Consider the following 106,736-nt stretch of genomic DNA (forward strand, 5'->3'; position numbering starts at 1 on the left):
AGTTTTGGCCTAAATGATCTCATTGGAGAAATGTGTTCTGTTGATGCACACTGCAGAAGACTTCAAGCTTGGTTCTGTACATATAGCTGGAACCAGAAAATACAATAAACAGCTGTGATCGTTTTCAGAAATGTTTTAAATCTTAATGGAAGAATTTGAATGCCCAGAAAGAATATTTCATTATGAAAATGAATTCTAGTTTATTTGTCATATACCCTAAGCATGCCAGAAGTTATATTGCAGTTATTTACTTATGTTATTTTCAGTTAAAAGTGTGCTCCTGTAAACTTACCAACATCTAAACATTCACAATTTGTAACAAAGCAGCTGATAAATCTGGAGAACGGCAGAGACCTCCAAGAAGACCAAACCACAGACGTGATCCCATGTATCAGCAAGGCACCCGACATTCTGAAATGAGATTTCAAAAATTTCTTTAAGACCCAAAATTAAGTTCTGCCCCTGCCTCACTGGTGAGTTTCAACAGGTCTTACTTGACATGTTAAATTTTGTAACATGTTTACATATCTGATAGAAATATTACAATAAACACTTTAATACAGTTCAATTTTAATAAATAAAGTTAAAGAACTGTTACACCAGCAACATAAAAATCATGACTGTTGCTTAACAAAGGACTGGTGATCGTGATGACACCGTTTTCCTTTTGATACTTTTGGTTGCTGCACAATCTGTATGCAAGTCCTCTGCTTTTAGCTTGATGATAACTGATGGCCATCATGTGCCGGACATGGTCTTTACTGTTGTCTGCTTATCACAGCTGTATTGGTGATTGAAGGTCACATGAAAATCTGCTGTAATCTATCAAAATTTCTGATCAGTCTTTGATGGGTTCCCACTGCGATGTTTGTCCAACTGCCATCTGCTTTAAGTAGACCTTCTGTACTTGATATCGCCTGTTGGGACATGGACGGACACCACAATAACACGAAACATTGTCAACTGTGAACTTGCTTATGATATTGCATCATTGGTATTAGTAAGCTTTTCTCTTTGCTTTGCATCATCAGTTATCGCAAGGCACAGTGACAAGGAACAATACATAACATTAAACACAGACAATTTCACAACACAACACACAAAACATTTGGTATAGCTTTTCCCAAGATTTTGGGGGTTGTATGGGCTGTTTCCCATACTTGTCATCTTTATTGTTGATTATTTTAGCTTTGTACGATAATTCTTTTCTTCTTTTTCAAATTCTTTAACGCATAATTGCTTCTTTTTTTTAAACATGCGTTTTGAATTTTTCTCTTTTTCTTTTTTCCCAGTGTACAAAGCTTTTTTGAAGTTTGCTGAAAACCCATGCTTTGTTAACAAAGCATATACAACAATTCAATAAATCTTACAAGCATAATCATATGACAAAAGCAAATTGAGTAAACTGTCCAACTTACAGTTAACAATTCGTACTACTTTCTAAGGTCATCATTATAGCACCAGACTGATTATCATCATAACAATCCCTATGTCACAATTTCAACCTAGTTTCTGAATATGCAGGCTATTTAAAGTTAAAATTTACATTCTACAATGTTTCTTTAATACGTGTTTAATTTATCAAAATTTTCAAATTATTTTTACTGTATCATACAACTGAATAATCTAATGTTTAGTGTCCACTTCAATGTATATTTTTGACTTGGTGCATGATGACAGAAGCACATATACAGTATAGTACATATATACAAATACTTAAAGTTGCCATTGTGGACATTCCACAAATTGGACACTACTAGACTTTCAACTGAACCAAAAAACTTTTTTCATAATACAGACCTTTCTTTTGCATGTCGCAAACACTAAAAGAAGACTGTGACTACCCACACAGTTGACACAGCCTGTGTAAACTGCCAATTAAACTAATCCATGAAATGGAATTTCCTTACATGAACAGACAGCTGCCCTGTTTTTCTTATGGCAGGATGAAAACCGGCTCATTTTCAAATAAAGTTTCATGCTAAATACAAGTCTTTGATGTGCAACAAATGTGAAAACCTAAATACAGTTACTCCAATCTCTGTAACCATGGAATAGTTATCAAATCTCAACACCATGACTACCACATCATAACACATCATAACTCTTAGAGTCCATTACAGGGGGGAATCACCGCCTCCATGACTTGTCTTCTTCATCATCATCATCTTCCTCATCATCAGCCCCAAGCAGAATATCTTCATCTAGTTCATCCAACTGAAATAACAGACAGCACCAATAAAGTATACTTTTGACAGCTATGAAAGTATTAAAAAAAATAGATATTCACAGTAATTACATTTGGAATATTCACCAGACAAACACAACTAATCAACTGTTGCCGTGGTCTGGACTGCATCCCATGATATGTCTCCAACAGTTTTTAGCCAACCTGTTAACTATTTGAAAGAAAAAGAATCACTTGTTATTCTTTTTTCGACCAAAAGAAATTGTTAAAAATGTGATATTCCAACACACACACCAAAAGTTTTCATCATTATGATCATTTCCTACTTACCTCCTCCTCATCTTCCTCCTCTCCCTCTGGGACAACCACTGGTGCATTTGTGGACTCTTCCCCCTCCTCCTCCTCACCACCTTCTCCTGGAAGGTTGGCAGTGACCGAGGTACGCCGGGCGGTGGCGCGGGTTACCATCACCCCTTCCCCCGACTCTTGGCCCTTCTCTGGACTCTTCTGCTGGTACCATGACATTGAGAGGCTCTTCTCCTTGAATTTCTGACCCTCCCTTGCAGCCTAGAAAACAAGATATCACATGGTTACTGTAATAATTGTTGTGGAATACATCCACCATTTGCTACTGACCCATGTCTAAGATCCAATCAGTTCAAAAAACTGTGTGAAATATGATAGAATAAAAGTTACTTAAAGCAAAAATAAGCCTAGAGTGTAAGTTTTTTTATATTGATTTTTCCTTTTCCAATTTGGAATTATCCCATACAAACCTGAAATAATATAAGAAAGAGAATGGCGGGTCTAAAACGTATAGTGTGTACAGACTTACTGTTTCTGCTTCCTGTCTTGTTTTGAATGTGAGTATAACATTTGGTTCACTTTCATCACAGTCTATCTTCTCAATCTCTCCGTAATTCTGAAAGATTAGAGTGCAATTATTATATTCAAATAATATATACAATACCTTTTTGCCATGCACATGCATATGGTTTCACCAAATAAAACATCATATATAAGACATTTATTCTTTTATCATAAAACTGAATATCTTAGTAAAACTTAAAGGCAATCATACATATAAGCCAAAGCCCACTAACCTGGAATTGTGAGATCACTTCATCCTTTTCATTTAAACTGAACCCTCTCACTAACAACTGTCTTGGACGGCGGTCTACAGATCTGGCTGCCATAGTAACACCACCTCTTCCTCTGCCTCTCCCACGCCCCCTGGGGGCAGCTCCACCACGCCCTCTTCCTCGGCCACGGCGAGCTTCTACAATACCAAGCGCTGCTGCCTGGAGGGGAATGCATCAACTTGTAAGTAATATAGATATAGACTTTATATAAGCTAAAAATTAACCTTGGGGTACAAATCATGAGCACATTCTTTAACTTAAAACAAATATCTCCCCAATTCCTGGAAAAATCAGGTTTCTTACATAAAGCTGTGAGGAGATTGGCTGATACATCTGTAACAGAAAACTTAAAAACATATAGAATAGCTAAAATTATTAGTTTATTTCTAATCAATCCAATATGTGAGTAATATGGTAACTTGCAAACTTTTCTTGTACATGATACATTGGGTATTACATGCCAAATGATAAAAAAAAGACAACAGTAATTAAATCTCAGCATCATAAATAACTAATTAAAAAGAAGACGGGAGTACCTCTCGTTTGAGTTCCATGATTTTCTTCCTGAGGTCTGAGGTGTCCCCACCACTGGTTTCTTTGGTCATAAGTTCTAGTTCTGTGTCCAGGAGCTCCTTCTGGGCCTAAAATACAATAAACACAGGATACAGCTGACCATGTGATTCAGGAGATTATTTCATGTTACCTTTGGTGAAGTGACCTAGACTGGAACAATTGGGCCAATGAAAATGTTTACATGAAATATTACTTAAGTTCCCAATGTAACATGAATTGACATTCTAGAGATGACATGAAACTGATATGTGAGGATGTTGGTGGGAAAGCAAACATGACTATTACGTGGATTCTAAGTAAAGTCTACCTCCTGTTTTGATTTATGATGAAATTCCACTCCTCCTCCTCCTGTGGTTCCTCCAACATTAGGTGAGGCAGTGATCTCCAACTTCAGTTTATCTATACTAGCTGCCAATGTCTTTATTGTCTAAAAATAAGAGATATAATGAGTAAAATATTTTACGTAATTTCTTAATATTCTGAGCCAACAAATTTTAACATTCATAACATGTGCTCAAGCAGTCACCATTATGTTATTCACATGTATTACACTTTGTGTTCCGATTATATTTTTAACAATTATAGAAAAAGTGACAGTTTCGGTGATATAATAGATAACAATGAAGTTCTACTTCTCTTCACTACTTTTTGTCAGGCAGGTGGGACTGCTGCTATCAAATGTTCATAAGAGATGCTTACTTTCACAATTACAGCCTTCTCCTCTGGACTAGTCCCCTTATTCTTATCAAGCTTTTGAATCAGCAACTGCAAGATTATTATAAGATTTATCTATAGCATAGGGGAAATAGTGGAATAAACAAAATTCTATCTTTTTAACATGCAGTAGAAGACATTAACTCTCAATATTATTATACAAAGTGTCTACTATTTTAATGTGTTCAGTAACCAAACAAGCTATTAACTTTTTTTGATCCATACATGCAGTTCAAAACAAACACAACAACTTTCATCACAATTACCTTTTGTTGTTCTAGCTGTTTTTGTAACAAAGTTTGTTTTTGCTTTTGGATTTCTAGTCTCTTCTTTATGACATCCTACAATATTGGAAAAGAATATGACTTATTTAAAGCTTTACAAAATTTAGTTATCTGTGTCCAGCTTGCTTTCAAAGTACTCAAATATTGACATGAAACTAAGTACACAGTAGATTTTACAAATTTTCAAGTTAAAGAAAAATATCCAAACACTAAAATTTTCCTGGGAGTAAATCTGAAATTTTTTTTCAATTTTTTTTTTCAATTTTTTGAGTGACTGTTAAATGTGACCCCATACAGTTCTGTATGACAGCTAACCACTACTGACGTCTCAGCAAAATATATAATCCACACCTTTTTGGCCTCCTCCGTTTTCTTTAAAGCTTCTTGTGACTTGATTATTTGTGCTGCTTTTTCTGCAGAATTGCTTTTGTTTCCCTTTACAGCTGCTGGGTTGAAGACTGTCTTGGTGAGGGAACCACCAGTAGTGGAGTGAACAAAACCCTACAAATGAGAATATTCCACATAAATGTTGCCAAATATAAGCCTAACTCTATTCTATATGAATGACAGTAAAGCAAAGCAAAGCAATAATACTTGTGGGGGTTCACTTAACACATCAGTAAATGCTCTGTCTTGGACAATTAACCCTGTGGTGGTGACCAGTGTGTATTAATATCCAATGTGAGAGCAGCTACATTGCCTACCTTCTCAGAGTTGTCAACTGTGTTGTCAACTTTATGAGCTGAATGGTAGCCTAATCTATCTTTTACTGAGGGTGGCTGGGCTTCAGCTCCCTGTAAAAACAGGAGAGCTTCCATCATAACCGCTCTAATTATATCAACAATACACCTTCCTCACATCAATTTGCTGGGTTTACTTGTACAACAGTTTGTAAAAAAATTTGATTTCTTTCAACAGATCGCACTTTTCTGAGGACCATTCTTTTTTCAGGTGAAATGTATAGAAATATTTATAACACTGACAAAGTTAGGGATCAGTGAAAGTTTACCACTTGTGAAGATTCCGTAACCCTTCACCAGTTAAGGTTTTCACCTATTTTTGTATACAGAAATCAATTTAAGAAATAAAAAATGCTATCTGAATTTTTTACAACCATATTATTCTTAAAAGCAAGATACATATCTTACCTGTTGTGCAGGTCCTTGCTGTGATTGCTGCTGCTGCTGTTCCTTGTTGTGCCAGAACACTTTGACAAACCTATTGTTGAAGACGGGTTCACTGCTCCTATAGGCAGAATTAGCCTGATGATGGGAAGCAAATGATACCAGGGCAGCCTCTGGGTCTCCACCATAACACACCTGTGAGGAGAAGATCATGTCACATTGACAGTTTTATGTGGAATAACTTGAAAATAAAGGAACAAATAACCTCAAAAGACACATGGTAGATTTTCCTGCATAATAAGTCTAGTTGAATACACAAGAGAACAATATTAACTGAGTAACAGCTGCTGCTTTTTTGTTAAATGACATAGAAAAATATTGATATGTCATGCCTTACTCATTAACTTATAATCTTGCAGCTTTTTATACATAAATTGGATTAACGAATTTGAAATGTTTACTTACTTGTAAGTTTACTATTGTCCCAAACTTGCTGAAGTGTTCATTTATTTTTGCAATATTGTTGAGTTCTCGGGGTATTTTTCTGACTTCCAATGTTGCATTTTCAGAACTAGTATTGTAAGCCCCTCTTCCACCTCCTCTTCTAGGACCTAGAAACATTAAAAAACAATGTCTGTGTTGGCGTTTATTAATTACTTTTCAAAGACAATGTCTCTGATAACTTTAATCAAATAAAACAAATTTACTTTTCTGTGAATAAGTTCACAGAGCTTTCATTGTAATGAATATGAAAAGAAAGACAAAATTACTCCATTATTGTAAACATTCTTAGTTGCAGACAGTTAAAATGTTGAACACTGTCTATATTTTAAAATAGCATTGCAAGCCATAATAATTATATTTTATTGGTAATAATTTGAAAACAATGATATGTTGTAATTCAATTGAAAAAAAAAAATGAAAAAGGCAGTAGTGTGTTACCTAATCTGTTAAAATCAAAGTGTCCTCTCTTAGCTGGTGGCCCCCTGTGGAACTGCTGCTCTGGATTACTGTATTGGTTGGGTTGTTGTGGGGGAATTTGTTCCTGATATGGTGGAACTTCCAATCCCCTTTTGCTGGCCACAACTCTTCTGTTGGGGGAATGTTGTAATTGCTGTAATTGCTGCTGCTGCTGCTGCTGTTGCTGGGGAGGGTGATGTTGTTGTTGGCCTGGCAGCCCTTTATCTGAGAGAAAAAAAAAACTGTTTTAAGTGACAACTCAGTGATGCATACACTCGCGGCAAGCCTATCAAATTCAAAGTTAGAAATTTTACAAACACAGCAATCTTTCATAGAAACACAATGCAAATGAGATATATCTACAAACATGCAAACTCATCTCCCCCCTCCTCTTCATCAATTCATCTCCAGCAGAAACCACAATCCCCATCACATCCAAGAAATCCATGTATGTTAACATAGACCCACCTTCCATACTTCCCACAGTGGGTACGCTGACTAGGTTAGGATTTGGCACTCTCTGCTGAGGCTGGTACTGTTGGGGCTTGGGTCCCCTGGGACCTCCACCCCAGGGCTGCTGACCTGGCCGACCCTCTGTTGGTTTGTAGGGCTCAGGTTCATACGGCTCTGAAATACATGGGAATACTCTTGTATATATAAAACTACTTCTAGTATACATTACAGTGTCATAAAGCCATTAGCAGCAAATAGTTGATGTGGCACACTCCTCAAAAGACTACCATGCAAGCATTTCAAGTATTCATTACATGCTCAAGAAATGTATTGACACAAGAACATAAAAATATTTTTAAATAATTTTTTTATATTTGAAAAACCTACATAAATCCATCACTGAATTGAAAGTGGAATGTTCATCTTAAACAAAATCTATGCAAGTCTGGGCCCATAAGGAACTCAATACATGTGCTAAACTGTGTCATTCCTTTCTCCTGCAGAGTCTGCCACAGTCAGGGCAGCCACTGTGTGCTATGAAGGAATATTTCATCTAGCATTGCATGCAACAGAAATGACAACAAGGATGTCACCCTGGTAATCTGAATGCATACTGTTAAATAGTTAAAAATACTATTATAATGCAGCAAAACATTTTTATTTCTTTATGTTAATATGTGAAGAACCAACCCAAGTAACATACTGTCATGGCTTACCATTTCTTGGAGGCAGTGGTGGCCCTCCTGGGGGCATAGGGGGTCTGTCATGTTGTGGGTGTGGCAACCTCATGTTAGCAGGGGTTGGACCTGCAGCGGGCAGTGGGGGTGGCTGTTGGGAGGGAGGTGGCCCAGGAGGTAACCTGGGGGGCTGGTTGCCTGGCATCATTGGGGGAGCAGGGGGGTGAGCCTGGGGACCACCTGTGAGAGAGAGAGAGAAAAAAAAATCAAATATTGTTAGATATTTAGCAACACTTTACAACCACTGAGCTCAAAAATAAAATAACAGACAACTGTCAAACAGTATCTGAGAAATAAGATGACTACAAATATAATTTTGAAATCTCATACCTAAGACAAAGTTGACTTGTCCATATAGAAGAAACATACCTGGAAAAGCTAACACTCCTGGTAAAGCTACATCTTCCACAACCACAGGGTCTGCACCGTGATCAAATGGGCACAAGTCTCCACGCATACAAAACCCTTTCTCTGGAAAATCATGTTAAAAGTCCATAGAACAATAAACAACAAGACATGCCATACACTTGCTCAAAGGTAACATTTTACATGGACAAATACAGGCAATGCAAGCAATTGTCACCTAGCTTAAGAGATGAAAAACAGCGAAATAAATCATGTTCATAGGGATTTCACACTTTTGAACAAATACAGTGTGAACAAATACTAGGTATAAGTCAAAGATTCATGAAAATATGTTAAATGTATACTTTCTAGCAATTCTCACCATCATAATCTCTACAGCGTGGCCTCCTTGGGGGTCCACCTCTATCCATATGGCGTCCACCCCTCCCTCTCGATGGCCCTCCTCTCCCTCTTGGGGGTCTACCGCTATATGAATCCCTCTCACGCCCTCTCCAGCTGTCAAAGGCATGGTTAGCATTGACATCTATTCCTGGGGGTGGATAATCTTGGTCTCTGTGATTGTCCTGGGTAGGGGTGGATCCTCTGCTATCTGGGCTGTATCTGGGGCCTTAGGAAACAACAGCGTACATTTGGCTTGATGCCTTGTATAGGAGAAATGCCACAAATACATGTGTTTCTACACACATCTTCACAAAGAGCTTAAAATACAGTTGTGTTATAGCACTGCATTAAGTTTCAAGTTTACTGTAGACATTTCACATTTAATTTGTGCTTTGCCAGGGATAATCATATGGGCCAAATATTGAAGAGTTTATAAAAATTAAGACAAATAACCATTAAAACTATTCTTCTGAAAAGCATCTTATGCTAATTTTTTATATATTATCAATCAAAACAAAATACACTGGTTTATCTCATATCTTCAGTTTTTTTAAGGCCGGGTAAGTGAGTCACCTCTATATGAATTCTTTATTTGACAAATGAGCATTGTTAAGACAAAAAGCACAACATCTAGATCCAGTTTCAATGGCCTCCACCTACTGTCACATCTTCTTGACCTCCACCATCATGCAGTTATGGACGTCTATGGACCAGCATTCATGGTAAAGACAACACTTACCCTTTTCAGGTGACCTTGACCTTTCCTCTGACCCTGAACTTTCATCTGACCTTGACCTACTATGCCGTGGCCTTTTGTCTCTGTACCTACCACGGTTTTCACCTCTGGAATGTCTGTCAAAATCTCTTCTGGCGAAGTCATCATATCTTCTTCGTCTGTCATCTCTGTCCCTGTAATAATAATAATAATAATAAAAAAAAAAGATCACTGATTTCATGTATTTGCAATTTTTTTCTTAAAAGTTTATATCACATCAGCAGCTTTTTAACATTAACCTAAAACCTTTTCTGAATACCATACAATTTAACCAGCAAATAAGCATATAATTCTTCATTACCTGTCATTTCCTCTCCTGGGACTCCTGCTCCTTGTCCTTCTGTGGTCACGGTCTTCTTTGTCTGGGAGCTAGAACAGGGCAAATTGATGATGTATTTGCCATTCATCATTCCAGTTGCAAAACTGTGACATTAGCAATTGGAACTTTTTTGAAAAAAAAATCTTACAGCCTTCAAATAAGGAACTAAAACACTGAGAAAACTTGCACTGGATGATTTTCATCTCAAATTTCAAATAAATTAGTTTGTTGAGAAAAAAAAATAGTTAGAGTTATATTGTTACCCCCTTCTCCTACACTGACAGCCATAAGCAGGGCAGCCACTGTGTGCTAATGGGGGTTGGTACTCTAGCATTCTGTGCAGTGGATAGGGCATAAATTAGTGCCAAACCAGAAATAAGAATGCCTTTTTATTTTCACGATACAGGCATCTACTTGTTCAAGGCAAACATTTAATGAAAACAGATTGCTTAAAGACACCATTCCAAGACCTGAATTTACAGTTTGAAGGACACTGACTAACAAATTATAGCAAACTAATAAAGATAATTTGCTTTCCTAAAGAAAATGCAAAACACTTGTTTACTTTTGCTAATAGATCACTATATGAAAAAATCATTTCCAGAAAGCAAAAAAAGGAAATGAAATGGAATAAATAAATAAATAAATAAATAAATAAATAAATAAATAAATAAATAAATAAATAAATAAATAGCAATATCATTCTTTGATTAAATGTCTACCTTAATGCCTATAGCTAGATGTTGCATGGTGATAGCATGTTATTTCTAGGGATAGAACAACTCCATAATGGCCAGTTAAATGTCTAGGGATGTTCTAACTGAGGCAAATACCTCCAGTCATGTACTAACATGTACAGAATTAATATTTTAAAAAATTCCTTGCATGTTTGCCAATCCCAGATGAAAAGGAAAGATTCTAATTCACAAGATCACAAGCCAAATAAAAAGTTGTATACCAGCTTATGCACTGATATTCCAGGCATTTCTATGCCTCCAGACTGGTTCTATTTTAAACACTGCCTCCAATTACAACATATACAATACCTCATCAGACTTTCTTCTTTTCTCTGTATTTCCTGGAGCTGAATGCTGTGAAGTTGGTGGCTGTGACTGCTGTGCCTGATGCCCCTTTGCTACTCCACTGTCCACATGCTGGTAGGACTTGTTATCCAAACTCACAAATAAGGACTCCACAAATGATTTGGTTTCTGCATAATCAATGTAAACTTTGTTTTCTTACTAGTGCTTTCGTGATGTCCGAGTTTAAAAAACTAGTGCTTGCATCAAATTAAATAATAAAGAAAGTAATGTAGGACATGCTACTGGTTATGCCACCTAAAGACTAGCAGTTGCGTTAAGAGCAACTGCCAGGGGACAACTCCATTTTTGTTCACCCATTCCATGGAAATATAAGACAGGTAAATTTTGTATGAATATTTACTTTTACCTTGGCTAAACACTAAACACAAGGTGACCCTTCAGCATATTTTACTTTAAAAATTTTAAATAGATTTTCAGTGATTGCGAAAGAGATTGAAAACTTACCAGACATGTGGGCTGGAGCAAATTAAATTTTGTCAGCCCACACCTTTTTTTACCGGCCCACAACAAAATAATCAAGCTGTATATTTTCACTTCATTTTTGATGAATATTATTGTCTGGCATTTTAAATCGTTGCTTTTTAATTTTCAGGCCAGATGTAATAGGATGTTTAAAGGTTTAAGTTTAAACGTCTTTCATTTTGGTTGCTTTCTGGCATTTAAGTTTTATCCTTTTTACATCTGGGTTGCCTATCTTAATTTCTAATCTTTTAACACAAGATCATGTATCCTTTGTAAATTTTATTCCAATTTTTGACTTAAATTAAAACATAAGTCATAGTGAAGTGGAGCTTCCAACTTTTGTAACGTTTTTTTAGATTTTCACTCTTGGAAAAATGCTTGTCTGTTAGCAGGGATTGTCCTGGGTCAAAATCTGGTCGGGCCATTTTGGCCCACTTGGTCAAAAAAAAGTGTGCCATTTTTTAAAAATGTGTGCCGTGAATTATTTAAAGAAAATTCATAGTATTTCAATATTTTTTTATATGATTAAAATCAATGAAAAAAGGCTTAATGCTACTACTCTGAAGTCCTAAATAATTGTAGTGTGTGGAAAAATCTTCCAAAATAAACATACTGTCTGAAAATTGTACAGTACTTAATGGAAAAATCTTCAGAATTGATAATTGCACTATGCCAAATAATTGCACTACATGGAAAAGGTAGACAAATCCCATTTTTATTGTAAAATAAAACTATTGCTCTCATAGCAGGCCCGTAGCCAGCGATTTTAAAAGGGGGGGGGGGGGAGGGTCTTTTTCCATAAAAACGCCATGTACCTAGATCAAATTTTACCAAGAGTGGACCTTTTGTCAGCATAAGAGGCGGTTCTTTCGAAACCCCTGAACCATCCCTGGCTACGGGCCAGAGTCTGAAAAGAATTTTTATTCAATATCTAAGACTAAAGTTTAGATGAATATACTGTAATGGACAGTTTTGCACCCTGACTGTGCCATTGCGGATTTTCCGCATGGAAAATGATGTTGTCCCTCATTTTGACATATAGCACCGCTAAAGGCGCAATATGACTTAAAATATCCGTTAAAATTAGTTAAGAGCACCCATCTAAAAAGCAAATGAATATTTCTCCTTTTCACTTATCGTTTACTCAACATGCAGTCCGACGGAAGCCATACTTGTTTACCCAGCACGTGTAGTTAGGTGTTCTCAGAGGTCCGCGCGTGGCCAGTCGTAAGCAGTTTGAGCGGCCTGTTTTCAGAGTCTTGAGCAGTACGTTTTTCATTGACCTGTAGTTGTTTCAGTTTTGATACATTTTTTTGTGAAACGGGTCACATGTCAGCCCTCACACCATCGCTACGCACACTTCAAGCGACATCATAATGTACGTAGACCTTTATCACAAAACGCGCCAGTATGGCGCAAGTTAAAGTTTTACTTGCGAATAGTGCGTAATTAGAGCTTTACGATAAATTCAAATATGAGGCGAGGTGTCTGTTAAAGAAACTGACTTTAGTCCGTCGGACATGTGGGCCGATGAGTTAAAAGGGTTTTCCAGCCCACAGAACTTTTGCCGGCATATGGCCGTGGTCCGACGGCTTTCGCAATCACTGGATTTTTAAAGATACAAATTTTAACCAGTTACAAGCAACCAGACAAAGCTACAACTTCCAAGGCCAAAATTACCTTTTTGTAAAAACACCTCTAACTGGTCATTGCACAGTTCCCTGAGTTCTTCCAAAGTCTTGTCCTTCTTCACCAAGGCAACGATGTATTTTGCAAGAGCTTCTGGATCTGCATCACAACTAGAAACAGCAATGTCCTTGTTATTTACAGGGTATTTGTACAATATTTTTGTTAAAAAGAGTGCCTTATAAATGTATACTACATTTCTTCCAGTAATTTGATCATGAACTATAATTTGGTGCACAAAAGCAGCAATTATTGAGGGTTTACAGTTAATGATTATTCTAAGTCACAACACATCACTGTGGTAGACAATGGAAGCATTCTTCATTAAAATGCACCAAGGAAACTGTAGCTATATCACATATGCAGATACACTGTAACACAAAAACAAGGAAGAGACTTGTTGCAGTGGTTGAATTTAATTGACACTCAAAATAATGAGACCTCTTGTTAAATTATCAGCCCAGTCATTTGCACAATGGTGACAATCTTAGTAAATTTACTTATTGCTTAGCTTAAAGTTTGTCACTACCAATGTACTACTTCTTGGACCTACATGCTAATAAGTAAATCTAGAAAATAAGTTTTTTAATAATTTTCATACTGGTTTATATTTTTTCTTTCTTTCTTTTTTTTTCTTTTTTGAAAAAAAGTCAATCACTTTCACTTTTTTTATTTAATTAAATCTTCACATTTATGTTGAAGTGGGAATTACCCCATCTTTTGCCCTTTATTGCAAAAAGCATGAAAAGTTGATTTAGCAATGCCTGTAGGTCAGCTGAAGTGACCTACAGCCATTCTGAAACAGGACCCAAATATCAATATCTTTACTCATTTCATCATTATTGGTGCTTGTTGGGTACTTCACATATGAAATATTAACCAGGGATCGAACTTATGTCTCCAGAGCTTTGGGTTTTTCTTGACTTGCTGACAATCTTCATTAATTCATCTATTCAGAAGGGCATATATGAAGTACTTCAATAAAAAATTGGATAAATTCTGGATGGATATTTTTTGCAAAATGAAATTATCAATTAACAAGGGTTCTTCCTTTTGTTCACTAGGTGACTCTGAATATAGGCGTGCTAATTTGCTGCACTTGAGTCGACTAAAAGAATAAAGTGTAAATTGCTCAGCACATATTTCACATTACAAAACAATCCCTGTATGCTTCAACAAAATGCCATTCCAGTTTTAAACCTCTTATGGATACAAAGAGCACCTCAACTCATAGAACATTATTCTCTTCAGAAACTCTTACTTCTTTGAGTGATTTAAACTCAGAAAAAAATAATAAAACAGAAAAACACAGGTCATGTTAGTATTCATGCAAAACTTTGTGTAACGAAGGTAACCTCTTTTCTTACCATGACCTGTATGTAAATGTAGAGAACCTTTAGCCTTCTAGTAAAGTCAGATGGAAGATCAAATCCATCATATGTATACATGATTGCATGCTTTACTGCATAAACAGAACTGCCCACTATATAATTTTTTTTTCAGTATTTTGATTCCCCTGTTAGCTGGGTTAACCTGGGCTCAGTAGCTCAGTGGGTAGAGCACTAGCATGGTGATGAGTTCCATGTTCGAGCCCTTGTCCAGTATGGCGTTTTCCTAAATCACTACACCACAAGGTGGAAAATGGGCCAACACATCATCAAACTAATGGCAATATTGCCAATATTTTCTGTACAATTGTGTGCAGAATTATACACTACCAGTTAATGACTACTCATATGTAGGTACTGCAAACGACCTAGTGACCCTCATGTCCATTGACTGAAAAGACTGCTGGGGCTTTCAAGTTTCATTTTCAACTTCCAAACTGGTCAATTATTAAAACATATTTTCACCTGTCTGACCTTGACATGGCAGGGTCAAACTATAAATATCTTGCAATTAAAAACATGCAAGAAAACAGAAAATGCAAAGAATCATACTTACATGGGTGTCAGTGTTTTTGTGAGCCATGCTTTCAAAGCGTCAACATTTTCGATGAGCATGTTTCTTGGAGCAAGCTCGGACCCCGGCTACTTGGTTTTCTTTGAATATTAACACAAATCTTTGTTGTATTAAGCTTTCAACAACGACTTAGACTAATTCAGACCCTTCGCTGATTCGCAGAACCGTCCTTTACTTTGCATTATTTGTCACAAGTAACAATTTTGACGATTTATATATTGCAACCACACGACAACAAAATGCCGTGCACAAAATGGTAGGCTTCCGAAATCTCGTTTGGATAATCACGTGTGACTGTGGAGGTTTTGCATATTCCACTAATAAGAGGGAATTTAATGTGAGATTCTACCACATAAGCTCTCTGAACATTCAAATATATCGATTAGTCTTATATATATTCAAATAATTTCACCAAGAAACGATTATATATCACAACTCTCGTTTCGTGGTGTCATGTGACCATAATGTTTTGACATGGCGGACAAGAGCAGACGTACGCACGTGTTGGTTTAGGAGAGAAATACAAAATGCCCCCAAAAACGCCATCTAAGGGTTCTAAGAAGAGCAATCCAACTTGGGGTGAATGTAAAAACTGTGGGATTCTTGTGAGTGATAAAGATCAGCAGAAACATTCCGTAAACTGTACCAAAACGGAGCAGTTGGACTTGAAATCGTTAGGGCATGGGTTCATACGTGGTGCAACATTGTATGCCATGGTGTGTCACAGCGCAATTGAAAAAGGTATTCAGTATATATATATATATGATATGCCACATCGATCTAAAGTAACTTTTTGGCTCCTAAGCTTTATATCGAAGGCTAGCCAATTGCAGTTAAAAATGGCACATTCGTGAAGTCCATGTATGCACAGATTGTGACAAAATAAATTAAGTGAGTCATGCAAGCTCCATTCTTTTGCAAAAAATGTTTATCACTACATTTTTCTTTCAGATAAAGAACTCAAACTTCCAACATCTCTTAAGGGAGACTTGGTACTACTTCACCCAAGCACAATGAAACTTTGTAATATGTCCATAGGGAAACCAGTGATCTTGAACACAATGTGGATGATGACTGCTTGGCCCAGCACTGCCATTGCATTATCAGGTGTAGGGCTAACAGAACATCAGAGGGATGCATTGGGTGTAGGCATTGATAACACTGTTACTGTGGATGCTTTTGTGGATCCTCATTTGGCAGCAACAGAAGCTGTTATGGTGGCAGGGTAATAAAAGACTAAAGGGTCATTCCAAATTGTTTTCTCCTGCACAATACATTATATGCTTCATAAAATCATTTGTCACTGCTCTTCTTACAAATAAACTGTAGCAGAGTTAGTTAAGGTGCTAATATGCATTAAATATTCTGTTTATATTGGACATGAAAGTAAGTTTTATGATGGTTACAGTTTTATAGAGGGAAACTTACTTTGGGGTGATCCTTTAATCAAAAATGTGTGGTAGTTAGATATATGACATCTTAGGTCAAGATAGTCCACTATGTCTTACCATTTACCAAGATGTCACTATATTGTTGCTAAGTACATAAATAATGTTAGTATATTGATATTGTAAAATTAATTAAGTTAGCAAGTGCAATGTCAGTTTTACTGTTTTAAGTATTAAAATACTTTTCATAGTCACTGCAAATAACAAGGAGTTATATTTATCTTCAGGGAGTTCAAGGATTTTATGTCAAGTCAGGATTTCAAAGATTACTTAAAGCAATATCTAAGTATGCATCTTACTATGTACAGTTGTTGTAAATTGTTTCCCTTTAATCAGCTTAATAGCTGTTAATATTGTTCCTATACTTTGTAGATCAGGCATTCATATGACTTTTTAAATATAATTTAAATGTTTCTGTTGTTAAAAAATGTTTAACAAAAACTTGCTTGTAGTTTTGCAGTTAATATTAATACTTGAAGTTCAAGTGGGAACTCTTTTTTTTTTTTTACTTCCATAAATTATGAAGTAGTAGACATTGTCTTGCTGTTTTAAAATCAGTATTAATAATAATTCTTCACTTATATGTTTTATTTCATTTTCAGACAAAAAATACTTATGCACTGGGAATGAGCTAGTTGTGAAGTATTATGGACAACAGTGCAGATTGCAAGTATCACACGTGACAGGCCCAAGGCTGGATTTACCTAAGACCCTACCCAGTGTATTTGGTGCTAACAGTGATTACGATAAGGTTAACCTGGTTGTTGATATGTCTCATTTAAGTTTTAGTGAACACTCTGAAAACAATGAAAATGTCAAGCCGAATGATAGTTCTTTAAATCGGTCATCTTTGTTGGATAATGATGTATCAAAGAATTCAGACCTGAACTCAGAATCTCTTCAGAGTGAAAGGTCTGTGGAAGATAGCAGTTCGCCAAGCCTTCAGACATCTTCTCCTGTTAAAAAAGTTTCAGATCTTGACAAAAGTTCTAGCAGTATGTTTCAAACTCCCCAGCGCCAACAACCTTGTAATGGTCAGAGTAATACATTTTATTTCATAAACAAGTCAACAAACATTACAGTAATTTTCGATGGATATTGTGAGGACAAGGAGGCCAGACAAAAAGACAGGATTGGATACAGCAGTATAGGTGGACTGGTCAAGCAGCTGGACTCTATAAAGGAAATGGTAGAATTGCCACTGAAGGAGCCTGAACTTTTCAAGGCATTTGGTAAACTACTGTTCAGTCTGTGAACAGTTCATGCTAAATAGCTTTTGAGCTTCTGAAAGTTTTATCAATCACCCCATTTCCATAGATTAGATCGACCTACTTTAGATCGACCTAACTCCCTGGGGGTTCACGCTAAATAGCTGTCAGCCGGGTGGACATGAAAGTTAATTACCCCTTTACAGCTTGTAGTAGGTGGGACGGACATTTAAGTCGGATTATCTGAAAGTAATCTAGTGAGACTCCCTGCGGGGATAGATCGATCTAAAATCTATGGGAACAGAGCCAATAACGAGGGTCACCATTACATTTTTTATTGTAGACTGAGATATGTGACATGTTGTTTTCCTAATGCTCAAATATATTACATTGAAATAATGTTTATTTAAGTGTAGAGGAATCATTGAAAATTAAGAAAAAGTCCAAACTGTCTAAAAATCTAAATATCTTTGTCTATCAGGTTTACCACTTCCTAAGGGTGTGTTGTTATATGGTCCCAGTGGTACAGGAAAGACTCTGCTGCTGAGAGCTGTAGCTAGTGAAACCAGTGCACATGTCATCATGCTGAGTGCTCCAGAAATTTGGAGCAAGTAAGATGTAGACTATTAACTGGATATGTAAATTGATAAATGTGTACTTTACGTCTTGTAAATTAGCTTTAAGTCTACTGAAAAAAAATTACAGCTGATTATTTTTCCTCTAAGAATGTCTGTGTTAAACATTCCCAATGACAGTTGATTTAAAAAGTATGATTTCTCAGTGTATGTTTTGAAGTTGGTCACTCATATTTTGATTAAAATGAAGACATTTTCAGTTCAAATTTTATCTTTATTATGTTTCTTACACATTTTTATTCTATAGATTTTATGGAGAGACAGAAGCACGTATTAGAAGGATTTTTCAAGAGGCCATAGACAAGTAAGCAAATTTTAGGGGTCATTATTTCATTGATTACATACTGCACTTGCACATTGTCAACAATAGAAAAGCCTGTTTGTCTATGTGGAAATATGTAAATTAATTAGATTTTGAGCAAGATATGCATGTAATAAAGCGTATGTTAGATAAATTTATATACTTTCAGATAACTTTTCATATAGTAAAATTTATATAATTCTATTATTTTAGATTTAAAATGGGACAAAATGCAAATTTTTACATTTTACAAATAACAAAGAAAAGTTGCTGGTATAATTGCCATACTTCCCTCTCAATCAAATCTGTACACTTATATTTTTCTCTTTTTTTGAATTTCAAATATTATTAATATCTGAAGAGCGCCAAGTCTGGTGTTGATAGATGAACTGGATGCCCTATGTCCAAAGAGGGAAAGTAGTAACAGTGGCTTGGAGAGAAGAGTTGTGGCTTCCTTACTAACACTACTGGATGGTATAGAACAGGTAAGTGGACAAATCAGTTAAAACCATGTATCTTATTATATCAACTTTGTTTCATTTTATTCATCATTTGAAACAATTCCAACTCTGATCATTATAAGACTTTTGAATTTGTTAATTTAACCAGTGACAAACCAGCTTTCAGCATATTAAAATGACATTTACTAGTATGCACTTTTTTCCTTTATTTTTGACTAGTATGCTTCCTTAATGCATGAGTCACTGTATCTTATTACAGCAGGGTTCCAGACTGGTATTGGTGCTAGCAGCCACTAACAAACCTGACAGTATTGACCCAGCTCTGAGGAGACCAGGGAGACTGGATAGAGAGATTGAGATTGGGATCCCTACAGCTAGAGATAGGGAGGATGTATGTCTACAGAAGCATGATTGTTCCCTTAGACTGATTTTTGTTTAATATGTTTTATGCAGATGTAGTGTTACTGTTACAAGTATATTTTTACTATTTATGAGAAAAGTAAAATCAGTATAGTCAAAAGGGACACCAGCATTGTAAAACAAGAAAAATGTGAATCATAAGTGGTACATCATAACATGTTATTAATTTTTTAATATATCATATTAAATTATGACATCTAACAGAAGATTTGCATATAGCAAATTTTAGTTTTTGTAAACTTTTTATCAGCTTTATCATTTTTTACACTTATTTTACAGATACTTCAGAAATTACTTTCAAAGGTGCACCATTCACTAAGTGCAGACAATATAAAAACACTGGCTGACAGTGCTCATGGTTTTGTAGGGGCTGATTTAGCTAATGCCTGTAAAGAAGGTTTGTTGAATTCTTTTAAATATAGGTGTTTTTATTTCTTTGTAAAAATAAATCTTTTTTTCAGCCAAAAGTGTTGTGCACATATACCCTCAGAATTTGCAGTTAGATGTCATATCAATATGTTAAAGATGAATATAAATAATATGTTACATTTGTAAAAGGCACTTGGTTTGCTCAGGACTCTTCCAATGCTGACATCCAGCTGTACTACGTAGTATCATCTTTTGTGCTAAGCTATAAAGGGCCTGTTTCCATTGGAGATGGGTCAACCTAACTGGTACTTACCAGGGTACCTGGTACTTACCAGGCAGCCTAATAACAATGTAACAGTAAACATTTAACTGATGAGGACAATCTAATGTCATGAAGCTTAATTGTCCCAATATAAAGAAATGGTTGGTCGAGAAATTAGATTTATTCCAATGATGAAGTACCAGTAATCGTTATCAGACGATCATTTGAAATGGGGAATACAAAATTATCATTAAAAGCATTCCTTAATACAATGTACCATACCATACTTCTTATATTCAAGGTGGGCTGCATGCCTTAAAGAGCCATATAGCTAAGCAGGGAGGTGACAGTTCCGTGCCTGTACTTGTAACCATGGATGACATGGTCTTTGGCTTAAATTCTGTGAAGCCAAGTGCAATGAGGGAAGTTGCAATTGATGTGCCAAAGGTAGGAAAAAAAGGCATTTTCTGTTGCTGTTTAACCTCTTCATATTATATTGTAGAACTAATGGGTGGTATTTTGCAATTTGGTTCCAATATGTATAAAATTCACATTCAAACTGCATTGTATAACTAATATAATTGATAGTGAAACTAAATTGTATGTCAGAATGCTTATTTACACTAAAAGAAGTTTATAGTATTCATCTTACCTATTAGGTGTATTGGTCAGACATAGGAGGGCAAAATGTGTTGAAGGAGAAGCTGAAACAGGCAGTTGAATGGCCACTTAAACATCCAGAGGCTTTTGTTAGACTTGGGATCAGACCCCCAAGGGGAATCCTGATGTATGGGCCACCAGGCTGCTCTAAGACCATGATTGCTAAAGCTCTGGCAACAGAAAGTGGTCTCAATTTCATAGCCATCAAGGTAATTTAAATCATATCCTGTATTTTTAAAGGAAATGTTCGTTTTAGTGTATGTTGTTATTATTAGCCTCGTTAAAAGACCTGTGGTGTACTTGCAATTATAAAAAATGTTTTAGCAGCATGTTCCATGTTCTAATTAGTTTATATTTTTCTCATACCCTTTTCTATTTTATTTTTTTAACCATGTGTTTCAACTGGAGGAGAGGCAAAACGCATTAGAGAGAGTTTTTTTTCTATATTTCCAGGGCCCGGAGCTGTTTAGTAAGTGGGTGGGAGAGTCAGAGAGAGCTGTCAGAGAGGTGTTCAGAAAGGCCAGGGCAGCAGCACCCTCTATTGTGTTCTTTGATGAGATTGATGCTCTGGCTGTTGAGAGGGGAAAGTAAGACCGATTACAGTAGCTTTGTATGTTTTAAAGTTGGTGCAGGAGAAGAGTTAAGCAATGAAATAGAGCCAGAGAGATCTCCAACCCAATGTTTGTTTTATATCCAACCGCATCAAGGCCTACTAACATTGTATATGTCTCTATTTAGACATATATGATAAGCATAATGTCACATAAAATGAGGCTGGGAAACAACTTCAGAAAAGCATTCCTTCCAAATGTTCAGGTATGCAGTGAAGGCTTTATTTGCATTTTAATTTTGACACATGGATTACAGTGTATCAACATGGCACTTTTGAATTCAATACATTTATCTGATGAAAATTATAATTCTATATGACACCTTCCCTACAATTTTGTTAAAAAATTATTTTCAGATCAAGTGGAGGAAGCAATGTAGCTGATCGGGTCTTAGCCCAACTGCTGACAGAAATGGATGGAGTGGATAAACTCCAGGATGTCACTATTGTGGCTGCTACTAACAGACCTGATATGATAGATAAAGTATGCTTAGTGGATGAGAAACCAATTATTTATTATTAGTTATTATAATGATATCATTTTACAGTGTATGATGGACAGGTTTTGAATAGTAATGGAGAATGGTACTTTGAAGACTAAAGAGTGGATTATTTTATTGATAAAAATAAATATAAATTCTTTTATGGTGCATTCCCTTAAATATCTCAGTGTGCTTAACAGAAAACCTAAAATTATTGAGAACAATGTTAATATTACAATTAAATAACATTGACAACAAAAAAAGTATTATTTAGCAACACTACTAGGCTGAAAAATATTCATACTTTGTAAATATGTTTAAAGTGTGTTTTCAGTTAAGTTTTAAAGGGCACCTACCACCTCGTCCCCTTTGGTTTCTTTTAAGAGTCAACCAAAGCAAGCAAAGAAATTATTTCACTTTAGTAAAACCCTGGATCAACTAGTGCAGTAAAGGCTTGGGGATATTGATTTTTTTCTTAATAATTTTGACTCATTTACATTGCACTGCTTGGCATGAATAGCCTCTAGTACACACACATGTTTTTTTCTAATATTGGAAATGGTATGGAAACATTATGTACTTGGAAGACCGTTAGCACTGATATCTTTTTCAATTCACTAAAGTACAAGTAATTTAACAATTCAGGCTCTGTTAAGACCAGGACGTCTGGATAGAATTCTGTATGTTCCTCTACCAGACCATGACACCCGCAGGGACATCTTCCTGATACAGTTTCGAAAAACCCCCGTGGGAGCTGATGTCGACATTGAAGAGCTGGTGTCATCAACGCAGGGTTATTCAGGAGCAGAGGTACATACATGCAAAAATAGTTTTATTTATAAACAATGTTACCAGTATATATATTATAAGTTCCACCCCCACCCCCTCCCAACAAAAAAATAATAAATTAAAAAGAAATGAAAATAAAATTTCTGATTTGAAAAGTGTGACATGAAGTAAATTATTATCATCAGGCCAATATTAACATTCAGCTACTTGTTTATTTAAAATGTTTTTTATTGAATAAAAATGTCATAAGCCTTTTTAACTGATTTTGTGATGAATAAGACAGTTAATAAATACAGTGCATGATGTTACTAGTATTATTTTTCATTGCATGCAAGATAAGCTAAAAATGTTTTTAGTTCAGTATCATTTTGGATTGAGAATTGAAAGAAGCATTTCTGTACCCTTAATATACATTTTAGCAGTAATGATCACCTTAAACAATTTTAAAATATTTGTCCCCTAATTTTTTCTTTTGCTTCACAGGTGGCAGCAGTTTGTCATGAGGCTGCCCTGTGCGCCATGCAAGAAGACATTAGTGCTTTGTGTGTTACGCGAAGTCATTTCATGCAAGCTCTAACAGCTGTCACACCTAGGATAAGTCAAGATTTGCTGAATTTTTATGAAGAGTACCAAAATAAAACAAGACTGCTCAAAGTGAGCTAACATAAGATTATATATGTACTGTAGCTTGCAAACACTGTCTGGATGCATGCAGTTCCAATAGTTGCCCATTTAAGGAAATTTTTTTCTAGATTTGATTGATTTTGTGCAGTAATAATATTCAATCCCAATTGTGTGAATGTTTACTTTTCCCTCAGCCAAGAATAATTGTTATTTTAATCACAAGTGCAAAATTGGTTTTAGATAAGGTAAAAACTTAAAATGCGTTACAGCAAAAACTGCAAACAATTCTGACTATTGTAACATTGTATAAGGCTTAAGTGTATTTGTTTTAACATGTATACAATCTTCTTCCAAACAATGACAGAAACAAATAAACACGTGAAAATCTTGTACTTGCAATTAATCTTGTTCTGTCATATCACAAGATGAAAATACATTTAAATGTACAATGCTTGTACTGCATAGTACTAGTAAATGTAAAATAATTTTATATGAATCATGAAATACAGTGTATATACATATGTTCATGTAGATATGTTTGTGGTATCTAGATCCCTAGATCATCTCACATGGATATTTTTGAGTAAGAATATTTCCTTTATATATTTAGTGAATTCTTCCATAATTAGAATCAGATGATTGTATGAGTTATGGTCCAATTTAATATTACCGTAATTATATATATTCTTGAAGTGATTTGTTTTTACACCTATTGCAAACTAACACGTATATGTACAGATTCAAAGAAATGGAAACATGACATTTTATATCAGTTATGAAACCTTATTTCACAACTCATCAAATTTTACACAAAATAGTGCTTAATATATTTTAACAGCTTATATTTACGTAATAAACATACGACGGCATACATGGCAACTCTCCTGGATAATCCGGGAGTCTCCCGGATACAGAACAAATCTCCCGTTCTCCTGTACAGGTGCCCAAATCTCCCAGATAAAAGCAACTTAAAATTTTTTCACCACTGTCAGCTAACGTCCTATCTCAAATACCCAAATCAAAATACTATTTTAATATGTAGTAATTTTAATTTTTTAAAAAATAGATGTCTTCAGGATAGTTGGGTGATCTTTTGAAAAATTTGTAATTCTCTTTTAATTGTTGGGGGGGGGGGGGGGGGTGAGAGTGATAGCTCCCCCCATCCCCTCCACTGAGCAAAACGGCAGCGACCAGTGCCCCCACCCCTACTGAGCAAAATTTTAGAATCGCCAGATTTTAGAATTCCAGAGGTTGGCATCTCTGCGAGGGGTGCATGGATTAATTCAGATTTACACTTTACCAAATGCTCATCGTGTTCTTTATTAAGCCATTGATATCAAGCTTTAGCAGTCAACAGTTAAAATATTTTAAATAAATTAATTGGTGAATTATTTGATTTAAATAATTGGATCTAAACAACAGCAACTCAGCAGCTACTATTTCCCGCGATATGACGACAAAATATGGTTGCCACACGTGCAAAGTCAACAAATTGTCATCTGTTTTTTGTCGTGTACCACATCAAAAATGACTTTTACAATAACACATTATATAATTAAATCAAGTTGTAATGTTACAATAGGCATGTCATTCTTATAATCTAGTGTGAATGGAAAGCCACTTTTCATAGAATGAAGTTCAAGTCTTCTACTTGCGTTATGTGAAACACACTTCCGGTATTGGAAGTACGCATGTCGTGAGAGCACATTGCCTTAGAAATTTGTATCATTTTCGTTTGTTTGTACACATTGTTTAGTGGTGAAATTAAGTTATGATAGATAGGAAAGATGGGAAAACCCAAGAAAGGCAGGAAAGCACGCGACGAGGAAGAGCTGTAAGTATTAAATCTGACTTCAACCTGTTCTCATGAATAGCGCCTTGTCTTCACGCTAGTTGTGTGAACATCATACAAAATCTTGCCAACAGCTGTTCAGAAGGTTTTTAATGTATACGTAATTAAATGTTTAACTAAGACCATGATTTTACCCAGGTAATTTTCTTTATAGCATATACGTAAGAGGAAGACATTAACTCGTTCTGCTGGCATGTTTTAATAATTTATGTTGGAGCACACCATGAGGTGATGAATGTTATTTTATTGTGCAATGATAACTTAAGTTGACAGTATTGGGAGAGGCCTTGTCAATAATAAAAGGGTTCATTTTATTTTGTTACGTTTCAGTACATCAATCACTTAGGAGTTTTTATTGAAGATATATAAAATCCTATGGTCACAATATTTTTTATATGTTACATAATTGATAAATTGCCACTGACAGTTTCTCAGCAGGATCATTAAAATAAAACAAAGGAAGGTTCAAGTAGGTCCAGATCCATGTATGTCATTTTCTGATGTTCCTCCTGTTGGATTGGTCTGTGCCAAAAACATTTGACCTATTGGCCCTTTCAGACGTCTGGAGCTAATAATTTGCTTGTGCAGAGAAGGAACAAAGGACCCTATCAATCACAGACCTACCCAACTACCAGATTCGGGACCGAATGATCCTGAATTCACCGGTAGATCAGACCACACTACCCGTTTTCAAGGTGTGTGTCAGATCGCATTACACAGTATCAGACGCGACACCGTTCTTGCCTAGTATGCGATGTGATAGTGACGATTCTCAGCGGGGTTGAAAAGCATTGCATCACCACTCAAAATTTGTTCGGGGTTCAGGGTGTTATTCCCCTTAACGAAACTATGCTATGACTCCTATCGATACTCTCCTATACCTTTACTCCGCCTCGTTGGTTTTGGAATGATTGCTTGGAAACTGTTTTTTTCAGGGTACTGAAATTTACAATAAAGTTTTAAAATTAATGTTGCACTTTCACCAAAAGGGAGTAATAATGTTGGGTAATAACAGTGCAGGGACATACAGCAATTTTACTTTGTTAACCAAAAAAAATCGCTAAAATTTAACTGGTCCAGCTTCAATTGTACTGGTGGCTACATTCTTTTTAGTACCCGCACTATAACTTTAGCACCCCCAAAGTATTGATAACTGAAGACTTGAATGAAGTTTCATGCAGTTACTTATCATCTCTGTACATCTGTGAACTTATCATCTCTGTACATCTGTGATTTTTCCTATGTGCAGTGAAATTGCTTTATCAGTTTTAACTACAATCTACTAACAGATTAGAGGCCAGAAGTTTTTTGAAACAGATATGAGGTGATTCTTTTCATCAGACTGTCCTTCCACCTGGTTAGCCAAGTTAATTTTGACCAGCACCCCTCACGGGCATCCATCTGATAACCATAGGAGACTCACTAACAACACTTTATAAAAAGATTATGCTTTCATTTTTAGGGACGATGTGGCTGCAGAGTTGGAGGCCATGTCTCTGGAGATGAACTTGGGCAAGAACAACGATGAAGATGACAGTGTACAGAATGGTACAAATGAACCAGTTAAAAAGAAGGAGAAGGTACATGCTGGAAAAGTTGACTGAGAATCTCTCATCTGTCTCATGCAGATTGTGAATGTGGGCAGTTCGTTTTGAATGCCTTCGGGTACTTGAAATGTTCAAAATTCACTGTGTCATAACAATTTTTTATTTGATAGATTTTTGTTTTCGTCATGGATCAAAAACATCTCTTCTGAAAGATCCTGTGTTCTGTTTGTTTTATAAACACAAATTAGATAATATCAGTTAATAATATTCATAATTATTTACAGAAAAAGAAGAAAAAAGCTGAGGTCGTGGAAGAGGAGGATGAAGAAGATCCTGACATAGCTGCTTTAGCCAAAGCAGCAGGCAAGGGCAAAGCTAAAACTAAACCCCAGAAAAACATGATGTCTGCCTTTGAGTTGCTTGACATGGAGGAGTCAGATGAGGGGGTTAGTCAATTTATTATGTGCAGTTTGATTTGTAGTAGAGTTTCGGTGTGAAGATCATTTAAATTTTATTTTTCTGATATCATCATTTTTCCTAGCATTTGATGATTAGTTTACTTGTACTGAGAACTATCTATTATAATGCAGCTATCATTTTAAATTTTATTGCTAATGTATAATATAATTGTGAAATAATACAAAATATTATGATGATTGTAGATTTCGATAGTATTAGTATATATACATATATATATGGTTATAATATTGTGATATAAATTCTTATTTCCAAATGCAGTCAGAAGCAGACAGTGAAGACGAAAAGAAAGTGGAGAAGAATGATAACAAAAAGGAGGCCGACAATGTTGACTCAAAAGTATCAAATGATAACAAAGCTCCACAGCAGAAGAAAGGGAAAAAAGACAAAAAGAAACAACATAAACAAGAAGAGGAAGACATTGATGCAATCCTTGCTGCCCTTGAAGAGCCTTCAGAAAAACAAGAAGGAAAGAAAAGCAAAAAAGAGAAAAAGAAACAGCAACAAGAAGAAAATGAAAACAGAGAATCTAGTGTAGAAACAGAAGTAAAAACAGAGGAAAGATCTCAAATTAATGATTCCTCTGAAGTGACAGAGCAGGGTAGTGAAGATGTAAAAGATGTAGATAAAACGGAGGAAGAAGGAGGCAGCAAAGCTAAAGATGTTGAGGAGGACGAAGGGAAATTCCATGTAAAGACAGCAGCTGAAAAGAAAAAGGAGAAGAAAGAAAGAGAAAAGAAGAAGAAATTACAAGTTTGTATTAATCATTTATCAGAAGTGTAAGATTCTTGATAAACGTGATGTATCATTAACAGGGATTTTCTCTATGAACTGTCTGTTTGGGTTCTCCCAATGTTTTGAAAGTCATACTGATTATTTAAAAATTATTCTGATGATACCTAATAGAGGGAGTTCCCATTAGTATTATTTATATAACATTCTTATCCATGCCACAACCTATTCCTATTTCTTATTTTTCTGACAGGAAAAGGCCAAGAAACAAAAGTCAGCCTCAGAGGCTCCGTCAGAGACGATAACTGCTCCGGAACCAGAAGCAGCTGCAGCAGATGCAGAAATGAAACCAGAATCTACACCAGACGAAGAACACAAAGCAGATGGAGAGGATGCCAAGGAAGAAGGTACAAGTCTTAATAGTTTGACTTTGGGGGATGGTAATATTTCAGTTCGTATTATACAGTTACACTTCCCATGAAATACAAAAGTAATCAATCAACTTGCACCGTTTTGGTGCATGTTACTCTGCATCATGTGTAAGATACTATAACTATACTGTCTCCCAAACATAAGAGGTGTTCAAGGCATGTAATGCAAGAGGGTGGCACTGTATTAACATGCCTAACGAGAGAAAGTACTGGTATTTGGCCAAAAAAACACCTCTAAACCAGAATAAAGTGTATATCCCCATGTCCGCATAATATCTCTAGGTATATGTTTCATTACTACCTATTTATGAAAATAGAGTATGCTAAGAGATGAAATTTTTAAAAGTGATATTTAATTGTATTATTCCTTAACATTACGTGTGCATTTTCTTTAAAAGGTGAAGAAGGAGAGGATGGTGACAAGAAGAAGAAAAGGGACAGGAAGAAAAAGAAAGGAGAAAAAGAAAAGGAAGAAAAGAAAAAGAAACCAAGTGCCCAGGTAAGGGTTAACATTCTAATATAGAAGTTTGGGATATGGCTTTAATGATAGAGTATGAAGTTCATCAGGTATTTTCGTAGCTATAAGGATATGAGAGCCTAAAAAAATATTTCAACCATCACAGAAACTTTTCAGTCGACTTGTAACAACAGTGTTGAAGGAAATGTTTATCTTCTTTTCTGTTTTATTCTTTTGAAAAATTAAATTTTGTTTTAAAAAATGAAACTGTTATAGTTATCTGTGTGTATGTGACCAGGTGAGGGCAATGCAAGAACAGCTCAAAAAGATGAAAGAAGAGGAAGAACGTCTGAAACGTGAAGAAGAGGAGAGGATACGACAGGAAGAGGAAAGAATAAGATTAAGGGAAGAGCAGGTAAGTTATGTTGTAAGTTAATAATAAAATAACCATAACATAATAACCACACACCTTAAAATAACAGATAAGAGAGCTTACATTTTAATTTATACAACTTTTCTCCAATTTAAGGAGCCTTTTTTCACAAACAGCTTTAGATCAACATTATTGACATGATAAAATCTCTTGTTCTTGCATTTGTGCCTTATGATAATCATAGTTTCTTAAGATTTATCCTTTATGAGAATTATAATTTGAAAAATTATATGAGTTTTCTCAATTTGATTTACTACTGTTACCCAATCTGACCAATATAAAGGACAAACACAGAAGTGTTTGCTCGAAATTTTGCTTACATACCACATTTATTAGAAAGTCACATTATTTAATAAAAAGAATGTCATCATAGTTAGATATTGAAGTTAATCAGCAATTAAATTTTACAAATTTAAATGTTGAAAAATACGAGTCAAGGATTTAAAAAAGTTCAAACGAACATCACATTGCTCCCTTTTTTCAACACAGAAAAGGCTGGAAGAGGAGAAAAAGCAGAAAAAGAAGCAAAAAGAAAAGGAGAGAAAAGAGCGCCTTAAGCAGGAAGGCAAGCTGTTGACTGAGAAGCAAAAGCAGGATCGAAAGAGGGCACAGCAGATGTTGGAAGTGATGAAGCAGCAAGGTAAAAACAACAATTTTCTTACAAATAATGTTAGGTTAAGCGTGAAATTTGTTAATATCCCCTTTGGCAAATCACTGTGCAAAATATTTACTTAAAAAATCTGCTTCATTGTTACAAATGAATTGTTTTACCTTTTTGAGCCGAGTTCTTGCTTGTATGAGGCATGTTTATACTCCAGAATATTATTTAACAGATATAAGTTTCCAGATAAAAAATGGTGTTATTTTTATTGTAGTTTTGTCAATTATGAGGTAAAGATCAATATGTATTAGTCCATAATTGACTGAATTACTCATTATTTTCATAATTTGGGTGCTTTTTAGGTATTGAGATTCCAGAAGCTCCTGATGCAAAGGAAAAGAAGAAACCTCGTTATGAAAGGCTTAGAAAAAAGAGGCCAGGACAGCAAGAGGAAGGTATGTAAAGAGTGCTTTATAATATTGGATAGCAAGCTCATCCAATGGATTGTGTTATCCATAGGCTAGCGCTATCCAATATTAATGAAACTGGGCCCAGATGTTTGTGTAACGATTTCCTCATCTTATTTAGAAAATTATAATATTTTCTCTAAATATGTGCTATTTTGTTAAATTTAAAATCCTTTAAAACTGATAGAAAAAGAGCCAGACACACCAACCTCAGAAGCTCCTGAGTCACCAACCTCTGAGACAGCTGCTGATATGCAGACTGAAGAAGAAACTAAAGCTGATGAGGAAGAGGAGGTAGAAGAAGAGCCCAAAGATGCCTGGGATGTAAGCAGTGAAGAGGAAGAGGAGGAGGAAGAAAAAGTTGACAAAAACATTAAGGAAGGTAAGAAAAAATTCTGATTAGTAGGGGGTGCATCTGCTTTTTTGTTTTAAGTTGATAAAAGGGAACAATTTTCAAGTGACATTAACTGACATACATTACACATTTTTGGCAGTGTTGTCTGGGAAGTACATTAAGAAACTGATCCTTTCAGAAACAAAAAGTAAAAAAGTGTCAGAGTCTAAGGAAGAAGATGAGGATGAGGAAGAGGAAGATGATGAGGACGAGGACGAGGAGGATTCTGAGGAAGAAAGTGAGGAAGAGTCTTCAGAGGAGGAAAGTGATGAGGATGTAGACCCGAAGGAGAAAGCTTGGGCCAGAATTCTGGTAAGAACTATAAGAAAATTGGATGCTAGAGCTGTGGTAGACGAAGAATTCCTTGACACAGATTCATTTTCCTTGTCTCATAATAATTGATACAAGAGTCAAGAAATAACACTTGTCAACATATCTCAAATATAGACAAAGAAAAAACATCATAGAAAAAAATGTACCTTATCTATATTATCTATAATAATAACAGCTGCCAATAGGTCCCCTCATGAAAAGATTACATGCTTATCAATTTTTTTTTTAATGTTTATCCATGTCTGCTGGCACAGAGATATGTATCACTGACCTAGAATTCTCTTTTCTTTAGAAATTCAAAGAAGAAGCAGAGGCCAAGAGGTCTGTGGACTACCTGAGAGCACCTGTTGTATGTGTGTTAGGCCATGTAGATACAGGGAAGACGAAGATCTTAGACAAAGTAAGTGGGGCATGTGGTAAATGACGTCACCAAGCCCTACTATCACAAAAAAAAAAAAAAAAAAACTTAAAATCAGTTCCCTAGCTGTAACACTGTTCCTGATATGGTAAGATGTGACCATGTAACATTGGTGAAAAAGATGTTAGCCACTGGAACTGATTGAAGTTTTTTAGTGAAATTGGGGCCAAGTGCAGAAAATGTTACTTGACTTTGAAATTTTTCATAACTTAAAGCAGTTTTTAATATATTAATTGAGGTAGCCGTGTGATAATTCTGACAATTTTGGTAACGCATTGAACAGAAATCTAACTTGAACAGAAACCAATTAATCACAGGTGAGGCACACACTGGATTAGATTGAATAACCTTCTGTTTGCTACTTCTGTGTTTCTACAGTGACAAAGGTTTCATCCTCATGCTGCAAATGCAGTAGTCAAGTTGAGGTTTCTAAAGGGCTGCACCAATGTTATTTCCGATTTTTGCTTGATGACACACAGATATTTACTGATTATTCATCTGGGATTTTTCAAACTAGCTAATGATATGTGCTTGTGTATCTTAGTGGATGGTAATATTTTAAAAATTTAATACCATTATTAGCTCCGTAGAACCAATGTCCAGGACGGAGAGGCAGGTGGTATAACACAACAGATTGGAGCCACCAACGTGCCAGGGGATGCCATCCAGAGAGCCACTTCTATGTGCAAAGAGGTGAGATCACATCTGCTTGTGCAATATTAAAATAACAAGATTTAAAGAAATGGTCAGAAATTATATTTTTAATTTTAATTATATCCCAAAACATTAATTTGTACAGATAAGAACTTGAAATTTGCCTCAAAATTTTGTTTGATACTGAAGCAAACCATAGGGTATAACTTTTGTAAGGCAATTTTTACCTCACTGTATTGTGTTAAAATTTTTTTCATTAGTACCACCAGCGTGTACGCTGGCGGTACTCATGGTTTTAGTCCCGACCCGTCTCGTCCGGCTCCGCCGGCTCCGCGTACTGGCGCCGGATACAAGTCACCGTTACCGCTTCTCCTCCTAGACCGCAAGGACCCCTGTCTCCATCTCTTGGATTTAGGTCACATATAACCTCAACTTGAACCCCCAGGTTTTTTTGTCTCACTCGGTGCATTAACCTGGGCGTGACGCTCGTTGAAATGCACCCTTGTCAAAATTTTTGAAAATTCAATGCCAATTATCTACCCTACGGAAGGAATTATGGGAAAAATTTCTACAGACGGCTTCCCAAAAGTCATATGTGTAGATTTCAAATATGCCCTTGGATTTGACATTTGACCTTTATTTCAAGGTCAAACGGGCCAAAATTTTCAAAAAGATGAAATTTTTTACAAAAAAAATATTATTTGCGCTGTTATTCAGACACTACACAGACTTAACCAATAATATTATTGGAAAGTGTTACCCTTTGGGTCATCTTTCATCTCCGTGAATTTGGGGTCAATCGGTGCATTTTCACGGGAGAAGCGGCCATAAGATACCGAAACTGAAAACTGTCTCTAATTCGGGAACCGTTAATGCTAGCGACCCATTCTTTTTTGCATTTTGTAGAGCATGTAAAGCCCAACATTGCAAATGGTCTCCGTTTTTTTGTATTTCATACGGTTTTCGTGTTATGCTGTATTAAAAAGTACATTGTGGTGGCACATTATTGTAACTCAGAATTGTAACATTATATCTCCAAAACTGGCAGAGATAGGTCAATAGTTACTATTAAAGTTGAATAGGAAGTCACATACTGGCACTTTAACAGTGACCATAAAATTGACCTTTGACCTACTTTTCACCATGAATTGAACTTTGCAAATTTTCGTTCCCTTTTATCTCCAAAACTGGCAGAGATAGGTTCATAGTTACTATTGAACTTGAATAGGAAGTCATATACTGGCAATTTACTGTGACCTTAAATTTGACCTTTGACCTACTTTTTACCATGAACTGAACTTTGCAAATTTTTGTTTCCTTTTATCTCCAAAACGGGCAAAGATACGCCCATAGTTACTATTGAATTTGAATAGAAACTCATTAGAGGCAATTTACTGTGACCTTTAAATTGACCTTTGACCTACTTTTCACCATGAACTGACTTTTGCAAATTTTCATTCCCTTTTATCTCCAAAACTGGCAGAGATAGGTCCATAGTTACTATTGAACTTAAGTAGTAAGTCATATACTGGCAATTTACTGTGACCTTAAAATTGACCTTTGACCATCTTTTTACTATGAACTGAACTTTGCATATTTTCTTTCTCCTTTATCTCCAAAACTGACAGAGATAGGTCCATAGTTACTATTGAACTTGAATAGGAAGTAATACACTAGCAATCTGTGACCTTGAAATTGACCTTTGACCTATTTTTTATGATGAACTGCTTTTTGCATGTTTTCAGGCCTTTAAATCTGCAAAATTGGCAAAGAAATGCCCATGGTTGCTATTGAACTTGAATAGAAATTCATATAGTATGATATTGAAATTGACCTTTGACCTACTTTTTCACCATGAACTGAGCTTTGCATATTTTCTTGCCTCTCATATCTTTAAAACTAGCAGAGATGTGCCCCTTGTTGCCCCTAGGTTTTCTCTTTTGTCAGCATATATGCACCACTGACAACACTTTCCAAGGAAAACCAATAGGCCTTTTGTCTAGAGAATACAGGAGTGATCAAGGGTAGGAAAGTGCAAGTCAATTCGAAAATCTGCTTGATTGTACCATTTTTAGTTATATTTTTTTTGCATATTTTGAGAACTCTTCTTGATTGCATCTTATAGAGCTTGTCAAGCACAAGACTGGTGATGGTGTCCCTTTTTGGAGGGGGGGGGGTCCATACGAATGCGCTTACTCCAGCTGGTGGTACAATATCCGGAGGCGGTATCGCCTCTCTGATCCTCTAGTTAGTGAATTTGTAATCCATTATATAAAATAACTTTTTTATGTACAGACACAGATGTGTCTGTACATATTGCCATCACCTGCGTCTGTCGTCGCCGATGCCGATGCCGATGCCGATGCCGATGCCGATGCCGATGCCGTCGCCGTGCACTTTCCTTGTAAACACGATAAGTGGAAGGCAGTTTTACTTTTTGGCTTTATATTAACAGAGCTGATGAATATTCATAAAACGCAGGTCAAGTTCGAAAATCAGCATGATCGGGCCATTATTGTAGAAGTTATGCTGTTTTTTCACTTTTCAGCATATTTTTCACATTTCCTCAGATTCAATTCTTAGGCATGTTAACAGTCTCATTATTAAACTAATAAGATACGTAAAAGTTTTTGTTTGACATTTCCTGCATCTTTACAACATTGTTAGTTGATTTTGTAAAAATGATGGTAAACTTGTTATCGTGTATTGTGTAATAAAGTGTCAAAAATGGAAATAAACTCATATCATTGCAGTTTGTCAGATTCAATCATTCACTATGTTCAGAATCTCAGAATGGAAGAAATTGGACATTTAACACTGCTTTATTGATATTTTTCCCATCTCATCAATTTTCTTAGTTGATCATATAAAAATGGCAGTAAACTGTTAATTTTGTTTTATGTTAAAAATTGTTAAAAATGGGAAAAAAAAACATTTCAGAACAGTGCTGTCTTGTTTACATTTTGGCATTTTCAAGTTGTGACTTAGAGGTTCCATGGGCCTGAAGACCTTTGCTAGTCACATTTTCTGAATATCCATGATACTAATATTTTATTATTAAAAATTGATGGTCATTATGCTGTTAAACATTATGTAATATTGCATCAAAATTTGAAAAAAACCTATTTTGGGCACTGCTCCCATGATGACCATTTAAGAAAAACCATGTCACTTACTGTTCTCAAACAGTACAGTAAATATATATATAGGTGTGTCTGTACATATTGCCATCACCTGCGTCTGTCGTCGCCGTCATCGCCGTCGCCGGTGCCGTGCACTTTCATTGTAAACATGATAAGTGGAAGGCAGTTTTACTTTTGGGCTTTATATTTACAGAGCTGATGAATATTCATAAAACGCAGGTCAAGTTCGAAAATCAGCATGATCGGGCCATTATTGTAGAAGTTATGCTTTTTTTTTCACTTTTCAGCATATATGCAACACTGTAAACACATTCCAAGGAAAACCGATAGGCCTGTTGTCATGAAACTCACAGGAGTAATCTATGTTACTAAAACGCAGGTCAAGTTCGAAAATCGGCATGATGGAGCCACTATTTTAGTAGTTATGCTGTTTTTTCATTTTTCAGCATACATGCAACACTGTAAACACAATATAAGAAAAACAGATAGGCCAATTGTCATTAAACTCACAGGAGTGGTCAATCTTACTAAAACACAGGTTGAGTTCGAAAATCAGCATAATCGGGCCATTATTTTAGAAGTTATGCTGTTTTTTCACATTTCCTCAGATTAAATTCTTAGGCATGTTAACAGTCTCATTATTTAACTAATAAGACATGTAAAAGTGTTTGGTTGACATTTCCTGCATCTTTACAACATTATTAGTTGATTATGTAAAAATGATGGTAAACTTGTTATCGTGTATTGTGTAATAAAGTGTCAAAAATGGAAATAAACTCATATCATTGCAGTTTGTGAGATTCAATCATTCACTATATGTTCAGAATCTCAGAATGGAGGAAATTGGACATTTAACACTATTCTATTGATATTTTTCCCATCTCATCAATTTTCTTAGTTGATCATATAAAAATTGCAGTAAACTGTTTATTTTGTTTTATGTTAAAAAATTATTAAAAATGAAAAAAAAAAAACATTTCAGAACAGTGCTGTCTTTGTTTACATTTTGGCATTTTCAAGTTGTGACTTTGAAGTTCCATGGGCCTGAAGACCCTTGCTAGTCACATTTTCTGAATATCCATGATACTAATATTTTATTATTAAAATTGATGGTCATTATGCTGTTAAACATTATGTAATATTGCATCTAAATTAAAAAAAAAAAACTATTTTGGGCACTGCTCCCATGATGACCATTTAAGAAAAACCATGTCACTTACTGTTCTCAAACTTACAGGAAAGAAACATGGGACTAAAATACAGCTTCAGTAGGCAATGCAGTCTGTTTGGTAATTCTTACTGCCAGTTAAACGGTTTCACATATTGGCATTTTCAAAGTGTGACTTTGAAGTTCCACGGGCTTGTTTATTATTGCATCAAAATTGGCAAAATGACCTCTTTTGCATCCTTTTTTCTGTTATTTTGTCTGTACATTTGACAGCTTTGCTGCCTTGTTTACAGTTTTCAAAACAAGAATTTAAAATTCCTGGATTGCTGATTATTGACACTCCTGGTCACGAGTCTTTCAGGTATGTGAAAGTTTTATGTACCTAGTATAGGAATACACTCTTGCATTTATTATATCTTCTTGGCATTTGTAAGTCTGAGTGCCTAGTTGTCAGAGTTTGAGCATGGTGATTAATGGTAATCTTCATTTTCCCTTCATTTGAATTAATTTCCTATAAATAAATAAATAAATATGCAGATGGAATTGATTGTTTAATGCTTACAGTAACCTTCGATCTCGTGGCTCCTCCCTCTGCGACATAGCCATCTTGGTGGTAGATATTATGCATGGATTAGAACCTCAAACACTGGAGTCCATTAATCTGTTGAGGGACAGGAAGACACCTTTTGTAGTAGCTCTGAACAAGGTGGGTGACTATCTAGTTAAATTTTATGATAACTGCATAAAGAGAAATTAAGAGTAAGTAAAAAGAGTGTAAGTATAAAGTTTGTTACTACTAAGTAGGTCAGAGAATGATGCCTCAAAAACCATAAGTTTCGAAGTTTTCAGAGCTGATGCCTTATCAAGTTTGTATTACAAAAGTGTTTTCTTATATTAATGCATTTGATAAAAGGCTGCTGCACACTTGCCAGATTTTTGCCTTGTTAGGCTTCTGCAAAAAACATGATTTATAAAATTGAGAAATGTTTGTTTAACATGGATAAATTATTTTCAGATTGATCGTTTATTCCAATGGAAGAGCAATCCAAATAACGACGTTCAGAATACAATAAAGAAGCAGAGTAAGAACACTAAAGATGAATTTGATGAAAGAGTCCAGGAAGTTATTGTTCAGTTTGCAGAGCAGGTGAGAAAAGACCTGTAACTTTATTATGTGTGTCATCAGCCACCTAGTTTTCTAGAGAAAAGGTTGTATAAAGGTCAGTGTATTAAATAAAATTAGAAAGGATTGTTATAATATAAATAAACGAAAATTTGGAACAGATGTTTATTTAAATGAGTTATATAATTAATGAATTTCTTTTTTTATAGATGATAATGTAGTTATTAATCCTTGTAGGTATGCATTGTATTTTGTCAGATAATAATTTATTGACCAAATAATCTGAATCAGTTCTTGTCCTGTTTAATTATGGTACATGATTTCAGAGTCTCAATGCTGCCCTGTTTTATGAGAACAAAAACCCTCGCGAATACGTGTCCCTGGTCCCCACATCTGCTCACACAGGGGACGGCATGGGGAACCTGCTGGCTCTGATCTGTGAGCTAACACAAACCATGCTGGCAAAGAGAATCTCCTACAGTGAAGAGCTCCAAGCTACTGTCATGGAGGTACTCTTAATTGATCATAGGTGGCAGCACTGTACAGCGCAGCATTCAAAATGAATAACAGCAATCAGTCATATTTTCAGTGAATTGATTACTTTAAAGAATTAAATTCATAATTCATTACTCTTGAATTATTTCATGTGAAAATACCAAGGAATATAATGTTTGTTGCAAAAATTTTTTTTAATTTAAATTATGCAAGATGTGCTTACTATTGCAGTAACAGCTTTAAGAACAGTGATAATGAACAGGAATAATACATTTTAGGTGAAAGCCATCCAGGGTTTAGGTACAACCATTGATGTGATATTAGTGAATGGTAAACTGGAGGAAGGTCAGACGGTTGTGGTCCCTGGAACAGACGGTCCCATAGTCACACAGATACGTGGTCTGCTCATGCCACCAGCCATGAAGGAACTGAGGGTCAAGGTAGGTTTGGCTTAAAGTTTATTATTTTTTTATTTATTTATTTATTTATTTATTTATTTATTTATTTATTTATTTATTTATTTATTTATTTTAACTTATTGATTAATTTATTTTACTCACTAACCATGGGCATGAAGGTTTTGTTGGGCAGTGTGTCTAATGTTATTGTTTTTTTTTTTCTGTGATTAACCGACCTTGTAAGATGTATGTAATTGGAAGCACTGGTTGCAGATGCACATATGCACATGTGAAAGTGTAAAAGTACATAAAGTCTCACTATTTATCAGAGGATGATTCGTTTCTGTTGCAGAACCAATATGAGAAGCAGAAAGTAGTCGTGGCAGCTCAGGGAGTGAAGCTGATTGCCAAGGACCTAGAGAAGACTCTAGCTGGTCTGCCCCTGTATGTGGCCAGGTATCCAGATGAAATAGAGATATACAAGGTAAAGAGAAATAAAAATGAAATACATATTCATTTTGTTTTGCTTAAGAGTTAATCATTATAAATTAGAAATCATCCTGTGAAACTAAAAAAGTATGAAAATATTTATGATTAACTGGAAAATTACAGGAAATTTGATGCATTAATTTTTGGTCATATCATGTTTGTGATAATGTGAATGAAATTTCTTTACTTAAATATGCTTAATTGACAAAGCAAATATGTCCCCATGTATGCAGTGTAGTGATGACTCAGGCTAGAGTTTCAGACCTGCTGCCCTCTAGTGAGCAGCTGGATGAGGAAAACTTACCTCACTGAACATTGCATTTAATTTTTTCTTTTTCGATTTCATTTATTGTAGCTGAAATTGAACCAGGTCAGACAAAGATGGCATAGTTAATATTTATTGAGATATTAAATCAATACATAAGATAATTCTCATTATTTGTTTTTGTCATTCCAATTTTGGCCAAAGAATGGCAGTGTATCAAATCCCATTAAGTCTATTTTAATGAATATATTCTGCCATTTCCAGGAAGAACTGGCCAATGCCCTGAAGGATGTTCTTGGCTCAATCAAGTTGTCTGAGCGTGGAGTGTTTGTCCAGGCATCCACCTTGGGCTCCTTGGAGGCTCTGCTGGAGTTCCTTAGGACATCGAAAATACCTGTAAGTTTCTAAAAGATGTTAAAATGCTGATGTTCCTAGAAAGTAATTCAGCATATTTTGATAATGGCTAATTTTTTTATTCATTTTGACAGAAAAAGGAAAAATCATTGCCATGCAGTACTGTCTTTAATTTGTTAATGGACAGAATTAACCCAACCCAATTCATGATAAAGTATTTACACCACAATATATGACATAGTATTTAGAAACATCTTTGCACAATTACCCTCCAATTTGAAGTTAGAAAAAGTACTGTTTATAAGCCAATGCATTACTTTTGCTCCCATATCTCAACAAATGCAGCCAGCTTGACATGATGCCCCACGGGCAGCTTTCACTTTCTTGATATATGTGTTTATAACATGAAGTCAGAGAGGGCCAGGTAGTTGGTCAGACCCTGACCATGCAAGCATGTGCTCTCTCAGTGCCTGTGTCTGCCAAGACAAACTAATCTGGTGGAGTTTGTGAACCTTGTGTAGTAATTTGGCCTTCCTGTGGAAAGGGTAACCCAATCTTTAAAGTCACTTACTGCAAATGACTCATAGGGTGCGTTCACATTCGAGTCATCTAGATCGCTTCTCGCTTGATCTTAATGATGTTAGCGCCAGCTTTACTATTTAAATTGCATTAACTTGGTACCCCTTCTTTCAATATAAAGTACTGGTTGCTGAGTGTTATGCTGTAGACCAAGTGGCTTGATTATGGGTGATGTTAAGTCTAATCCTGAATCTTTTATATCCAAAATGTACTGTCAGAGAGAATTAACTTCTTTGGGAGTTAAGGGATTGGACCCCACCCCCCCATTCCCACCCCCCAAAAATATAAATAATAAATAATAATAATGATAATGTTTGACATACAGACTAACACATCTCCATTGCTTAGAACCAAAATATGTTTGAAACGTTTTTTAAGATAAACATTATTGATCATTCAAACCAAAATAAGAGTAAAATTTTATGTTATAGAAATTTCCATAAATGTCTTGTAAAATTTTGTTAAAGAAATCTGGTTATCTTCTTTTATTGCTTCGACTGAGTTTCCACCAATACACTGTAACATGTTTCTGTGTTGTACTTTAAGTTAATGAAAGACTGCAAATTTAGAAAAAATGATATTGTAGGGAGAAAAAACGAGCATTTATTGCACATAATTAAGTGTTTTTTTTTTCTTGCAATAGGATCCATTTTTTAGTTATTTACAATCACGCATTGCTTTAAAGATAATATACTTTTTCTTTTAGTTCTGTTGCTACTTTGCTCTAGATATTTTTTTGCTAAGTTTTTTCTCTGATTTGGCAGTTTGTCATCAAAGGCCTATTTGGTTGATAAAGACTGCCAACAAGCGGGCACGTCAGAGCAGTGCTCTTTCACAGAATTACTGTTAAGTAAGGGTTAGTTTACATGTACAATTTTACTAGAATGTCACTTCTTTTTTTGCATTATTACAGCGAATTTCAAACAGAAAGCACAAATTGTGCATTTGAAGGGTCGTAACATTTGTGAAATTTTATTCTCTGCTTCCTTTTTTTGCTTTGCTCAGAGGACAAGCGGTCCTTTTCTTACTTCATTACAGCTTGTTAATAGATGTAAATGGCTTTTAACGCGGGGTGTGGCATTGGTTCAATCATCAAAAGAAATGGAATTGGAAACTAGGCATAAGTTTGTGGCACTCCAGTTAACTCTAGGCGGGTAATCCCCAGACATTTGGTTCTTGTTTTCTTCACCAAAATGGGAGGCGAAGTTTTGAACAATCATACGAACCTTTTGATTACACACAGGAGACAGGCTGTTTTTTATGTTGCTGTGTACTTCATAGATGCAAAGTGAATTTGAAAAAATATATAAAATTATAAGTATTCTGAGATTTTGAGTTTTTCTCTTAATTTTTATTGCAAATTAAATGTTTTCCTTTAAGTGTTATTCATATGTTATATTTAAATATGTTACTCTTTTAGTTAGTTTTTTTCCCTTAGTAATGAAAATGTATTTTCAGTTACATTTTTTTTTATGTAAAAGAAATTTTAAAAATTCCAACCAAGGGTAATGAAAGAAGTTGGGGGTAAAGCTATATCAGAAAATATATTACTACAAGAGATACATAATATATTTTATATATTTACTCTTTTAATTGTATTATTAAAAAAAAAAGGGATTGACAAAGGAAATTGTCTGAGAAAATGTGACTAGAAGAGGTCTTTTTAGTTTCTACCCTATAATTGTGTAAGTGGAGAAAAGGAAGTGGATGTGAGGAATCAATTCACTGTTCTTACAACATGTAACTAGAGAAAAGGAAGTCCGTGGCCACGGTCAGTGCACGTTTTCATTCTCCTGGCATGGAGCTTTTAAAATGCAGGTGCAATTTCAAACTGTTTATTTTAGACTGCAGATTTTATCTGAATAGTTGAATGGGGAACTGTTACTTCTGTCCTGTCGTGTGCTCCGCGTGAGCTGTTGACTACCACTTAGACAGGTGGCATGGCAGCTGCACAAATTGCCATAAAAAAAGGAAAAAATTACATCTTAGTTAAATTGGTGGGTGGTGAACTTTTGATACTACCTTTTATCCAGTATTTTTTAAGGCTTCTTTTTTTCAGGAAATTGCCGTCAGATTTTGAGCCAAATACAACTTTTAGTGAAATATGCAATGAAAAATCTCATTTCAATGAAAAAATAGTTGAAAATTTTGTTGAGTTGGTAGCCATTTTTTGCATGCAGTCATTTTTAGTAATCTGAACTCCCAATCTTGGAAGTCATCCATATCGCAATAACTTGGATAGGTGCAGATGAAGGCTGTTTAAATGGTGACACTTATTTTATGGATCAGTTGCTGTAATTGTAACCTAAATTATGGCGTGATATGGTTGCAAGTTGATGAGAACTCTGCCTGTTATTAATGAATGACTGGCAAAATTTTTTGTCTGTAGAAATAGCTTTGGAACATAACACTGCTGTCTGCTGATATCACTCATCAAAACAACTAGGGCAAATATCATTAGTTTATCGTTATATAAAACTAAAAATTTATACTTTCCTTCACTCACTTTTGTTGGAAAAAAATAATTCCTCGTGTCATTGAAATTTATATTTTGATCTGTAAGATTACTATGTGGAAATGAATAGATCTATTATGAACTGGCTACTGTTTCTTAACTTTATCTTTGATAACCAAAAACATGATATGAGAAATGATCCAAATAAGCCACATCTTTTTTTTGAAAATTCTAGTATGCAGGTATCAACATTGGTCCTATACACAAGAGAGACATTATGAAGGCATCTGCCATGTTGGATCACGATAGTCAGTAAGTGGAAAACAATCACAGTCATATTATATTGGCATAATATCACTATTGTTTTAGTTGAAATCAGTTTATGAATATGAAAAGTTTCATAAATTTGATAGTGATTGGCTGGTTGGTTCGAGAAATGCCAGCATCACAGCCAAAATGCCTTTTTAAGAGATTGATTTTTATTGAAAATTGCATTAAGCTAATATGGCCTTTGGCTTGTAGGGCTGAAATTCTGGTAATGATTTTTTCAAGTATAATTCAGGAGAAGCATAATAACTTTTTTATATAAGTGTTATTAATTGTTATTTATTTATTTATTTCAGATATGCAGTAGTTTTAGCATTTGATGTTAAAGTGGACAGAGATGCACAAGAGATGGCAGACAGTCTGGGTGTGAAAATCTTCTCTGCAGACATCATCTACCATTTGTTTGATCAGTTCATGGCCTACAGAGAAGAACTGAAAAAGAAGAAACAAGATGAGTTCAAACATATAGCTGTGTTCCCCTGTAAACTCAGGATTTTACCGCAGTTTGTATTCAACAGTCGCGACCCTATTGTGTGTGGAGTCCAGATCGAGGCTGGTTTTATTAAAGAGGGGACACCATTATGTGTACCTAGCAAAGAAGTAAGTTTACGAAGTCAGTGTTGTAGTCCATCCTAATTTTTCTTGCAATTTAAGAAACTTTAGACATTTTCCTTTCAAAAAGTTACAGATATTTTTTCTTCTTTTTTCTTCTTACTTTCCAATGTGCAGTATGTGAAGTATTATCCAGAACCATTGCAGGCTTACTGCAATTTGTATGACAAGCATTGCTTAAGAATCCCGACTTTTAACTCGTTTAGTTTTACGTTATTTTGATACAAATAATGGACTTAACAAATCTACAAAGATGACACATTGCATTCTCTTCCCTACCACTGGTACTGGCCACTGATGTTTCACCTCATTTTACACTAAAAAAACTTGTCCTGTCAGTGGACAAGTGCAACATCAGTTATCAACCCACAGGAGGACTTTGTCACCATAGTCCTTCAAGATTTGTGATGATTGAGGTCCACTCATAGATTCAAACAATATTTAACATCAGTGTTTTAATCCAGCATACACATGCGCATAGCCTTCTCCACGAGTTCTAATATCTGTAAGCTTTATGCATATGTAGAACATAATATATAGAGAATATTTTGAATTATCTCTACTGGGAGCAGATACTTTTGTTATATATATGGCTACATTGATATAATTTGGTTAGAGCAAGGTTTAAAGGGAAATTCCGACAGCTGATACTATTAATGCTACTGAAGTTAATGTACAATAGCTGTATGGAATGCCTTAGTCAAGGGAGAAAGGAAAGGAGGGAGAATTTCTGCAATTATCACAAGTAAAATGAAGATGTTTGAAGGAAGTTCTTGTTTTAAGTAAATTCCTCGCTTTGACCCCCAGGTTGCTCCATCCGACCAACATAAATGCTCTCTTTGAAAATGTTGTGGTTAGGAATTCTTCAACCTTTCCCCATTTCCTGGTGCCTTGTTTTCCCTGGCATGGTTCATTAGGTGCACTCTGTTAGTTTATGGACCAAATCATGCCATCTCTGCATTGAAGGTAGCTTCTGCATAGGTGGTTTCCCCTAGGTTTTGGCAACATCTCTGTTTTTTTTTTTTTTTTTTTTTTTTTAATTCTGTGTTACTTTAGTTACTTAATGAAGTTAGCCCCTATTTAAATATTACTGACTTGGAGTTATTGCATTCTTAGAGTTGGAGTCACTATGATGGTTTTCTTCATTGGTTTCAATGCTTTATTGAGATGGCCATGGATGCATGGTTGCTGAAAGAAAAAGGGGAGCAGTACAATTAAATGTTAACATTGAATAAGAAAAAAGCAATTTTGCAAAAATGGAAAAGTAATATCATTTTGTGCATGTGCTATGTCTTTCATTCTTGCAATTACTTCCTGATGCAAAGGTGTGCATTCTTTTGTTTGTGGGTGCCACTGGGTGGGCATTCTCTCACAAGGATGCTAATATGCTTCTTGCCATATAGCAAGTGACTGTAAACACTTACATCGTGAAGTGTGTCCAAAGGATGGGGAAATGACCATTTAAACAGACAGCTGTATTACTGAAAAATCACAGTGTATCTGGGACGGTGGGAGTCCAGGCAATCAACCATTTTGGTCCTCTGATGACCACCGAGTCCAATTTTCTGGGTCAGAGTTATCCGTGCGTTTGCGAGAGCTCTGTTGTTGTTTCCCGCTGACCCAGGGGGAAATGTATCCCTTCTCCAGACATGACTTTTGATTGGACGATGTTGTGCACTACGCCATTCACTGCAGAGCAAGGGCAGGCTGCATGAGGAGGTGGTTTGGACATCTGGTTCTTATGCTTCAGCTGATAAAAGAAAATTTCTATTAATTACCAGGTCAGATTAGACAAATAAGTTTTGTTTTCTTATCCAATCAATGTAAATTGAAGCAGCCTATCTAAACTACAGGCAGAAAAGGATTGTTTGAATATAAAAAAGGCTTTTTAAATCTCCTTTTCTCAAATGCAGTTAATTCAGTAAAAAAAAAGCTAGTCTGTACCCCAAGTCCATTTCTCTCCATCTCTCTCTCTATCTCTCTCTTTCTGAAACGGGAAATTAGTAATTGGCGGAGAACTTCTTTTTTCATCTGTTTTCAGTGATTTTTTTTTCTCTTTTTGCTAGAATTTCACATGGAACACTTCTTGTTTTTTTTCTCCCCAGCCAGCTGGTACTTTTAACCAGTAAACAAGGAACTGCGTGTAAGGTTGCTAACCTTACACAACTGATTAGCCAAATGTTGCAATGCACCGTAAACTTTTTCCTTTCACCAACAGAAAATATCACCACTGAAACTTAAACCAACAGCAAAGAATTCTCCATGGAGTTATTACAAATCTTTCCAAATTCCTGTTGATTTTTTCCTCCATAAGCCATAAAAAAAAGCACCATGGCAGAAACCCAAACTGACTGCAAGGGATGTCTCACTGATGGTTTCTGGTTGTAATTCTTCCATTCATTGACTAATGTTAGTGTAGGTACATGCTTAACTGAATTGAAGTCATGTGTTTTGCTTGTTTCCAACTCGTCGGCTGCAGTGGTGGCCACAAAATGTTTTCACTTGGATTTCCTGTTTCTTGGGGTGCTGGTGGCTTGATATTTTTGTTTTCTTAACAGGATAACTTTTTTCTTCTCTATTTATGTCCTTTTTTCCTGGACAAATATTGAAATAATGTGGTTTCTGTACGTCGAGTATATAGTTTTTTAAAATAGGAAGTTTAAACAGTTTTTTTTTTCCTATTTATAAAACAGTCGTGCCCCCCCTCCATGCACAAATGTTTACTTCTGGACTTTTCCACCCAGTTGTTGCCATGCCCCTGTCTGTGTGTTTGTGTTGCTAGCAAGCACAGGAAATAACAAATTCTCATATAATGCTGGTACAGGACAGTAAATCATAACCATTGCCTCTGTGTCGGGTGATGAACTTATTTGACAATCCAGGGAAGTTTGATACAATGTTACAAATATTTCTTCTTTGTTTTATCCTCAATTGATGAGACTTAAACAGGAATTGTTGTGCCACAGGTAACGAGATGTCAGTAAAGTTATTGCAGGTGACTGTAACAATGTTTGAAATGTATATTTTTAAATTTTACATTTCTTTGACACTGATTTTGTTTTCATACCTCACTATTGACCACCTTAGCAGACTTTTATTCTCCTTCTTATTACTAGTTTTACGCCAAATCATTATGAAAGTAGCCCCCAAAAATATATTTTATGTATTTTGCAGCCCACTATATTTTTATCAGCTTCAGTGAAAAGTCATACGCATTTGGCAGAAGTATCATAAATATTGCACATGCACACACACACACACACTCACAAATGCCAGCATGAGTCTTTCTAAATTCACCTGGTCACATATGTAGTATGTTACATCGCATGGTTACCAACTCAAACCATTGAAGTGTATTCTGGACAATATGACCACTTATCTTGTAGATTTATTTAATTGCTCAGGTTTATTTAACCTTTACTATTACAAAATTACACAACTATTCAAACTATATCTCATGTTCGATATATTATCCATGGCCTTAGCTCCGACAGAAGTGACTTCTGATTCTGGTACATTATTTTTAAGCATCTAGTCAAGCCAAAAAATATATATACATATTTAAAAAACATTAAGTTAGAGTTACAAGTTTTTTTTTACCATTTCAGTTCCTAGAGGTAGGTCGCATCTCTAGTATAGAATACAATCACAAGCCAGTAGAGAGTGCTAGGAAAGGACAGGAAGTTTGCATCAAGATAGAGAACATCCCGGGAGAAACTCCCAAACTTTTTGGGAGACATTTTGATGAAACCGACTTACTAGTCAGCAAGGTAAGTAGGCAATATCATGAAGATGGGTTTAAGATTTAGCCATCAAGATGACAAAGGAAAAGAAATGGATTCTTAAGTTTTGTTTAGTGCTAGTTATATTGGTCTGAATCTGTTGCTTTTGTATTATGTCAAAATCATTTGAAATATTTAATCTTAAGAGTTCCTCAGCCCTTTATGTTGAATATGACATAAACATGCTTTTTTTTTATAAAAGAATGAGAATTTATTGATTCATGTGCCAACTTTGTATGACATGCAAGTCATGGGCAAGTGTCGGTCAAAGAAGATGAAAGTGTCAAGATATATTCATAGAGTGGGGGTTACCTAGGCGCCCCACCGAGCTTCAGAGCTTCATTTCTTGTGAATTCATTTGGTTGCCTGGTGGCACATTTTACCTGTATAAAAAGTCCTGTCTGAAATCTCCTCTGAACACTGCCATTGATGATTTGATTCCTTATCAAACATGTTTCAAATTACAGTGTCACTCTTTTTCATTTTATGCATCCATTTCAGCTTAATTTGAAATTTGGTAAGCTTTTTACTAATATCCGGAACATTGGTCTCAGCTTAGCGGACATATTTTGATCATTTTCTTTGACAAAAGGGTAAATGGTTCTTCAGTTTCAGGGTACATGTGAGATTTTCTTTGGCAACTCTTCCATGCCAAGAAGTTGTAGTTTCCAGATGGTAGATTTCCCAGCAATATTAAGATGATACTCTTTTGCGTCACTGATAACAAGATGGCCGCCTACAAAATAAGCTCATCCTGTTGACCCAAGATTTCTCCTGTGTTTTTGTGGCACCTTGTTGTCTTTTGTAGGTGGTTCTTTGCTTTAGGGCAAGCCAGGGTGGAAAATTGAGTTACCCAGGTTGTTGTGCCAGTGTGGCATCTTGATTTCTTTCCTTACTTTTTCTCTTAAAAAAATGTTTGAATATTACACGATTATATAAGAAATGTTTTAAGACTTACTGCATTTTGGTTCCAAGTTGTTTATCTCCACCTGCAAAACCAGGTGAGATTGTTGCCATTCCTCAGAAAAAGTGCGAATTAAAACATTCAAGGTGATTCTCTTATTGGACAAAAAAAAAAAAAAGAAGGTTACCTTCTCTAAGTCAACAACACAGAAATCTGACCAGCAATTAAAGGGAAATGCTACGCAAACACCAAAAATTAGAAAGTGTTTTTTTGAGATGGAATAAACCAGCTGTAATGGCAGGAGACCAATTTCAAGACTGCAAGACATTAATGTAACCCTGACCAGCTCTGACCAGTGATAGAAATAAAGAAAGGGATTAAAACCCTGTTCAAAGCCAGACTAACTTACCAGGAGACCAGTTTTGACACTGTTAAGCACTGTTGCTGCCTGGTGACATCATTTGACCTTTTTTTCATGTTCTAAGTTAATCCACTCGTGAACACGGACATAGGTGAACAGTTGTACTTTTCAAAATAGGAAATTCTCAGCACATTGCAATTGGTCTCCATGAAGCCAATTACCAAGTAGCACGTTTTGGGGATTTTTCCCAGAGTTTTAAAAGAAGATAACTTAACATGATTTGATAAGCTGTACAAAAAGGGGGAAACGCATGCTCCCACCTGTTACACTGGTATTGTTGTTTAGCTGCGAGAATCGGGTTTCCAATGCCTTATATAGTAATTATGGAGTGCATTAGTTCTAAATGGTTTAAAGAAAAGAATCAGCCACACATTGTATTGAATAAAATAGAAGGAAAGTAATTTTGATATTAAGGAAAAGAAATGCACAGGATTTCTCAAAGATTATGTGCTTGGGTGAAGGTTTCGTATTCAAGAACAACTGACACAAATTAAATGGGAAAATTGGTATTTTTGGGGGTTTGGTACATTTTTGAAAATTACACTGTTGCCTGCAGGAAACAGAAGAAAATTATGCGATGAAAGTTGTGAAAATTGACCGATTCTTTTGTACCTCTTGGTCATTAGCTTTTCCTTATTAACCAGAATTGACCATTTAAGTAACAAAATAGACAGGTTAACAAGAGCAAGCTGCCAGTGTGTGAAGTGCTATAACTCCCTGGGATGGTTCACCTGTTCTCTTGCTTGGAGCACTTTCAACCTGGCATGGGAACTCGCACCTCCGTGGCCTGACCCCAACCACCTCCCACCCCAGGCCCACTTTTCACCTTAGCAGGACGGCTCAGAAATGTGTGAACAATCGACAAATAGTTCTTTTCCCAGAGGACATTTTCACAGATTGTTAACATTGTCTTGAGGTTGAGAAAAAGCAGTGGACTTCGAACACCCCCTAGACTTATGGGGCTATCCTCCGGTTTTCGGCCAGATGAAAGGGCTGCTCTCTTTGACGTCCAGACAAGGTGTAAAGAACATTTCCTGGACATCACGTTCACCTGTGTGAGAATGAAAAAGAAATACTTGTAAAATTTGAAGTGAGAAAGGTTAACTCTATTGCAAGTACACCAGGTAGGGCTCTGGTCAAATAGACCTAAGCTGGTATTTATATACCCTGGAATCCAATAATAATCTGGAAATAAAATACTGATATACCTTTGAGAAAGGTTGACTCTGAAAGGTTGAAATATTATTCATCTGTTTGGTACAAAAACATGTTATAAACCAGACTGTATTTTATGCTCATGAGAGAGTTTACCTAAAGGTGGAAGAGCAGTCATATGTGAGTGTTGCACCTCACAGACCAGGTAAATGTGTCTCTAGCTGTGGCACATCCTTAAACAGGTGTCCCAGGTGCTAGGAAAAAAAAGGGAATAGATGTGACCTCTGCAGCAGGCACATGTGACCCCCAACAGTTGCACTCAAGACAAGGAACAGGTGCCTCACTACACATGCTGCACTGTTTACTCTCTTTACTTGCTTATAGCAAGGGACCTTCTGTTTTTCTGCATCAGTGTTCAGTTTTTTTTTTTTGTTTTTTTTTTTTTTTTTTTTTTTTGTTTTTTTTTTCTATGAAACTCTGGGTATAATTTTAAGCATTGAAGACTTTCATGTGGATGAAAGCCCCTGATCTTCCATCTTTCTAAAAATCTGACCTTTTAGTGGTCAAAATGAAGGTGGATTATTTCTTATTCCCTTTAACGTATGTGTTTGTGTTTGGCACACAAGTGAGGAGGCACATTTTAAGAACCTATGTTTTTCACATGCCTGTCAAGCTGTCGGTATAGCTAAAGCTTGCACGTCATTAAGTCACTTGAAGTCTCCTCTGGAAATGGCTTAATTAATATGTAGGCTTATTAGATGGAAAGCAAAGTGATAACAAGTTTACATGGAAAACCAAGTCAATCAAAGTAATTAGGGATGTCCGTGTTAGCAAGAGAATTGTGTCAGTTCCTGGAAATGTGGCCAATCCGTTGGCTTTCTCGTCAAAATCTTTGGCAAAACATCCTGTGCATTTCAGCCATTCTTAGCAGCCACTGCTGGGTGAGGTTTGTGGGATTGGCTGCGCAGCTTTTCATTGATGAAGAAATAACACAAGTTGTGGAGTGATCATAGCGTTTTCAAAGAAATGGAGCAAATGTCAATAATGTTGTTGGAACAAGACGAAAGATTGCCAATGTAGAAATCGAACACTCTTTCCATGAAAAGAGGAATAAGGATTTTCAACTGATGAAAAAGACCTTGTACATGGATCAAAAAGAACAATTTTTCTTTTTTTTTTTATTTCAATCAGCTTTGACAACAGCAACATTAAATTTCAAATGAATTCCTATTTCATGGTATCAAACTTGCTCTGTTTTTCCAATAGATGGCATTGGATTAAGTTTATATTGCTAATGATGTTGGTATCTGTTGTTGTTTTACAGTAATGTCCACATTGTAAAAGAAAAAACAGTTAAATTTTAATATCCATGACATTATAAACAGTTACTTGACCACATGTGGTCAGCCTAACCAGGTAGTGGACACGATCACAAAGGTCACTGCTTAGCTGGTTACACCTGTGATGTCACTGCCACTGTTTCAGAACTGGTTGGTCTTTTACATTGCATCTGCAGACTTCAAAAGATTGTGGTGTACAAACTACATCAACTATTGATATCTTTGGCACCACTATAATGAAATATATATATATATATATATAAGTGCTACTCACATTTATAAATGGCATTCTTTTATTACCCTTGTCTCAGTATCCTAGTATTTAATGTTCTGTAAATGAACAGTAATTTTGTAAGTGCATTTCCTCTTCTTAATGTGCACTGCCTGGCCATATCTGTACCTTGTTGGTGCCTTACACTGATTTCCTCAATGAAAAGGTCATAAAAATCCCTAAGTTATATAGTTGTAGTGTGTTCATTTTCAGTGCTTTAACTGTCCAAGTTTTACTTATTATTGGACACGCGTTTTATGTTTCCAAAAGCTTTTATATTTGTGTATTAGTGTTTTAGTAATCTATGCATATTCATGTTTGATTTCTTTCAACTTGAAGGACCATACCTTTCCATTAAGCCATTGATAATTTCCAACACTAAGTACAGATACGTTGACAAGAGATGCTGCTGTGTATTGATCTATTTCTCAATTCTATATCAGCAATATTAATCAGAGTATTATAAATAAATTATATTGCAAACACATCTGTAAAGATCAACTAAGACAGATTAAAAGTCCCCGAGCTTAGGCCTGTGTGCATATCAATAATAAATATAATAGTATAATAAATAAATTATATTGCAAACTTACATATAAAGATCAACTAAGACAGATTCAAAGTCCCCGAGCTTAGGCCTGTGTGCCTTCTTCTGGGACCAAATTAAGAATAAACAAGCACACTACTAGGATACGTAACATAGGTTATTGGTAAAAGACATGCAAAGTTAAAAGTACGTGATAAAGGTGAACGTCATGAAGATTACGTAACATAAAACAAGATTAATATTCGTTGAGGAATCCATTGTCTCTCTGATGAATCCTACACCAGTACAAGAAACACTAGCGCTATGTAAAATAATGTCATTTCATGTCTGTTCACATTTACTCCAGATAACTGTTCTACCACAGGCATTTCCCATTAACTCCATTAAAGACCAAAACAATCCATCTTGTTGCTTTTTCCAGCTCTTGGGATTTATCTGTTGTCCTCTCTCAACTCGGGAATGTTACATCAGAATTTTTTTTAATATGTGAAACAGTGATCCTTCTGTACTTTCTTTTAGGATATATTAAATCCTAAGCATGCTCAGTGACTTTTGTAAGATTACACAAAACTGGTTCATTACCTCCACCAAGGAGGTTATGTTTTGGTTCTGTTAGTCTGTCTGCCTGTCTGCCTGTCTGTTAGCAACATTACAGAAAAAGTTATGGACCGATTTTGATGAAATTTTCAGGAACTCTCAGAAGTAGGCCAAGGAACAGATGATTAGTTTTTGGTGGTGATCTGGATCATTAATCAATCAATAATCAATAATCAAAAAACTAAATCATTATAGAATGAAAATTAAGGGGTGAAACGGCAATAGGTGGAGACTTTGCTGCCTTGGTGGAGGTCTGTGCTCTCGTAGTGCTTTTCTAGTCTTATTGATATTTTCAGCTTGGCAGCATCAGACTATGCAGATATTTACCTGTCTTATATATGTGGTCTTATGTTTTTTGCCTATCTTAGATAATCAACTATCCATCCATTTACCTTACCCTGGTCTCCCCCCCCCCCCCCCACCCCCCACTCTTCCACCTGAATAGGTGGCAAAAACAAGGTAGCCTTTGCATAGAGAAGGAAAAAAATCAGTCCAATCCTCAATTTTTCCTAATAAGACCCTGTATCCATCCTTATAATGTATAGATCTCAATCTTTAAACTGTGATTTTTTGTTCTTTCAGATCTCCAGAGAGGCCATTGACGCTGTTAAAGATTATTTCCGCGATGAAATGACAAAGACTGACTGGCAGCTGATGGTGGAACTGAAGAAAGTTTTTGGCATCTTGTAACACTCCCATACAACTGGAAAGCACGCTTTTCTTTGAAATAAAGTAAAAACTGGGGTTGTTGCTGGGGCATGAATGATGTAAGGTGAAGCTGAAGGTTTCTTGTGCAACTCTAAAGAGTGATTTGAAAACTTAATTATTTATTTTATTTAATTAATATTTATTATTTAGTTAATTATTATTATTATTTTTTTTTTTTTTGACGTCTTTATATAGGTCTTAGTTTCTTGTCATTGGAAGTGATTGATATTTTCAACAAAGAAAGAAAATTGTAAGAAAACTTATTTCTTACTGAAAGATAGCAGTCTTGAATGGACAGTCATTCATTAATTTCTTAAAAGGGTCTGCTATGCTACCTCCATCGTGGGCTTTTGTTTATCCTTACTGAGATTTGAATATTTGAAGTAAATTGTTCATTTTGTCATTTTCTATGCATGATCAATTTCCCACTGATCGAACAGCACTACTGTAATAGAAAAGGACAGCCCAAAGCAAATACTATGGTTTATTTTCATTATTTTTTTTTTGCATCTTAATGAATTTATATGCCTCTCTGAGAAGCTGCTCTTGTATTGCTCACAAACATTTAAGTGCTGAAGAGAGCCCCTAGTTTTCTTTTTGTCAAATTGTTCTTCAAGAACATTTTCAAGAATAAAAAGGTTGGTGTCTTGAAAGACATACCATTAGAGTGCTATTATATAGCAGATATTGTAATTATCTTCATATGTGCAAACAGGGCATGAAAAAAAGCTGAAAATAGGGGCTAGTTTCACAAAAATATGTGGCTATAACCCAAAAATTTGTCTAAATATTGATGACCAAAAATTGAGTGTATGTTCACCAAGATGAATCAGTAGTGGTCCTATTAAAAGAAATATTGCGCCTGTTGTTTTATAACGGAAAGACAGTTAATTTTGCATACCAATATGATATCTTTTTAGATGGAACTATTTAGAGTTTAGCTTGAACCGAAGTGGACCTTGTTTTTGGTCTAAGAGTTAATAAGCCTCATTTTCGGGATATAGCTCTCTTGTGCAACTCGGTCTCTGCTACCCAAATTAAGATTTAGCCGATCATGCTACGTGTATTGATGATAATGTTTGGTTAAGTCATTTGCATGAAACCAACTCTTGATAAACATCATCAACTTAAAAAAGGCTATATGAAAGAGGTATATATCTTATTGTGTATTTTATAATACAGGGGTTTCGATTCGATTCGATGTGGAGACTATCCATCTTAATAAAGACGATGTATATGGTGAGGGAATTTAAAAAATAATGAATAAATTTATCATCTGTTCTTGGACTGACGTGTTTTTATATAGAATGCTGGTTGAATAGTTAGAATAAAAATAGATGTCAGATGTCCAAATCAGGAACGCAGAAGGGCAAGCTTCCTTCGTGGCCCACCCCCTCTTCCTGTTGTGCTGTTGTTCACCTAGTGAGACGTGCGATCGACATTTTGCAGGGTAATCAGAATTCCACTGTCCAACTTGTTACTGAGAATTGAATCTCATAAAAACGACGGCAGTTCATATCAAGAAGCGTCAAGAGTTGGCAACCCTTATCTTAAACTCTCTATAGAGCCATTACGGCATTGTGTAGAAAGAGAGGGTGACTTGGAAAAAAAACTCACGAAAAGCGTTTTTTGAACGCTACATTATAAGTCATTGAAAGTTGGCTAACAACAAAAATATCGCCATGAAGAAAATCTTTTGACGATACCAACAAGGTTGTCGCTGATTTGAAAGAAACCTGTTTTAAAGCGCCACAATTGTGTTGTTTTCTTAATATTTTTAATATATAGGTTATTTATCGCACAATTAAGATTTCCTTTTCGTAAAAATCGTCCTCGACAATACACGAATGTTTTCTAGCGTGTTGGTCCATTAGACAACGCAAGCGATAGAGAGGCCAGGCAGCTAATTTTATACAGATAATGGGGTGCTGATTGCTCGTGGCAGAAATCTGATCCCTTACATTGAAAGTGTCATTCACTTTCTTGAAAAAAAAGAACTTGCGCTTCAGAAACAAAATCAGAATGCTTTTGAAGTGATCGCTGGTTCAGTTACTTGGTTCCGCCATTTGATTATTATGACTTTTAACGTGTATTTTAAAGGTGTAACATGATCCAAGGGAAATGAAGGACCAGTGTTATTGTTTGGGCTTTAGAGGTTTACTGAAATTAATTCCCTGGAGAGTAACATTGTTTTTTTACGGGTTAAATTAAACTAGTGTTGTAAGGCTTTTAACAAACATAATTAACGGTGGTTAATTCAATGGATCTCTGCTGACAGAAAGAAGACATTGGCCAGATTTTGTTTAATATCTCAAAGAAAATAAAGCCAAATCTAAACTATTCTACTTTTTGCGCACGTTGATTTCAGTGCGCATTAATGAGTTGTACATAAAGCTTTAAGCCCAACACACACCACGTTATCGCGGCTGAGCTATTAATCTTGAGAGGTCGGAGCTCTCTGCGTCCACCTATTCTAGGTGAAAATTTGATTTTCGCCTCATTCCTTAAAAGTGGAGATGAAAAACCAGATTTCACGGGTGATCTGCCCGTCTTGTTTATAATCGTAGCTCAGCTTCTACCTCTACATGTGTGTTGGGCTTTGAAAAATTCGCCGTGCGTAGTGGAGGCTACCCAAGGATAAATGACTATGTATTTTCTGCGGATTTCTTCAGTTTTCTTTGACAATTTATTTTCATAAAAATACTACTAATAGGGATGCAAAAGTGTACCGTACTAAACGTCAGGGTTTAGAACAAAACTACATCTCCAGGCAAACGACAGCTTGGGGTAAGTCAGGCTAATTTGTGCTGGCCGTGTAGGTATGAAATTGCTTCAAGTTCCACAAGCTTTCATCGATAAATCCTGCACCCTGTCTCCTTGTGTTTCTGTCCTATTGTTTTTTGGCTTTCCAAAGAGTAAGAGTACCGAGTTATGGGGGAACTTTTAATATGCTTCATTTTTATGTTGTTTCGTAACTGTGATAGACTACACGCGATGCCAGCGTACTCGAAAATGATGTGCGAACAACGAGTTAGGCAATATAATATGATGGATGACAGAAAGGGGGAACACTAATGTTTAAAAACTGCTACCTTTTGCGGATGTATCCTTGACTGCTCTTGCAAGAAACCCACAATCTCGTAATTGTTCTCATGAAGTCTTGTTTGTCTGTAGTATTTAATGCTAGCTTAGTATTTTTTATATCATGCTTTTTTTTTTAATTTGATGAAAGAACGTCGTAATGGAAAACGGTTCATCTAAATAACGGTTTAAGCAATGTAATGCACAAATATGTAACTACCATGGAAAAAATATATAAACAAAACCGTTCTTTGTCGAAGCTACCATTCGTAATTCATTGTGAATCTATGAGATTTTTATTTTTTATTTTTTATTAAGTGCTTAAATGGGTGCCACAATAATTGCTTTTTTTTTTCGATTTCACATAATGAATAAATTCCGAGATTTCCGGTAGTGTATAGATCTAGGTCAAAATCGTGTGCATTCACAATCCACTCGTTCACCCGTAGCTAAGTTAAGCATTATTAATTAACTCCGGAACGGCGGCGTGAAATATTACAAGCCTAACACAAATTCTTACGATTTTTTTCAAACCCTATTTAGACTTGAGGCGCCGGGGAAGGAATGACTGTTGAAACTGCGAACAATGCGTCATTTCTCTCTGGTTGTGCAAAACAGTCGCTTAGTATGCTGGGGAATGGCCGTTGATAATACCATTTGTCTTCAAATTCGACATACATTTGACAAATTTTGCGGGCCAGGTAATTCGTTTTCCGGTGTAATTTGTAAACTGCCACATGAAGGATGCCATTAACCTCAAGGCAGTGCAGAAGACCCCGCCAATTTTTCACTGAAACCATTTGTACCGAGAGTAAGAATTTATTTGCCCAGTGTTTTCCCCCTTTTCTAATTTTCCTATTTCTGACTTGTTTTCACAGAAGCTAATGATAATTCCTAAATAGAAGGCATCACGAAGGCTTTCACAGTTATATCTGCTGGAAAATAGTTCATCTGGTTCTCTCAGGCCTAATCAAAAAGCCTTGCCCTGTCCAGTGAAGCGCGCGTGGGGCCCATGACGTAATGCACGTGCACACAACGGTTGTTGTTGTCACTCCTTAGGATTATTACTGTGTGATTGGTTGTCACCACTGCCCTGTCCTCATTTTTCACGACACTGACAACATCTTTACTTCCTCTGTCCTGCAGCTTTGCCCTATGATTTTCCTGTCGCAATCGATCGTCTGACCGTCTTCCCGCCATTTTACCAGCGTGATAAATCGGTGGCACGCTCCCCAGGTGTCGCAAGGGAAGTTTTAGTTGATGATCATCTCGTAACACAACACAATAGCTTCCGACTTGATTTTTATCTTGACAGTATCTTAAAAATGATCTTGCGCTCGCCCCTCATCTTTCTCTTAGTCACTAACTGTGGATCCTCTGACGCTATTTCTTGAGCCATTATCTCTTTTCGAACGGAATTCAACGACATATCAATGGCGATAGTACGTTACTTACATAATTGAAAATGGTGAAATGGTCTGACTGATATACTGAGATGATGAAATGATTGGAATTTTGTAGTATATGATAATAATCTATTCCAAATTGCGTTTAAATTACTTCCCTTATCCTTTGTATGCACAGACTGTCAGCGTAACGTAAATCAAATGAAATTGGACCTGGTCGTTTAAAATGAGGTTTGATTTGATGGTGTTTTTTTTCTGGATTATCTTCCCAATCATCATTTTGCACGCAAAGAAAAGTATTACAATAATAAGGCAGTGACAAAAAATTCTTCGCCCCAAATTGCTCGTTTTATAGCGTAAGCGCTCTTTCAAACTGCCAAACTTTAACTTTTTCAATCGCTTGGTTTCAAATAAAACCTTTATAACACGCCAGAGCGCGTTGACACATCAAACTTACCATTCAAAAACAATAAACAGCTCAGTGTGTATTTATTGTGTGCTAATGTTGCCCATTAATTTTGGGAAAGATGCTAAAAAGAGAGCACTAAAATGGTTTTCATTCGATTTTACTTGCGTTGGGATAAACCCAAAACTTGTGCTTTTTATCTTCTTTGCCTTCCTTGGAAAATAAAGAAATACAAGTCCTTAACATGGTCAGATCTAAGACGACGAAAAAGATTCGTCGATTATTATTATTATTATTATTAGAAATTGTAGTAAACATGTGATTCTTAGATCCACACTTCTGTTTAGAGTTCCTCCTAATTATACGTGAAATTGATTGCCGTAATGAATGACAATGACTGTTCGTAATGTTTTCAGTAAAATCTGTACACACTACATGTATCTCTATATGCATACCGTGCAACATATATCTGCTCAATAAGCTACACATAATTACAGCAGTTTTAAATCAAGACTCAAGACCGTGTTCAGATTATTTTTTTGCCCAAAATCTTTGTTTTGAGGGAAAAGGCCCTTGCAACATCCAATATTTTCTCCCCAAGCTATACAATGTACACTAAACGGTGCCAGCAATAGGGTAGCCATTTATTTCTTGTCCATTGATTTGGACATCTAAGATTAATTTGATCATCAAAATTAAATTACTGAATTGAAATAAAATATGGATTATTTAACTCCACTGCTGGGGAATTTTCTGTTACAGACATTCTAAAAAGCCTTTTTTTTTTTTTTTTTTTTTTTTGGCGTATATTGATATTATATGAGATATATCAATATAATAATGGCGAATGAAAAAACCACACAAGATGATTTCAGCGAGTTCTAGGTGTTGTGTACGAAATAGATGTGGGCTCTAAATAATCGTGCAAGTGCCATCACGGGATCTCATTTTTTACCTGGCCTAGGTAAAACTGACAAGAGCAGGGCAATTACTACAATTAACACGTCTATGGTGGAAGGGTAACGGATTGTGTTGACAGGTAAAACCACCTCTCTGGGTACTAAGCAGTGGACAACCCTAAACGCCGTCTACTTAATCAGCGCCCTGGATCAGACGCTAGGAAATGACCATTTCCTAAACTCATGAATTATCCCTACTGAATCTATAGTCGAGTCCGGTCTGATAGGTGGTCCGTCGTTACAAGTGGACAGATGAAATAAAAATAGTCTTGAAAAAATGTATCCCCAAGCGTTGGTTTTTGATCAATATTGTCTTAGTTGGGCCGAAAATGAAAACAGTTCAGGCAAATAGTCAGGAACACACGTAGCTTAAGAAAAAAAATTATGAATAATCTTGCTTTACTGTCTGATAAAAATAGTATTCCGGCAATTACTGAAATAGCTCAAGTGAGATGAAAGGGCTCGACGTGATGACTACAAAGCGCCATATCAAAGGTACGTCTTTTATCTATCCGACTTGTTCGCGAACTGTTTCGAAGACAATCAATTCTTTCACGACAATTTGCCCAAATATTGTATCCAGAAAACCATTTCGCCAATAATTGCCGTGCCACTATAAAGATTAGGCAATCCCATTTTCATCATTTTCGTGTCGGGTTTCTGTCGACATTTCCTCAGTAAATCGAAATGATTGCGCTCTAGTGTCAGTTTGGTGTGTTATTGGAGTTTTTCAAATAAACGCCCACTCGCTATAATCCGAGGTCATCGTCGATACCAAGAACGGATGGGGTTTGCGTTTCAGCATTGAGTTTCCTTTTTTCATGACAATAACTGCATTGTAATAAAATTAATAATCAAGGACCCCATCATTGATCCTTTTAGAAAATTTAGACGGAAATGATGGTATATTATTCATTTTATGAAAGCACTTCACTGTCACCGTTTTATGAATTTCTTAGTCATCAATGTCAAAAGAGGAAAAAAAGGGTTGGAGTGGTGTAAAGATGTAAAACAAAGCGAAATTTAAAAAAAAAAAAACCTGAGCGAATGTTTCAAATTTTGGCATGAACATTCAGTTTGCTATATATACTGACCGTCAATGAAAACGCATCATTTATTTATCAAATAATATTTTAAGTTCCTTTGGCACTTTAACAAAATAACTGTTTTCGTGTGAAATATGACCCATTATTCAGTCAAACAAGGTGAATCTCTTATGACCAAACAAATGCATTTGTACTCGTTTATATGATTGGAATCGATTCTTGGTAAAAAAAAAAAAAGTACAAGAAAGTTTTCTGATGCGTTTTCATTGACTGTCAGTATACTTTATAGACCACAGTGCATCCTGCAATTTAATTTTTGGACAAAAGCCTCATACGAAAACTCCGTGCATTACTAACTTGCGGCGTGGTAATAATGAAACGCACAGCTACAATATAGTGCCTCACTCCTTGACTGATGGGGCCCATACGACTGAGACTGTATTCCCTGCCGCTTTTACAGTGGGCCATGGTAGATTGTTCGGTTGCTGAGCAAAATTCTTCATCTTTAGATATATACTTATGTTTTAATAAACGGCTGTAATTTCAATGAACAGACAAACAGATAAATCAAAAGTATATTCTGCCGACTTGGTCAGATTACAGTCAACACAAACCATCTGAACTACCTATGGAGCGATTGGTTAAGTATCGTAGCGAAAGAGGGATGTGTATATGAACCTCGTGACATGAGAATAGAAAGGGGAAATGGTAATTTTCATATCACAAAAGGGGGTGCGTAGACACAAGAAGGTGGACAGCAGATATGAAAAATCGTCTGTCTTGAGACAAATATTTGACTAGACCCATGAGAAGATGTGTGGAAAAAGATGCTGTATATTAGAGAATCTCCTTCATTAAAAACCAATATCCTGGGATTTTCTCCCATATAATGGCTCTTGTGCGTGTAAAATTGCGTATCCACGTACTTTTACTTCTTCTTTTACTTTCACTAGCTCTTCCAAATAAATGTGTAAACAGGATATCCTACTGGCGCTGTAAAACTGTACAAAATCAAGAGTAACCACAGGTAAAGGTAGAGGTCATTTAAGGTGAAAGCGATCATGGCTCCCTACTGTATATCTAATGTGAAGGTTAAAGAGACAGCTCATGGCATTGCGGTCTTCAACAAATTTCAGTGCATCAGTTTAAATATTTCCCGACTAATCTGAAATTCTCCAAAAATGACCCAATGTATATTAATATATTTTGTATCTCCACTACAGATTACGGGGCACCAGACCCTACTGGATGCTTGTACTAACATAATAATTTTTACTTGAGTCCATTTATATCAAATCCCCTGACAAAATAACGGTTACATGTTCTGCTTTTATTTCACATTGCTAAACGGGCAATAAACATTTTTTTGTATTTGCACAGGTATTGTAAATTGAAGATATCAAGATTCATAATAATAATAACCAGTCCATTCTACGTCGGCCAGCCGCTCCCAGGTTAAATGTATTTGTTAACTATATTTCCTAAACAAGAGTTCAGCTTTCAGGACGTGGTCAAAACCGGCCCCTCTTCTTTATCACATAAAACCTTCCAAATTCTTTCCAAGAAATAAACTGTACTAACTCACTGCACACTAACGAATGATTCACGCATTTTGATTCAGAAGGTTTATCTTTATTTCCCTGTATTTGTAGCTACGATTGATAAAACAAACAAAAAAGTTTCCCTTTTCATATTGTTTGTGTAATCTATACCCAATACAAAACATTTCCAACATCAGATTAATAAATCAGATTCCAGAAACTGGATCAGGAGATGAGTGTTGATGACAGCATTCTGATCCGGCAAAGAATGTGCAAGTGGCGTGCCTGTACCGTGCCCGTGCCCCTCTGCCCGCCGAGTATGACCGCAAAGAAATAAACAAGTCTGGGAATCCAGCTCCAAACATCTTAGCAACACCTGGGCCGCCTGCGAGTTTGAGAATCGCCTGAATCGGGCTGAAAACGCGGCTATGGGACACAAGGTTGACTGGACTCATGGTGCCAATCAATAGGCCTACCTGGTCGGTTTGCTGTGACGTCTTCCAGTTCTTGGATAACAACGCTTGCGGTCGTATTGTGCAAAACTTACCGGTTGCATCATCTTTTTAGTCATTAGACGATAAATAGATAGATAAAAATGAATTAACAAAAATAGATGTCACCGTCTAGTCTTGCAGTCATGGTTCACCATGGGATGACATGTGTCCCATAAAGGTGTGTGTGATCAACAGGTGCTCAGATCGTTTTTATTTATTCATTTCATTTCATTTATTTATTTATTTGTATTTGTTACTTTTTCAAATCAGGAAACAAACACTAAATGGCATCCACCACGGATATCCTCAATGATGTCACCCACCCCTGTGACTTTATATCTAACGAATAAAACGCCTTATTCGTTCATTCTTTGACACAAGTGACAAGTTAGCCGAGATAGGTGCCTGGTCTCTTTTAGAAACAAATAACAATTTTCTACATTACAGCTCTCTTCCATAGTGCTTAAATCATTTTTAAAAAATCGAACAAACTGAAAAGCGACACTCCTCGAGGTATATTGCAGTTATACAGGTACGTGAACGAACCGTAGAGCAGTAGGCGGACTGCTCTCTACCAATAAGGCCACAGATTGATTTTTCACGAGATATTCACTTATATGTCTCTGACTAACTCGATACAAGACCATCACTAAGCTGAGCATAGGCGGTCTGCGTTATATCGTGGTTGTTATGCAGGATCTAAAAGTAGAATTTCTATCCTAGCTGACTTTTGCCTTGGACTGATAATGTTAAGTTATCCTGGTTGCTGGTGTGATAAAATGCTTAATGTTATCTTAACCTCAGCTAATGTGGAAACATTAGGTAAAAATTATGTTTGAGAAATGAATCTGTTCGATGCAAAAAATAGGAGGTATTCAAAGAGAATAAATTGAAAACATTGATCAAATACGCTGAAGGAGACCGTGTTTTTATATACAGTGTTATTACAACACAAGCTAATTGAAATAAACTTAATATCATCACTATATTAACCAATAATATGACATAATTTATTTTGTTATGTTTTGTTCTTTCTTTTGTCTTTTCCTTCATTGACGTCTATAAAACATTTTCTGCTATTTTCTAAAACATGAAGGATAAAATTGGAGTAAACACGTCGTCTTTTTCCCAGGTACAGCGTTCGTCGTCAGGAGTGAGTCACTGTCAGTTGACACAACTGAGCATCATACGAGGTGCAAGTAAACAAAGCAGGGAAATTAGGAGCAAGGATAACAGTGACCCTCGGTTTACCGCAAAATAGATGACGTTTGGACGTCAGAATCTGAAGTCTGTCTGCTATATAAATTGAGCTGAATAGAGCATCAGTGATAGAAGGGGTATACTAAACAACGGTTGCTGGGGAAACACGTTAAATACAGTTAACACATTGACCCCAAGGGTGATGCCGCTTCACAGCCCAGCTACTAATGCCCTCTGTATCCTTCCTTTTCAAACTACAGATTTTCATCCGTGGGACCGATTTTTAACAGCGGTTGGAACCTGCTTTGTACAATTTTTTTAAATGTACCCGCATTGCCCAAACCCAGAAAGTTTGAGTTTATTGACCCTGTAATAGGCACTTTTTTCTTTTTCTAGCTTCTTTATTCAAAGATTAGTGACTCACTCTTGCCTGCATCTAAACCAAGTAGTTATGGATTTTTTTTAATATCACTCCTGTTCCACCTCTTTCTCCTATCTACAGTCTTTCTCTTTCGAATAATCTGCATCTCATTTTTTTTTTTGCACCTATCCCCTTTTCTTATGAAATTTCACCAAGCAGTCGACCCTAGCTCAGAACTGTCACCTCACTCTCCTGCCATTTAACCCAAAGAACAACGATAAGCTAGTGCGTGTTTTGCGGCGAAATAAAAAACAATTTCTACAAGTCCATACGTGATTGTGCATTCTATTTTCCGGAAGTAGAAGGCCCAGTGCGTGTCTAATAATCGAATCGACTCTTTTTCACACCGTTTAAATGTTTTTCGTTTTATCGAATGCCAGCTGAACCGTCAGGAACTGTGTGATTAGGGAGTCTGATAAAACAAACTGGAAGAGCTTTGTTCCTTGTACCGAGAAAAGGTATATTCTACACGGGCGACTTTAACAACGAGGTATCCTGGTATTGAGCGTAAATATATATATTAATGTTACTAGACAGACTGGGAGCTTATTCACCTGTGAAGAGAAAAGGGTAAAAACTGAAGAGCGTACTTACAGAGGTGAGTTATACGGAGAGACGCGCTCATTTAGCGTTGTTAAATTATTAGGAATCCCCAATAGAAACGCTCAGAAAAAGTAAATTGATTTGTTATCATGTTAATGAGACAATAATTGTAGAGGGAAAAGAAACTGATTGAAAAAAATGATTAAATTGAGCTGAAAAAAATTACAACGCGCTCGGATATGTACTTTAAAGGGAAAAGCTTACACATCCATGAATTAAATTTTTAGGGACGCCGTTTTATGGTCATGATCAAGTAAGTAAAAACATCTTGTGATGGTGATATTTTTGCATAATAACTATCTTAACTTGGAAAATGCGGAAGTTCTAACACGGTTTTTTAATTAAACATATATTTTCACATTATGTCTTCCGCCGATACCTTTAAACATCCTCAGGGTATGGACATTCTATGGTCGAAAAATGATTCGAATATGTCTTTCAAACCTGATGCCAAAGTCGCGTTTTTAAAACGCTTGAATGAACATAGTACATATCACCTCCTCCTTCTTGATTTCTTTGCCTCTCTACGTTTCTCCTCTTCTCCTCAACCGCCATTTACAAAGCCAAAACAAAAGATTATCTATTTTGATGGCGTAATAGAGACAAAGAGAGTCTCGACACGATGATTGCTGTCAGAGCAACTCCATAACTGTCATCGTTAATAACCAGCCGCGCAGGAAGCGGTCTCAATGCAGGCAGTGCGACGTCCGCGCCCTCGGGACATTTCCCGCCAAGTATCTCGCGCTCAGGTGAGATAATTACCCTGTAAGACAATAAGGAACGGAAACTGTCACTTCGGGCGCACGCTCCGGATAACCTGCATCTAGAGTTCACATCTGAATAACTCCAATTAACAGAGGAACGGTTCTATGATATCTGTAACTGGTGCCGACAAGAATGGAAAATATAGTGAGCGTTTGATATCAATTTCATATGTGGTAAACTAGTAGCGCTCTGTAGCATGATTTTCTTTATCATGAAATGGATCATGAAATGGGAATATTAAAAAAAAGCGCGTTTCGATATAGCTTGTGTAAAAGGCATAGCAAAAATACAAGAGTTTGCATTGGACGTTAAGTTGATCATAAAAAAACGATAGAATAAAAATGAGCTATAAAAGAGAGAGAGAGAGAGAGCTGATGCATTTATCATTTGACGAAGAGGAAATAGTATCCCAAGCCATCACGCTGAGAAACTCCACGGGAAGAAATTGACATCTTCAACGAGGACTGACATGTCAAAGACCTGGTTAACTTTTTGACAGTTAAAACATCTCAATTAAAATTCTGTATAATTTTCCCCTAGCCGTAAGAGTTGTTGTGAAATAATATATCTCTGCAAGGTGTTTCCGGAGCATGGGGTTCCACTCCGCACGCCTATTTAGTGATCCCTCCTTCGTCTTTTGTACAAAAACACTTTTGTACTTTGCCCGGTCTAGCAGAAATTTCATCACAGAAAATCTATTGTGCTTTCATCACATTGCCATTGTAACGATTTCATGAAGCAACTGTGATGATAATCAGTTAAAAATAGACACTGGGTTCTGGATGGACTCTCTTAGGGTTCATTCCAATTGAAACTATCGTTCTACTTAGATCGGTCCAACTCCGAGGGAGCTTTTCGCTGAATGCGATCAGTTTAATAGATTAGCACGCCTCCCCTTGTTTCCAACGTACTCCTTTCATCACAGTTTTTCTGTATTCTACTCAACGCCAGGAGGAGGCGTGTTAGCCTGTTAAACTGATTGCATTCAGCTAGAGTCCCCGCCGAGTTTGATCGATCTACGTAGACCGATAGTTTCAATTGGAATGAGCCTTAAGAGACCATTCCCTGACCTTATCGTACTAACTTTAGATCGAACTATCTCCAAGGGGATTCTCGCTTAAGAGGCTTAGATGTCTGTCACGGCTACTGAAGCTGATAGTGGGGTAATTAACTATCGTTTAGCAGCTTTAGTAGCTTTAGTAGCTTTAGACATCTAAGCCACTTAAGCTGAAAGCAATTTAACGAGAAACCCCGTGGAGATGGACCGATCCTGTTAGATCGATCTAGGGATGGGAACCCAGTCTTATACACCGCTGATACCCGTCAGCCCTTCAATCTAGGTCGGCTTACATGTGGTACGAAATAAATGCAAAACCACTATTGTTTAATCATCGTTTAAACCCTAATACAAAACGCCTTTACCTCATATTCCAAATCGCTGACTAGATGCTGGATAAATGCAATGAAAAAGTAAAACTAATTGCAATACATTTTCATGTTTCAAAATCTACAATTAGTTTATTACTTTGGCCAATAATACATGTGCCATGGCCCCAAGTTATTCTGCACGATTATTGAACAAATCACACTCGTTTTTAAGAAGAACGTTCGTGACTGAATAAGATAAATATATATCAAATGACTGGAACTTTTATTATTCGGTAAGGGTACTTTTACACCAGAAGCCAGCTGGATTTTTTAAAAAAAGTTTCTCGTTGGATACAGAGTACAGAAGTGCAGAGCAATAGCTAAAGAAATAGTTTTGATATACATGTGAAAAATCTCTTTTTTTGGCCCTGGTAGAGGGTACAATAAGAGTGACAAGTTTTATATACTGCTATATACTGTACATCTTCAGAATAGTTCATCCGGTGCACTCACTACAGCGAAGTGAGTCCGTGTCCTTGCTGACACTACACTAGTTGACAAACGATGCCACTGTTTGCTTAATATCTATCAAGTCACAAATAAAAAGAACAAAAGTGAACTAAAATAACTTGACTTAATTTGACTCTTTTTCGGGTCGGGGTTGTTTGTATTGTTTAATATTTCACCGATGTCTTTAAGCCATAAGATAGGGCAAACACGCAAACACAATGTAAGAGAAGGAACTTTCTAAAATTTTCTCGGGTTTCGGTCTGCAAGTGGGTGGCTTGTTTTCCGCGCCAGGGTTGAAAGAGTGCGATGGATTTTGAAGTTGGTATAAAAATCAATCTGTTTGTCTTCATCTAAACGGTGCATCGCGGTTCTCTTTACGGACACACGCTTTTGTCAATCACATCATATAGTGTTAAATCAAAATGAGGAAAAAACAATGACAAACAAAATAACTGATTTTTGTCTGTATAGCAATTTGAGAGAGAGAGAGGGAGAGAGAGAGACAATTTCGTTAGAAAAATACTCCATCACTATTTTCTTTCAATTGTGCAGCGAACTGTAAATGACAACTCACTTTTGCTGCGACAAAAGACCTTCATACAAAACTGCTTAACAATAGGAGATCCACAATTTTGCAGATGTTCTCTTTCTTAATAATTTTCCTGAACAGAATGATATGAAAATGACGGCAAGTGCGACAGCATTATGGTTTGCAAGAGAAATTGGGCGAGGAAGGACACTAATGATGACAAATGAAAGCAAACTAACCGCAGCTGGGTAGCTTTTTCATAGCTCTCCAGCGGTCATCGTCCAAGTAGAATGAAAAAAAAAAAAAAAAAAAAAAAAAAAAAAAAAAAACTTTTACAACAAATTTGCAACATTTTGACGCTATTCACTTGCAAAAAATCGAACAGCATTCGACGGATAGCTCACACAGAACTGAATAGGAAAAATTCAAGCAAAAGATCCTATACTTTTTTCAAGAAGCTTTGGGATGAATCATTTAGTCCCAGTTCAATGTCGATCCTACAATCCAATTCGAAAATATGCTTTAGCAAAACTATCGTAGTAATACAAAATTCTATTAATCAATCAAGTGCAAATGTATAAATTTAACTGGGGTGGTTCAGTACTTTATTAAGGGAACAGCTTTCGAGTTATCACATTTTTTCTGAGGCAAGTCGTGTGCCAACCTATGTCCAAAAGGGTCAGCTTTTTTACTGTTAAAACATCATTTTATTCAAAACGGAAGGCAACAATGTAAAACTGTTCACCTTTAGTACAAAGTGGTGCAAAGCACTCCTGCAGCGAGGTTTTAGCTTTTGAGACTTAAATGTCGTTTTCAGTAACATATGAAATGATTAGTTAATTTTGTTTATCAACAGTTGTGGTTGTCGTTCGGCTGGATGTCAACTGAAAATTTTCTTTTCCACGCTCTTGTTTCATAGGTGTCAAAGCTGAAATCAAACTCGTGTCAACTGCGACACCGTGGAAAAGTCGACGAAAATCAGCTTGAAGCTGCGACCGGAGTCTCTAATTGCCTTGCCTTTCTGTCACTGAACCCCCAAATTAGGTCCTCGAAAAGTGACAACTTCCGCCCGCTATAAATCATATTGTACTCTCTCTCACTGCCAGTAAATATTCAACCTGATACAGCGATAGTGGACTCAGAACAACAGGGATACGGATGGTAAAAATAGATAGAATAACATTCCCTCAACCTTGGCCCCGTAACGTTTTTGTACCAAACCCCATCAAATTCATATATATATAGTCATGCTCTTATGTCTTTTAAGGTTACCTTTCGTGCAGATCCCCAAAGGTTTTTTTAATAAATTTAACTTAAAGGTAATTTATGTCTTTTAAGGTTACCTTTCGTGCAGATCCCCAAAGGTTTTTTTTAATAAATTTAACTTAAAGGTAATTCAAATGTCTATTTGCGATAGTCGAAGAAAAATATTGGATGTGGGGGGGGGGGGGGGGGGGGGGAAACGCTCATGTCACTGTCATTCCTTCATTGAAATCACTGAATTATCCTGCGAGTTCATTCTATCAATAAATGAGCAAAAAATTCCTAAAGTTACATGTGATATGATTGATAAATCACCATCGTTTTTAAGAACCATTAATATACTTCACAACATCACCCATTTTTTATGTGACGATTTGAAAAACCAGTGTATAGATTAGGCTTAAAGAACTACTGTATTGATTTTTGTCAACTTGCTCAGTTATGTACACTCCACAACAAGTGAGGGTAGACGAATCGACCTAAAAATGCGCCCAATATTGACCCTACGATCGAAAGTTAATGGAACTATTTAATATATAAAGAAAACACATTCCCGCAGTCCAAAGCCACATTGTAACAAAGCATAATAGGTGGCAGTTTTCACTGGGGGAGACGATTACGGTGGTTATATTAACTGTACGTATGGCACTACGACAGGCACGTGAAAATGTGACAAGAAAACCATCGTCCACACGCGTGGCAAAGACGGACACGTACAACGTACAGAGCATTGGGCAAATTTGTACTGAGAGATAGAAAGAGAGAGAGAGATTTGACTGAGCATTGGGCAAATTTGTACTGAGAGAGAGAGAGAGAGAGAGAGAGAGAGATTTGACTGAATAAATTGCTTTTGACAAAAGACATTTAAGAATTTTTTTTCACAACGTTTATGTGTAAGATGTGCTATGTTCAGAATCACGCGTATCCGCACGTGCATAATCAATATCAGTGGACAGTGATTTCAAATTAGTTCTTAAACCATCTAATATGTGCTTAAAAAACGTATCACACTTTTAACTAATGTCATGCTATTTAGTTTTGCGTATACCTGGACATGCACGTGCACACCCCTCGTCCGTGTTTGCGCCAAACAAACAACAACGCAACGCAGGTAAATTTACCTGTCAGCCAAACTCGCTATACGAGCACTTATGACGTCACACTAAATACCAAGCTTTTTGTATTCAGCTTTACCTCCGCTTCAGTCAATATTATGAGCATTTTTTCATCCAGTTTTTTGGGCACTATGTACTTTTGGTGAAAGGATCTTAATAAGGTCGTTTTGTTCTTTATCAAAAAAATCTAATTCCCCCACTTGACCCTTCTTCTGAGCGTGGGAGGGCATTCCTGGCGTAGACCAAAGAGGGCCTATATTAAGAGCAGTGTAGTGTTGACGTATTGAAAAAAACACTTTCCGTCAGCCGTGTCCTGTGAATAGTACGGTCGAGGACTGCAGTCAACGGGAGACTCACTTTTACTTGCAGATAAGGCAGCGAGGTCGGCTGCATTCATTGAGTCGGTACCGCCACAGAATACTTATTAGATACCGGGTCTAGAAAGAAGTTCGACGCTGCATAGACAGAAGAGGGTTTTAATGCGAGCTTCATACAATATTCGGGTTAGTCTCCACGCTGCAAAAAAGAATCCTGGTAAAAGGATGTCTCTGTTGAGTTGTAATAGAAATTAGACGCCGAAACTTTACTTTGCTAAAAGTACTTTATTCACAACGGACATAATAAGGCAAGGATTCGTTTACAAGACCCCCAAGGTTTGGCCATAGTTGTTCTACATACAATGCTGGACCCCGAGCGTCGAGCGAACAGGAGAGTCAACGTGCAAGTAGGTGAGCATTGTACGATGGTAGATGTGTTAAATATGGTTGATTGTATAAGATCACGAATAGCAACAGATTCTTGACAGCATGTGTCAGTGCTGGTGGTTGGTTTAGAGAGGGGTGCAGTGTACGGGGGGGGGGGGGGGGGGGGGGAGGGGGGACTGTTTCCCTGTTTTTCTAAATCTGGGACCATGTCAGCCCTAAATACCGGTCTCACCGATCACCTGCCCCATCTACTACTTCGTCCAAACTGAGAATGAACATCTTCCTATATCACAGCTCACCTCCAAGTATTAAAACGTTTCCAGTATCTGTGGGGCAGATGATAATGAGCCTGTGTATAGATTATAGCCATTCTAACACCGGGGTAAAAACGTGGATGCGCCATTGGACTGATTTTTATCTGGTCTATCACCGGAAGAAAAGTCGCTATCATATTTCTGTGAATGAATTATTCTTTTTTGGGCCGGTAAACAGACAGGTAAGGCATTCCTTTCACTTCTGGTGGTTTGACAAAACTATTCCCGACTAGATACGAAAATTGTAAGTGTTTGTGTTCGTGTGTGAGCATTTAAGCTTGTGCGTGTTCGTGTGTTTCTGCGTGTAGCCTACATGTGCCTGCGCATAACTGTGCACGTGTATGCATACAGGCGTGGTCGCGCAAACACAAGGGTGCGTGTGCTGCCACATGCATGCTCAACGCCAAAAACCGGGTCAGTTGACCTACGCTGTCCGAAATATTGATATTTCTTTTTCAATAATTTTACCCTGTGGGGCTTCCATCTTACTTTGCTGTAAAACCTTTAACGACGTCTTGGTATCACTTATCAGCCCAATCACTCAAGGATTTACCGCAAAATCTTAGTTAATCCGAAAATACCACAAACATGTGATACAAGATATTCAGTTAATATGAGTTAATACAAACGCTAAGTCCCTCGGTAGTGTCCTCTTGAACGTGACAGAATGAAATAGATGTATTATTAAACCCCAATATATTTTCATTCCTGAACTGAACAAAGTAAAATTTGCATATTTTCAAGAGTGAAGATAAGAAAGAAAGTTTCTATGGAGATGTTATAGTTTAATTCATTTTTTACTGGTGTAATTTTCAAAATTTTGACCATTGAAGCAATATGTTTTTCTACAAAAAGACATACGGAAAACTAATATAAATTCAGTATGTCTAAACCTTTTTGCTGATAGTCTTGCGAGAAGGAACTCTTTTTTTCATGCAATGTACATCCCGTTGTCTCTGTTAATGATAAGCGTCCTTTGCGACAGGAGGACCTTATGCATTTTACCACCGGTGACAAATGTAGTTAACACACTTATGATAAATTACACGTATTAATTTACCATTCGTCTTGTCGTTAACAAGAGAGGTGAGTGACAAAAAAAGAACAGAAGGAAATGGGATAGTTCCGCTGTACGTTTTGAGTCGTTTGGGAATTCGCGTCACGGCTTGTGCAAACTGAACCAGTAGAACGTGACTTGTAACAAGTAACTTGAGCTTTAGCATATACCACAAAAAAGGTAAACATCTACTATATCTACTAGGCAGTATTCATCATGCACGATATTTTTTAGTTTGAGACGGTCCCTGCTTTCATGTTGTTCATTCATACTTTTTGCGCAGTAATATTTTTCTGTGCGAAAACAGCATATCGAGCTATATTGAAAAGCATTTTTAAAAACCCACATTTCTCCTTGATTACCTTGATTAATTACATTATCAAAAACTAATATGCCTTTGGCAATATTAATAACATAAAATTTCAATTAGAAAAACGTTTTTGTTACTGTGACCCTATCTATTTATTAATGTAATTTTGCTTAGACCATTAAACGTCGTTTACCTCGATAGCTACCAAGATAAAGCGTCGTACGCACGCAGCTCGAGAGAGGCTTGCGAAGGAAAGTGTAACAATTTACAAAAACAAAAGATAGATCAAAATGAATATCCGCTTTTATTTCTCCCCCCTGTGCGTATCACACCCTACAGATTTGTGCCATTGTATTCGCTCAAATGATTTCTACCTTTGTAGCGTGCGAATCATTTTCATTTTTTTCTCCATTGACCTTTTTTTATTATTTTTCTTTTATTTTTGACTATTGGGTTGTGTCGACTATTTTGGCGCGACATATTGTCATTGATCCACCCCTGTTGAATCCTCTTAGCACTATTTCATAATTTCACCGGTCTTGTCCCTTTTTTTGACAACTGACTTGACATGGCGTAGTTATGAACTTATAATTATTACCTTGGGGAAAAATACATGACACAAAAAGTGAATCATGACGTATGACAGCAAGAACATTTTGTTACTGGTGGTGAAGTTCAACTGAAAATAGTGTTAATGGTAGAAGAGACGGGCGGTTGACGAGTTGACGTGCTCTCATGTCCTCTGATGTGGAAGTCCCAACTGGAATTCTGTCGCAAACTGACCTCTGAATAGTCAAAAGGCTTAAATTAGACTGCACCCGCGTTCGGATGTGACAAAACCTCTCTTTGGACTTTTTCTCCATCCATTTGAGTCTCTCTCGCCACCGGGTGCTCTAAATTCATTCAAGTCTTTCAAATTCAGAGGCGAAATTATTGGGGAAAACTATGAGCACCCGCTCTCCCCGTATAAAGATTTGGGACTTTCAGAAGCGCGTTTAGAAACGTGCGCACACATACATATCTCCAGTTTTCGATAAAAAGAACTTCCTTCTCGAGCAAGTATCGGGTGTATACGGGTCGTTGGCACCCTCACCTGTCAAAGGAAGAGTGCCATAAGCGTGTATTTTCTACCTGCCAAAATCCGCTGACCCGCTCAGCCCGCTTGATAAACAGGCTATAGTAGTGAGAGGAGAGTCGGGATAGGGAATCTACACAGATCTTAAGACACACAGGTTCACATCTTTTACCGCATATTGAGACCACTTTCTTCTGCATTTCATACCATGTGAAAACTGTTTTACAGAAAGGTAAGCTTAGTTTTTCTAAATATTTTATGCCTATGCCTTGCTTGATATTAGCGCAGTCGGGGCAACCCGTGTTCTGCATGCGTGGTGTGTGTGTGTGTGTGTGTGTGTGTGTGTGTGTGTGTGTGAGAGAGAGAGAGAGAGAGAGAGAGAGAGAGAGACAGAGAGAGAGAGAGAGAAAAGGGATTTGTTATTTAATGGCTTATTGGAAAGGAAATGGAGGGTTATACTCGCTTTATTAGCGTGTAGGACAAGTGTTTGAAGGTAAGGAGACAGTAAGAACTGAGGGCGATTTTAAATAATATGTGTTTTCTGCAAGGTCAAAGATTAATGAAGTTCAAAATACACAATGGTGTTGTAAAATCCACACCTTTTTATTTTTATGAAGTTCATTTAAAATTCAAATAATGGTTCCCTTCTGTGCAGCGTTGAACTTGTCAGTGTTAAAGGCCGAGAACTAATCGAGATTTAAAAAAAATAGAAAAAAAGAAAAGGGCTTACTGCAGCAACTGCGTCAGCGAGGATGATTTAACGTCACGTACGATGTGTTGAGGGAACTGAAGATAACCAGAACCGTTTAACAAAAAAAAAAAAAAAAAAAAAAAGTCAGAAAAAAACACCATCGCAGACGGAAACGCGTAAATAACCTACTTTAGGACAGAACACAGGAAAAAATATAATTCGCACATATATCTCATGGAGTAAACTACATGAGATATATATATATATGTGTGTAATGTGTGTATGTAGAATGAAGACCAGATTCGGTTCAGTGGTCTCTGGATGTATCACGTGACCCGGGACGTCAATCAAAACCTGTCGGGACTCCAGAGTTGTGGAGAGGGGCCCTTTGATGGCAGTAGTGTGTGCTGGGGAGGGGGGTGTATTGGCGGGGGTGAGGGGGGTGGGGGTACTGCACTGTAAATTTGGGAAATAATTACATAGAGCGTCATTCTTTGAATGTGTGGCGCTCACGATAAAAGATGGGAAGCACTTGGTTTCGGGTTGGGAGCGCCCCCTCTCCTCTAAAAGATACCGATGAAGGTCGCCAGTATGCGTCTTTCCAGTGTGGGACGGTTGGTAGTTATCAATGAAGGAATAAAGAGGCAATTTAAAGTTTTCACTTTTTGGCCTACTAATGTGTTTGACAGTTAAGAGGGTATGATATCGTGGTGAATGTCAGGTAAGAGACGGGAGGAGGACGGAAATTATAGGAGCCATGCTTATGGAGATGGGGGCGGGTTTTGTTGAGTAGTAGTCAGATTGTTGCGTCAGGGTGAACATCTCATCTCAGATGGAGTGGTAAAAAATAGAGACATTGAATCTTGGCAATCGTATTACATGACCAGTATTTTGTATAAAAACAATTATAAAAGCTACAAAGTTAAAGTTGGGTGAAAAGTTTGGAAAATATTTCTCTTTCAGATCAAGTGACCAGTCTCAAATTTAGCACAGCAAACAGTCGGCTCGAGGTCATAAATCAACATTTCCTCAACATCTTAACATTTTCTTTGAGGAAAACATCAACTCGTTATGTATATTTTGGTCATTGAAAGCGTGTGGACAAAGCTGGTCAGTCTGAGGGTCAATATTGACCAAACATACCCACGGCAAACAGTTATTACCAGGCACTCTCTGCCTGTGAGCTCTCTTGATGATTATGTCTCTTGTATAGAAATATGTGTAAAACAGAAGCTGTTTCAAATATATAGTCAGAATTGGACTGATCCTAGGACCTAAGCCGATCTTTTTTCTTTCCCTCCCTCCCTTCCTCTCTCCATCTCTCTCTCATTCTCTCTCGTGTCGCACCAAACGCAATGGTAACCCACGCTGCCCATCAGTTGAGGGGGATGGAAAGGCAACATGGAAGAAGTTCACGTCCAGCAGCCTATTAAGAAAAACTGTTAAGAAATGTGAATTTTTGTACTGGTATAAAACCGATCGGAATCAAACCATTTCTCCGTTTCTTAAGAAAAAAAATTAAACAAAACGTCAGATGTGCATCCAGCGTTCTTCTTCACCTGTTTTCTGAATGGGTGTATTTTTAGTTGCACACCTGGTTTGTTCGTCGAATTTCCGTGTTATACGAATAGACCGTTCTAGAGCACATTGACCAGGTTACCAAGGTTTGGAATGTCCACGGTCGACGAACGCAATGAAGATCCTTAATAGGCAGTACGAGTGACCTATGCTCGAGGGAAACGCGCTGCGATCAGTAAATCACATTTGCGATGCTAAAAATACCATCTTCGGTTTGTAAGTTGTCTCACAGATACGAGAAACTTGCTGTAGAATAGTTCGTATGGTTTCTTTTGTTCCATTTTTCTTATGATTAATTTGGCTTTCTGGTTTTTCCTGCTATTTGTTTTCTCTAGATCTCCTACGAAAATTAATGGCTCGACCCAAAATGAATATAATTACAAAATTTTGAATTATGAAAAATTAGAATGAAAAGAAATGGATAATGACAGTCTAAACAAAATTGTAACTGATAAGTTTTGATATGAAAAAAAAAAAACTGAATTAAAAGTTTGAAAGCGAATCCAATATTTCTTATGTGTAAATGTTGATTGTAAATTGATTGAATTCGCAATACCTGTCTATTTTCTGGACCCACTGGTCATTTGGGCTGTCCGTCTATAATATTTGAAGAAAACAAACATCAGGACATACGTCAGACACTAAACCACTGAAAAAAAATGCCAGTAGACGTAGTGTTGTGTTTGAATGAGTGGCCTAAGCAGGAAAGAAGTATAGCTTATCTCGGAACCGGAGCATGAGCAGCTCAATCGAGCAAATCTCCCGGCTGCTTGAATGAGAGCCGTTGGTCTCGGCGGACATGCTAAAATAGAGAGGTAAATGATGACTTGTTATTTCATTCATTCATCCATTCGCCAAGCTAAGCTGCAGCTAGTTCCGTCGGTTATTATTATTTTCTCTGATTTAATAGTCCGTGAGACATACCGCAATATATCAATGATAAATGTTCTCTAACCTCTAAATCACTGAACAGATGATTTAAAATGAAAAGAAGGGGGCGTGGTTTAGAAAAATATATAACATTTTTGTTACGCAGAATTTACAAAGCGATGTCGAATAGTTACATCACATTCACATCATTTGACCTCCACGGAATGTAACAATTAGCTACAATGTATGCTGACATCACTAGGAACAGATGAGGGTGGCAGCAGTGCGATATTCTCACGCATCTTGACGCGAGTCGAGATCTCGATGACCCCCTGCTTCACCCTTGACAATCTTCAATCTCCCCCACTCTCCAGGTGTCCCATTCATTAATGCGCCCATGTGCCGTGAAGCGTAAAGCTGGAGGAAAATTAAAACCCACCTAAGGTTTGACAAGTGGGACCCTTATAGTAAATACGGTCACTGCCACAGGTAGATTTTAAGACCAGGTGTTACAGAGGTGCGTTACTTGAAGCCATCAGTTTATTGACAAGGTTAGGTAGTGACCTATCTTGACTGAGTTACCATCCTTAACAGTAGTGGCTTCACTCTACACGCATGCAAACCGCCGGTAGTTGGAAGTCCGTGTAGAAAAGCATGGTTTCCCTTGACGAAGCCACTGGCGCACAACTGGATTTCCCGTGGCAGTGAAACCGCAACATTAGGTAAGCGACGTGTTGAATACACTCCCGTGGTTTCGCTTCACACTATTTGGCCGATGAATCATGTTATTTGGGTGACCAGTGCAGTAAACCATTAAAAATCACACGGACATTTAAATCGGAAATTATTCTCTCTCTTTCTACTATATGGTTGTGCTTAAAATGACGCGAATTCATCGATTATTCATGGATTATTAATTTTGATGAAAAAAGGTAAGTTGGTTTTGTTTCATAATTTCTGACAGGAACTCTATTAGTGGATAATTATTGCTATTTGACCAAACTGGTGTTGACGGGCTATGTGCGCTCTCATGAAATGTACTCATTAGCGTTTCATCAGAATGTTAATTACTCGATGAACGCAACCATGAATGAATACCTAAGGTGTGCTTTTCAGGGGTGCTTTTATGTCAAAATGTGCCATTTTATTAAACTTGATATTAAACAAATACTAAAACAGTAAATAACTTTGAGTAAATGCTTTAAAACTATAGACTTTTGGCGGGAGTATGGACAGTCTACGCTTTCATTGATCCTTTTTGTTCTTTTGTTTGCGCAGTAAGTCACGTGCCTTCTGAGCCAGTCGATCTTTTAACCGCGAGAGGGAAGTAGATAAATTAGAGCATCAGAATATCAGCGGCACATGGCACGCTCATTTTTTATCAAAACCCACTTCCTATGGAATTGGGGCATTCTATCTCATTCAAATCGAGCAATCAATAAATCTTCGTAGAATTTCGTGTCTAACTACCATAAACCTGGTACATGACGGCTAATTGGTTGAAATGTACAACAACCTGTGTCCCCTTTTCACTGAATAAACATGGTCCGGAAGCTCTGTAGGGAGGTCATTTCTGGTGTCAGGTTTCGTCCATATATGGAGACTAATGCAAGTAGGCGGTTTCAGACAGTAAAGCCAGAACTGACTTAACGCTCGTCGAACGGTCCAATACACTACGGATTTACAAAACATGTATTAGGACTATGGAGCTTGAGAATTATAGGACGTTATTATAAAGGTAAGATGAACTCGTTTTAGTAGAGAAACATTAATTTAGCACTGGTGTTCGCTTGGAGGTGAGCTCGAGCTCTCCATTCATAAATGCGGAATAGCCTCATTGAATCAATCTGAAAACAAACCGTCAGAGCACACGTTTAAACTAGGTTAACCCCCTCTTGATAGATCACCACACCGGTAGGTTATCTGAATGTTTGGACAGGGTGATAGCTGTGTAGAGGACGGTGTTTGAGGCACAACGTGGCCTGTGTGACTGTCTTACGGAACGAGCGGATTTCTTTCCTTCAGGCTTTAGTTTACGCCGGCCGTTTCACTCCCGTGTTAACCCTCCCCATTTCCTGCCATACTTGTGTTCGTGTTTGAGTAATCTACGGAGGGCTGTCAGTTGGTACATCCGTTCTCAGTGCGTTTGCCAACCAGATGGTCAGATCCAAGCCTGGGATATCCGGCCTCCGTATCGCCGAGATGAAGAACACACCGAGCATCATGGCTGCGGCGAAAGTTTGCGTAGTGGCTGTCGACGTGCTCGATACATTGTAACTTTTCATTTAAATACCCCAATTGAAACTTTGTTATTTTATATGACTTTTAGGTTTGTCAATGGAGCAGTCCGAGCAACATGGAACACGCAGAATAAGTGCCGAGGCTGCAAGTCGGTTGGCAAAGCAGCAGGAAACCCCGCCTCCTTTGCCGACACGGCCGGGACGGGCACAGAGGACTAGCCCCGTGTGTGGACGGAATGTCGTTAGTATTGACAGAATACAGCCCTCGAGGGCAATGAACAACTATGTGGGCCTGCCTCCCCCACCGAGGCCGCCACCTCCTAAGAAAAAGGAGTCAGACGTGCAAAATTTAGACAAAACTACAGGTGCCCCCACCACCTCTCTTTCTACAGTTGAACAGAACAGACTGAACCGGACTAAAGAGGTAGAACTAAAGCGTCAGCAACAACAGTTTCAGCCTGACGACCATCCTGTTATTGTGACACAACCACAGACAGCAAAGGAAGGGTTGCAAATTACCATCGACCCAGAACTGACGGAGAATCACAATAGTTCAATAATTTGTCCGCGTTGTCAGAAGTGCAGATGCCGGAGATGTGTTGAAGGTCCCTCAGAATTACCTTCAAGGTGGATTTGTAATGGCAAACAAGAGTGTTCAGCAAATTGTATTGTGGACAAAGTCAGTTGCCTGTGCTGTATTCAAGGACTGTTTTATCACTGTTACAAGGATAGAGAACAAGACCTAGAGGTCTCTGCCTCGGACGATCCGTGTGCATGCTGTGAGAGGCCACACTGTTTTAAACGCTGGTCTACGATGGCTGCATTATCGGTGTGCCTGCCATGTCTGTGTCTGTACTTCCCTCTCAAGGGATGTGTCGCGCTTTGCACGTGTTGCTACAACCGCTCCAAAAGGACTGGGTGCACATGTAAAGCGGAGGAGCGCCCCACAGACAGTGCTCTTAAGGGTTTATTGATCGAGTCAGAGAGTTCGAGTGCGTGATAGTGGAGCCATGAGTGTGATGATGGAGAGGACATGATTTTTGACGGCATTGTTACTTTTACTACCTGAAATCCTATGGATGTGGAGAACTACGTTGGATTGTTCGATGTTTCAACAATTTTACAAAATTGTGGATTTATATGCCATATTGAAAAAGTATGGATCCCCATTTCTCTTTATTACACCTTCCGTGTCCAACTAACAAGGATTATTAAATATTGGATTATTATTATACTTCGTACTGTGATCAACTGTAACTTAGACATGTGGAACCTTACGGCAGGTGACTTGTATTGTTACCATGGTTACGACACTGTTCTGTTTGGACGGTGGAGCTACAGGACTGCAGTTGTAAAACACTTCACTGTCACCCTGCAGTCAGGCATGGAGGTAAAATTTGTCCTAGTTGTTTAAGAGATGTAGTTGCAAATATATTTTTCCTACTACCACGTTGACTTGCCATCTTTTAAACAGCAGAATGGATTAAAATATGGTCATGTTGGGTGCAAGAGGCATACTGTAATATTACAAATATGGAGGCTCATTTTGATGTTTGGACGATGGCAAGTTACTTAGTCTTTAAAAGCTCACTTAGAAGAACCCAGTGTATATGTTACTACAAATCACTGCCATTTGTTTGGTTAAAGAAAACTATTATTTTCTAAGATAAAAAAGTTAAACAAAAAAAGAAAAAAAATCAGAAAAAGTATCATGATGTAAAATGCAAGTTGTTGATGATTGTTGATATAAATGTTATGTATATCACATTGTACAGAAATTACATTGTTAGTGTATATAGATTTACTCTAAGCAGTAAAAGCTATTTGTTATAGAGCTAAAATTCTAAGTCATTTGCCTTAGAGTATTTGCTATAAAGGCGGGCAGATGTTCCAGTTTTAGTTTTGCAACCAAATGTGCCCATCACGTTTTGTGTACATAACTCCCTCGGTCTGATACAGTATTTATTGGTTCACAAACAATATCTCAACATTCATGTGCATATGAATTATTTTATATAAAAATCCAGACTATTTATTTGTTGAAATGCCAGTGGTATTTACTAGAGTACAAAGAGAAAAAGAAAGAGTACCACTCATGGAATAAAAGAATATGCCTAATCAAAAAATCTGTAGAGTTTGACTGAATCAATGACATAGATTGATATTCATTGTTTATTATGATCCACAACTCGCGGATTCATTCATTCATTCATAAAATTGATTCATTTTCCATGCCTGCTTCATATTTGGCAAATTTGGAAGCAGCTGTACAGAAAAAAATCTGAACATTGGATTAAACTTTGAAATGCAGACAACTACGCTTGAGAAACTGAAGGAAATTTCACTAGGGTGAATCATCACTTTGGGGAACAACTTGTTGAAACAATCACATAAGGAAAGCCGAAAAACCTGGGGAAAATACTAGCAAGTGCTTTGCTTTAAAAGAGATTTTATCAGGTTAGTTAAGAGAGTTAAGTTAGTTGGGAGAAATGGTTTAGATTTTAAAAGCATCAGGCCGTTGCATTGTTTTATAGCTTGTGAAGTTGCAGGTTCTCACAGCCTAGGCTGTAATTTGGACCAGAGGAAGGCCAACTGTGCTGGCTGGGACCTGATAAGTCCCACATGTTATACCAGTGAGCCTGCTTCCTGTCCATTACCAGCTTCCCTCCTCATAAGTCATACATGGCCAGGGCACTTGATGACAGTGTTTGGGGGCCCAGCTGAGGGGATACACATGGGGAAAGTGCTGTTATGCATGTTTAGGGCTTTGGGGATGACTATCAAAGCCATAGACCTGATAGATGGATGAGGGAGAAGGAAAGTGCATTAACATGTAGAGGAAGAATCTACCAAGGCTGTTTTCTCAGGTTTTCAGAAGGATGTTGGTGCTCCTTGTAAATTGCATAATCTGAGTCTCAGCACTAATATATTACTTTGACCTGTGATTTAACACTTGTACCAAAAGGTAGATTTTTGTTCACAAACAGCTTAATGAGCAATGAATGGAAAACATAATTGTGGTTAGTTACATAAAAGCCAAGCATGAGAAAGTTTTTAGCAGATAAGGCAGGGTTATGGTACACATAACCTGTGTAGATGCACTGTGGTGGTTTTCATTTCAGAGTGTACTCAGTGCTTTTGGAATATAATTCTGTATGTTATATCTGTCTATGATTGCTGTTACATTTAAATATATCCCTCATATTGAATTATGGACTTGGATTGTAATCAAAGTGCAGGATAGAGAGCTGGTAATACTCCTACTAAACACCCCACCAGCGTCCAAGGTGGCCTCTCTAATGCCTTGGTTTTATCAGAGCAAAAAGTATCTTGGTGTTTGTGTAGGCCAGTGTTAACAGTAGTAAATATATATAGGGGGTCAGAGGAAACTCAAGTGCGTACAAGACGAGATAGGCCGCCTCTTAACGTCACTCCTCCACTGGGGTTGCTTGTTATATCAGGTGGCTTATCAGTGAGATGTATTTTAGGGCAAAAAATTGTACCTAAGTAGGGTTCAGATAGCCTGGGTTGAAAGCCAAGAGAGAGGATATCTTGTAATGCTGTATTGGTTGTATAGTGATGGGAGTTGGTTATGAATTGGGCCAGGAAAGAGGACTAAATAACATGGAAACTACAGGATGTGAAAACTATATTTACCTTACTCTGGAGGGTTTGCTGTGTTGTTGTCATTGAGAGTTAAACTTAGGCTGAAGAAAGATCTGTTGAAATGTCATCTGTCTGTTAGACAGGATCAGATACATGTAAAATTTAAACATAAACTGGCTTTATTCAATGGTCACATTCTGCCGGGGAGACTTAATTTGACATATTATTCAGATGTAATGATAAAAAAGAGCCACATAGTAAAAGATCAATACTTTAACCTAACATATGTGAAAGTAGTAATGAGTATTATGTAGAAGGGGATTTTAAGTTGTGTGACTGCACAGATGTGTATGTGTAAATTCACTCTGCCTGAGGGCTGAGACTTTCTCAACAGGAAGGGGAGAGGGCATGACATCGGGTTCCTACCAGCCTCCAGATAATGCCTGTCACTTTATGACCTCATGCTGATCATAAAGGAACAAAATTGACATCATTATCATAATGACGGAGGCTTCTTCATACTGCTCATGGAAAGATCTTGGTTTACTGGTTTTTTTAGGGTTTTCTTTGCTGATTTTAGTTCAGTGTAATTTACCTTACTTTAATAGGTGGCTGGTTAATGCCACTATTCACATTCCATGGGAATTGTAAAATAGATCTCTCCCATCTCAATAAATTTCATGTATACACTTCATTGATATTTTGAATTTACAGTGCAACTACCAAAAACTATATGTTGACATTATTTGAGGTAATTTCAGAGAGTTATTTCAGGTCTTGTGGTATATATGTAGTATGATGGAGTGTGAGCCATCAAGGTCACCATCGAAGGTGACGTTAATGTTGTTGTCGTCAGGTGAGAGGATGTGGCAGTGCAAGGAGGGCGACAATGTCTCCACACCACGAAAACAAGTCAAGATCTAGCACAAATCTAATAGCATAAGCTTTCATTGCAGTTATTTTACTTTCTGATTAACCTGGCCCAACTGTTGAGCATTATGGCATAGGCCAGTAATTGAACCCCGGTTACATAATGTTCCCTTTTCCTCTGTGCTTTACAGTGCCTTCAAATCATATTATCCTCAGCATGGGTTAGCCTGCATTGTTAGGTAGCGTTTACACACAACCAACCTGGTCTGAGCAGTGCCAACCAAGTTGGTACATGGTTGGTCCGAGAGGCAAAAAATATGTAGATTGCATCATCTCATATTACACACGGTTAGTTAGGTCAAGATGCAGTAATGGTCAATAGTTATCTGCCTTGGAGTGGTCAAATCGCTGTTCAACATTCACGATGAGAGTAAATATGTGTGTGTAAACCCGTCTTACCCCTCCACAGGGATATTTAATGTATAAGTTCTAGGGAGAGATCTGCAGATCAAAAGCCAGGCCAAAGTGGCAGCAAGTTTGCTTAGGGAATCTAATTTTAGCTTGGCCATACTGCTGTGTGGGATTTTTCACTCCAGTCCAAATGTATGTAAACTCAGTAGGAAACTGTGTTGATTTGAAATTACATTTGGAATTAGTGTTAGTTAGGAATATTTTTCCATGCTGCAGTTTTCTTTATAAGGCAGTTGGTGAAGCTGTGTGTATTGGGTTTTTTAAATTCAGCTGTATAAAATGAAACTAAAGTAACTGCACTGCTGTATTAATTAATTAGTGCCTGGTTTAGGACAACACTCAGGAATGTTAAAAATTCTCATCACATGTAAACATTTTGAGAATTCAGTGCTACGTAAATCGACAAGAGCCATTAAGATTAGTATGCGACCCCCCACCTGAGCCCTCATTAATAGGGCTACACAAGCCATTAGGATTAGTATGCATCCCCCCACCTGAGCCCTCGTTAATATCAGGAAATGGGGTTCAAGTTAGAATGCCAACAGTCCATTCATAACTAAGCTAATGTAAAGCCATTTCTACATCGCTGCCAGCCCAATCTCACTCAACAACATCCAGTCCTGGGATTGAAGACACAGATAGCTGTTCTATGTTTTTTTTTCTTTTTTCAGAAATAAAACCAATAAGTCTTAATTGAAAATTTCACTAATTATTTTTTCATCAGTCTGGTGTATTTCTTGCTTTGAAAGTAAATTTCACAGGTTGCCTCAGTTGGTATTTTACCTATTTAAGTGACAAAAGTCTGCGTCTGTAAACTGTCCAGGTAAACAAGTTATTAAGTTATATTATTAAGACTCACAGTAGATTGGTGTAAGCAAACTTCATTATGCCAGTCTCTGTGTAGTAGGCAGATGTGGAATGTCAACCTGACTGGATTACAGGACATCCACATACACCTGTGCTCCCACTAGAAGTACAAATGGCCCAACACATACTTGTACACACATACAGGCTGAATTTTTACCTAGTCTGAATAAGACCAGACATCATTTGATGCTGAAGTTGTAGTGTCCTGCTTATGCACTCTAGTTGTGTGATGATGTCATAAAGACCATTTCCAGTTTAGGTTACAGTTAAGACAGTTGTGAGTATGGCTGAAAATTAATATGGAGGCTCCAGTAAGAAGGTGGACAGCTAAGATGGATGGCATGTTATTTGAGAAAGATATTTCGTTTAATAGCAGTTGCAGTGTATGGAACCTAATAATAAATTTTAATGTTTGGAAAGTAATAGTTGGCTCAATAGTAGGTGTCCAGGATATTATGTGTCCCTTTTAAAATGGAGGGGTAGGGGGTTTGTGATGAGTTTTGAGCCAGTGAGTGATTACTGTACATTTGCTTGCTTTATTCACAGTAATATTTTGTTTACATTTTTATACTTTTTTACAAAAGAGGTTTATTTAAGGTATAACGTGATTAATAATAATTTTATCTCTTTATTTATGATAGTATAGTTTATAAAGGAAATCTTGGTAACGAAAAACAAAAGTCACTGAACTCTAAGGCAGAGAAAATGTGAATTTCCAAGCGTCTAATGTTCTCAAAGTTTTGACATGAATTATTGCTAAGTGGAAATGAGAGGATTGATTTTATCTGGAGAAAATTCCACCAAAAGCCTCCACATGCATAGCGGAGGTCACAGGCAACCACTGGGTATGCATGAATAAATAACCGGCTGTCTAGATGGCCAGAATAGAATAATTTACGCAGATAAAGGACGATTGCTCAGTTGAAGACAACCTATAGGACATTAGGACGGTTAGACTGATTTAGTAGCAAGTGGCATGAAGAAGAAGGGGTTCCAAATAATCCGTTCTTGTTCAACTTGAAACTTTTTTCTTGAACAGTAATTTTTTTTAAGTGAAAAGAAACAAGCTGTGTGGATGTAAATCAAATTAACTTGGCCCTGTAATGTTTATCGACAACTTTTTTTCGTGAGTTTCCTACAAAGTATGGGAAGTAGGTGCCTCTAGTTGAGTTGAAATATTTTATTGTTCACATGTTTGATAAGAAAAAGGAAGCTGAAGTCGGATGTTGCTTTACTGACATATTTCAACTTTAGAAATTTTGCTCTGCAGCTAAGGAAATCTCTATTAGGCCAAGTGTTGACTGTGGTTGTGTGGGAGTGAATAGCAGTGGATTTCCTCTAGCATGTTCTCAAGCCGCTGGCTTTTCAATTACGGCAAATATTTCATATCTGCTGAGCAATATTCGTTGGAATTAGTCCCAAACACAACTAAATCCATCACAGAAATTTCAGGGCAAATACTACATTATTTTGGCAACCATCATACTTCAGTTGACTCCACAGCTGTGGCTGTATTTTTAACTAGTCCTCTTCAGCAGTTGGGAGGAAACAGGAGGGCAGAATGTTTGGGCGGTTGTAGGAACAAGTGGTGGTGCAAATCTTTTTTATTGGAAGTAACCAGCCTGTAAATAATGTAGATATTTTGAAAGTACCACACCTCAAAGGGATTTCACTGTTGAGAGGAGATTTCACACATTATGTTTGGGTGGATAACGTTTGAATAACGCACCTTGATAAAAGATGGCCATCTGTCCATCTAACAGGCCATGTGTTTGGGCAATATCTCCTCCTGTTACTAATTGTTATAATGTCACATCCTGAGTTTATCCCCTAATTCATTATATGTGCAATGATATTAGCGGTAACATACCCACGTAATGAATCAAAGGCAGAGAAATTTATCAAATCGTGGTCACATTTTGACATTCTTCAACTTATTTTTTGCTGTCAGTTTTTAAAGATGAACATTTAAATACTGTAGGATAAATATGTAGTCCTAATTGTTTGAAGGTTACAAAAGCAGTTTATGATAAAAAGATATAAAATGCATAATGATATTTCTAAAATGTTTGTCCAACTGTTGAATTGGTCGAAGCCAAGTCCTTCTCATAACCTTAATATCCCTGCAAAAGTGGTCAATGTTTAGGTAACAACAGACTCAAATGTCAGTGGTTGGCCTTTAATTTAAATAAGAGGGTAGGGCAAATAGTTGAAGTGGAAATTAGGGATTCACTGAACTGGCTTCCAGATAAGATGCCATTCATTAAGAGACCCTCTGATTTGAACCATCTGTAATGACTAAAGATCGGTCAAAAGTTATATTGGTTATGTTTTGGTATTTAGTATCCCCGAACCATAAGGATATAGTGTTTAATGTAATCTTACAGTAGTTGTTTTGACCTGTACAGGTATTATTGAATGCTTTTTCACCATATCAATGTAAACTGCTTGATGATAAGTGGATATTCACAGATTTTCCTCAAGGCTTTGACATATCCTGGCTTCATGTGTCCAGATACAAAGGCAACAGGGCTGCTTGGAGACCCCCAAGAGAGAATGGAGTCAATACTACAGGCCACAGTGAAAGAAACCAATGTAAAACCACAGTTTTGATCATGAATATGTAACCCAGCTAGTGTTAATAACAAGTTCCAGTCCAAGAATGAAGTGTGATTGTTTGATTGGTTGATAATTGAGGTGTTGCATGGCTATCATGACTTAACTGTCTGGCAATTTTTCAAAAACCACAAGTATTGGCTAGTGGACTTCCTTGCTGGGTTTGATTAGTCTTCAACATGGAGAGAAATCCTAGGCCATCTGATGAATCAATAGGAAGCCAGTTTGTGTAACCAAAAGAATCTTGAACACACCAGTGCCTAACCAGAGGTATTCTTAACCAAGCATTAACCTAAAGCTTAATTGGATTGCACCTCATTTTTGAACTGGTCGTTGTCTCGGCCCCAGCATCCATTGTTTTAATAACCTAATCTCCCTAATTTCCACCACATTTTCACCTCAGTCCAACTTCCTTTTTAGAAGGCTTGAAGGCCCAAGGTAAAGACTACCCTTAGGGGGGACCCAGGTGTGTTAATTCCAGCTAATTAGAGTACCCGGTGCCCACCTTACACACAAAGCATGCTCAATCCCCATTTCCTCTCCCCATTGTCATACGTTTCATTTTGTCTGCTTCATTACACAGACATTGTACTAGATGGATTGAGTCTGTGGGGCATTCTGTAATATTTCTGATATACTTATAATAGTCATGATGTGGATGAGAGGGCAGGGTGGTTAAGGGAATATTGCAGTTTTAGATTGAGAGGTTTCTTGTGTAATTTTGTTACGAAAGAATTCTTTGGTTTTGAAAGAGAAGAGATACCAGGTGGATACAAAGCATGATGTCCAACAAGATAATTGCAATAGCCAACAGGGGTAATGTGCAAGACAAAATTAAATGTCCAAATGGGAAAAACTCATTTATTTAAAGATTAAAAGGTCTACTAGAATGCTCTTGTATGTTTCTTGGTGTATACAAATAAAAGATCACGACAGAAGGAAAAAAATACGAGTTGTATACCTCCACGAGATGATAAGAAAGTGGCATTGTGTGACAAATGTATGAATTGCATGTGAATCTTTGGAAAGAATTTCTTTTAGAAAAGTTCATGAAGTAGCACCTTAAACATAATCTTGGAACTTGGTGGAGGTTTAGCATTCTCAGGTTAAATGCGCTGGGCCCTCACCCAGGGCAGTGTGCTAGGCTGGAAATGGGGAACATTTTTTTCAGCTTAAAATGATTTAAGGAACAAGAACGTCAAATTCTATGCAGCTGCATGCAGTAATAATACTAAATGGTAAATGATAATAGTGATGTTTTATTGCCTCAGTTGGAGAGTAAGTGGAGTAAGGTGGCACTTTTCACAAAATTCTCATGTCACTTAAGAACTTTTTTTGTGACCCAAGGAACTTTTTGTGACCTTTGCTTTTTCCCATGAAATAATTTAAATGGTAAAATAAATCTTGCAAGGGAAAAGGAAAAAAAAACAGAAAAAGGAAAATAATCCTGCTTTGAGCAAGGAGGTTTGTGAGTGTGAGCCCAAAGCATCCATCTGTATAATCCATATGCAAAGGTGCAGCATTATTTTATGAACACACAGGAAGTACTCATAATGGTCTGAATGGAAATTCCTTAATCGCTTAAACAATGCGTGGCTTGTTTGAAAAAATGGTCACTCCATATTCCAAGATTTGTCAGTTAAGGTGGGCAATCCTTTTTGTAATCTGAATTAGAAAAAAATAAAAGGCTTAAGTTAGTTATATTAAAATGTTTATCAGTGAAAAAAATACACTATCCTGGTGGCTGGAATTAATATTGCTAAGAGCCTTCTGCATAGTATATCAAGCCTCTCATGTGATCTAAGGCTGCAAAGCAATTTGAACTACATGGATGGGTCGTCTGCAGTATGCAGTACAAATTTCAGGCATCTTGCCTCTGTACACCTACACATGTTCTGTTGTTGCTGTGGAAGGGCTTAGGTGCTGTAGTGATTTACCTGATGCAATAACTGTTTTGACAATTTGCATTTGAAAAGACTTAGCATAGCCAGCCAAATGTTTTTGATGGAATTTTTCTAAAAAATATAAGGAGAAAAATCACATAATGCATTCTTGACATGGACTGACGACTCACCATTCAGAACCAATTTATATTATACAATATTTTTTCAACGCAAAGCTTGATTTACAACAGAGGTAAATTTGCTTTTCTTGTAGAAAACTCGGAATATTTTGTATCCCTTTAGTAAGTTTTCACATTTTCCCCAACATTTTCCAATAACATTGACTACTGCAGGTTACCATGGTAGTCATCATAGCATAACATCGCTCTCAGGATATGCTTCTAGGTTCTGTATAAATTACAGATAAAGAAGACTGAAATAATTCAACTGTAGGTCTGTAGCATCTTTGGCCAGTTGGTCAAACTGTAAAATTTATTCACTGTGAAAAGTACCTTGTGGATATTGTGGATTTTTGCACCTCGGTCTCTGGCCCTAACGCAACTTCACTGATTATGTAGCTTATCTGTCTCCACAGGAAGTTGTTAGCATGTCTAGCTGGCTGCATCTAGTCATTAGGTGTGCTTGGCAGCACACATTCATAAAAAGAGATCTAACTGTTCTAGAGAGAGATTATGCTGGTACATAAAATTGGAAGTCGTAAAAATATGATGGATAAATGCTTGTGAAACAATGGCGGTTTAACTTCCTATCAGTTTTTATTTCATGTTCTAAAATTTAAACCTCGAACAGTTCATCAAGTTGATATGGATAAATAAGTCACAGTTATGTCTGTTTTTTCAAGAATTTTAATTTTTCAAGATATTTCAAGCCTAGCATTTCAGTTCTGAGATAGGAAGAGAAGAGAGGCAAAGGTTTCACCTGTCTCCTAAGCTCCACCAGTTAAAGATGGGTCTATATGGCAGCAGAGGAAGGAGTGATGAACAAGATCAGATAAAACAAGACAACTGGATGAATTATGGCAGGGATAAATTTAGATATGGTACAGTTATCAATGTCCACATCTGAGTGCAGCTAATGCAAGTTTATTTTCAACCTCTCCCAAGTTGGGTTTAAAAAAAATAACTTAAAAGAAAAATAAGAAAATTCAAGTGAAATTGAGGGTTCACTAGTGACATCATTTTGTGGACATAACCTGGGACAGTGTAATCTTAAAAGCCACATTAAACTTAATTTAGAGACCTATTTACTATCCATTTTGTGTCATCTCTGCTTATACAGTAATTGGTGGTGTTCTGAAATAATGAATTAATTTAAGAGCCTGAACAGTAACTGGTTGTGTATATATAAGGTGTATGAGTTAAAAGCCAACCTTTTCTAACCTGTCACCCGTTTTTGCACAGAAACTTGATCTGCAAAGAGTAGTGATAAAAAAGAAGGGAAAATGTAGACATGAGAGCCACGGAGCAGAGGTGTATATGGTCTGTGGGAAATGCAAATCACTCTGCTAGTGGTGAGACCTAAAGAAAGGCTACTCACTCAGTCATTATAATGCCTTTGTTAACCCAGTTGCCCAAGCTCTGTTGTGGGTGTTTGTATTGATGCACATAAAAACCATTGAGGGACAAGTAATTATTAATGTTATACACCATATTGATTCTTCAGCGCCTGGTTTGGCTGGCATGAATCAGCCGATTGGAAGGAATAATGTCTGTGACCGAATGCTATGGAAGTGTTGTATAAGCAGGAAATAGTGTGGGAAGAAAGATGAAGTGACGGAAAAAGGAAACAAGAAATATTGAAAATAGAAATGTTGCGGTTTTTGTATGATTTCTGTATCCTGTTAGTGTAGAGTTTCCAGCTTCTTGAGGATAGGAAGTGGTGGCTATTAAGCACTTACTTGTGGGTTCTGCACAGTTTCCATCATCTGTAAAAGTAGACATATTTTTTTTTCTTGAATGATGTTTGATGCATGTTGTTTCAATTCTCATAAAGATGAATGGTGGCCACTTCCTCACATACTCACCAGTACTTCCATTTTGTACCACCTGATGCTGGCAGTTGGCATATATGGCGTGACTCTTTTCTTGGAAAAAAAGTAGGAATTTACAGTTGCCATAACATGCAGCTCAGCTTAGTACTGAAATAAATGGTCTGCATCATTCTTGCCCAGTGTGTCTCTCCCCTTTGATGCAGAGATGCTGGCTATGCATGGCATTTGGCAAAGGTAGAAAGGACGAGTTTGTATATTTTGATTGAGGTTCCGTATAAATAATTAGTACTGTCTATTTCGGTGAACTACCCTCAGGTACTCAGCTATGAGTGTTTGTTCATAAGGTGGTAATGCTTGTCAGTCTGGTGTAATGTTATCTATCTAGAAAAAAAAAATGGTGTTGAGAGAGATATCACAAACATATTTTTTTATCTCGGAAGAAGGAAGCAAATGTAGTATAGCTAGGATCTTTTCAAAAGTGAAACAGAAAATATGATAAAGAATTAGGATGTAGGAGGAAGACATCACTTAAACATCAGGCGCACTGCGATGTTTTAAATTGCCGTCAAGATGGCTAGGAGAGTTACGAAGATTGTGCCCTCTGACATGACCCCTAGTTCCGACATATGTGTCTGCACACTCTGAGACCCCTACATTATCATCCTTGACTGGGTTTGTTATTATTTCAGCTAGATTGACATTTTGGCTCCACCCCACCAATGGGTTGATAGTGATCAGTTCTGACAGCCAGTCAAGACATGGCACTGGATATTACTGATGAGATAGCAGTCTGTATTAATGCAGTGGATACTGGGTGAGGGGAACATCCAATCCCTTCACAAGGAAATGTTGTCTGGGGAGAAAATTGTGGTATTAATGAAAAAGTAGTCTTAGAATGACTTCAAACTGCTTTTAATGAAAAAATGTCTGAAACAAGAATCATGTTGATTGTGATATTTGCATATTGAAATGTCTTATGAAGGTGTAAGTTAAGATGGGAGGGGGGGGGCTGAAGTGGCATAATTGGCCCTATCATATCTCTAGGGAGAGAGATGTCCTTGCTGGGGTGGAGTGATTGATGAGGGGATGTAGATATGAAATTAGGGTCTTCATACCCCCTTCCTGTCTTTTGTCATATTAACCTCCTTAATTACCAACCTAATTTGACAGAATTCCAAGAAGTCCCGACAATTATGGGTATTCACATGTAATTAAAGGTAATCATAGTAGTAGTAAAACCTGTTGGATGGTGAGCTTCTTCATCTGCTATGTTTTATAGTAGTCTTTTAAAAGTCAGTTCATCACCAGCCATGCAGAACACTAACGTAGCAAATAATAACTGGACGCAGGCCTTTAATTTGTTGTGAACAGCCATTAAACACTTTTTGTGTGCATTCGTTTAGCTATGCATCACGTCTGCCCACGATGGCATACAAACACTGTGATATGCATACCAAGAGGCCATGGTTAAATAGTATGGATTTTCTCTTGCTACCAACCATTCATCTGGTAGTTTTCATAACAGGAAGGTCTCATGCATATACATACATGTACAGTTCTAGTAATTACTTAAAGTTTCAAGTATGTTTTTTCCCAAAAAATATTTTAGTATGTTCTTTTTTCACATAAAATTTCAGTAACACAAATATTTTCCTGAAGGGAAATGTAACTGAACTTCCTTCTTAATAATTTGGAAACCTCTTTTTTTATACATTGCCACCAGAATACTGGTTAGAAGTACCATTCATCAATTTCTTTCAAAGATAATAATTACCAGTAACCACGTGTGTATCCAGGCCATTCATTCATTAATAAGTTGTAAATCTGACACTGTGGATAATTGAGGTTTCAGTGACAGGGATACTCTGTAGGGACCAGGCAACTTGAAGAGCCTCTTATTGTGATTGGAATACGTGTTATGAAACAGATTTTGGTTTCTAAGAACCCTGATGTTATTAGTGGTTACTACAGCATGTGTAGTGTGTTTGAGTGGAACATATGACATTATGAAGCAGATTTGGGTTTCCAAGCACTGGTTTGTAATAAGTGCTGGATATTGTACTTAGAATGCAGAGTTGAAATCAGCTTGGAAAAATTAGAAAATTCACGGAGAAGTTTATTGTTTTATGGGCCTAAACTGACATTTTAGAATTAAAACGACAGGTGTCGAAAATTAAAAGTTTCTTATGGTGCAAAATCAAGATAGTTGGGTGAAAAACTTATCTTCTGAATAAGGAATCAACCAGTTCAGGCTAGCTGACTTTGCTTTGAAATTCCTTTTTAATTTGATTTAGAATCCTTGTCATCTTATTCAGCATTCAGATCATGTCTTCAGTTACTGTGTCCAATAGCAAGGGTTATTGGAGGGGTTGTGTGAAAGAACTCCACCTCAGATAAGGGAAAACTGAGCCCTTTCTTCCCTGTAGTATTTGATCAGTGTTTGCATGGGCACCTGTGAATCAACACTGAGGCAGGGGCATGGGGATAGGGTTGTCTTCTTCTTAAATACTCTAGTTCCTGGCTTGTTGGGGTAGTGTCTATTCCATGGGGCAAGGATGGCAGGAGGAAAAACACAGTGGTTGTCTCCTGAAGAAAAGGAGAATAATACGCTTGGATAATTTTTCATCCTGTGAATGGGGCATTCTTTGGCATGTTTCTGTCTCTTGTTACCTATGCATGAACAGGTGAGGGGTAAAAATGCCATGAGATTGTGGAACTTATGAATTTGGCTCACCTGTTGTGTGAAAGCTTAAATTTTCCTTTTCTCTTTGCCAAGATTCCACTTACCGAATGTTTGATTTGTGTAACTGTCAGCCAGCGCTCTGCATTGGAAGATTTGTATATTATGATTATTATTATAAAGGAGAGCGGAGGAGTGGGGTAATTTTATCCATTATTCAATATGGTGTAGTGTTTTACTGGGTCAGCAGTCCATTCAATCGACTTCCATTCACAGTCATACAGACTTGACATGTTTTGGAAAGAAATGTCACCCCTCATGTCATAACTTTCACGTTTCATTTTCATTCAGCTTTATAGGGCTATCCAAGCAGAAAGGCCATTATGTCTACTGCAGCAGTGAGGGGAACTTTCAATCCCCATTGCTGTGCAGTGTGCATGTCTGACCAAGAAGAATAGCAGCTGAGGAGAGGCATTGGATGCACAATTAAATTAGTGACTGGAAAGTTAGGAAGGCACATAACAAGTAGCACTTTAGGGGGCAATATGTCACACTAGTATGGGAAACTGTAGACCCATTTTTCACTTCCCTGAGAATATTTCCCAAGTATGGCTTGTACTATTTCATTCACTTCATGAATCAGATTTAATTGTAAACAGCTATGTTTCAATGTAAGAACCATGTGTTATGCTTTTTCCACCTGATAAATATATTTTTCATACAGAAATTGTTTTTAGAACTAGGAAGTCTAATTCAAATTACTGGTAGGATTTTGGTTAGGGTGGGGATAAGGAAGAAGGAGGGGGAAGCAAGGTAGAAAATGAAAACAGTTGGTCAGATCTCAAAAGAAAGCAAAGCACAGCAAAATAACCATTTAAAACCTCATCCATTATCATAATGACAAGGATGATGAAAATAATATGGGAGGTTTCACCCATTGAAAACTGGGGTAGTGATGGATGTGACGCACCCGAGGTTAACTGACTTTACAGATTACAGTGTAGTTGTCTGCTCACTCGGTTTACAGCAAATTAGGAATCAAGTTTATTTGGATATGGTTCCTTTAATTGCAGAAAAATATTTTTCTTAACAGAATTGACAGCTGGTTGAAAAAGCCCATCAAATAAGTAATTTGATGCTTGTCAGTTTTGTTGAGACCGTTGGATCAGCATTGAGTGAAATTGAGCCTCTTCGTGGCAGGCTTGATCTAAGTGGCAGTGTTGTCCAACATGCGGCAGTAGAGGCTCAAAAGTATCTCAAGGACATGAACACAACTGGAGAGAGAAAGGAAGAGGGATTGAGTGGCTATGGCCCTATAAACGTGACCTGACAGTTAATTTTGCCAAAGGGGTAGACCGTTGTTGGCTGCTTCACTAAAGATTGAGGTGATTCTTCCTCACAGCACATGGCCTTTCTCTCTACCCCTGACCCCTGTTGAAATCTACTCCACCGAATTGTTTATTCAAGACTAATGTGAACATATAACACGTAAAAGGCTCATTCAGTGCTTTACAAACTTAATAGTTTTTATTTTTCCACACTCTGAATATCACCAACACCGTCTTAGTCTTGAAGGTATTTGGGTTTATTGTACAGTGAAAGCATCCCCTCCTCCCAAATAATTGTTTAAGAAATCGAACAATCACTCCAATTTGGATTATTTTGTTAAAACAACAGTTAGTTTTTCACAGGTCAACACCTTCATTTAATTGAAACTTGTGTCTGTGTATTAACTAAACCATGACAGGATCTAGTAGCAGAGTGGAGTGTGTAAGGCACGTTTTCGATACCGAGGAATTATCCATGCGAAAATGCCCCGTGGTCCTTATCCATGGTTGTTTTCCCCCCACCTTGCGGTTTGGGCATGTTAAACTAACATAAGTACAGTTGTTGACTCAGTGAATCATAGTGACTGCTTGTCAATCACGGTGTGCCCTAGATCCTACCCCTTAATCGTGTTGATCCCCGAGCTTAATAACTGCGCTTGGCTTGTACGTAACTAGAGATATGCTGAAGTGCTCACACGTGGGGCAAAGAAATGATTAAACATGGTGCTGAGAGCATAGAACCTCCTCGCATCAGGAACTACTCAGGAGAGATGGGGTTTTCAGGTCGCAAGTTGACTTTAATGTTCAGTTTTGAATCCTTTCTCATTCTGGAAGTTTACCAACTCTCCAATCTTCCAGTAAATCAAAGTTCAGTGTGATTTTTGATCTCATAATTGGCAGTCACACTCAATAAACTACAAGCTTGCAGCTGGAAAGTTGGAACACAACACGTTTGGCGGCACATCAAGTTGAAGTTAAATGGCAACATGATAACAGATATATTAATTTTGCTTGGTTAACGTGTGACATACTTTCTAAATGGACTCTGAAAGTGTAATGAATTTAATTATGAATCCTTTTTATTCAAAACTGAGCTCTTGAATCACCTTGTTAAACTGTTTCAGTTTTCTATATCTCAGAAACAAAACAAGACTTCCACTTTTATGTTAACTTTCTTTTTGGTCCTAAATGTTAGTGTTGCAAGCACATTAGTCACTGTTTCGATTATTTTGCCTGTGGTCGGTGGTTTTCTTTTGTTTATGCCCCCTGACACACCATGCAGAATGACTTGTAAAACAAACTTTAATCAACATCAAAAATGCTTTGTGTAGTATAGTGGCAAAGACCTTAAAGGTTTACGTACCATTTTACAACAAGAAGTCAAGAGCTTTATACAAAGACTTGAACTTAAGACCCCCGGTTTATACACTGTGACAATACAGAAGAAAAGACTCCATTGACAGGTTGTGCATTGGTGTAGAGAGATTTTGGGCTGTGATAGCTCAAGAAAGATCTTGCCATAAGATGGAGGCGGTTCATGATTGAAGTTGTAAAGTTTTCTTCAACGACTATGCGCTCTTGCTCTCTTACTTGCACGCACACATGCACATGGATAACAGAATCTGTATTAGTGCTCATTCATACAGATAGTTAGAAGATGAGGTTTCAAGCCCGATCCACCTGCTGGGTCATCTGAATAATACAACACAATGCTTCCTACTCGGCACTGGGAGAGACTTCCTGAAGGGGAATAGGGAAAGGGGAGGGGGCAAGCTTATATCACATTTTATGCAGGATTATCCTTTCAAATGAAAAAAAAATGAGATCCATGAATGCCATATATGGGTGGGTGTAAACTGTTTTGAAACAGGATTAAAAAGTTTTGAAGTACAGCCAAATTTAAACGCCAGTAACATTCACTGATCTGAAAGAAATTACATTTCACACACCGGTTGTATTACAAGCAATACTTGCTCAACATACAACTTGAATTGGTTCATTTGTTTGGTTTTTGCAAGACTTCTGCATCCGTCATGATGTTCTCTATAGCCCACACTAGTTTTTCACCTGTTTTCTGTTGCCAAGACAAAAATCACCAGTTTTACGCACACACACAAAAAAAAAAAAAAAAGGAAAGGAAAGTGAAAGAAAAAAGCAAGAAAGAAAAGGAAGTAAAAAAAAACAAACAAAGGAAAAAAAACCCTGGGTCTATGCTAGCGTAGATCATTTTTGCCAGGTGCTTCATTTAAAACAATGAATATGTGACTTTGAATTATGAATGACTTTTTCCATATGCTGTCTTGTCATTCACCCTTCTTGCCATCCTTTAACTTTGGGAATTGATGAATATCATATATAAGCTGCTTGCAAATCTCTATTCTTTCTACTTCAATAACTTTGTATAACATGACATTGATCATATGCCTCAGAAGCCATCTTCACAGAAAACTGACAATTGCAAGCTTTGAGCCCTGAAAGCTGCCCTACTTTTCTTTGAAAGTTGACCAAATGGCAAATTGTCCAACTTCCAGATTTGCTCTGTGACTTCACTATTAACTGGACAGACTTTTCAATTCGGGAGGCGGCATGAAAGGAAATTGATTTTCCACCATCCTGAACTGATGAAGAGAGATGAAAGATTTTACAGCTTCAAACAAAATTCCGTCCACTATAGCTGTAAATGTGGAGGAAATCCCAGCCCTTTGATACAACATTGCTCATAAAACACTTTATTATTCTGACATGAAAAAGACCGCATGGGTAACATAATATGATATAGGATTATGGTGGCTAGTTGGCAGGGAAGGAGGACATATTGTCTGAAATTGAATATGACCAGTGAAGCAAGGCAAAAAAGAAAATGTTCACAAAAAATATAAGCAATTTATGCAAAAAAAAAAAAAAAAAAAAAAAAAAAAAAAAAAAAAAAAAAACTGAAAGAGAAAAAACTTTGAAATACAAAAGATAAAAATAATGGGCTTAATAAAAAAAAATTATAGAAAAAATACATCAAGCGATATTTACGAATGGAGAACTGAAAATGATTCCCACAAAGCAGAGTTTCAACAAAATAAACATTTTCATTGACCAACAAAAAATACTGTTTCTACTAAATCTTGGCAGCTAACTGTTAAAGCAAATAACCACATCACCAGCTGGCCTCTCAGACCAGCAGCAGACTGACAAAAAAAAAAAAAAATGACCATGTTGCCAAACCACTGCAACATTCAACTGACCATCAAAGAAGGTGACCACAGCACTAACCTGGTCTGGTGATCACTGAGCTACTTGCCGCCAGATGTTACCATGTTACCGCTCCAGCCATGTTACCATGTTACCGCTCCAGCCAATGGTTCTACAAAAGGGATCTCAGTGACCATATTGCATCCAAAACCAGCAAGGTAAGTCTAAAGAGCATCCAATACCCTTCTCACTGTGACTTTAACCTAAACTGGTAACAGTAATATTATGTCACTTGATTGCAGTAGGTGTAGTATGGGTAAATACATACCCAGAGATGCTATATGGTGGATTATATATATATGCTTTATTTTGTTTCAGGTTTTTTTTTTATTTCAATGAAATGCAAGTTCTTTGCCTTGATATGGATGTCAAATAAAACACTGCCACCCTCTTGTGATGCATGCCTTGAACACCTCTATCTAATGCTCAAAGTGTTCGGGCATATATTGCTCAGGTGACAGTGTATTATCTTACATGCGAATCTTGGTGGCATTATGGTTCCCAACGAGAATTCTACGTAATCTGATGACAGTGAGAGTACCTTGGTTAAAGCTGTGTGAATCTTTAAGAACCTGTATCAATATTTTGAGCTTTTGTTACTTATTTCCCACCTCCAGCAAATGTTTTTATGTTTTTATCGCATCACATCTTGTCTATTTTAAGTTTCAGGTTGTTTCTGACTGTATTTTCTCAGATGCGAAATAGTATAGGAAATAATTAATTAATAGCACTTTGACATTTACGTATTTGCAGGAATGCGGGTATACACATTAGGATTTGTAAATTGATGTAATAATATGTGGTTGTGTAAGATGTTCATTAATACAATTGTTAATTTAACAAATATCAATACATAACTGACCAGATTTCTTGATTTTATTTAAGCTTTGTATAATGGTAGAGATTTTACCCAAAAAAGGGGAATAAATTGTTTTTAACCCATCAATACATGAACTTGATTAGAAAAATTTGATTTTGTGGTCTCCACCCAAGTGGGAACTGCCGCTAGACCTCCACCGCACACCTGCATTTTGCTGGAATTAATATTGTTAATAAGAGCTAATTAATAGATGACTTATTGGTCTACTGTGAGATTTAAAACTCTTAAATAACAGGTTCATTAATTTGTTTGTCTGTAAATATTAGATTATGCAAAACGAATTCTTTCTACCAGAAAGGAAAACATGGTGAAATTAGTTCTGTCAATTAATCTCACCTATGGATTGTTTACACAGAAAACAGTCAAATGTGTATAATAAATGTTTGGACAAAACTTACACAAAGGTGTCAAAATGACTAAAAAATTGAAATTTTTACATTTGGCCCTTTGCTCTGGCATGCAAATTAAAACTTGGCCTTATTACAGACAATTAAGCAGAACTTGTCCAGTCAAATCCCTGTACATATCAATCATGGATGACATTGTGTGCACATCCACTCAGTGTCCTGTCTCCTAATGCACACAGATATGAATGAAAGGCTTGTTTTGGTGGGTGACATGATGATAAATTGTTCGTGTGCCATCCAAATCTATTGAAGGCTAATGCATGGCACTTGAAGAATGCCCAGCTGTTTTGACCAATTTGTTGGCTGAGGTCGGTGAGAGAGAGAAAGGGGGGGGAGGGAGGAATGAAACAGAAGAATGGTAAGAACGATGATTTAGAATGGGAAAGTGAAAGTGGAGAGATGAGGAGAGAAGGCATGAAATAAAGAGGAAAAGAGGATAGAAATAAATACTGCTTGAGAATGTAATAGGAGATGAGCAAGGGGTTGAAGGGGGGAGGAGGAAAGAGTTCTGAATTGGAAATCACAGGAGGCAAGGCCTTCATGAAAACTGCATCTGTGCTTGATTTCTGTTTATATTTGAAGCACGATGTTTAAATACTTGTGTAGTTTTTATGTTTTCCTGCAGTATGCTGTATACTGCAGAATAAAAAATTACCAAATCTTTGAAAAAGTTGCATTTAACTGATGAAATTCTGTTGCAAATAATCAGTTTTGTAATTTATAATTGTCTGGTTTTCTTTCTTTGTTTTTGCATTTGTTCTTTCTATCTCATTCATTTTATTGTGAAAAGTAAAAATCAATTAAATCAAAACACCTTGATGTTTAAAAATGTTATTGTGAATGGCTAGATGCCTTGCAAGTGGAAACAATTGTGAAAATTTGATTTAAGATATATACCGTCTCCATGATTATAATCATCAAATGAATATATAATGAACCTGGATTGTGTTGGAGATAAATAAAAATAAAATCTGTTAAAGATGACAAACTTTTATGAGTTATTTTTCTACACAATCTGAGAAAGCAAAACTCCCTGTCTCGATGTGTGTTCACAGCAGGATAAAGTGGATCGGGAGAAGTCTAACTGATGATACCAAACAGCCAGGTAATTCAACACTCATCAATCAGGTAGTTATGTGTTTTCAGCTCATCATTTTAGTTTAAGATAGAACTGTTCTGAATGCACTTTGAGTGTACCAAGGAAATCATACAGACTGCCAATCTGGCTGATGTGAACCTCTCCTGTTAGATATGTTTTTTCCGTGTGTTGCTGCCCTTCCTGCTGCTAGTGTTTATCCCAGTTAGGGTGGAGTCCCCAATTATGTTGCAGTTATGAACAAACTAGATCATCTACTAGGGTAATGAGCAGACTTTTAAATGCCACAAGACCTCAGCTTATGGAGAAGGGTCTAGCAGAAGGTTACCAAGGACTGCTCATTTCCTCCCCTGTCCAATCACACAGGTCTGAAAACCATGCTCCCAGAGGCTTGCTGCGTATTTGAATATATTTCCAATGTCTGGTGGAGAGGCTGTGAGGTACAATATGCAGGAATGATTTCAATAACTCACCGAGATTTACCGTTTATGCTGTGGCAGTTGCAGGTTATTTGCATGATGTATGTACGTGTGTGCGTGCATACACGTCCAAGTTAAAGAGTTTACATTTGCCCATGCCTTGGGGGTTAATATTTTTCACCATTCACTTGCACAATCTGGTTTATTTTTATCTAAGACTGGGTTCCCATACCTAGATCGATCTAACAGGATCGGTCCATCTACAAGGGGTTTCTGTTAATTTGCTTTCAGTGCCTAATAAAACTGCTAAACGATAAGTAATTACCCCCTAGCTGCTTCAGCAGGCGTGACAGACATCAAAGCTGCTTTAGTTGATTGCAATTTAGCGAGAATCCCCTTGGAGATAGATCGATCCACAGTTAGTACAATAGGCTTTGGGAATGGTCTCTAAGAATCATACAATTTGCTATGCAAATTTAGCATCCAAAAGTTACAATTCACTTGCACATAACTCGGGGACTAGTGTAGTTTCTAACCGGTGTGTATACCTTATTTTGTAAAGAGGTACGTGTTACTTTACTTACTTGCTTAATGATTTTGTCAAGTGCTGTCATATATTATCATCATCAGTTGAGTGAGATTAATTTCATTTGTCTTATATGTTGTATTTCAACCACAACTGATTTTTACCACAAAGATGAAAACTGGGGCATACGTAATGATGTAATTTAAGCATTAATTTTGAAAATATGTAATATATAAATTAATTTTTGTTGGATAGAGGTTTAGGCAGAAGTCTTATCCTGGTATTCTCCTCTCTGGTAAATTTTGTATGCATCATTTTGGGAATCACAGAATCATATTTTTCAAAATCTCTTTATAAGACAAAGTAAAAAAAGGAAACAAATCTGTATGTCATCACTCCCATCAGACACCCCATTTAATAAAGGTGTCATACTGGTGTCTGTTTGTGACTTTGTCCTCTGAGCATTAGTGTAAGTGATTTGCTCTGTCACCTACTTACCCCAGGTAAGTTTGGGGGGGGGGGCACCTAGATTTTTCTGCGTGAGTGCATTTTGTCTGCCCCCCTCTCACCTTCCCCTTTAACCCCACGACTATGATGTGCTCTATCCTATACCTACACCAGGTAATTTGGCCTCACCTAGATTTTTCTGCATGAGCGCATTTTGTCTCGCCCCCCCCCTCCCCACATCACCCCACATCAATGATTTGCTATATCCTACATCCACACCAGGTTATTTTGGGTGCTCTCAAGTCCATCTACAGACATATACACATTTTGTCTGATGTTGATTTACTACATCCGCCCAGTCAGATGATCCAATTGGCCGGCCATCTTCAAGGTTTGCTTTAGTTAATCAATGTACGGAAATGTAGAAGACAGGATGAGGCGGCTGACTTGATGCTTTGATGCTCTCTTGACGCACATAGGGAAAAGGTATTAACATCCTGAAATGAACCGCTTCCACAGAAGTTCACATTTCAGAACTCATAATTTGATTTAAACAAATCTAATCTTCCCTTGAGCCTGGCTGTGGTACGTCATGAAAAACATTATGTGTGGCTGGGGTATAATTATTGACGTAAAATGATGAGTTAAATTATCAAGAAAAGCCATTCTTCAAGTGCAAATGGTAGATAAATGATATTATAGCATTTCCTGTATAGTGATTGTTCTACATATATGGAGCACAAATGTTTCATGTAAGCTCCTATTTTGAAATGTTATTAATCTGAAATAAAATGTACAAGTGCATGTTGCTGATGCCTATAGTAAATGAAGATTGATCTTCAAACAGAAAAAAAGACAATTATGATGCAAAAAATAACTCAAAAATCAGCATTAATATTATGCAAAAACTGTGTTATTAAGCATAATGATTAAAAAAGAAAGAACTTCGCCTATATCTACAGTAAAAGCCTTTTTATTTCTGTTAGATGCGTGTTCAACTATTGAATTTTTGTTTTATTCTAAGATGTAGCTACAGGATATAACTGTAAATTTGGTTTGATTGTTGTAGATAAATATTGTTAAATGTGTTATTATTACTTGCTGTTGTAGACAAATATTGTTAAATATGCTATTATTACTAGCCTGTGGAATTTAAGTTCATAAATTGGTTATCTTATGTGTGATGTAATTAACGTCCAGAAATGTCCATGTCCTATACATTTTATGTATTTAGAAAGTCAGATTCATGAAGAATCAGCTTTGATGTCAGATTTACTAACTTCCCTAACAAGGTTTTGTTAGATAATGTTCCTATGTGGGAAGCCATTAGTAGATCGCGTCAGTTAATTAATTTAAGATGATAGTTTCTATAAGTCAGTTGTAAAAGAAGCCAACCTTGTTCTGGTATATATTCTGTATGTAAGAAAAATTGTTGCTAAAAAGGATAGAGCTAAGACCCCATTCCCATACCTAGATCGATCTAGCTGGATTCAAACAGAAAGTGTAATGCATTTAATGTCATTCCATCTTTCTCAATTGCATCTAGCACCAACAGCTCATGAAAATGTACTGTTTTGAACATCTAGCAGGATCGGTCCATCTCCGAGGGGGTTCTCGCTAAATTGCACTCAGCTCAAGTGGCTTAGATGACTGGCACGCCTTCTGAAGCCGCTGAAAGAGAGTTAAATACCCCGTAACAACTTCAGTAGGTGTCCAAGACATGAGAGCCATTTAAGCTGATTGCAATTTAGCAAGAATTCCCTCGGAGATGGACCAATCCAGCTAGATCAATCCAGGTATGGGAATGGGGTGTTGGACACAGCTACAAGCAGGACATTGTTTCTTGGTGCTATCCCAATTTATGTCATCTGCAGTAAACGGCTGACTTTTGAAACCCCATAGATCTGGTGTCTTTTTACCCAATCTACCCATGTCAACAGGACTTCTTTACAGACAATGAGGATAGACAAAGATGATCTGACAGCACACACAGAATGGCGGCAACTACATTATCATCTCCTAGCTGGATTCAAACAGAAAGTGTAGTGCATTTAATGTCATTCCATCTTTCTCAGTTACAGCTAGCACCAACAACTCATGAAAATGTACTGTAAATGCTATCAATGATTAGACTGGTTTATGTAGCAAGAGTCATGGCTTCACATTTTATTTCTTTTTACCAGATATCCAAAAACCAGTTCTTACTTTGGCATGCAGGTTACCATGTAGGTTATACATCTAATTTCTCTTTGCGATGGAATTTCCTGGGAGTTTCCTGGAAACCGAGATCAGTAACCGTGGTAATGTCAGGTGGGAAATTGGTGCAGAGCAGGGGCTGAAAGGAAGGGGGAGGGGGGAGGCGGAACACGTCCAACACTATCATGTATTTATGGAATGGCACAAATCTGAATGAAAATGAAGAGTTCATTTTTACCATATTCAATTGTACTGCAATGTAGTTCGTTTGCAAAACTTAAACAATTGATACATTGATAGAAATGAAGGTTATTTTAATCAATAACCATATCCTGCAAAGGCCCAATTTTTGTAATGTGCCATACAGCAGTTTAATTTCAAACATTTTTTCTGAAATCTTTCTTCGTGGTAATGAGCAACCATATGGTTACAATTCCTTATCAATTTATCACATCGATTTAATGTACATATTGAAAACCATTTTTATTTTTGGAATTATAAATATGCGTAAAAATCACACAAAAATGAATTTCTGCAATGTTTGCGTTTCTCAGAGAATATATTGTGGCTTTACCTCAATGTGTTTTCTCTCTGCAGAAGCCTCAGATTTGGACTGAACTTACTCTCCCAATATGAACCAGATAGTTCTTGTACTTTTGACGTCAATGGCTGCTCCACTTCATCATCTTCACTCGTTCCACTAATCCACCACAGGGGACTCCACGTAAAAACAAGGGCAAAAGATGAGCATGGGAAGCTCAATGTTTTGGTTACCCTGCACAGCTACATTATATCTTTACTCTCATGGCCCCAAACATGTGTATCCACATCTGCCCTATCAGTTGTGTAAAGGAAGTTGAGAGTGATAGAATAATCTCTTAACCAAGCCTGAGCTTTCATCCCTGACCAAAAAAAAAAGTAGAAAAAAAAAGGGTCGAGTTGAAACCCAAGTGTAATGAAACTGAGTAATTCCACTACAACTTTTTATCTTACATTGTGTGCCATTTGCAGTAAAAGTTCTGATAAGATGTGGGGGTGGGAGATATAATTGGACTTCTGGCTAAATATATAATAAGACAAGAAAAAAGATGTATATATATATACTTACAGACATACAGATTACAAAGAAAAGAGAAACCTTTAATAAACTTTGAGGACTTTACATTTATTCCTTTGTTGATAAGAATGCAAATTTAGATGGTATATATCCCACTTCATAACTACATTTTACTAAATAACTAGTTAATAACAGTTAATTTACCATGAATTTGAAAATGGTGTTTCAAGTTGGGCAGACTTAACTTTGTACAACCAATCTCATCATGTTGTATGATTATGGCTAGCTCACCACAGAAGCCAATCTGATTGCATGAATTCTCTCTCTCTCTCTCTCTCTCTGGGATGGGAGAAAAGAGGGATTAGATTTACTACTGGTGAGCTAATCATGGGCAGGTGCCACAAAGGAGTTACAGCCTAAACATTGTTCTACAAACTTTTGGGCCAAAAATTTTGACTGACTTGGATGGTAAATCCTGTGTTCAATGCAAATAATATTGCAACTGGATTACTGCAACTGTCCCTGTTCATGCAAGGACGGGGGCGTCTCGATAGTCCGAAGGTTCGTTGGTCCGAAGGTTCATTGGTCCGAAAAGTGGTAACATTTTCATCGATTTTTTAATCAAGGGTTCATTGGTCCGAAGGTTCTATAGTGAATATTCGGACCAATGAACCTTAGGACTATTGAACCTGCGGACTATCGAGACGCCCCCGTTCATGCAAGGACTGGCTTAAATGGAAATCTACCATTATGTTCCATTTTTACATCATGGGTGACCTACCCAACAGGGTCCTTTCATAATTCTCCAATAATCCCAGTCACCACAGCGCATGCATTTCATCCAACTTAATAAGATTCTAAACAACACATTTTAGTTTATTTCCCATTCCCAGTTATTCCTGTGTCTGAAAGTGCCAGCAGGAACCTACTCCATCAAAATGCCCGTCCCCAATGTCAATCAGTGTACAAGCGTGATTATTTATATCTACGCTATGGTATCATTTGTGTATAAATTTACTCTTCCTTATTTTAAACTGTCTAATCAATCTGTCTAAACAGACTAATCAATCAATTAATCACCCAAACAGTGAGGGTACATGCACTTATCATTTCTTTGCCAACTGGAAGTCGTACGGAATCCTTCCAAAGTCTTGAAAAGT

The 106,736-nt window shown here is 36.9% G+C and overlaps 5 protein-coding genes and 1 long non-coding RNA gene across 15 annotated transcripts; 4 read left to right on the plus strand and 2 right to left on the minus strand.

Annotated features, from left to right (window-relative positions):
• Positions 1-1,114: 1,114 nt before the first annotated feature.
• On the minus strand, positions 1,115-15,514 carry LOC106154647 (RNA-binding protein 26). 3 transcript variants are annotated; one of them, XM_087009817.1, is made up of 22 exons: positions 15,212-15,514; positions 13,262-13,380; positions 11,063-11,226; positions 9,999-10,066; positions 9,662-9,831; positions 8,903-9,148; positions 8,545-8,646; positions 8,155-8,355; positions 7,454-7,612; positions 6,968-7,210; positions 6,491-6,636; positions 6,050-6,220; positions 5,606-5,695; positions 5,253-5,402; positions 4,884-4,958; positions 4,603-4,668; positions 4,211-4,330; positions 3,867-3,971; positions 3,292-3,489; positions 3,024-3,110; positions 2,519-2,755; positions 1,115-2,217 (listed from the first exon to the last, which is right to left on the minus strand). In XM_087009817.1, exons 1-22 carry the CDS (start codon positions 15,268-15,270, stop codon positions 2,131-2,133), a joined length of 3,063 nt encoding a protein of 1,020 aa, XP_086865943.1. In that variant the 5' UTR covers positions 15,271-15,514; the 3' UTR covers positions 1,115-2,130. The 3 variants fall into 3 exon arrangements, with proteins under 3 accessions (XP_086865943.1, XP_086865944.1, XP_086865945.1); XM_087009818.1 differs by having other exon boundaries at positions 9,752-9,831; positions 15,212-15,513; XM_087009819.1 differs by lacking the exon at positions 5,606-5,695 and having other exon boundaries at positions 15,212-15,513.
• Positions 15,515-15,677: 163 nt separating this feature from the next.
• On the plus strand, positions 15,678-23,888 carry LOC106154641 (ATPase family gene 2 protein homolog A-like). The gene is made up of 15 exons (XM_013529056.2): positions 15,678-15,970; positions 16,181-16,454; positions 16,905-16,963; positions 17,280-17,909; positions 18,367-18,496; positions 18,768-18,824; positions 19,183-19,306; positions 19,542-19,673; positions 19,982-20,099; positions 20,635-20,780; positions 20,993-21,202; positions 21,447-21,580; positions 21,961-22,087; positions 22,731-22,895; positions 23,358-23,888. The coding sequence occupies exons 1-15, from the start codon at positions 15,757-15,759 to the stop codon at positions 23,535-23,537; spliced, it is 2,700 nt and encodes an 899-aa protein (XP_013384510.1). The 5' UTR covers positions 15,678-15,756; the 3' UTR covers positions 23,538-23,888.
• A 1,253-nt stretch (positions 23,889-25,141) lies between these two features.
• On the plus strand, positions 25,142-54,714 carry LOC106175370 (eukaryotic translation initiation factor 5B). The gene is made up of 24 exons (XM_087008219.1): positions 25,142-25,332; positions 26,813-26,930; positions 27,182-27,343; positions 27,636-28,127; positions 28,360-28,513; positions 28,936-29,036; positions 29,293-29,409; positions 29,917-30,067; positions 30,391-30,483; positions 30,683-30,877; positions 31,029-31,201; positions 31,515-31,622; positions 32,223-32,333; positions 36,899-36,966; positions 37,170-37,311; positions 37,621-37,752; positions 38,055-38,237; positions 38,502-38,663; positions 38,974-39,105; positions 39,640-39,771; positions 42,999-43,075; positions 43,387-43,690; positions 47,311-47,472; positions 53,302-54,714. Exons 1-24 carry the CDS (start codon positions 25,286-25,288, stop codon positions 53,407-53,409), a joined length of 3,624 nt encoding a protein of 1,207 aa, XP_086864345.1. The 5' UTR covers positions 25,142-25,285; the 3' UTR covers positions 53,410-54,714.
• LOC106175373 (uncharacterized) lies at positions 44,716-51,560 on the minus strand. The gene is made up of 4 exons (XR_015333411.1): positions 50,121-51,560; positions 45,647-49,860; positions 45,127-45,452; positions 44,716-44,890 (listed from the first exon to the last, which is right to left on the minus strand). It is a non-coding gene; the product is annotated as an uncharacterized LOC106175373 (long non-coding RNA).
• Positions 54,715-70,453: 15,739 nt separating the features above from the next.
• On the plus strand, positions 70,454-81,099 carry LOC106175374 (protein sprouty homolog 3). Of its 8 annotated transcripts, none has more exons than XM_013557324.2 (2): positions 70,454-70,862; positions 79,063-81,099. In XM_013557324.2, exons 1-2 carry the CDS (start codon positions 70,814-70,816, stop codon positions 79,971-79,973), a joined length of 960 nt encoding a protein of 319 aa, XP_013412778.2. In that variant the 5' UTR covers positions 70,454-70,813; the 3' UTR covers positions 79,974-81,099. The 8 variants fall into 8 exon arrangements, with proteins under 8 accessions (XP_013412778.2, XP_086864170.1, XP_013412781.2 ...); XM_087008044.1 differs by having other exon boundaries at positions 70,454-70,858; XM_013557327.2 differs by lacking the exon at positions 70,454-70,862 and adding an exon at positions 73,588-73,826.
• A 162-nt stretch (positions 81,100-81,261) lies between these two features.
• LOC147762937 (uncharacterized) lies at positions 81,262-106,111 on the plus strand. The gene is made up of 2 exons (XM_087008047.1): positions 81,262-104,633; positions 105,117-106,111. Exons 1-2 carry the CDS (start codon positions 104,578-104,580, stop codon positions 105,367-105,369), a joined length of 309 nt encoding a protein of 102 aa, XP_086864173.1. The 5' UTR covers positions 81,262-104,577; the 3' UTR covers positions 105,370-106,111.
• The last annotated feature ends 625 nt before the right edge of the window (positions 106,112-106,736 follow it).

Source organism: Lingula anatina, chromosome 3 (assembly GCF_051362555.1).
Source record: "Lingula anatina isolate TDL-2025a chromosome 3, LinAna3.0, whole genome shotgun sequence".
Lineage (NCBI taxonomy): Eukaryota > Metazoa > Brachiopoda > Lingulata > Lingulida > Lingulidae > Lingula > Lingula anatina.

Coding starts and splice junctions, on each gene's coding strand:
- LOC106154647 (XM_087009817.1), bottom strand. CDS start 15,270: ATGCTCATCGAAAATGTTGACGCTTTGAAAGCATGGCTCACAAAAACA. Junction 9,149..9,661: donor GTCAAGGTCACCTGAAAAGG/GTAAGTGTTGTC, acceptor TTGTTTCCTAAG/GCCCCAGATACAGCCCAGAT. Junction 5,696..6,049: donor AGCAAGGACCTGCACAACAG/GTAAGATATGTA, acceptor CTGTTTTTACAG/GGAGCTGAAGCCCAGCCACC.
- LOC106154641 (XM_013529056.2), top strand. CDS start 15,757: ATGCCCCCAAAAACGCCATCTAAGGGTTCTAAGAAGAGCAATCCAACT. Junction 17,910..18,366: donor TGAACTTTTCAAGGCATTTG/GTAAACTACTGT, acceptor TTTGTCTATCAG/GTTTACCACTTCCTAAGGGT. Junction 18,825..19,182: donor TTTCAAGAGGCCATAGACAA/GTAAGCAAATTT, acceptor TAATATCTGAAG/AGCGCCAAGTCTGGTGTTGA.
- LOC106175370 (XM_087008219.1), top strand. CDS start 25,286: ATGGGAAAACCCAAGAAAGGCAGGAAAGCACGCGACGAGGAAGAGCT. Junction 30,484..30,682: donor GCCAGGACAGCAAGAGGAAG/GTATGTAAAGAG, acceptor TAAAACTGATAG/AAAAAGAGCCAGACACACCA. Junction 43,076..43,386: donor ATGTTGGATCACGATAGTCA/GTAAGTGGAAAA, acceptor TATTTATTTCAG/ATATGCAGTAGTTTTAGCAT.
- LOC106175374 (XM_013557324.2), top strand. CDS start 70,814: ATGCTGGACCCCGAGCGTCGAGCGAACAGGAGAGTCAACGTGCAAGTA. Junction 70,863..79,062: donor GAGAGTCAACGTGCAAGTAG/GTGAGCATTGTA, acceptor TATGACTTTTAG/GTTTGTCAATGGAGCAGTCC.
- LOC147762937 (XM_087008047.1), top strand. CDS start 104,578: ATGGAATTTCCTGGGAGTTTCCTGGAAACCGAGATCAGTAACCGTGGT. Junction 104,634..105,116: donor AGTAACCGTGGTAATGTCAG/GTGGGAAATTGG, acceptor TTCTCTCTGCAG/AAGCCTCAGATTTGGACTGA.